The sequence below is a fragment of the Heptranchias perlo genome, chromosome 2 (assembly GCF_035084215.1).
Source record: "Heptranchias perlo isolate sHepPer1 chromosome 2, sHepPer1.hap1, whole genome shotgun sequence".
Taxonomy (NCBI): Eukaryota; Metazoa; Chordata; class Chondrichthyes; order Hexanchiformes; family Hexanchidae; genus Heptranchias; species Heptranchias perlo.
This window is the reverse complement of record NC_090326.1, coordinates 3,291,588-3,433,227: the sequence shown is the minus strand read 5'-3', so window position 1 is coordinate 3,433,227 and position 141,640 is coordinate 3,291,588. Positions and strand designations below refer to the sequence as shown.

The 141,640-nt window shown below is 47.6% G+C and overlaps 2 protein-coding genes and 30 non-coding genes across 32 annotated transcripts in view; all 32 read right to left on the bottom strand.

The window, feature by feature from the left end:
- Nucleotides 1-33,419: 33,419 nt before the first annotated feature.
- On the bottom strand, nt 33,420-40,418 carry LOC137331565 (probable G-protein coupled receptor 139). Its single transcript, XM_067995445.1, has 3 exons — nt 40,181-40,418; nt 39,964-40,044; nt 33,420-34,321 (listed from the first exon to the last, which is right to left on the bottom strand). The coding sequence occupies exons 1-3, from the start codon at nt 40,416-40,418 to the stop codon at nt 33,420-33,422; spliced, it is 1,221 nt and encodes a 406-aa protein (XP_067851546.1).
- A 21,578-nt stretch (nt 40,419-61,996) lies between these two features.
- On the bottom strand, nt 61,997-62,068 carry trnae-cuc (transfer RNA glutamic acid (anticodon CUC)). The gene has a single exon. It is a non-coding gene; the product is annotated as a tRNA-Glu (tRNA).
- An 859-nt stretch (nt 62,069-62,927) lies between these two features.
- trnae-uuc (transfer RNA glutamic acid (anticodon UUC)) lies at nt 62,928-62,999 on the bottom strand. The gene has a single exon. It is a non-coding gene; the product is annotated as a tRNA-Glu (tRNA).
- Nucleotides 63,000-63,884: 885 nt separating this feature from the next.
- trnae-cuc (transfer RNA glutamic acid (anticodon CUC)) lies at nt 63,885-63,956 on the bottom strand. Its single transcript has one exon. It is a non-coding gene; the product is annotated as a tRNA-Glu (tRNA).
- A 1,826-nt stretch (nt 63,957-65,782) lies between these two features.
- On the bottom strand, nt 65,783-65,854 carry trnae-cuc (transfer RNA glutamic acid (anticodon CUC)). The gene has a single exon. It is a non-coding gene; the product is annotated as a tRNA-Glu (tRNA).
- An 868-nt stretch (nt 65,855-66,722) lies between these two features.
- On the bottom strand, nt 66,723-66,794 carry trnae-uuc (transfer RNA glutamic acid (anticodon UUC)). Its single transcript has one exon. It is a non-coding gene; the product is annotated as a tRNA-Glu (tRNA).
- An 885-nt stretch (nt 66,795-67,679) lies between these two features.
- Nucleotides 67,680-67,751, bottom strand: trnae-cuc (transfer RNA glutamic acid (anticodon CUC)). The gene has a single exon. It is a non-coding gene; the product is annotated as a tRNA-Glu (tRNA).
- An 868-nt stretch (nt 67,752-68,619) lies between these two features.
- trnae-uuc (transfer RNA glutamic acid (anticodon UUC)) lies at nt 68,620-68,691 on the bottom strand. The gene has a single exon. It is a non-coding gene; the product is annotated as a tRNA-Glu (tRNA).
- An 885-nt stretch (nt 68,692-69,576) lies between these two features.
- Nucleotides 69,577-69,648, bottom strand: trnae-cuc (transfer RNA glutamic acid (anticodon CUC)). The gene has a single exon. It is a non-coding gene; the product is annotated as a tRNA-Glu (tRNA).
- An 868-nt stretch (nt 69,649-70,516) lies between these two features.
- On the bottom strand, nt 70,517-70,588 carry trnak-uuu (transfer RNA lysine (anticodon UUU)). The gene has a single exon. It is a non-coding gene; the product is annotated as a tRNA-Lys (tRNA).
- Nucleotides 70,589-71,473: 885 nt separating this feature from the next.
- Nucleotides 71,474-71,545, bottom strand: trnae-cuc (transfer RNA glutamic acid (anticodon CUC)). The gene has a single exon. It is a non-coding gene; the product is annotated as a tRNA-Glu (tRNA).
- An 868-nt stretch (nt 71,546-72,413) lies between these two features.
- On the bottom strand, nt 72,414-72,485 carry trnae-uuc (transfer RNA glutamic acid (anticodon UUC)). Its single transcript has one exon. It is a non-coding gene; the product is annotated as a tRNA-Glu (tRNA).
- Nucleotides 72,486-73,370: 885 nt separating this feature from the next.
- Nucleotides 73,371-73,442, bottom strand: trnae-cuc (transfer RNA glutamic acid (anticodon CUC)). Its single transcript has one exon. It is a non-coding gene; the product is annotated as a tRNA-Glu (tRNA).
- Nucleotides 73,443-74,310: 868 nt separating this feature from the next.
- On the bottom strand, nt 74,311-74,382 carry trnae-uuc (transfer RNA glutamic acid (anticodon UUC)). Its single transcript has one exon. It is a non-coding gene; the product is annotated as a tRNA-Glu (tRNA).
- An 885-nt stretch (nt 74,383-75,267) lies between these two features.
- Nucleotides 75,268-75,339, bottom strand: trnae-cuc (transfer RNA glutamic acid (anticodon CUC)). Its single transcript has one exon. It is a non-coding gene; the product is annotated as a tRNA-Glu (tRNA).
- A 1,826-nt stretch (nt 75,340-77,165) lies between these two features.
- On the bottom strand, nt 77,166-77,237 carry trnae-cuc (transfer RNA glutamic acid (anticodon CUC)). Its single transcript has one exon. It is a non-coding gene; the product is annotated as a tRNA-Glu (tRNA).
- Nucleotides 77,238-78,104: 867 nt separating this feature from the next.
- trnae-uuc (transfer RNA glutamic acid (anticodon UUC)) lies at nt 78,105-78,176 on the bottom strand. The gene has a single exon. It is a non-coding gene; the product is annotated as a tRNA-Glu (tRNA).
- Nucleotides 78,177-79,061: 885 nt separating this feature from the next.
- Nucleotides 79,062-79,133, bottom strand: trnae-cuc (transfer RNA glutamic acid (anticodon CUC)). The gene has a single exon. It is a non-coding gene; the product is annotated as a tRNA-Glu (tRNA).
- Nucleotides 79,134-80,002: 869 nt separating this feature from the next.
- Nucleotides 80,003-80,074, bottom strand: trnae-uuc (transfer RNA glutamic acid (anticodon UUC)). The gene has a single exon. It is a non-coding gene; the product is annotated as a tRNA-Glu (tRNA).
- An 885-nt stretch (nt 80,075-80,959) lies between these two features.
- Nucleotides 80,960-81,031, bottom strand: trnae-cuc (transfer RNA glutamic acid (anticodon CUC)). The gene has a single exon. It is a non-coding gene; the product is annotated as a tRNA-Glu (tRNA).
- An 868-nt stretch (nt 81,032-81,899) lies between these two features.
- trnae-uuc (transfer RNA glutamic acid (anticodon UUC)) lies at nt 81,900-81,971 on the bottom strand. Its single transcript has one exon. It is a non-coding gene; the product is annotated as a tRNA-Glu (tRNA).
- An 885-nt stretch (nt 81,972-82,856) lies between these two features.
- Nucleotides 82,857-82,928, bottom strand: trnae-cuc (transfer RNA glutamic acid (anticodon CUC)). Its single transcript has one exon. It is a non-coding gene; the product is annotated as a tRNA-Glu (tRNA).
- Nucleotides 82,929-83,796: 868 nt separating this feature from the next.
- trnae-uuc (transfer RNA glutamic acid (anticodon UUC)) lies at nt 83,797-83,868 on the bottom strand. Its single transcript has one exon. It is a non-coding gene; the product is annotated as a tRNA-Glu (tRNA).
- An 885-nt stretch (nt 83,869-84,753) lies between these two features.
- On the bottom strand, nt 84,754-84,825 carry trnae-cuc (transfer RNA glutamic acid (anticodon CUC)). The gene has a single exon. It is a non-coding gene; the product is annotated as a tRNA-Glu (tRNA).
- An 858-nt stretch (nt 84,826-85,683) lies between these two features.
- On the bottom strand, nt 85,684-85,755 carry trnae-uuc (transfer RNA glutamic acid (anticodon UUC)). The gene has a single exon. It is a non-coding gene; the product is annotated as a tRNA-Glu (tRNA).
- An 885-nt stretch (nt 85,756-86,640) lies between these two features.
- On the bottom strand, nt 86,641-86,712 carry trnae-cuc (transfer RNA glutamic acid (anticodon CUC)). The gene has a single exon. It is a non-coding gene; the product is annotated as a tRNA-Glu (tRNA).
- Nucleotides 86,713-87,580: 868 nt separating this feature from the next.
- trnae-uuc (transfer RNA glutamic acid (anticodon UUC)) lies at nt 87,581-87,652 on the bottom strand. The gene has a single exon. It is a non-coding gene; the product is annotated as a tRNA-Glu (tRNA).
- Nucleotides 87,653-88,537: 885 nt separating this feature from the next.
- trnae-cuc (transfer RNA glutamic acid (anticodon CUC)) lies at nt 88,538-88,609 on the bottom strand. Its single transcript has one exon. It is a non-coding gene; the product is annotated as a tRNA-Glu (tRNA).
- Nucleotides 88,610-89,477: 868 nt separating this feature from the next.
- Nucleotides 89,478-89,549, bottom strand: trnae-uuc (transfer RNA glutamic acid (anticodon UUC)). The gene has a single exon. It is a non-coding gene; the product is annotated as a tRNA-Glu (tRNA).
- Nucleotides 89,550-90,434: 885 nt separating this feature from the next.
- trnae-cuc (transfer RNA glutamic acid (anticodon CUC)) lies at nt 90,435-90,506 on the bottom strand. Its single transcript has one exon. It is a non-coding gene; the product is annotated as a tRNA-Glu (tRNA).
- Nucleotides 90,507-91,374: 868 nt separating this feature from the next.
- On the bottom strand, nt 91,375-91,446 carry trnae-uuc (transfer RNA glutamic acid (anticodon UUC)). Its single transcript has one exon. It is a non-coding gene; the product is annotated as a tRNA-Glu (tRNA).
- Nucleotides 91,447-139,482: 48,036 nt separating this feature from the next.
- Nucleotides 139,483-141,640, bottom strand: part of LOC137331558 (probable G-protein coupled receptor 139) — a 10,628-nt gene continuing 8,470 nt past the window's right edge. Inside the window, exon 3 of the mRNA XM_067995433.1 lies at nt 139,483-139,611. Within this exon, the coding sequence (XP_067851534.1) occupies nt 139,483-139,611 (129 nt within the window). The remainder of the gene's footprint in view (nt 139,612-141,640) is intronic.

The window sequence follows — 141,640 nt, the reverse complement described above, 5'->3', positions numbered from 1 at the left end:
TTCACTCCCTGTCTATCACTCTCTCTGTCTTTCTCTCTGTCTCTATCTCTCTCTTTCTCACTCACCCTCTCTCTCCCTCACTCTCTCTCTGTCTCTCTGCCTGTGCCATTCTCTGTCTCTCACTCTTTCTCTCTGTCTCTCACTCTCTGTCGGTAACTCTCTGAATATCTCAATCTCTCCCTCACTCTCTCTTTGTCTCTGATTGTGCCTTTCTCTCTCTCTCACATACACTCTCTCTGTCTCTCGCTCTGTCTCTCTCTCAATCTCTGTCCCTCTTACATTCTGTATCTCTTTCCCTCTCACTTTCTGTCTGCCACTCTCTCTGTCACTCTCTGCATTTCTCTCTCACTCCCCTTTTGTCAATCTCACTGTCTCTCCCTTTCGGTCTCTACCTCACTCTCTCTGTCTTTCTCTTACACTCGGTATCTCTTTCTTTCTCACCCTCTGTCTGTCACTCTCCCTCTCTCTGTCTTTATCTTACTCTCTGCCTCTCGCTCTCTCTCTTACTCCATCTCACATTTGGTCTGTCACTCTCTGTGTCTCTCTCTCTCTCACTTTCTGTCGGTCACTCTCTTTCCCTCTGTCTCTCTCTCACTTTCTGTCGGTCACTCGATCTCTCTCTCTGTCATTCTCTCCCTCTATCTGTCACAATCTCTGAGTGCCTCTCGTACACTCTCCCTGCCTCTCCCTCTCTCTATCGCTCTCTTACTCTGTCTCTCTCACTCTCTCACTCACTCTCTGTCTCTCTATCTGTGCCTTTCCCGCTCTCTCTCTCTGCCTCTCTCACTCTCTCCCTGTCTCTCTCTCTCTTTGTCTGACTCACTTTCTCTCCCCTCTCTCTCTCTGTATCTCTGTATGTGCCTTTCTCTCTCTCTATTGTCTCTCTCACATTCTCTCTCGCTCTCTCTCTCTGTCTCTCTCTTTCCCTCTCACATTCGGTATCTCTTTCCCTCTCACTCTCTGTCTGTCACTCTCGCTGTCTCTCCCTCTCTCTGTTTCTCTCTCTCTCACTCCCCCTCACTCGCTCTGTCTCTCTGTCTTTGCCTTTCTCTCTCTCTCTCTCTCTCACTCTCTCTCTGTTTCTCACATTCTGTCGGTCAATCTCTGTCTATCTCACTCTCTCTCTCTCTCTTTCTCTGTCTGTCTGTGCCTTTCTCTCTCTCTCTGTCTCTCTCACACTCTTTCTGTCCCTCGCTCTGTCTCTCTGTCATTCGCTCTCTCTCTCTCACTCTCTTACATTTGGTATCTATTTCCCTCTCACTCTCTATCTGTCACTCTCTCACTCTCTGACTTTTTCTCTCTCTGTCTCTCTCATTCTCTCTGTCTCTTTGTCTGTGCCCTTCTCTGTCTTTCTGTCACTCTCTCTCTCTCTCTCTGTCTGTATCTCACTCTCTGTCTGTCACCTCTCTCTATCTCTCTGTCTGTCTCTCTCTTAGTCGCTCTCTCTCTCTGTCTCTCACTCTCTGTCGGTCACTCTCTGACTATCTCAATCTCTCTCTCACTCTCTGTCTCTGTCTGTGCCTTTCTCTCTCTGTCTCTGTCTCTCTCACACTCTCTCTGTCTCTCGCTCTCTCATTCTCTGTCTCTCTTGCATTCGGTATCTCTTTCCCTCTCACTCTCTGTCTGCCACTCTCTCTGTCACTCTCTGCCTTTCTCTCTCACTCCCTGTTTGTCACTCTTACTGTTTCTCTCTCTCTGTCTCTACCTCACTCTCTGTCTTTCTCTTACACGCGGTATCTCTTTCTCTCTCACTCTCTGTCACTCTCTCTCTCTGTCTTTATCTCACTCTCTGTCTCTCTGTCTCTCCCTCTGTCTCTCTCTCACTTTCTGACTGTCAATCTCTCTCTATCTCTCTCTCTGTCACTCTCTCCCTCCATCTGTCATCATCTCTGTCTGCCTGTCGCACACTCTCTGTGTCTCTCCCCCTCTCTGTCCCTGTCTGTCTGTCTCTCGGTCTCGCTCACTCTCATTCTGTGACTCCCTCTCTGTCTCTCCCTGTCTCTCTCTCTGCCTCTCTCTCTGTCTCTTTCGCTCTCTCTGTCTCTCACACTCTCTCTCTCTCTGTCTCTCTCTGTCTCTATCTCTGTCTTTCTTTGTATGTCTTTCTCTCTTTCTCTCTCTCTCTTTCTCTCTCTCTCACTCTCGGTCTTTCTATCTATCTATCTATCTCATTCTCCATGGGTTTTTTTATTCGTTCATGGCATGTGGGCATCATTGGCCAGGCTGGCATTTATTGCCCATCCTTAATTGCCCTTGAGAAGGTGGTGGTGAGCTGCCTTCTTGAGGACGGGCAAAAGGAAAAGGAGGTGGGGTCACGTTGTTAGTAAAGGATGAAATCAGAGCAATAGTGAGAAAGGATAATGGCTCAGAAAATCAAGATGTAGAATCAGTCTGGGTGGAGTTAAGAAGCACCAAGGGGCAGAAAACACTGGTGGGAGTTGTCTATAGAGCTCCAAACAGTAGTGGTAATATAGGGGATGGCATCAAACAGGAAATTAGAGATGCATGTAACAAGGGTATTACAGTAATCATGGGTGACTTCAATCTACTGGCCAAACCAAATTAGCAATAATACTGTGGAGGATGAATTCCTGGAGTGTGTACGAGATGGTTTTTTTAGACCAGTACATTGAGGAGCCAACCAGGGAACAGGCTATCCTAGATTGGGTATTGTGCAATGAGAAGGGGTTAATTAATAATCTTGTTGTGTGGGGTCCTTCAGGGAAGAGTGACCATAACATGATAGAATTCTTCATTAAGATGGAAAGTGAAGTCGTCCAATCCGAAACTAGGGTCCTAAATCTAAACAAAGGAAACTATGAAGGTATGAGGAGTGAGTTGGCTCTGATAGATTAGGAAGCTTCATTAAAAGTCATGACGGAGGATAGGCAATGGCAACATTTAAGGAACGAATGCATGAATTGCAACAATTATGCATTCCTTTCTGGCACAAAAACACAAAAGGAAAAGCAACCAAACCATGGCTAACAAAAGAAATTAAGGATAGTATTAGATCCAAAGAGGAGTCATATACATTTGCCAGAAGTGATAGCAAGCCTGAGGATTGGGAACAGTTTAGAATTCAGCAAAAAAGGACCAAGAGATTGATTAAGATGGGAAAAATAGATTATGAGAGTAAACTTCCAAGGAACATAAAAGCAGACTATGAAAGTTTCTACAAGTATGTAAAAAGAAAAAGGATTAGTGAAGACAAATGTAGGTCCCTTACAGTCAGAAACAGGAGAATTTATAATGGGAAACAGGGAAATGGCAGAGCAATTAAACAAATACTTTAGTTCTGTCTTCACAGAAGAGGACACAAATAACTTCCCAGAAATGCTCAGGAAGCAGGGGTGTAGTGAGAAGGAGGAATTAAAGGAAATTAACATTAGTATAAAAATAGTGCTGGAGAAATTAATGGGACTGAAAGCCGATAAATTCCGAGGGCCTGATAATCTGCATCCCAGAGTACTAAAAGAGGTCGCCATGGAAATAGTGGATGCATTGGTTGTCATCTTCCAAAATTCTATAGATTATGGAACAGTTCCTGCAGATTGGAGGGTGGCAAATGTAACCCCACTACTTAAAAAAGGAGGGAGAGAGAAAATAGTGAACTACAGACCGGTTAGCCTAACATCAGTAGTAGGGAAAATGCTGGAGTCTATTATAAATGATGGATTGAAAATTGGATAAGAGGCAGGAAACAGAGAGTAGGAATAAATGGCTCTTTTTCGGTGACTAGTGAGGTATCCCAGGGATCAGTGCTTGGGCCCAGCTATTCACAATATATATCAATGATTTGGAAGAGGGAACGAAAAGTAATATTTCCAAGTTTGCTGACAACATTGTGAGGAGGATGCAAAGAGGCTTCAATGCGATTTGGACAAGTTGAGTGAGTGGGCAAATACATGGCAGATGCAGCATAATGTGGATAAATGTGAAGTTATCCACTTCGGAAGGAAAAACAGAAAGGCTGAGTATTATTTAAATGGTGATAGATTGGGAAATGTTGATGTGTTCATTGTTGTCCAGAACGAGGTGTTACAGTCTCAGCATCCGGGGTAGGACATTTAGAACTGAGATGAGGAGAAATTTCTTCACTCAGAGGGTGGTGAACATATGGAATTCTCTACCACAGAAGGCTGTGGAGGCCAAGTCACTGAATATATTTAAGAAGGAGATAGATAGATTTCTAGACAGAAGGGATCAAGGGTTAAGGGGAGAGAGCGGGATTATGGTATTGATAGAGGATCAGTGATGATCATATTGAATGGCCAAATGGCCTACTCCTGCTCCCATTTTCTATGTTTCTATATTACGTTTCTATGTTTCTGTCTCTTTCTCTCTATCTCTTTCTCTCAATCATTGTATGTCACTCTCTCTTTCTCGTCTCTCTCACTCTCTCTCTGTCACTCCCTCTCACTATCTGTCACACTCTCTCTCTATCTCTGTCTCTCTTTCACTCTTCATCTGTCACTCACTCTGACACTCACTATCTTTGTCACTCACCCTCTGTCTGTCTGTCTGTCTCTCTCTCTCTCACTGTCTATCTGTCACTCTCTCTGTGTCTGTCACTCTCTATCACTCTCTCTCTGTCTCTCTCTCACCCACTCTCTATCATTCTCTCTCACGCTGTCACTCTCACGCTGTCACTCTCTCTCTGTCTCTTTCCCTCTGTCTGTCTTTCTCTCACTCTCTATCTATCACTATCTCTATCTTTCTCTCTCACTTTGTCTGTCACTCTGTCTCTGCCTCTCTCTCACTCTCTGTCTGTCTCTCTCTCTCTATCTCTCTCTCACTCTCTGTCTGTCACACTCTCTGTCGCTCTCTCACCTGTCTCTCTCTCTCGCTCTCTGTCTCTCTCTCACTCTCTATCCATCTCTCTCTCTCTCTGTCTCTCTGTCTGTCTCTCTCTCTCTCTCTCACTGTCTCTCTCTCATGCTCTGTCACTTTCTCTCTCTGTCTCTCTCTCATTTTCTGTCTGTCACTTTCTCTCTCTAGCTCTCTCTCACTCTCTGTCTATCACACTCTCTGTCTCTGTCTCTCTCTCTGTCTCTGTCTCTCTCTCTCTCTGTCTCTCTCTCACTGTCTCTCTCTCATTTTCTGTCTGTCACTTTCTCTCTCTAGCTCTCTCACTCTCAGTCTGTAACACTCTCTGTCTCTCTCTCACTCTGTCTGTCTCTCGGTCTCTCTGTCTATAGGGCAGATTTTCGGATGACGGAGCCGGGTGCTTTGGGAATGTGGGGGGGCTCCGAAAATCGCAAAAGTCCCGAGCGGGTTCAGAGCCCAGCTCCAACCTGCTGACTCCCGGGTTCCCCAGTGACGTGTCCAGGTCCACGCGCAGCTCCCGATTGCGGGAGTCCCACAGGCAATTAAAGCCGGCGGAATGATAATTTGCAAAGTTTCTCTGATAGTTGAGGTAGTTGAACTACTTGATTGACCAGGCATTTTGGCAGGGGTGCAATTTAAAAGGATCCTCAGCGTGTTTCCCGTGCTGTGGGAAACACTCCCTGTTGGAGCAGACGTGTTTCAGCCAGCAGCCAGTGGGAGATGCAAAAGATTATTTGACACATGGGGAGAAAACGTCATTTATTGCAGCAGGACACTCTGTCACTTCAGATAAAGTTTTGGCTGCAAGATCTTTGTGTTTTCACTCAAAATTCTTACTTTTCACCCAAAACTCTGCTGTGCAAACATATTTACCTACTTTGCGGACCCCCTCAAACTCACACCATCAGGATGGGGGTGCCATGGCTGCGTTCATCACTTCATCCGAGGCCGAGCAACATCACCAACCTCGCCAGGCACGACATCCACCTCCGCCACGTGGAGCTCCACAACACAGTGCTGCACCACAGGCACCTGCACAAGAGCAGGGAGGGCAACAACAGAGAGATCGACATCGCAGGAGGCACTACCCTCGCCACAGGGTCTACAGACCGAGGCTCAGCTTCCTGGACCTCTCTGAGGAGCAGTGCATGAAGAGGCTGAGTCAATCACCAGGTAGTCGCAGACATCTGCAGCCTCCTTCATGCCGAGCTGCTCCTAGCTGGCAAGCAGCATCTCCTTTCCTGTTGCTGTCAAAGTCATCATTGCCCTCAACTTCTTCACTTCCCGATCATTCCAGGGTGCCACCAGGCACATCGCCGGGGTCTCTCAGTCGTCTGCACACGAGTGCATAAGGCAGGTCACCGATGGCTTGTTTCACAGGGCCTCGCAATACGTCAACTTCCCCATGGACGACCTCAACCAGACGGAGAGGGCAGTGGGATTCCACTCTGTGGCTGGCTTCCCATGGGTGCAGGGTGTAATCGATTGCACCCATATAGCAATACGAGCACCTCCACACGAGCCAGGACTGTTCATCAACAGGAAGAGCTGTCACTCCATCAACACTCAGCTCGTTTATGACCACCGCAAAAGATTCCTTCATTTGTGCACCAGATTCCCTGGCAGTTGTGAAGATTCCTTCATCCTCCAGGAGTCCAACATCCTGCCCCTCTTCCACGCACCGAACAACCGCAAGGGCTGGCTCCTCGGGGACAAGGGATACCTCCTACACATGTGGCTCACGACACCTCTGAGGAACCCCATCACCGAGCAACAGTGTCGATATAACGACAGCCACATCGCTACCAGGTCTACAATTGAGCATGTTATAGGGCTGCTCAAGATGCGATTTAGGTGCCTTGATGGTTCTGGGGGAGCGCTTCAATACGCACCAGACAGAGCGGGATGCATTTTAGTCGTGTGTTGCGTCATGCACAACAGGGCACAACAGAGAGGGGTGCCACTTGAGGAGGCCGCATCCGCATCTGCCACCCACATTGAGGAGGAGGAGAAGGAGGAGCAACCCATGGGCAGTACAGTGGCTCACCTGGCAGCTTGTGAGGCCAGGGAGTCACTGATATGTGAACGGTTCTCCTAACATCGGACTGTGTGAAGAGTCCAGTCTGTGTTTACAAACCCACATGTATTTCACTCCCCTGGTCTGTCAGGTTTCTGCTTTGTAAACGCTTCAGTGCAATTTAGTCCATGCCCAACACAGTGAGGCCTCCCCTGGTGTGTCAGCTTTCTGTGTACTCACTGCGTGGCCCACCACGTCCACTTGCTCCATTTTGAAATCTTCTCCAGTAGTGCGCTCCGTAATCAGCGCAGGCCATGAGCGCTCTGTGATCAGTGCAGGCCATGAGCGCTCCGTAATCAGCGCAGGCCATGAGCGCTCCGTAATCAGCGCAGGCCATGAGCGCTCTGTGATCAGTGCAGGCCATGAGCGCTCCGTAATCAGCGCAGGCCATGAGCGCTCCGTAATCAGCACAGGCCATGAGCGCTCCGTGATCAGTGCAGGCCATGAGCGCTCTGTGATCAGTGCAGGCCATGAGCGCTCCGTGATCAGTGCAGACCATGAGCGCTCTGTGATCAGTGCAGGCCATGAGCGCTCTGTGATCAGTGCAGGCCATGAGCGCTCTGTGATCAGCACAGGCCATGAGCGCTCTGTGATCAGTGCAGGCCATGAGCGCTCCGTGATCAGTGCAGGCCATGAGCGCTCTGTGATCAGCACAGGCCATGAGCGCTCCGTAATCAGCACAGGCCATGAGCGCTCTGTGATCAGTGCAGGCCATGAGCGCTCTGTGATCAGTGCAGGCCATGAGCGCTCTGTGATCAGTGCAGGCCATGAGCGCTCTGTGATCAGTGCAGGCCATGAGCGCTCTGTGATCAGCGCAGGCCATGAGCGCTCTGTCATCAGTGCAGACCATGAGCGCTCTGTGATCAGCACAGGCCATGAGCGCTCTGTGATCAGTGCAGGCCATGAGCGCTCTGTGATCAGTGCAGGCCATGAGCGCTCTGTGATCAGTGCAGGCCATGAGCGCTCTGTGATCAGCACAGGCCATGAGCGCTCCGTGATCAGTGCAGGCCATGAGCGCTCTGTGATCAGTGCAGGCCATGAGCGCTCTGTGATCAGTGCAGGCCATGAGCGCTCCGTGATCAGTGCAGACCATGAGCGCTCCGTGATCAGTGCAGACCATGAGCGCTCCGTGATCAGTGCAGGCCATGAGCGCTCCATGATCAGTGCAGGCCATGAGCGCTCTGTGATCAGTGCAGGCCATGAGCGCTCCGTGATCAGTGCAGGCCATGAGCGCTCCGTGATCAGTGCAGGCCATGAGCGCTCCGTGATCAGCGCAGGCCATGAGCGCTCTGTGATCAGCACAGGCCATGAGCGCTCCGTGATCAGCACAGGCCATGAGCGCTCTGTGATCAGTGCAGGCCATGAGCGCTCTGTGATCAGTGCAGGCCATGAGCGCTCTGTGATCAGTGCAGGCCATGAGCGCTCTGTGATCAGTTCAGACCATGAGCGCTCCGTGATCAGTGCAGGCCATGAGCGCTCTGTGATCAGTGCAGGCCATGAGCGCTCTGTGATCAGTGCAGGCCATGAGCGCTCTGTGATCAGCACAGGCCATGAGCGCTCTGTGATCAGCACAGGCCATGAGCGCTCCGTGATCAGCACAGGCCATGAGCGCTCTGTGATCAGTGCAGGCCATGAGCGCTCCGTGATCAGTGCAGGCCATGAGCGCTCTGTGATCAGCACAGGCCATGAGCGCTCCGTGATCAGCACAGGCCATGAGCGCTCTGTGATCAGCACAGGCCATGAGCGCTCTGTGATCAGTGCAGGCCATGAGCGCTCCGTGATCAGCACAGGCCATGAGCGCTCCGTGATCAGCACAGGCCATGAGCGCTCTGTGATCAGTGCAGGCCATGAGCGCTCTGTGATCAGCACAGGCCATGAGCGCTCTGTGATCAGTGCAGGCCATGAGCGCTCTGTGATCAGCACAGGCCATGAGCGCTCTGTGATCAGCACAGGCCATGAGCGCTCTGTGATCAGCACAGGCCATGAGCGCTCTGTGATCAGTGCAGACCATGAGCGCTCCGTAATCAGCACAGGCCATGAGCGCTCTGTGATCAGTGCAGGCCATGAGCGCTCCGTGATCAGTGCAGGCCATGAGCGCTCTGTGATCAGTGCAGGCCATGAGCGCTCTGTGATCAGTGCAGGCCATGAGCGCTCTGTGATCAGCACAGGCCATGAGCGCTCCGTGATCAGTGCAGGCCATGAGCGCTCTGTGATCAGCACAGGCCATGAGCGCTCCGTGATCAGTGCAGGCCATGAGCGCTCCGTAATCAGCACAGGCCATGAGCGCTCCGTGATCAGTGCAGGCCATGAGCGCTCTGTGATCAGCACAGGCCATGAGCGCTCTGTGATCAGTGCAGGCCATGAGCGCTCCGTAATCAGCACAGGCCATGAGCGCTCCGTGATCAGCACAGGCCATGAGCGCTCTGTGATCAGTGCAGGCCATGAGCGCTCCGTGATCAGTGCAGGCCATGAGCGCTCCGTAATCAGCACAGGCCATGAGCGCTCCGTGATCAGCACAGGCCATGAGCGCTCTGTGATCAGTGCAGGCCATGAGCGCTCTGTGATCAGTGCAGGCCATGAGCGCTCCGTAATCAGCACAGGCCATGAGCGCTCCGTGATCAGTGCAGGCCATGAGCGCTCCGTGATCAGCACAGACCATGAGCGCTCTGTGATCAGTGCAGGCCATGAGCGCTCTGTGATCAGTGCAGACCATGAGCGCTCTGTGATCAGCACAGACCATGAGCGCTCCGTGATCAGTGCAGGCCATGAGCGCTCCGTGATCAGCACAGACCATGAGCGCTCTGTGATCAGTGCAGGCCATGAGCGCTCTGTGATCAGTGCAGGCCATGAGCGCTCCGTGATCAGCACAGACCATGAGCGCTCTGTGATCAGTGCAGGCCATGAGCGCTCTGTGATCAGTGCAGACCATGAGCGCTCTGTGATCAGCACAGGCCATGAGCGCTCTGTGATCAGCACAGACCATGAGCGCTCCGTAATCAGCACAGGCCATGAGCGCTCCGTGATCAGTGCAGGCCATGAGCGCTCTGTGATCAGTGCAGGCCATGAGCGCTCCGTGATCAGTGCAGGCCATGAGCGCTCTGTGATCAGTGCAGGCCATGAGCGCTCTGTGATCAGTGCAGGCCATGAGCGCTCTGTGATCAGCACAGACCATGAGCGCTCCGTGATCAGTGCAGGCCATGAGCGCTCTGTGATCAGCACAGGCCATGAGCGCTCTGTGATCAGCACAGGCCATGAGCGCTCTGTGATCAGTGCAGGCCATGAGCGCTCTGTGATCAGTGCAGGCCATGAGCGCTCTGTGATCAGTGCAGGCCATGAGCGCTCTGTGATCAGTGCAGGCCATGAGCGCTCTGTGATCAGCACAGGCCATGAGCGCTCTGTGATCAGCACAGGCCATGAGCGCTCTGTGATCAGCGCAGGCCATGAGCGCTCCGTGATCAGTGCAGGCCATGAGCGCTCTGTGATCAGTGCAGGCCATGAGCGCTCTGTGATCAGTGCAGGCCATGAGCGCTCCGTGATCAGTGCAGGCCATGAGCGCTCTGTGATCAGTGCAGGCCATGAGCGCTCCGTGATCAGTGCAGGCCATGAGCGCTCCGTGATCAGTGCAGGCCATGAGCGCTCTGTGATCAGTGCAGGCCATGAGCGCTCTGTGATCAGTGCAGGCCATGAGCGCTCCGTGATCAGTGCAGGCCATGAGCGCTCTGTGATCAGTGCAGGCCATGAGCGCTCCGTGATCAGTGCAGGCCATGAGCGCTCTGTGATCAGTGCAGGCCATGAGCGCTCTGTGATCAGCGCAGGCCATGAGCGCTCTGTGATCAGTGCAGGCCATGAGCGCTCTGTGATCAGCAACATGAAAATAGGAATAATCAGGCATCCCACATTTAAAACATTTAATTGTTTGTTGTTTTGCCATCATTATAAGTCTCTGCACTTTTCGTTCCAGCTGGGCGGATGGGGAAGTTTCTGATTGTTTGTTGATTGCATTGATTGTAGCGTGGGTGGCCCTTTAATTCAGAACTGTCAAAGTAAGCTGGAAGGAGGACATAAAGGGCTCAATTTTGAGATGGTGACAGGTTGGCAGTTGGGGGGCGGTGGTGAGGTCCGCGTGGCAAACCCGAATAAACAAAACTTACCGTTTCCGATGTGATTGCAATGTAATTGGTGGTGATTAATGTTCTTTCCAGGTTTTGCGCTGGGCAGCCCCTGATTGACAGGCTGGCTGCCGACAGGAGCTGCAACGCGCCGGGGGGTGGGGGTGGGGAGTGTGAGAGAAAGAGAGAGAGCGAGACATCAGCCTGCGGTGGAATGGAAGATGGGGGGTGGGGGAGAGAGGGGAAGATCGGGGGGGCGTGGAGAGTGGAAGATCGGGGGTGGGGGAGAGAGGGGAAGATCGGGGGGGCGTGGAGAGTGGAAGATTGGGGGTGGGGGAGAGAGGGGAAGATCGGGGGAGAGGGGAAGATTGGGGGTGGGGAGAGGGGAAGATCGGGGGAGAGAGAGGGGAAGATCGGGGGAGAGAGAGGGGAAGATCGGGGGAGAGAGAGGGGAAGATCGGGGGAGAGAGAGGGGAAGATCGGGGGTGGGGAGAGGGGAAGATCGGGGGAGAGAGAGGGGAAGATCGGGGGAGAGAGAGGGGAAGATCGGGGGAGAGAGAGGGGAAGATCGGGGGAGAGAGAGGGGAAGATCGGGGGAGAGAGAGGGGAAGATCGGGGGAGAGAGAGGGGAAGATCGGGGGAGAGAGAGGGGAAGATCGGGGGAGAGAGAGGGGAAGATCAGGGGAGAGAGAGGGGAAGATCGGGGGAGAGAGGGGAAGATCGGGGGAGAGAGAGGGGAAGATCGGGGGAGAGGGGAAGATCGGGGGAGAGAGGGGAAGATCGGGGGAGAGAGGGGAAGATCGGGGGAGGGGAAGATGGGGGAGAGCGGAAGATGTGGAGGAGAGTGGAATATCGGGGGTTGAGATCGGGTGTACATGGGGGGGGTAAAGCAGGGGAGATCAGGGGGAAGTGGGGGAAAGATGGGGAGATCAGAGAGGGAGACTTCGGACATCGGAGCAAGGTGAGAAGTTAGGTCGATTTTGTGCTTTAACTTTGTGCAGTGGTTCGTTCTTTAATTTATTTTGTTTCTTTTTGCCTGATCCGTCACTGGTTTCACCAGGTGTGAATCAGAAGCCCTGGGAAAACCGCCCAGGTAAGTTTAAAAATAGCACTAACTACCTAATATATCACAAGTAAAGTGCCATAAGTACCTCAGTGAGGCACATTTGGTTGTTTAACTATCATACAACCGGCTTTAATTACCAGCGGGACTTCCAGATTCGGGACGCCCGAGTGCAGACAGGTGCGTCTGTGGGGAACTCGGAAGTCGGCGGGTTGGAGTCGGCTTCTGAACCTGCTCTGCATTTCTGCAATTTTTGCAGACCCCCCGCCATCAACACACCCACAATTTATGTTTAAAATCGAACCCAAAAAGTCTATAAAGGGATATAGACAGGGTAAGCAAGTGGGCAAGAAGGTGGCAGATGGAGTATAATGTGGGGAAAAGTAAGATTCTTCACTTTGGTAGGAAGAATAGAAAAACAGGATATTTTTTAAAAGGTGAGAGACTAAGAAATGTTGGTGTTCAGTGGGATTTGGGTGTCCTTGTACACGAAACAAAAAGGGCCCGATTTTACCAGGGGTGCGGGTTCTCGGCGGGTGGTCTGTCGGGCGCGGTGAAATTAGTGGGTTGCCCGCGCGATCGTAGCAGGCAACCCACTAATTGGATTCACTTAACTGCTCCTCTGGGTTCCCCGCTGCTGATCTGCGCGTCGGGCGGGCTGCGCATGCTCAGTAAGATCTGTCAGCTGGAGGCGCTGACAGTTGCTGCAACAAACAGAAAAAATTACAGCATGGAGCAGGCCAGGGGGAAGGCTGCTCCCAGTCTAATGATGCCTCACCCCAGATATCAATACATGGGGTGAGGAGGAGGGGGAGGACAGAGATCTTCCACCCGGCGGGCGGGAGGAAGCGGCCTGCCTCCGCCACCAGGAAAGCATGGCTCGAGGTGGAAGAGGGGGTCACCTGCGCCACCAACATATCGCCCACCTGCACACAGTGCAGGAGGCGCTCCAATGATCTCAGTAGGTCAGCCAAAGTGAGTACACGTAGTCGTTCCCCTACACTCCATATGCCACATCACTGCCCCCACCCCACATCTCCTTCTGCACTGCCAACACTACTCTGTCACATCACCCCTCATACCCACTCAAACCTCATCCTCATCTTACCTGCACTTACTCACCTCGCCAGTACTCATCCCGCCACTACCACTCAACCCAATCCTCATACAATCTCATGGCTCTATCTCATACTCACCCTCTTGTTCATCTCTCTCACGGCCAGCCTCACTCAACCTGCCACCACCTGTGCTGCAGCCACAGGGCATGCATCACATATGTGCAGTAGGCAGCGTAAGGCAAACGTGTCGTGAGCATGAAGGGGATGTACAAGGGTGTTTGAGGGTTTGTCATGGGTGTTACTTATATTGAATTTCAGAACAACTCACATCACACATTATATTGGCACCACTACTGCCATGTCTTCGCGAATCCTGTCCGGTTTGTGCAATAATGCCCACTCCTGGGTATCCCCATGAGGACCCACCACTGATGCCACCCAGTGTGTCACTGCAGAGTGGGTGTAGGTGTATTTGCAGGGCTCTTCTGCGCAGACGACTGAGAGACATCGGGGATGTCCCCGGTTGAAGCCTGGAAGGATGCGGAGGAGAAGTTCGGGAGGGCAGTGGTGACTGTGACAGCGACAGGTAAGAAGATCGTGCTCGGGCCAGCCAGGAGCAGCTCGGCATGAAAGAGACTGCAGATGTCCACGGCTACATGTCGACTGACTCTGAGCCTCTGTGTGCACAGCTGCTCAGAGAGGTCCAGGAGGCTGAGCCTCGGTCTGTGGACCCTGTGGCGAGGGTAGTGCCCTCTGTGATGCATCTCTCTCTGCGGTAGCCCTCCCTCCTGCTGTACAGGTGGACGTGTCAGAGGTGGACAGTGTGGATGGCGAAGCTGGTGAGGCTGGTGATGCTGTTCGCCCTCCGAGGAGGTCATGACTGCAGCTACGGTGGCCCCCATCCGCAAGATGTACATCTGAGGGGGTCCGCAAGGTAGGTACATGTCTCCGGACCCCGGGGTAAGTGTGCAGGTTGGTGACTTTGACCATCAGGAGGAGGGTGGTGGAGGCCAAACTTTGTCCCAAGTGACAGAGCGGCCTCCTGCAATGGGTGAGGGTCTCCCCCCACCACCTGTCAAATGGACCTTTGCAGCTGCCACAGGCTGACAGCTGCAACACATCCAAATCAATTGGGAGTGTTTCCCCCAGTGTGTGAAACAGCCCCATGTTTATCCAAAATCACACACAGTCCCTTAATCAGGTCAGTTAATGACCTGAACAAGCAAAGTAAATATTGTCAAGTGGCATCCCGCTGGCTTTAATTGCCTGCGGGATTCCCACCAGCGGGGGCTGCGCACGCACCCCCGCACATCAGCGCGGAACCCGGAAGTGGGCGGGATCGAGACGGGATCCGGTCCCGCTCCGGGATTTCGCGATTTTCGGGGCCCCCCCGCCGAGAACGCACCCGATAGTGGGTGCTAAAATCAGGCCCAGAAAGTTAGCAGGCAGGTATAGTAAGCAATTAGGAAGTCAAACGTTATGTTGGCCTTTATTGCAAGGTTTTTTTTTATTCGTTCATTGGATGTGGGCATAGCTGGCAAGGCCAGCATTTATTGCCCATCCATAATTGCCCTTGAGAAGGTGGTGGTGAGCCGTCTTTTTGAACCACTGCAGTCCGTGTGGTGAAGGTTCTCCCACAGTGCTGTTAGGAAGGGAGTTCCAGGATTTTGACCCAGTGACGATGAAGGAACGGCGATATATTTCCAAGTCGGGATGCTGTGTGACTTGGAGGGGAACGTGCAGGTGGTGTTGTTCCCACGTGCCATGTTGGAGTACAAGAGTAAGAAAATCTTAATACAATTGTACAGGGCTTTGGTGAGACCTTGCCAGGGTTGCTGTGTATAGTTTTAGTCTCCTGATCTAAGGAAGGCTATATGTGCCTTGGAGGCGGTGCAACGAAAGTTCACTCGATTGATTCCTGGGATGAGAACGATGTCCTGTGAGGAGAAGTTGTATAGAATGGGCTTATACTCGCTGGAGTTTAGAAGAATGAGAGTTGATCACTTTGAAACATACAAGATTCTGAGGGGGCTTGACAGGGTAGATGTTGAGAGGATGTTTCCCCTGGCTGGAGAGTCTAGAACTAGAGGGCATAGTCTCAGGATAAGGGGTTGGCCATTTAAGACTGAGACGAGTAGGAATTTCTTCACTGAGAGGGTTGTCAACCTTTGGAATTCTCTAGCCCAGGAGGGCTGTGGATGCTGAGTCATTGAATATATTCAAGGCTGAGATCAATAGATTTTTGGACTCTGGAGAAATCAAGGGATATGGGAATCGGGCAGGAAAGTGGAGTTGAGGATGAGGATCAGCCATGATCTTATTGAATGGCGGAGCGAGCTTGAGGGGCCATCTATTTCTTACGTTCTTATGTTAAGCAGGAGTAGGCCATTCAGCCCCTTAAGCCTGTTCCTCCATTCAACTAGATTGTGGCTGATCAGTATCTTAACTCCATTTACCCGCCTTTGCTCCATATCTGTTGATATCCTTACCCCACAAAACTCTATTGATCTTGAAATTTCCAAATTATCCCCAGCATCCACAGCCTTTTTGGGAGAAAGAGTTCCTGATTTCCATTCCCATTTGTGTAAAGAAGTGCTTCCTGACATCACCCCTGAACGGCCTGGCTCTCATTTTAAGATTATGCCCCCTTGTTCTGGACTCCCCCCACCAGAGGAAATAGTTTCTCTCTATCTACCCTATCAAATCCTGCAATCATCAGATTAGATCACCCGTCAACCTTCGAAACTCAAGGGAATACGAACAAAGTTTATGCAACCTCTCCTCATAATTTCCTTCCCCATCAGTATATTTAAGATCCAGCACTAAGGCCGTCACACAGGAGGTTCGACATTTACTCTTTGGGGAATTGACCCTTTTTTTTCTATATTCCCAGCTTGACAATGATATTTCAGCCTTCTCGTCTGGGCGGACCTTGGTGATGGAGCAGTGGTTCCAGATGCTGAAACAGATTCTACTTTCGAAGAACGAGAGAGAACGAGCGGTAAGCTGGTTTTGGCAGTGACCCTGGTCACAACTGCCCAAGAATTGTACATGTGTCCCTTGGAAAAAGTGTTGTAATGCCAGAACTTGTTCTCCGAGCTGAAGCAATGGACCGGATTTTGTGGTGTAAATATATGGGTAATATAAAGTGGAGGGCACAACTGCAAAAGGGGAACAGAGAGATCTGGGGGTATATGTGCACAAATTGTTAGACCGCACCTGGAGTACTGTGAGCAGTTCTGGGCACCGCATCTTCGGAAGGACATATTGGCCTTGGAGGAAGAGCAGCGTAGGTTTACCAGAATGATAACCAGACCTCAAGGTTTAAGTTACGAGGAGAGATTACACAAATTGGGGTTGTATTCTCTGGAATATCGAAGATTAAGGGGTGATCTGATTGAAGTTTATAAGATATTAAGGGGAACGGATAGGGTGGATAGAGAGAAACTATTTCCTTTGGTTGGGGATTCTAGGAGTAGGGGGCACAGTCTAAAAATTAGAGCCAGACCTTTCAGGAGCGAGATTAGAAAACATTTCTACACACAAAGGGTGGTAGAAGTTTGGAACTCTCTTCTGCAAATGGCAATTGATACTAGCTCAATTGCTAAATTTACAGTTACAACACTGGCATATACCCGACAATATGGAAAATTGCCCAGGTATGTCCTGTCCACAAAAAGCAGGACAAATCCAATCTGGCCAATTACTGCCCCATCAGTCCACTCTCAATCATCAGCAAAGTGATGGAAGGTGTCGTTGACAGTGCGATCAAGCGGCACTTACTCACCAATAACCTGCTCACCGATGCTCAGTTTGGGTTCCGCCAGGACCACTCGGCTCCAGACCTCATTACAGCCTTGGTCCAAACATGGACAAAAGAGCTGAATTCCAGAGGTGAGGTGAGAGTGACTGCCCTTGACATCAAGGCAGCATTTGACCGAGTGTGGCACCAAGGAGCCCCCGTAAAATTGAAGTCAATGGGAACCAGGGGGAAAACTCTCCAGTGGCTGGAGTCATACCTAGCACAAAGGAAGATATTAGTGGTTGTTGGAGGCCAATCATCTCAGCCCCAGGACATTGCTGCAGGAATTCCTCAGGGCAGTGTCCTAGGTCCAACCATCTTCAGCTGCTTCATCAATGACCTTCCTCCCATCATAAGGTCAGAAATGGGGATGTTCGTTGATGACTGCACAATGTTCAGTTCCATTCGCAACCCCTCAAATAATGAAGCAGTCCGAGCCCACATGCAGCAAGACCTGGACAACATCCAGGCTTGGGCTCATAAGTGGCAAGTAACATTCGCGCCAGATAAGTGCCAGGCAATGACCATCTCCAACAAGAGAGAGTCTAACCACCTCCCCTTGACATTCAACGGCATTATCATCGCCGAATCCCCCACCATCAACATCCTGGGGGTCACCATTGACCAGAAACTTAACTGGACCAGCCATATAAATACTGTGGCTACGAGAGCAGGTCAGAGGCTGGGTATTCTGCGGCGAGTGACTCACCTCCTGACTCCTCAAAGCCTTTCCACCATCTACAAGGCACAAGTCAGGAGTGTGATGGAATATTCTTCACTTGCTGGGATGAGTGCAGCTCCAACAACACTTATGAAGCTCGACACCATCCAAGATAAAGCAGCCCGCTTGATTGGCACCCCATCCACCACCCTAAACATTCACTCCCTTCACCACCGGCGCACTGTGGCTGCAGTGTGTACCATCCACAGGATGCACTGCAGCAACTCGACAAGGCTTCTTCGACAGCACCTCCCAAACCCACGACCTCTACCACCTAGAAGGACAAGAGCAGCAGGCACATGGGAACAACACCACCTGCACGTTGCCCTCCAAGTCACACACCATCCCGACTTGGAAATATATCACCGTTCCTTCATTGTCGCTGGGTCAAAATCCTGGAACTCCCTTCCTAACAGCACTGTGGGAGAACCGTCACCACACGGACTGCAGCGGTTCAAGAAGGCGACTCACCACCACCTTCTCAAGGGCAATTAGAGATGGGCAATAAATGCTGGCCTCGCCAGCCACGCCCACATCCCGTGAACGAATAAAAAAATAGATCAGCCATGATCTTATCAAATGGCGGAGCAGGCACGAGCGGCTGAATGGCCTACTTCTGTTTTTATGTTCTTATGTTGAAGGTGGCAGGGCAGGACGAGAAAGTGATTAAAAAAGCATATGGGATCCTGGGTTTTATAAATAGAGGCATAGAGTACAAAAGCAAGAAAGTCATGATGACCCTCTATAAAACACTGGTTCGGCCACAACTGGATTATTGTGTCCAGTTCCGGGCACTGCACTTTAGGAAAGATGTGAAGGCCTTAGAGAGGGTGCAGAAGAGATTTACTAGAATGATTCCAGGCATGGGGGCCTTTAGTTACGTGGATAGACTGGAGGAGCTGGGGTTGTTCTCCTTTTGAATAGAGACGGTTGTAAGGAGATTTGATAGAGGTATTCAAAATCATGAAGGGTCGAGACAGAGGAGATAGAGAGAAACTGTTCCCATTGGCTGAAGGTTCAAGGACCAGGGGACAGAGAGTTAAGGTGATTGGCAATAAACCAAAGGTGACATGAGGAAAAACTTTTGTACACAGCGAGTAGTTAGGATCTGGAATGCACTGCCCGAGGGGGTGGTGGAGGCAAATTCAATCATGGTCTTCAAAAGGGAACTGGATAAGTACTTGAAAGGAAAAAAAAATGCAGTGCTACGGGGATAGGGCGGGGGAGTGGGACTCGCTGGATTGTTCACGCAGAGAGACGGCGCGGATTTGATGGGCCGAATGGCCTCCTTCCGTCTGTAACCTTTCTACGATTCTCTGATTCTAAGTCAGGATGAGACGAACAGCGCTCATGTGTAAATTGAACAGTAACTCCCGGCGAGCCCACAGGCTCAGTTAAATGGGGAAATCCAGAAGTTGCTGTCTGTGATGTGCTGCCCCCTCCGTAAGCTGTGTGACGAGAGCACCTCACCGATTGGCTCCCCATTGAAATACATTGAACGGTGTGAAGTTACTGTACTGATGTCATAGATACGGACCAAACTCGTCACAAAAAAAGTTCGGGCTTGTCCCCTTTTAAGAATATGTTAAGTCTTAATTACTGCTAAAAAAAACCTCTCAGGCACTGAAAACTGACTGTTCGAAGTGAGCACTCTCATTCCCTCAGCTTTTAATTCATGTTGGAGATAAAAGAAATAATTAACATTTTTTTAGGTTTTCTTTCTGTCTCTTTTCTTTCTGTCTCTTAATCCAATCTTTTCTTCCCTCTCTTTATTTCTCTTACTGGACCTGATTTGACATTGAATTCACCATTCTGACACTTCCTGGTTCAGTCTCTGTGCTCTCATTACCAATTCTTCAATCTGATTGATTACGGAGATATACAGTTGCTCGCCCTGTACACACAGGTTCCAGATGCCCTGCTGAGGGGGGTCACATCGTTTGTTGTTCCATCCCCAGTAACTTGCTGTGTAAAACCCCAGAGAGGGTCTATGGGCAAGTCTAACCTACACCTGGTGCCATTCGCTCGCTGCTCACAGCAAAATCCGGCCCATTAATGTTTGAATTAAAGAGAATTTGTTTGCAGGTTCGCTTTTTGCTGGAGATTTCACATCGATTTCATAAGCTAATTTCGAATCATATGTTAATTTTAAAATGGTTTGCATAATATTTGCATAATTTCTACGAGAGTCTAGTATAATGATGTATGGACATTTCATTATTATTTTTGCAGTATCAATGCGAAGAGTTATATTGAACAGCTAACGCAAAACGGATTATCATTCATATGGAGGCTGGAATGCAATTTCAATGGGTTATTGCTGAAACAAGACTATTCCCCATTGGCTGACCCTGAACAGTTACTGCCTGCAACAGGCACATGATAATTATTTAATAAACACAAGTGAATCATTCAAATCAGGCCAGCTTTGTGCTTGATCTCATAAAGCACGAGTTCAACCAATACTTTCCGTCTCCAACACTGTGAGGTCTCCCCTGGTCGGTCAGCTTTCGATAACATCAATGTATTTCACTCCAGGGGGGTGTGTGTGGGGAGAGTGTGGACTTTACCACTCACTGCTCTCCCCAGGGGGGTGTGTGGGGAGAGTGTGGACTTTACCACTCACTGCTCTCCCCAGGGGGGTGTGTGGGGAGAGTGTGGACTTTACCACTCACTGCTCTCCCCAGGGGTGTGTGGGGAGAGTGTGGACTTTACCACTCACTGCTCTCCCCAGTGGGGTGTGTGGGGGGGGAGAGTGTGGACTTTACCACTCACTGCTCTCCCCAGGGGGGTGTGTGGGGAGAGTGTGGACTTTACCACTCACTGCTCTCCCCAGGGGGGTGTGTGGGGAGAGTGTGGACTTTACCACTCACTGCTCTCCCCAGGGGGGTGTGTGGGGAGAGTGTGGACTTTACCACTCACTGCTCTCCCCAGGGGTGTGTGGGGAAAGAGTATGGACTTTACCACTCACTGCTCTCCCCAGGGGTGTGTGTGGGGAAAGAGTGTGGACTTTACCACTCACTGCTCTCCCCAGGGTGGGGTGTGGGGGGAGAGTGTGGACTTTACCACTCACTGCTCTCCCCAGGGGGGTGTGGGGTGGAGAGTGTGGACTTTACCACTCACTGCTCTCCCCAGGGGTGTGTGGGGGGAGAGTGTGGACTTTACCACTCACTGCTCTCCCCAGGGGGGGGGTGTGTGGGGAGAGTGTGGACTTTACCACTCACTGCTCTCCCCAGGGGTGTGTGTGGGGGGAGAGTGTGGACTTTACCACTCACTGCTCTCCCCAGGGGTGTGTGTGGGGAGAGTATGGACTTTACCACTCACTGCTCTCCCCAGGGGTGTGTGGGGAGAGTGTGGACTTTACCACTCACTGCTCTCCCCAGGGGTGTGTGGGGAGAGTGTGGACTTTACCACTCACTGCTCTCCCCAGGGGTGTGTGGGGAGAGTGTGGACTTTACCACTCACTGCTCTCCCCAGGGGGGGGGGTGTGGGGGGAGAGTGTGGACTTTACCACTCACTGCTCTCCCCAGGGGGGTGTGTGGGGAGAGTGTGGACTTTACCACTCACTGCTCTCCCCAGGGGGTTGTGTGGGGAGAGTGTGGACTTTACCACTCACTGCTCTCCCCAGGGGTGTGTGGGGAGAGTGTGGACTTTACCACTCACTGCTCTCCCCAGGGGTGTGTGTGGGGAGAGTGTGGACTTTACCACTCACTGCTCTCCCCAGGGGTGTGTGAGGGGAGAGTTTGGACTTTACCACTCACTGCTCTCCCCAGGGGTGTGTGTGGGGAGAGTGTGGACTTTACCACTCACTGCTCTCCCCAGGGGGGGGGGGTGTGGGGGGAGAGTGTGGACTTTACCACTCACTGCTCTCCCCAGGGGGGTGTGTGGGGAGAGTGTGGACTTTACCACTCACTGCTCTCCCCAGGGGTGTGTGGGGAAAGAGTGTGGACTTTACCACTCACTGCTCTCCCCAGGGGTGTGTGGGGAGAGTGTGGACTTTACCACTCACTGCTCTCCACAGGGGTGTGTGGGGAAAGAGTGTGGACTTTACCACTCACTGCTCTCCCCAGGGGGGGTGTGTGGGGGGAGAGTGTGGACTTTACCACTCACTGCTCTCCCCAGGGGTGTGTGTCGGGAAAGAGTGTGGACTTTACCACTCACTGCTCTCCCCAGGGGGGGTGTGGGGGGGGAGAGTGTGGACTTTACCACTCACTGCTCTCCCCGGGGGTGTGTGGGGGGAGAGTGTGGACTTTACCACTCACTGCTCTCACCAGGGGTGTGTGGGGAGAGTGTGGACTTTACCACTCACTGCTCTCCCCAGGGGTGTGTGTGGGGAGAGTGTGGACTTTACCACTCACTGCTCTCCCCAGGGGGGGTGTGTGGGGGGAGAGTGTGGACTTTACCACTCACTGCTCTCCCCAGGGGTGTGTGTCGGGAAAGAGTATGGACTTTACCACTCACTGCTCTCCCCAGGGGGGTGTCTGTGGGGAGAGTGTGGACTTTACCACTCACTGCTCTCCCCAGGGGGGGTGTGTGGGGAGAGTGTGGACTTTACCACTCACTGCTCTCCCCAGGGGTGTGTGTGGGGGGAGAGTATGGACTTTACCACTCACTGCTCTCCCCAGGGGTGTGTGTGGGGAGAGTGTGGACTTTACCACTCACTGCTCTCCCCAGGGGGGGTGTGTGGGGAGAGATAGTGGACTTTACCACTCACTGCTCTCCCCAGAGGTGTGTGTGGGGAGAGTGTGGACTTTACCACTCACTGCTCTCCCCAGGGGTGTGTGTGGGGAGAGTGTGGACTTTACCACTCACTGCTCTCCCCAGGGGGGGTGTGTGGGGAGAGAGTGTGGACTTTACCACTCACTGCTCTCCCCAGGGGGGGTGAGTGGGGAGAGTGTGGACTTTACCACTCACTGCTCTCCCCAGGGGGGGTGTGTGGGGAGAGAGTGTGGACTTTACCACTCACTGCTCTCCCCAGGGGGGGTGTGTGGGGAGAGAGTGTGGACTTTACCACTCACTGCTCTCCCCAGGGGGGGTGTGTGGGGAGAGAGTGTGGACTTTACCACTCACTGCTCTCCCCAGGGGGGTGTGTGGGGAGAGTGTGGACTTTACCACTCACTGCTCTCCCCAGAGGTGTGTGGGGGGAGAGTGTGGACTTTACCACTCACTGCTCTCCCCAGGGGGGGGTGTGGGGAGAGAGTGGACTTTACCACTTACTGCTCTCCCCAGGGGGGGTGTGTGTGGGGAGAGTGTGGACTTTACCACTCACTGCTCTCCCCAGGGGGGGGGTGTGTGGGGGGAGAGTGTGGACTTTACCACTCACTGCTCTCCCCAGGGGTGTGTGTGGGGAGAGTGTGGACTTTACCACTCACTGCTCTCCCCAGGGGGGGTGTGTGGGGAGAGTGTGGACTTTACCACTCACTGCTCTCCCCAGGGGTGTGTGTGGGGAGAGTGTGGACTTTACCACTCACTGCTCTCCCCAGGGGTGTGTGGGGAAAGAGTGTGGACTTTACCACTCACTGCTCTCCCCAGGGGTGTCTGTGGGGAGAGTGTGGACTTTACCACTCACTGCTCTCCCCAGGGGGGGTGTGTGGGGAGAGTGTGGACTTTACCACTCACTGCTCTCCCCAGGGGTGTGTGTGTGGGGAGAGTGTGGACTTTACCACTCACTGCTCTCCCCAGGGGTGTGTGGGGAAAGACTGTGGACTTTACCACTCACTGCTCTCCCCAGGGGGGGGGGGGGTGTGGGGAGAGTGTGGACTTTACCACTCACTGCTCTCCCCAGGGGTGTGTGTGGGGGGAGAGTGTGGACTTTACCACTCACTGCTCTCCCCAGCGGTGTGTGTGGGGGGAGAGGGTGGACTTTACCACTCACTGCTCTCCCCAGGGGTGTGTGTGGGGAGAGTGTGGACTTTACCACTCACTGCTCTACACAGGGGTGTGTGTGGGGGGAGAGTGCGGACTTTACCACTCACTGCTCTCCCCAGGGGGGTGTGGGGGGAGAGTGTGGACTTTACCACTCACTGCTCTCCCCAGCGGGGTGTGTGTGGGGAGAGTGTGGACTTTACCACTCACTGCTCTCCCCAGGGGGGTGTGGGGGGAGAGTGTGGACTTTACCACTCACTGCTCTCCCCAGGGGGGTGTCTGTGGGGAGAGTGTGGACTTTACCACTCACTGCTCTCCCCAGGGGTGTGTGTGGGGAGAGTGTGGACTTTCCCACTCACTGCTCTCCCCAGGGGTGTGTGTGGGGAGAGTGTGGACTTTACCACTCACTGCTCTCCCCATGGGGGTGTGTGTGGGGAGAGTGTGGACTTTACCACTCACTGCTCTCCCCAGGGGTGTGTGTGGGGAGAGTGTGGACTTTACCACTCACTGCTCTCCCCAGGGGGGTGTGTGGGGGAGAGAGTGTGGACTTTACCACTCACTGCTCTCCCCAGGGGTGTGTGTGGGGAGAGTGTGGACTTTACCACTCACTGCTCTCCCCAGGGGGGTGTGTGGGGGGAGAGTGTGGACTTTACCACTCACTGCTCTCCCCAGGGGGGGTGTGTGGGGGGAGAGTGTGGACTTTACCACTCACAGCTCTCCCCAGGGGGGGGTGTGGGGGGAGAGTGTGGACTTTACCACTCACTGCTCTCCCCAGGGGGGTGTGTGTGGGGAGAGTGTGGACTTTACCACTCACATCTCTCCACAGGGGTCTGTGGGGAAAGAGTGTGGACTTTACCACTCACTGCTCTCCCCAGGGGGGGTGTGGGGGGAGAGTGTGGACTTTACCACTCACTGCTCTACCCAGGGGTGTGTGGGGAGAGTGTGGACTTTACCACTCACTGCTCTCCCCAGGGGGGGGGGGTGTGGGGGGAGAATGTGGACTTTACCACTCACTGCTCTCCCCAGGGGGGGTGTTTGTGGGTCGAGAGTGTGGACTTTACCACTCACTGCTCTCCCCAGGGGGGGGGGGGGTGTGGGGAGAGTGTGGACTTTACCACTCACTGCTCTCCCCAGGGGGGGTAGGGTGTGTGAGGAGAGTGTGGACTTTACCACTCACTGCTCTCCCCAGGGGTGTGTGTGGGGAGAGTGTGGACTTTACCACTCACTGCTCTCCCCAGGGGTGTGTGTGGGGAGAGTGTGGACTTTACCACTCACTGCTCTCCCCAGGGGGGGTGTGTGGGGAGAGAGTGTGGACTTTACCACTCACTGCTCTCCCCAGGGGGGGTGTGTGGGGAGAGAGTGTGGACTTTACCACTCACTGCTCTCCCCAGGGGGGGGTGTGTGGGGAGAGAGTGTGGACTTTACCACTCACTGCTCTCCCCAGGGGGGTGTGTGGGGAGAGTGTGGACTTTACCACTCACTGCTCTCCCCAGAGGTGTGTGGGGGGAGAGTGTGGACTTTACCACTCACTGCTCTCCCCAGGGGTGTGTGGGGGAGAGTGTGGACTTTACCACTCACTGCTCTCCCCAGGGGGGGGTGTGGGGAGAGAGTGGACTTTACCACTCACTGCTCTCCCCAGGGGGGGTGTGTGTGGGGAGAGTGTGGACTTTACCACTCACTGCTCTCCCCAGGGGGGGGGTGTGTGGGGGGAGAGTGTGGAATTTACCACTCACTGCTCTCCCCAGGGGTGTGTGTGGGGAGAGTGTGGACTTTACCACTCACTGCTCTCCCCAGGGGGGGTGTGTGGGGAGAGTGTGGACTTTACCACTCACTGCTCTCCCCAGGGGTGTGTGTGGGGAGAGTGTGGACTTTACCACTCACTGCTCTCCCCAGGGGTGTGTGGGGAAAGAGTGTGGACTTTACCACTCACTGCTCTCCCCAGGGGTGTCTGTGGGGAGAGTATGGACTTTACCACTCACTGCTCTCCCCAGGGGGGGTGTGTGGGGAGAGTGTGGACTTTTACCACTCACTGCTCTCCCCAGGGGTGTGTGTGTGGGGAGAGTGTGGACTTTACCACTCACTGCTCTCCCCAGGGGTGTGTGGGGAAAGAGTGTGGACTTTACCACTCACTGCTCTCCCCAGGGGGGGGGGGGGGGGGTGTGGGGAGAGTGTGGACTTGACCACTCACTGCTCTCCCCAGGGGTGTGTGTGGGGGGAGAGTGTGGACTTTACCACTCACTGCTCTCCCCAGGGGTGTGTGTGGGGGGAGAGGGTGGACTTTACCACTCACTGCTCTCCCCAGGGGTGTGTGTGGGGAGAGTGTGGACTTTACCACTCACTGCTCTACACAGGGGTGTGTGTGGGGGGAGAGTGTGGACTTTACCACTCACTGCTCTCCCCAGGGGGGTGTGGGGGGAGAGTGTGGACTTTACCACTCACTGCTCTCCCCAGGGGTGTGTGTGGGGAGAGTGTGGACTTTACCACTCACTGCTCTCCCCAGGGGGTGTGTGGGGGGAGAGTGTGGACTTTACCACTCACTGCTCTCCCCAGGGGGGTGTCTGTGGGGAGAGTGTGGACTTTACCACTCACTGCTCTCCCCAGGGTGTGTGTGTGGGGAGAGTGTGGACTTTCCCACTCACTGCTCTCCCCAGGGGTGTGTGTGGGGAGAGTGTGGACTTTACCACTCACTGCTCTCCCCATGGGGGTGTGTGTGGGGAGAGTGTGGACTTTACCACTCACTGCTCTCCCCAGGGGTGTGTGTGTGGGGAGAGTGTGGACTTTACCACTCACTGCTCTCCCCAGGGGGGTGTGTGGGGGAGAGAGTGTGGACTTTACCACTCACTGCTCTCCCCAGGGGTGTGTGTGGGGAGAGTTGTGGACTTTACCACTCACTGCTCTCCCCAGGGGGGTGTGTGGGGGAGAGTGTGGACTTTACCACTCACTGCTCTCCCCAGGGGGGGTGTGTGGGGGGAGAGTGTGGACTTTACCACTCACAGCTCTCCCCAGGGGGGGGTGTGGGGGGAGAGTGTGGACTTTACCACTCACTGCTCTCCCCAGGGGGGTGTGGGGAAAGAGTGTGGACTTTACCACTCACTGCTCTCCCCAGGGGGGGGTGTGGGGGGAGAGTGTGGACTTTACCACTCACTGCTCTACCCAGGGGTGTGTGGGGAGAGTGTGGACTTTACCACTCACTGCTCTCCCCAGGGGGGGGGGTGTGGGGGGAGAATGTGGACTTTACCACTCACTGCTCTCCCCAGGGGGGGTGTTTGTGGGTCGAGAGTGTGGACTTTACCACTCACTGCTCTCCCCAGGGGGTGGGTGTGGGGAGAGTGTGGACTTTACCACTCACTGCTCTCCCCAGGGGGGTAGGGTGTGTGGGGAGAGTGTGGACTTTACCACTCACTGCTCTCCCCAGGGGGTGTGTGTGGGGAGAGTGTGGACTTTACCACTCACTGCTCTCCCCAGGGGGTGTGTGTGGGGAGAGTGTGGACTTTACCACTCACTGCTCTCCCCAGGGGGGGGGGGGTGTGTGGGGAGAGTGTGGACTTTACCACTCATTGCTTTCCCCAGGGGTGTGTGTGGGGGGGAGAGTGTGGACTTTACCACTCACTGCTCTCCGCAAGGGGGGGGTGTGGGGAGAGAGTGTGGACTTTACCACTCACTGCTCTCCCCAGGGGTGTGTGTGGGGAGAATGTGGACTTTACCACTCACTGCTCTCCCCAGGGGTGTGTGTGGGGAGAGTGTGGACTTTACCACTCACTGCTCTCCCCAGGGGTGTGTGTGGGGAGAGTGTGGACTTTACCACTCACTGCTCTCCCCAGGGAGGTGTGTGGGGGGAGAGTGTGGAATTTACCACTCACTGCTCTCCCCAGGGGGGTGTGTGGGGGGAGAGTGTGGACTTTACCACTCACTGCTCTCCCCAGGGGTGTGTGTGGGGAGAGTGTGGACTTTCCCACTCACTGCTCTCCCCAGGGGTGTGTGTGGGGAGAGTGTGGACTTTACCACTCACTGCTCTCCCCATGGGGGTGTGTGTGGGGAGAGTGTGGACTTTACCACTCACTGCTCTCCCCAGGGGTGTGTGTGGGGAGAGTGTGGACTTTACCACTCACTGCTCTCCCCAGGGGGGTGTGTGGGGGAGAGAGTGTGGACTTTACCACTCACTGCTCTCCCCAGGGGTGTGTGTGGGGAGAGTGTGGACTTTACCACTCACTGCTCTCCCCAGGGGGGGGTTGTGGGGGGAGAGTGTGGACTTTACCACTCACTGCTCTCCCCAGGGGGGGTGTGTGGGGGGAGAGTGTGGACTTTACCACTCACTGCTCTCCCCAGGGGGGGTGTGTGGGGGGAGAGTGTGGACTTTACCACTCACTGCTCTCCCCAGGGGGGGGGGGGTTGGGGGGAGAGTGTGGACTTTACCACTCACTGCTCTCCCCAGGGGGGTGTGTGTGGGGAGAGTGTGGACTTTACCACTCACTGCTCTCCACAGGGGTGTGTGGGGAAAGAGTGTGGACTTTACCACTCACTGCTCTCCCCAGGGGGGGTGTGGGGGGAGAGTGTGGACTTTACCACTCACTGCTCTACCCAGGGGTGTGTGGGGAGAGTGTGGACTTTACCACTCACTGCTCTCCCCAGGGGGGGTGTGTGGGGTGGAGAGTGCGGACTTTACCACTCACTGCTCTCCCCAGGGGTGTGTGGGGAAAGAGTATGGACTTTCCTACTCACTGATCTCCCCAGGGGGGGGTGTGGGGGGAGAGTGTGGACTTTACCACTCACTGCTCTCCCCAGGGGGGGTGTGTGGGGAGAGTGTGGACTTTACCACTCACTGCTCTCCCCAGGGGTGTGTGGGGAAAGAGTATGGACTTTACCACTCACTGCTCTCCCCAGGGGCGTGTGTGGGGGGAGAGTATGGACTTTACCACTCACTGCTCTCCCCGGGGGGGGGGGGGGGGTGTGGGGAGAGTGTGGACTTTACAACTCACTGCTCTCCCCAGGGGTGTGTGTGGGGAGAGTGTGGACTTTACCACTCACTGCTCTCCCCAGGGGTGTGTGTGGGGAGAGTATGGACTTTACCACTCACTGCTCTCCCCAGGGGTGTGTGTGGGGGGAGAGTATGGACTTTACCACTCACTGCTCTCCCCAGGGGGGGTGTGTGGGGAGAGTGTGGACTTTACCACTCACTGCTCTCCCCAGGGGTGTGTGTGGGGGGAGAGTGTGGACTTTACCACTCACTGCTCTACACAGGGGGGGGGGGGTGTGGGGGGAGAGTGTGGACTTTACCACTCACTGCTCTCCCCAGGGGTGTGTGTGGGGAGAGTGTGGACTTTACCACTCACTGCTCTCCCCAGGGTGTGTGTGGGGAGAGTGTGGACTTTACCACTCACTGCTCTCCCCAGGGGAGTGTGTGGGGAGAGTGTGGACTTTACTACTCACTGCTCTCCCCAGGGGGGGGGTGTGGGGAGAGTGTGGACTTTACCACTCACTGCTCTCCCCAGGGGGGGTGTGTGGGGGGAGAGTGTGGACTTTACCACTCACTGCTCTCCCCAGGGGTGTGTGTGGGGAGAGTGTGGACTTTACCACTCACTGCTCACCCCAGGGGTGTGTGGGGAGAGAGTGTGGACTTTACCACTCACTGCTCTCCCCAGGGGGGGTGTCTGTGGGGAGAGTGTGGACTTTACCACTCACTGCTCTCCCCAGGGGTGTGTGTGGGGGAGAGTTTGGACTTTACCACTCACTGCTCTCCCCAGGGGGGGGGGGGGGTGGGGGGAGAGTGTGGACTTTACCACTCACTGCTCTCCCCAGGGGTGTGTGTGGGGAGAGAGTGTGGACTTTACCACTCACTGCTCACCCCAGGGGTGTGTGGGGATAGAGTGTGGACTTTACCACTCACTGCTCTCCCCAGGGGAGTGTGTGGGTCGAGAGTGTGGACTTTACCACTCATTGCTCTCCCCAGGGGGGGGGGGGGGTGTGGGGGGAGAGTGTGGACTTTACCACTCACTGCTCTCCCCAGGGGTGTGTGTGGGGGGAGAGTGTGGACTTTACCACTCACTGCTCTCCCCAGGGGTGTGTGTGGGGAGAGAGTGTGGACTTTACCACTCACTGCTCTCCCCAGGGGTGTGTGTGGGGAGAGAGTGTGGACTTTACCACTCACTGCTCTCCCCAGGGGGGGTGTGTGGGGGGAGAGTGTGGACTTTACCACTCACTGCTCTCCCCAGGGGGGGTGTGTGGGGGGAGAGTGTGGACTTTACCACTCACTGCTCTCCCCAGGGGGGGGGGGGGGTGTGGGGGGAGAGTGTGGACTTTACCACTCACTGCTCTCCCCAGGGGGGTGTGTGTGGGGAGAGTGTGGACTTTACCACTCACTGCTCTCCACAGGGGTGTGTGGGGAAAGAGTGTGGACTTTACCACTCACTGCTCTCCCCAGGGGGGGTGTGGGGGGAGAGTGTGGACTTTACCACTCACTGCTCTACCCAGGGGTGTGTGGGGAGAGTGTGGACTTTACCACTCACTGCTCTCCCCAGGGGGGGTGTGTGGGGTGGAGAGTGCGGACTTTACCACTCACTGCTCTCCCCAGGGGTGTGTGGGGAAAGAGTATGGACTTTCCTACTCACTGATCTCCCCAGGGGGGGGTGTGGGGGGAGAGTGTGGACTTTACCACTCACTGCTCTCCCCAGGGGGGGGGTGTGGGGAGAGTGTGGACTTTACCACTCACTGCTCTCCCCAGGGGTGTGTGGGGAAAGAGTATGGACTTTACCACTCACTGCTCTCCCCAGGGGCGTGTGTGGGGGGAGAGTATGGACTTTACCACTCACTGCTCTCCCCAGGGGGGGGGGGGTGTGGGGAGAGTGTGGACTTTACAACTCACTGCTCTCCCCAGGGGTGTGTGTGGGGAGAGTGTGGACTTTACCACTCACTGCTCTCCCCAGGGGTGTGTGTGGGGAGAGTATGGACTTTACCACTCACTGCTCTCCCCAGGGGTGTGTGTGGGGGGAGAGTATGGACTTTACCACTCACTGCTCTCCCCAGGGGGGGTGTGTGGGGAGAGTGTGGACTTTACCACTCACTGCTCTCCCCAGGGGTGTGTGTGGGGGGAGAGTGTGGACTTTACCACTCACTGCTCTACACAGGGGGGGGGGGGGGTGTGGGGGGAGAGTGTGGACTTTACCACTCACTGCTCTCCCCAGGGGTGTGTGTGGGGAGAGTGTGGACTTTACCACTCACTGCTCTCCCCAGGGGGGTGTGTGGGGGGAGTATGGACTTTACCACTCACTGCTCTCCCCAGGGTGTGTGTGGGGAGAGTGTGGACTTTACCACTCACTGCTCTCCCCAGGGGAGTGTGTGGGGAGAGTGTGGACTTTACTACTCACTGCTCTCCCCAGGGGGGGGGTGTGGGGAGAGTGTGGACTTTACCACTCACTGCTCTCCCCAGGGGGGGTGTGTGGGGGGAGAGTGTGGACTTTACCACTCACTGCTCTCCCCAGGGGTGTGTGTGGGGAGAGTGTGGACTTTACCACTCACTGCTCACCCCAGGGGTGTGTGGGGAGAGAGTGTGGACTTTACCACTCACTGCTCTCCCCAGGGGGGGTGTCTGTGGGGAGAGTGTGGACTTTACCACTCACTGCTCTCCCCAGGGGTGTGTGTGGGGGAGAGTTTGGACTTTACCACTCACTGCTCTCCCCAGGGGGGGGGGGGGGGGGTGGGGGGAGAGTGTGGACTTTACCACTCACTGCTCTCCCCAGGGGTGTGTGTGGGGAGAGAGTGTGGACTTTACCACTCACTGCTCACCCCAGGGGTGTGTGGGGATAGAGTGTGGACTTTACCACTCACTGCTCTCCCCAGGGGAGTGTGTGGGTCGAGAGTGTGGACTTTACCACTCACTGCTCTCCCCAGGGGGGGGGGGGTGTGGGGGGAGAGTGTGGACTTTACCACTCACTGCTCTCCCCAGGGGTGTGTGTGGGGGGAGAGTGTGGACTTTACCACTCACTGCTCTCCCCAGGGGTGTGTGTGGGGAGAGAGTGTGGACTTTACCACTCACTGCTCTCCCCAGGGGTGTGTGTGGGGAGAGAGTGTGGACTTTACCACTCACTGCTCTCCCCAGGGGTGTGTGTGGGGGGAGAGTGTGGACTTTACCACTCACTGCTCTCCCCAGGGGGGTGTGTGGGGGGAGAGTGTGGACTTTACCACTCACGTGACATGCGTTGGATGCCATCTTTGTAAAGGAGTTAACGCTGGAATCATGTAAAGTCGGGAGAAAATGGCTTTAATCAGTGTGCGACACTGATTTAAAGTGATAGACACCATTTTGGGGCTTAACGCTCAACTCAATGCACAGTCTTAACCCCGACCATCTGAACATGTCCAGGAGCACCTGGAGGGCCCCCCACCGGCGCTATTTAAAGGGACCATGCAGGATTTACAGGTTAGTGGCTGGATTATTGCTTCTGGCTGCGGAGACATTTGTAACTGTTTTTGGAGGTCTCCTGGACTTCAATACTAGGACACGGGGACATAGCCTAACATTTAGAGCCAGGACGTACAGGAGTGAAGTTCAGAAATGCTTCTACACGCAAAGGGTGGGAGACGTTTGGAACACTCTTCTACAGACGGCAGTTGATGCTAGCTCACTTGTGAATGTTAAATCTGAGATTGATAGATTTCCGTGAGCCAAGGGTATTAAGGGATATGGGGCTAAGGTGGGTATATGGAGTTAGGTCACAGGTCCACCATGATCACATTGAATGGTGGAACAGGCTCGAGGGGCTAAATGCCACTGCCACTTGCTGATATGCGCCACCTTCTCCTGCAAGAAAGCGGGATGTGTGTCTGGGTGATGTGCCTGTCATGGTTGAATAGCTGCCAGTATGTGTGGCCTGTGAGTTGTGGGTGGGTGGCTTGCAACAGTGGCAATGTGTAAGGGTGAGAGGAAGCATCTGATTGGAAGAGTTGAGTCCTGATGGAAAGAGTTTGTTGGTATGTGGGTGATGGGGGTGTCGTGTGTGGTGCAGTTTGGAGGAGACTCCACTTGACAGTTGACCTCACTCACCTTGACGACTCATGTCAAAGCATTGAACTTCTTCCTGCACTGCATCCATGTTCATGATGCTGTGGGCCTGGCATTGACTTCGTCCCCCGCTGCCTCCCACTGCCTTTTGGATATATGTCTGGAGGGCCTCTTGCACCCCCCCCCCCCAAACCCTGCGGATATAGGGTGTCCCTCCTTCTGTCCATCTCTTGCACCAAGGTCTCTAGTGCATCATCAGAGAACCTTGGTGCATGCACCCTCGCAGGCCTGGTACCAACTCAGTTCGGCAGATTGGTGAGGTCTGGTGTGCAGATTGGAGGATGTGGGATTTAGTAGTGTGCAACCTTTATTCAATGTTTTAACATAACTCATCAGTGTGTAAACATAGGGATGGGACCTGCATCTGTGTTTTACGTGTGCGATGTCTGATCTCTGTTCAGACTCCGTGCAGACAGTAGACTGTTATTTTCAGCAAATAACAGGTACCAGCTACCTTTAAGAAATTTCTAAGAAACATCCTCCCTTTAAGAGATTGAGCTCCCCTGGTGGTGGAAAGTGCGAATTGCATTGATTCCACCTGCAAGGCCTGGAATGGAGTCCTGATTGCAGGTCAGTCCTCTGGTGGGCTGAAACTTGTGACCTGCCTGTGCAGGAGTCATCGGGCGGGGGTAATAGCACATCACGCTACCAACGCCCGAAAACGGCCCCTATCCATTTTTTACCCCATGAACTTTGAGACACGCTCTGAAATGAGTTGATAAATAGCCTCAAGTTATAAAGGTTTCAGTGATTGCAGAATACACAGTGTCTGGTGGAGAGAGAATCAGACACCGTATGATACAAAACTGACTCTGCTCTGAGAAAGTCTTCAGATCCTCTCATGATTTAATGATTTGAACACTTGCAATGAAGGGATATTTCACCACATTCTTCAACTGCTCTCTGAATTTCGTTTGGGTCACGGCATAAATAAAAGTGTTTGTGCAGCAACTCAGGAGCTGGAGCATGTATCCCAGTTCTAGTATCAACTGAGATAGAAATACAGACTCAAACCCCAAATAAAACATCCGGTTCCATATAGAATGCACTAATAACAATGCCCATAACAGTATGAAATTCCCCGAGATAAGAAACAGTAAAATGATGGATTTCCTTCTGCTCTCCATCTCTGGGTCTCTGGGACTCTCCCCACTGCTGTGACCCCGGAGTCTCCTGCGGGCTCTGCTGGCCACTAAAATGGATCTGACGGTGAAAGCATTGAGCAGCAGAATCAGAACAAATGGGACCCCCGGGGTGAGGATATAATGCAGGAGTTCGATCACTCCCCACACACGTGATTCCAGAACACTGATTGTTACCAAACAAAACCAGGGCGTATTGTGAAGTTGATACCAACCCGTGAACATAAAGTACCAGGAAATGTTCTTCAAACAGCTCAGCAAAATCACTGTTCCCAGAACCACAGCCGCCGTTCTCTCGGTGCAATATTTAGTTTTCAGCTTCTCACAACAAATGGCCACAAATCGATCAAAGGTGAAAGTGACGGTGAACCAGACAGAACAGTCTGTGGCTGCGAAAAGCAGGACGGCGTGGATATTACACAAGGGGATGGAGTACAGGAAACGAAACTGCCCTCCAAAGGCAATGGGAATCTGTCTGAGTATCAGATCGAAGATAATGACCATTAAATCCCCCGCTGCCATCGCCACCAGGTAGCGAGTGACACATTTGGAGAGACCACACTTTCCCCGAGACAGGGTCACAATCGCCAGTAAATTAACTGTAAGAAAGGGAAACAAACAGGGGAATTATACATCAGGCAGGGACACTGTGTAAATATTAGCACAGTCTCTGGAGCCCCTATAAGTATCAATACCGTCTCTGGATATTCTGTAAATATTAGTAACGCCTCTTGATCCCCTGTAAATATTAATACTGTGTCTGGATCCTCTGTAAATATTAATACCATCTCTGGAGCCCCTGTAAATATTAATACCGCCTCTGGATCCTCTGCAAATATTAATACCATCTCTGGATCCCCTGTAAATATTAATACCTCCTCTGGAGCCCCTGTAAATATTAATACCGCCTCTGGATCCTCTGTAAATATTAATACCATCTCTGGAGCCCCTGTAAATATTAATACTGCCTCTGGATCCTCTGTAAATATTAATACCATCTCTGGAGCCCCTGTAAATATTAATACCATCTCTGGATCCTCTGTAAATATTAATACCATCTCTGGATCCTCTGTAAATATTAATACCATCTCTGGAGCCCCTGTAAATATTAATACCATCTGTGGAGCCCCTGTAATTATTAATACCATCTCTGGAGCCCCTGTAAATATTAATACCATCTCTGGAGCCCCTGTAACTATTGGTAAATTCTCTGGATAACCTATAAATATTAATACCATCTCTGGATCCTTCGGTAAACATTATTACAGTCTCTGGTTCACCCTGCGAATATTAGCACTGTATCTGTATCCCATGTAAATATTAGTACTGTCTCTGGAGATCCTGTAAATATTAGTCCTGTCCCTTGATCCCCTGTAAATATTAGTAGTGTACGGGATGCTCTGTAGGTATTATTACCTTCCCTTGATCCCTTGTAAATATTAGTACCTTCTCTACATCCTCTGTAATCATTAATAACGTGTCTACATCCCATCTAAATATTAGTGACGTCTCTGGATCCTCTGAAAATATTATTACCATTTCTGGATCCTTCTTTAAATAGTAGTAGTGTCTCTGGATACAGTGTAAACATTAGTACCATCTGTGGATTCCCTGTAAATCTTAGTACAGTCTCTGGATCACCTGTAAATGTTAGTACCAAATCTGGATTCACTGTAAATAATAGGACTGCATCTGTATCTGTCTCTGGATCACCAGTGAATACTAGTACCATCTCTGGATCCCCAGTAAATTTTAGCACCATCTCCGGATCCCATGTAAATATTACTCCTGCCAGTGGATCCCCCTGTGATTTTTGTTACCATTTCTTTCTCGTCTGTGAATATTAGTAACTTCTCTGGATTCCTGTAAATATTAGTACTGTCTCTGGATAGCCTGTAAATATTAGCACTGTTTCTGGATCTTCTGTAAAAATTATTACCGTCTCTGTATCACTCTGTAAATATGAGTACCAACTCTAGAACTGCTATAAATATTGGATCCCCAGTATATATTAGTACTGTGCCTGGATCCGCTGTAAGTATTATTACTGCATATGGATCCTGCAATGAATATTAGTACCATCTCTGGATCAACTGTAAATATTAGTGCTGTCTCCAGATCCCATTGTAAATATTAGTACTGTCTCTGGATCCCCTGTAAAAATTAGTATCATCTCTGGATCCCCTGTAAATATTATTATTTTCACTGGGTCCCCTGTAAAAATTAGTATCATCTCTGGATCCCCTGTAGAATCAAAGAAAGGTTACAGCACGGAAGGAGGCCATTCGGCCCATCGAGTGCACACCGGCTCTATGCAAGAACAATCCAGCTAGTTCCATCCCCTGCCCTATCCCCGTAGTCCTTCAATTTCTTTTCCTTTCAAGTACTTATCCAGTTCCCTTTTGAAAGCCACAATTGAAACTGCCTCGGGCAGTGCATTCCAGATCCTAACCACTCGCTGTGTAAAGAAGTTTTTCCTCATGTCACCTTTGGTTCTTTTGCCAATCACCGTAAATCTATCTCCTCTGGTTCTTGACCCTTCCGCCAATGGGAACAGTTTCTCTCTAACTACTCTGTTCATGATCTTGAATCCCTCTATCAAATCTCCTCGCAACCTTCTCTCTTCCAAGGAGAACAACCCCAGCTTCTCCAGTCTATCCACGTAACTAAAGTCACTCATCCCTGAAATCATTCTGGTAAATCTCTTCTGCACCCTCTCTAAGGCCTTCACATCCTTCCTAAAGTGCGGTGTCCAGAACTGGACACAATACTCCAGTTGTGGCCGAACCAGTGTTTTATAAAGGTTCATCATGACTTCCATACTTTTGTACTCTATGCCTCTATTTATAAAGCCCAGGATCCCGTATGCTTTTTTAACCGCTTTCTCAACCTGCCCTGCCATCTTCAACGATTTATGCACATATACCCCCAGACCTCTCTGTTCCTGTGCCCCTTTTAGAGTTGTGCCCTCTAGTTTATATTGCCTCTCCTCATTCTTCCTGCCAAAGTGTATCACTTTGCATTTTTCTGCGTTAAATTTCATCTGCCATGTGTCCACCCATGCCACCAGCCTGTCTATGTCCTCTTGAAGTCTATCACTATCCTCCTCACTGTTTACTACCCTTCCAAGTTTTGTGTCATCTGCAAATTTTGAAATTGTGCCCTGTACACCCAAGTCCAAGTCATTAATACATATCAAGAAAAGCAGTGGTCCCAGCACCGACCCCTGGGGAACATCACTGTACACCTCCCTCCAGTCCAAAAAACAACCGTTCACCACTACTCTCTGTTTCCTGCCTCTTACCCAATTCTGTATCCATCTTGCGACTGCCCCCTTTATTCCATGGGCCGCAATCTTTATGATAAGCTTACCGTGCGGCACTTTATCAAACGTCTTTTGAAAGTCTATATACACCACATCAACTGTATTGCCCTCTTCTACCCTCTCTGTTACCTCATCAAAAAACTCTATCAGGTTAGTTAAACACGATTTGCCTTTAACAAATCCATGCTGGCTTTCCATAATCAATCCACACTCGTCCAAGTGGCTGTTAATCCTGTCCTGGATTATCGTTTCTAAAAGTTTCCCCACAACTGAGGTTAAACTGACTGGTCTATAGTTGCTGGGTTTATCCTTACACACTTTTTTGAACAAGGGTGTAATATTTGCAATTCTCCAATCCTCTGGCACCACCCCCGTATCTAAGGATGTTTGGAAGATTATGGCCAGTACCTCCGCAATTTCCACCCTTACTCCCCTCAGCAACCTAGGATGCATCCCATCCGGACTGGGTGACTTATCTACTTTAAGTACAGCTAGCCTTTCAAGTACCTCTTCTTTATCAATATTAGGACCATCTCTGGATCTCCTGTAAATATTAGTAGCATCTCTGGATCCCCTGTAAATATTAGTACTGTCTCTGGATCCCCTGTAAATATTGGTACCCTCTCTGGATCCCCTGTAAATATTAGTAATGCATCTGGATCCTGTGCACCATTATTAGCAATATTAGCACCATCTCTGGACCCCCTATAAATTTCAGTACCATCTCTTGATTCCCTGTAAACATTAACACCATCTCCGGATCCCACTGTGAATATTAGTACCATTTTTGTTTCATGTTAGTATCATATCTGGATTCCCTGTAAATATTAGCACCGTCTCTGAATCCCCTGTAAAGATTAATACCATCTCTGGGTTTCCTGCAAATACTAGTAATGTCTTTGCATTCCTCAGTAAATATTATTACTGTCTCTGCATTCCACTCTGAATGATACTAACATTTTTTTGTCCCCTGTAAGAATTAGTACTGTCTCTGTTTCCCCTGTAAATATTAGTCGAGTCTCTAGATAACCTATAAATATTATTACCGTCTCTAGACCCACTGTAAATATTAGCAGTGTCTCCAGATCCCTTGTAAATATTAGTATCTTCTCCACAGCCCCTGTAAATAGTAATAACGTCTCTACACCCCTGTAAATATTAGTAGATTCTCTAAATCCACTGTAAATATTATCACGATTTACAGTGGATTGAGAGAATCTGTATATACTTGTACCGTCCTGTAAATATTTGTACCGTCTCTGAACCACATATAAATATGAGTACCATCACTGGAGCCCCTGCAAATATTAGTAGCATCTCTGGACCACATGTAATTATTATGAGCTCTCGAGATCCCTCTGAATATTAGTACCATCCCTGGGTCCCCTGTAACTACTAGTACAGTCTCTGGATCCACTATAAACGTTCTACTGACCCTGGATCCCCTGTAATATTAGTACCGTTCCTGGATCCCATGTAGTTATTAGTAGCTTCCCTACATCACCTGTAAATATTAATTATGTCTATACCTCCCCTGTAAATATTAGTACCATCTCTGGACCACCTTTAAACATTAGTACGGTTTCTGGATCCCTCTGTAAATATTATTACCATCTCAATATCAATGTGTGAATAATAGTACAATCCCTGGATCCCCTGTAAATACCAATGAATTTTCTACATCTCCTGTAAATATTAATTCCATCGCTGGATCCCGTGTAAATATTTGTACCATCTCTACATCCGCGATATTTATTTGTAACGTCTCTACATCACCTGTAACTATCAGTTCCATCTCCAGATCCCTTGTAAATATTCGTACCCTCACTGGATGGCCTGTCAATATTGGAACAATCTCTGGATCCCCTGAAAATATTTGTACCTTCTCGACATCCCCTGTACATATTAATAATGTCTCTACATCCACTGTAAATATTAGTAACGTCTCTGTATCCCCTGTCAGTATTAGTACCGCCTCTGGATCCCCAGTAAATATTAGTACTGTCTCTGGATCCCCAGTAAATATTAGTACTGTCTCTGGATACCCAGTAAATATTAGTACTGTCTCTGGATACCCAGTATGTATTATTTCCATCTCTTTATCCTCTGTTATTATTAATACCATTTCTGGATCCCCTGTAAATATTAGCACCGTCTCTGGATCCCCAGTACATTCGCACCGTCTATGGATCCTTTGTAGTTATTAGTAGTGTCTCTGAATCTGCTGTATATTATCACTGTCTCTGGACCCCTTGTATATTAGTACCATTACTGGATCCCTTGTATATTAGTGCCATGCCTGGACCCCATTCAAACACTGACACACCCCAAGGACCCTGTGAAACATGCATACATTCAGAATCCCTGAAATACAGCCTCACTCTCAGGGATCCATTGTGAATTAAATCTCACACCCAGAAAATCCCCTTAAATATATCTCCCATCCCTGTTCCACCCATCAATATATCTCCCTTCCCGAGTGCCCCCTTTAATTTTTGAGCTGGTTATAAAAACTTACCATCAAATCGTACAGCAGCAAATGCAGGGCAGGGGACAAAAATAACAGTGATACAGTGAAACCTGGTTTATAGAATTAATAACTGGATATAGTGAATTACCTGGAACAACAATGGCAGTGAGTATGGGACAGGGGAAAAAAGAACAGTAATGCAGTGAAACATGGTTCATAGAATTAACAGCTGGATATCGAGACTTACCAGTGACATCGACAGTAGCGAGTGTTGGTCAGTAAATGACTAGAAGAGCAATACAGTAAGACATGGTTTATATAATTAACAGCTGGATATGGAGACTTGTCATCAAATCGAACTGCAGCGAGTGTGGGACAGGGTACTACAAGAACAGTCATAAGTGAATCATTGGTTATAGGATTAATAGCTGGATATCGAGACTTACCAGAGACACCAACAGCAGCGAGGGGAGGATAGTAAATTACTTGTAGACCAAGAATCACATAAAGTGCCCGCTCCTCGAATGCTAGTGAATCATAAAGTAGATACACAACTTGAAAAGTCCATAATGGGCTGTTCCAATCTGTTGTTCTCAGATTCCGACCCATTGTTTCACATTACAATCTATTGTTCTCAGATTCTGATCCCGTGTATAACATTACAATCTATTGTTCTCAGATTCCGATCCATTGTTGAAATATTCCAATCTGTTGTTCCCGGATTCCGACCCATTGTTGAAATATTCCAATCTATTGTTCCCAGATTCCGATCCATTGTTGAAATATTCCAATCTGTTGTTCCCGGATTCCGATCCATTGTTGAAATATTCCAATCTATTGTTCCCAGATTCCGACCCATTGTTGAAATATTCCAATCTATTGTTCTCAGATTCCGATCCATTGTTGAAATATTCCAATCTATTGTTCTCAGATTCCGACCCATTGTTGTAACATTCCAATCTGTTGTTCTCAGATTCCGATCTATTCTTTCCCTCTCTGTGGAGTCGCTGATCCCTGTTAGTGCCGGAGGTGATGCTCCCACTGACACTATGGGATAACACGTTGAAAGAAGTCGCTTATTAATAGCAGAGAGAAACACTCCAGTGACACAATTAGGGCCCACGGAGACTGACATTAATTACACTCACTGAACAAACAGATTCAGTTAAACCAAACAATTTTTATAACATAACATATATTTAACCAAATATTACAAGGATAGAAAGCCCAAAGCCCAGTATACTATTTTAATGAATGTTTGGAAGAACAGAAACTATGAGACCCACAGTCTGGCAGCACTGATGTGAGGAGAGAGCAGGTTCATTTACATATTGAGCCCCACACAGAGCAGGAAAGGCCCAGGCTCGATCCTCGGCCTGTGCTGTGTTATTCAGGAATGAGGTGGGCCAAGTGGAGCAAGTGTCAGTGGGGGAGCATTTAGGGAGCAGCGATCATAGTATCATAAGGTTTAGAATAGCTATGGAAAAGGACACGGACCACTCTAAAGTAAAAATACTCAATTGGAGGAGGGCCAATTTCAGTGGAATGAGAACAGATCTGGCCCGGGTAAATTGGAATCAAAGATTGGCAGGTAAACTGTAATTGAACAATGGGCAGCATTTAAAGAGGAGATGATTCGGGTTCAGTCGAGGCACATTCCCATGAGGGAGAAAGGTGGGGCAACTAAAGCCAGAGCTCCCTGGATAATAAAAGAGATAGAGAGTAAGACAAAGCAGAAAAAAGAGCATATGACAGATGTCAGGTTGATAACACAAGTGAGAACCAGGCTGAATATAGAAAGTTCAGAGAGGAAGTGAAAAAGGAAATAAGAGGAGAAAAGAGAGAGTGTGAGAATAGACTGGCGGCCAACATAAAAGGGAATCCAAAAGTCTTCTATAGGCATGTAAACAGTAAATGGGCAGTAAGAGGAGGGTCGGGAATGACTAGCGACCAAAAAGGAGACCTACTCATGAATGCCGAGGTGTTAAATGAGTACTTTGCATCTGTCTTTACCAAGGAAGAAGATGCTACCAGAGTCTCGGTAAATGAAGATGTAGTTAAGATACTGGATGGGCTACAAGTTGATAAAGAAGAGGTCGTAGAAAGGCTAGGTGTACTTAAAGTAGATAAGTCACCCGGTCCGGATGGGATGCACCCTAGGTTGTTGAGGGGAGTAAGGGTGGAAATTGCGGAGGTACTGGCCATAATCTTCCAAACATCCTCAGATACAGGGGTGGTGCCAGAGGACTGGAGAATTGCAAACGTTACACCCTTGTTCAAAAAAGGGTGTAAGGATAAACCCAGCAACTATAGGCCAGTCAGTTTAACCTCATTGGAGGGGAGACTTTTAGAAATGATATTCCGGGACAGAATTAACAGTCACTTGGACAAGTGTAGATTGATTAGGGAAAGCCAGCATGGATTTGATAAAGGCAAATCATGTTAAATCAAATTGATAACGTTTTTTGATGAGGTAACAGAGAGGGTAGATGAGGGCAATGCAGTTGATGTGATGTTTATGGACTTCCAAAAGGTGTTCAATAAAGTGCCGCATAATAGGCTTGTCGTCAAGATTGAAGACCGTGGAATAAAAGGTGCAGTAGCAACATGGATAAAGAATTGGCTAAGGAACAAGAAAGAGAGAGTAATGGTGAACGGTTGTTTTTCGGACTGGAGGGAGGTGTGCAGTGGGGTTCCACAGGGGTCAGTACTGGGACCCCTGCTTTTCTTGATATATATGAATGACTTGGACTTGGGTGTACAGGACATAATTTCCAAATTTGGGAGTGAAACAAAACTTGGAAGTGCAGTGAACATTGAGGATGATGGTGATAGACTTCAAGAGGCAATAGACAGGCTGGTGGACTGGGCGGACACATGGCAGATGATATTTAATGCAGAAAAATGCGAGGTGATGCATTTCGGTAGGAAGAATGAGGAAAGGCAATATAAACAAGAGGGCACAATTCTAAAAGGGGTTCAGGAACAGAGAGATCTGGGGGTATATGTGCACAAATCATTGAAGGTGGCAGGGCAGGTTGAGAAAGCAGTTACAAAAGCGTAGGGGATCCTGGGCTTTATAAATAGAAGGCTAGAGTACAAAAGCAAGGAAGCTATGGAGAACCTTTATAAAACACTGGTTCGGCCACAACTGGAGTATTGTGTCCAGTTCTGGGCACCGCACTTTAGGAAATATGTGAAGGCCTTAGAGAGGGTGCAGAAAAGATTTACTAGAATGATTCCAGGGATGAGGGACTTTAGTTACATGGTTAGACTGAAGAAGCTGGGGTTGTTCTCCTCGGAACAGAGACAGTTGCGAGGAGATTTGATCGAGGTATTCAAAATCATGAAGGGTCGAGACAGAGTAGATAGAGAGAAACTGTTCCCATTGGCGGAAGGGTCAAGAAACAGAGGATATAGATTTAAGGTGATTGGCAAAAGAACCAAAGGCGACATGAGGAAAAACTTTTTTACACAGCGAGTGGTTAGGATCTGGAATGCACTGCCCGAGGGGGAGGTGAAGGAGATTCAATCATGGCCTCCTTCTGTGCTGTAACATTTCTATGATTATCTGATCTCACCTGGGGTGGGAATGAGCCCCACTCTGAACTGGAAAGACACAGTCTCAGTCTCCAGCCTGTGCGAAGTGAACTGTTCTCAGGTTCATGGGTTCGAGCCCCTCGTTGGGCGGTTCCTATTTTAATATTTAGGCTGATTTCACAGGCGATTCCCAGTTATGAATTCCCCAGGCAGAGAATTCAAGGAGTATTTGATATAAATTATATTCAAGGACAGTATCATAAATGTCCTCCTTGATTCCGGACTCTGATCTCTCTCCAACGGCTCACTGCTGCAGGTTGAACTTTATTTCATTTCACCCGCAGCTCGGGGTCAGTGCGGATCTGAGGGAGCTCGGGCCGTCTCCCCCTTCACAACCCATCAGAGGGAGCTCAGGTCCGTCTCTCCCTTCACAACCCATCAGAGGGAGCTCGGGCCCGTCTCTCCCTTCACAACCCATCAGAGGGAGCTCAGGCCCGTCTCTCCCTTCACAACCCATCAGAGGGAGCTCGGGCCCGTCTCTCCCTTCACAACCCATCAGAGGGAGCTCAGGCCCTTCTCTCCCTTCACAACCCATCAGAGGGAGCTCGGGCCCGTCTCTCCCTTCACAGCCCATCAGAGGGAGCTCGGGCCCGTCTCCCCCTTCACAACCCATCAGAGGGAGCTCGGGCCCGTCTCCCCCTTCACAACCCATCAGAGGGAGCTCGGGCCCGTCTCCCCCTTCACAACCCATCAGAGGGAGCTCGGGCCCGTCTCCCCCTTCACAACCCATCAGAGGGAGCTCAGGCCCGTCTCTCCCTTCACAACCCATCAGAGGTAGCTCGGGCCCGTCTCCCCCTTCACAACCCATCAGAGGGAGCTCGGGCCCACCTCTCCCTTCCCAACCCATCAGAGGGAGCTCGGGCCCGTCTCTCCCTTCACAACCCATCAGAGGGAGCTCGGGCCCGTCTCTCCCTTCACAACCCATCAGAGGGAGCTCGGGCCCGTCTCTCCCTTCACAACCCAGCAGAGGGAGCTCGGGCCCGTCTCTCCCTTCACAACCCATCAGAGGGAGCTCGGGCCCGTCTCCCCCTTCACAACCCAGCAGAGGGAGCTCGGGCCCACCTCTCCCTTCACAACCCATCAGAGGGAGCTCGGGCCCATCTCTCCCTTCACAGCCTATCAGAGGGAGCTCGGGCCCGTCTCTCCCTTCACAGCCCATCAGAGGGAGCTCGGGCCCGTCTCTCCCTTCACAACCCATCAGAGGGAGCTCGGGCCCGTCTCTCCCTTCACAACCCATCAGAGGGAGCTCGGGCCCGTCTCTCCCTTCACAGCCCATCAGAGGGAGCTCGGGCCCGTCTCTCCCTTCACAACCCATCAGAGGGAGCTCGGGCCCGTCTCTCCCTTCACAACCCATCAGAGGGAGCTCGGGCCCGTCTCTCCCTTCACAACCCATCAGAGGGAGCTCGGGCCCGTCTCTTCCTTCACAACCCATCACTGCCGAGAAAACAAAGAAGAATTCTACGCACAAATTGTGTTCCGTGACTTTTTATAAACACTTCAGTGTATTTCACCCCATATCCAAGGCTGTGATTTCTCGGATACTGAGTGACACAGATTGTAATGTGCGTCAGTAAACATACCCAGATACTGAGTGACACAGGTTGTCATGTGTGTCAGTAAACATACCCAGATACTGAGTCACGCAGATTGTAATGTGTGTCAGTAAACATACCCAGATACTGAGTGAAACAGATTGTAATGTGTTTCACTAAACAAACCCAGATTCTGATTGACAGAGATAGTAATGTGTTTCTCTGAACATCCCCACATACTGAGTAACACAGATTGTAATGTGTGTCAGTAAACATCCCCACATACTGAGTGACGCAGATTGTAATGTGTGTCAGTAAACATACCCGGATACTGAGTAACACAGATTGTAATGTGTTTCAGAAAACATACCCAGATTCTGAGTGACACAGATTGTATCAAGTGTTTCAGTAAACATACCCACATACTGAGTGACACAGGTTGTAATGTGTTTCAGTAAACATACCCGGATACTGAGTGACACAGGTTGTAATGTGCGTCAGTAAACATACCCGGATACTGAGTGACACAGATTGTAATGTGTTTCAGTAAACATACCCGGATACTGAGTGACACAGATTGTAATGTGTTTCAGTAAACATACCCGGATACTGAGTGACACAGGTTGTAATGAGTGTCAGTAAACATACCCGGATACTGAGTGACACAGGTTGTAATGTGCGTCAGTAAACATACCCGGATACTGAGTGACACAGATTGTAATGTGTGTCAGTATGCATACACAGATACTGAGTTACTCAGATTGTAATGTGTGTCAGTAAACATACCCGGATACTGAGTGACACAGATTGTAATGTGTGTCAGTAAACATACCCGGATACTGAGTGACACAGATTGTAATGTGTGTCAGTATGCATACACAGGTACTGAGTGACTCAGATTCTAATGTGCATCAGTAAACATACCCGGATACTGAGTGACTCAGATTGTAATGTGTGTCAGTAAACATACCTGGATACTGAGTGACACAGATTGTAATGTGTTTCTCTCAATATACCCACATATTGTCAACAATTTTACAACAACAAGTTATAGTCCAACAATTTTATTTGAAATTCACAAGCTTTCGGAGGCTTCCTCCTTCCTCAGGTGAATGTTGTGGAAAATACCCACATACTGAGTGTACCCACATACTGAGTGACACAGGTTGTAATGTGTGTCAGTAAACATACCCGGATACTGAGTGACACAGATTGTAATGTGTGTCAGTATGCATACACAGGTACTGAGTGACTCAGATTGTAATGTGTGTCAGTAAACAAAGCGGTATACTGAGTGATACACGGTGTCATGTGTGTCCGTAAGCATACCTGGATACTGAGTGATACAGGTTGTAATGTGCGTCAGTAAACATACCCGGACTCTGATTGACATTGGTTGTAATGTGTTTCAGTAAACTTTCCCACATACGGAGTGAAACAGATTGCAGACAGAGGTGGAAAGACAAAAAGACGGATGAAATCAGGAGGGAGAAAGAGAGAGAGAGAGAGAGGGGCACAGGGAGGCAGATGTAAAAAAGGCAGAATCATAGAAAGTTACCGCAGAGAAGGAGGCCATTCGGCCTGTCGTGTCCGTGCCGGCCGAAAAACAGCAGTCCAGTTTAATCCCACTTTCCAGCACTTGGTCCACAGCCCTGTAGGCTACAGAACTTCGAGCGCACACCCAAGTACTTTTTAAATGACTTGAGGGTTTCTGCCTCTGCCACCCTTTCAGGCAGTGATTTCCAGACCCCCACCACCCTCTGGGTGAAAAAAATTCTCCTCAGCTCCCCTCTAATCCCCTTACAATCACTTTAAATCTATGCCCCATGTTCACTGGCACCTCTGCTAAGCGAAATAGGTCATCTCTCTTCACTTTATCTAGTCCTGTTATAATTTTACATACCTTAACATCACCCCTCAACCTCCTTTGTTCCAAAGAAAACAACCCCATCCTATCCAATTTTTTCTCATAACTAAAATTCTCTAGCCCTGGCAGCATCCTCGTAAATCTCCTCTGTACCCTCTCTAGTGCAATCACGTTTTTCCTGTAATGTGGTGACCAGAAGTGTACGCAGTACTCAAGCTGTGGCCTAACCAGTATTTTATACAGTTCTGTCATAACCTCCCTGCTCTTATATTGTATGCCTCGGCTAGTAAGGAAGGTATCCCTTATGCCTTTTTAACCACTTTATCTACCAGTCCTGCTACCTTCATGGATCTGTGGACGTGCACTCCAAGGTCGCTTTTGATCCTCTACACCTCTAAGTACCCTCCCATTTACTGTCTACTGCTTTGTCTTATTTGCCCTCTCCAAATGCATTAACTCACACTTCCTTGGATTGAATTCCATTTTCTCTGCCCACCTGTCCGGTCCATTGATATCTTCCTGCAGTCTGCAGCTTTACTCTTCACTATCAACTACACAGCCAATTTTTGTATCATCTGCAAACTTCTTGATCAAGCCTTCTCAAACTTCTCATTCAAGTCCAAATCATTAAAATATACCACAAAAAGCAAGGGACCTTGTATCACAGGGAACAGCCTTCCAGTCACAAAAACACTTGTCAACCATTACACTTTGCTTCCTGCCACTGCGACAATTTTGGATCCAATTAGCCACTTTCCCTTTCATCCCACAGGCTTTTACTTTTTTGACCAGTCTGCCATGTGGGACCTTGTCAAAAGCCTTGGTAAATCCATGTACACTACCTCAAATGCGTTACCCTCATGGCCCCTTCTTATTACCTGCTCAAACAAATCAATCAAATTAGTCAGACATGACCTTCCCTTAACAAATCCATGCTGACTATCCTTGATTAACTCGTTCCTTTTTAAATGACGATTTATGCTGTCCTTCAGAATCGATTCCAATAATTTGCCCACCATCGAGGTTAGACTGACTGGAATATAATTACTCGGTCTATCACTTTCTCCCTTTTTAAACAACGGTACGATGTTAGCAGTCCTCCAATCCTCCGGCACCATGCCTGTGTCCATGGGAGATTGGAATATGATTTTAGAGCCTCTGTTATTTTCTCCCTTGCTTCTCTTAGCAGCTGGGGATATATTTCCTCTGTGTCTGGCGATTTATCGACTTTCATAGATGCTAAACATCTTTACCTCATTCAATATTTCATAATCCTCCTCCTTAACTACATTCTCTGCATCGTCCCTCTCTTTTCTGAAGAAAGACGCAATGTATTCATTAAATAACATACACACATCTTCAGACTCCACACATAGGTTAACTGTACTTTCTTTAGTTATCTTTTTACTCTTTATGTATTTTCAAACATTTTTGGGTATTCCTTAATTTTAGTTGCAGGATTTCTTAATGCCCCCCCCAACTTTGCTTTCCTAATTTCCTTTTTAATATCACCCCTGCACGTTCTATACTTGTCTTGGCTTTCTGCAGTATTGAGATCTCGCTGTCTGACATAAGATTCACTTTTTGACTTATCTTATCCTGTATGCTTCTTGTCATTCACGGGGCTTTAGATTTGGCAGTCCCGCCCTTTTTCTTTGTGGGAACATGTTTCCTCTGAACCCCTTGAATCTCCCTCTTGAATGCCTCCCACTGCTCTGACACTGATTTACCTTCAAGTAGCTGTTTCTGTCCACTTTTGCTAAATCACTTCTCAGCTTAGTAAAATTGGCCTTTCCCCAATTTAGAACAGTAATCCTGTTCTATTTCTGTCCTTTTCCATAACTATACTAAATCTAACTGAATTATGATCACTACCAGCAAAATGCTCTCCCACTGATACTCCTTCCACGTGCCCAGCTTCATTCCCCAAAACTAAGTCCAGAACTGCCCCTACTTGTTGGGCTTGCTTCGTACTGGCTAAAAAAGTTTTCCTGAATGCACTTTAAGAATTCTGTGCTCTCTATACCTTTAGCACCGATTCGATCCCAGTTAATATTAGGGTAGTTGACATCCCCTACTATTATTGCTCTATTGTTTTAGCACTTCTCAGAAATTTGCTTACATATTTGCTCTGCTATCTCCCTCTGAATGTTTGGTGGTCTATAGTACACTTCCAGCAGTGTGGCTGCCCCTTTTTTGTTCTCCAGCTCAACCCATGTGGCCTAATTTGATGATCCTTTTAACATATAATTCCTCCTCACAGCCATAATTGTTTTTTTGTAACCAATATTGCAACTCCCCCTATTTCTTTATCTCCCTCTCCATCTCGTCTGAAAACTCTGTAACCAGGAAGGTTGATCTGCTATTCCTGCCCCTGTTTAAGCCATGCTTCTGTACTAGCTAAGATATCGTACTTCCACGTATCTATCTGTGCCTTTAGCTCATCTGCCTTATATTCACTATAATCCTTGCATTGAGGTATATACCATTAAGCATGGCCAAATACTTTTGTTGTCTAGTTTCTAACCTTTGTTTGCTCTGCCTTTAAAACTAATTTTCTGCCTTCCATTTCCAGCTCTGCTTCTCGCCCTTCTGAATCTATGCTCAGGTTCCCATCCCCCTGCCAAGCACATTTGAACCCTCCCCAACATCACGAGCAAACCACACCACAAGGATATTGGTCCCGGCCCTGTTGAGGTGCAACCTGTCCGACTTGTACAGGTCTCACCTCCCCCTGAAGTGAACCCAATGCCCCAGGAATCTAAAGCCCCCCCTCCTTCCCCATCTCTCCAGCCACGCGTTCATCTGCTTTATCCTCCTATTTCTACAACCGATAGTGCATGGCACTGGGAGTAATCAAGAGATTACTTCCTTTGAGGTCCTGCTTATTAATCTCTTTCCTAACTCCTTAAAATCTGTCTACAGGACCTCATCCCCCTTTCTATCTATGTCATTGGTACCAATATGGGCCATGACCTCTGGCTGTTCACCCTCCCCCTTCAGAATGTACTGCATCTGCTCGATAACATCTTTGACCCTGGCACAAGGGAGGCAATATACCATCCCGGAATCATGTCTGCAGCCACAGAAACGCCTATCTGTCCCACTAACTATAGAATCCCCTATCACTATCGCTCTCCTGACCATGCTCATCCTCCCCTTACAGCTGAGCCACCCATGGTGCTGTGGACTTGGATCTGGCTGCACTCCCCAGAGGAACCCTCTCCCCCACCAGTATTTATATTTGAATACTGGCTAGAGAGTGAGATGCCCTCAGTGGAGACCTGCTCTACCTGCCTCGTCCTCCTTCTCTGTCAGGCGGTCACCGAGTCCCTCTCTGCCTGCACTCTCTTAAACTGTGGGGTGACCACCTTCTGAAACGTGCTATCCATGAAACTTTCAGCCTAGCGGCTTCACTGCAGTGGCACCAGCCGCTGCTCAAGCTCCGAAAACCGGAGCTCAAGCTCCTGCAGTTGATGACACTTCCTGCACTCCAGGAGAGGGAAAGTTTCCTGGAGTTCCCACATGGCACAGGCCGTGCATTCAACTGGTCTGAGGTGCCCTGTATGACTCGATTTATTATATTATTAACTAAACTTAAAAAAACGAAAAAACTTTAAAAAAAACTCACCAGAAAAAATACTCACCAGCTACTCACCAATCAGCTCCTTCCCTTGTGCTGAATTCACTTCAGGTGTTTTTTTTTACCTCTCTTCCCGCCGGTGCTCCGCTCTCCGTCCCTTCTCTTGTATTATCCATGATCCGGCGCTCCGCTCTCTCGCTCCTCCTTTTATCGCTGATCCCGCGTTCCGCTCTCTCTCTCCTCTCTCGCTCCTCCTTTTATCGCTGAACACGCGCTCATCTCCCTCTCCTCTCTCGCTCCTCCTTTTATCGCTGATCCCGCGTTCCGCTCTCTCTCTCCTCTCTCGCTCCTCCTTTTATCGCTGATCCCGCGTTCCGCTCTCTCTCTCCTCTTTTGCTCCTCCTTTTATCGCTGATCCCGCGCTCATCTCCCTCTCCTCTCTCGCTCCTCTTATCGCTGATCCCGCCTTCCGCTTTCTCTCTCCTCTCTCGCTCCTCCTTTTATCTCTGATCCCGTGCTCCGTTCTCTCTGCCTGCAGAGAAGGCAGAGAGAGAAGACAGGCAGCGACATAGAAACAGAGAGAGAGAGATGAGTAGAAAAAAAGCCAAGAGTAACAGATAGAAAAGGTTGAGACATAAACAGCGGCAGAGAGATGGAAATTAAATAGAAGTAGAAATAACAAGATAGAAAAACAAACAGAAAATAAAAAAAGGATCAACGATATTACACAGAGAACAAACACAATAAAAGATGGACAACCATATATATTGACAGAAGGGTAGAAACAGGAATGAGAATAGAACACAGAAAGCATGCAATAACCAAACAAACTGTGTAATCAGCCTGGAGTGTGTGAGAGTGCTGACTAGCAGAACAGCAGCAGATGAAGCAGGCCAGACAGTTCATGTTTGTTCCGGGGTAATGCTCTTGTTTATATAATGTTGAGAGTTCTAAAGGTGATGCCTCGAGGCTGCAAAATAAAGTCACCCAGTCTTGTTCAACTGACCCTGACCATTACTTATTGCAGGAGTTTCCCCAGAGCATTTTTGTAGTAAAAATTCACCTGATAAACGAAAGCCTGATATTAAATCGGCTCCAGTATGTCTGAACAAAAAGGATTCTTAAAAAGTGAAAGGACTGTTAAAAGGAGTGTTAAGGACACATTGCAAAAGATCACACAACAGAGGATGGATCGCCATAGCATCAAGAACGATTCCAGAAGGGCTAGAGGTCGTTTGAACACCTGCCTGCTTAATGTGGTTACGTTGTGGCCGCTGAGACAAAACAAGTGAAGTGTCAATCAATCGTGGGTTGTATTTGTAGCAACCTGTTGTGGAAAAGCCACCGCCCCAGAGGTGTGGTTCTGTGTTAAAAAGGTCTTTGAAAGCTGGCAGAAGTTGAGTGGGAAGAGACACAGATCCACCAGGACTGCTCCAATCTCGCCCTTCGCTTCCTGGCAGCGCCACCACACTTCAATCTTCAAGGCTGCTCCCTGCCTCCCAGTTTGATGCCTCCATGCAGGTTTAGAGACTGCCTGTGAATCAGATGAACTGATTGCAAGAGAAAGCCATGCGACCCTACAACGGTATCCATCAAAATACCTGGAATATTTCCGGCAATCTTGAGCCAACTATAAGGATATGACTTTCCTTATAGGGTTAGTCTAAGATAAACATTTGATTTCCAAACTGTTATGCATTTTGAGAATTCAGAATGTGTTGTTTTGCTGTTGTTAAAGCAATTCTAAATCGGGCACCAACCCAATATTTTGTTTAAAATCTAATGTCAATTTTCTAGTGTATTAATAATAAATGATTGTTTTTTTTTATAAAACCCTGGTTTGTGCCTGAAGTTTCTTTAGAAAAAAGACTCCATAAAATTAAATCTTGTGGAGATAAAAAGACATTGCCCCAAATTAAAATGTAAAATCACTTTGCACCTTTTTGCTCCAACATCTGTACCATGTGTAACTTTCCCAGAGACCTGTTGGATTCTATAATAAATCACAATGTACTCTTACCCCCTCTGCAGTGTTACTAAACTGGACAGGGTCCCGCAACTCTATTCTGCAATGCTACTGTTACAAATACTGTTATTGCATCAGATTAAATTGAAATATCAATAATGGAGAACGCAAACCTAGATCCGAACTACTTTAACGTTGAGTTCAATTTTACTTTGATTTATTTACTAGAAGCTGGAATTGCATTCTCTACACAAAATGGCTAATTTGACCTTCCCTCCGAATGTCTGGTCTCTCCATCTCTGTAAGCATTATGTCGAAATAACCAAATGTTAATCGATTTTATTTGCAGAAGTTCACGTTTTAGTGTTTAATTCACTCACTGCACCACTGTCTTTGTCTTAAACACCAGATAGTGCCATTCTCACTCAGTTTGTATCTTTAATTATAGTGCAACAGTGATTCAACAGGAACAGCAAATGACCCCTCTCCGTGGCTCTCACCATAACAAGTTTTGACTGGAATGTGTGTTTTGTTCATGACGAAGATGAAACAATTTTGCACGGTTATAATCACCACACTTTAATAGAATAGTAACGGTTGAAACATAAGATATGTTGTCTCCAAACCAGCTATGATTTTTACACAAAGCCTTTGATTCTTCATTAAATTTCGTTAAACTGACACCTTCATCCTTACTTTGCCTACTCCGGCAGAATCCTAACGACCTAATCTAAAACAAGTGTAGCCTCTATTAAAATAATACATTCTCATAATACATTAATACTGACTTTTGTATTCTTATTCTTTTTTTTACTATATTATACACATGGATATAGAGATTTAAATATAAACTAAATCTGCTCAGGAAGGAGAGAGTGTAAACATGGAGAAACGGTCTGAAATTTGGGAACGACATAAAATTAAAGACATAAATCACCAAAGGAAGGAAAAAATTGAAATTACAAACAGAGAATGGCCTGTAACTGTTCACGAACACTTCAGCAGTGAGACTGGGAATAAGCTGCGAAGAGGGCCTTAAACTGATCACAGGCACGTCAGGAGAGAGACTGGGAATAACCTGCAGAGAGGGAATGAAATTAGGAATGAACAGAGATTAAACATGGAAATCACCTCAGGAAGAAGAGAGCGAATAAATTAGTGGAAGGATCTGATGCCAAGAATCAGCAAAGATTTCAATCTAAAAATGACTTCTGGCAGAGACACAAGGAAAAACACAGAGATAGGATCCGGAAGTAGGAATACAGATTTAGCAGCAAAATCACGATAGCAGGGAGAGAGGGAAAACATGAAGATAGGGGCAAATATTGGGAAGAAACAAGGACCTAAATATAAAAATCACCTCAGGGAGCAGATGTGGAATAAAAATGTGTCGGGGACTTGCGAAAAATAGAGAATTAACCGTAAATATCACCCCGGAAGGGGGGAATTAAACACATAATAATCGCTGGACAAAAGATGAGCAAGGTCCAGCTAGTCCGATACAATGATAATGAAGTTGGTGATTAATCATAGCACTCGATTACCATCAATGGGCTAGATTGTGACACATTGTGATCGTGTAAATAGGGTGAGAATGAATTGACAGTCCCTTTTACATCTCTCCAATTTTTATTTCATTGAGATGTAAAACCTGCTGCGGATTCCCTGTCACCCGTTTTACACGACCGCACAAAGTCCCAATCTACCCCAATGAGTCGACAACAGACCCAGATATGAGCTATGGAAAGCTTTGTGAACCATAGGGCATAAATTGATTTCCGGCCGTAGTGTAAAACGTTCGGTAACGAATCAGCAGCCCCTTCTACAATCCGCCCGATTTCCTTTAACATTGAAATCAATTGTTTGGAAAATCGGACCAACAATAAAACGGGCTGCTGGTGCTCTATCGCTCATTTTACACTGTCGCTCATTTTGCGCTTTCGCTCATTTTGCACTACTGCCGGAGACCAATTTCAGCCCCAGTTTTTTTTCAGAGAGCATTGAATTTTGTAAGTCATCTGGGGAAGTAGTGTGCGATGGGATACTCTGCGATTGTGTGTACAGTCTGCCAGAGAACAGTTTGTGATGGAAAGATTTCATTCTGCAAGTGCTGTTGATGTCAGGGCTGATTCCACGAATGGGCGCTCCCAGCGATGAGCGCCACTCTCGGGGAGAGCCGAGCTCTCAAACACAAGGCCGCAGCGCTTTATTTCCACCCACTAATTTAAACCGACTGGAGTCAGACGCAACCCGTCTGTGGGCCCGAGATTTCCCCATCCCGCCACTCCACCAGTTGTGTCAGACCTTTAGTTTCTAAAGAAGCAGATTCTAAACGTGCAAAGACAGAAAACCCTGGTGAAAGCAACTCAGAAACAAGGAGGGTAAAATTCAACTTCGACCAGGGCACAACACAGACGGTAATGGATGGGCCGCCCATTATACATCCCACTCAATTCTCCTTTCCATTGAAGTCATGGGGTGCAAAACGAGCGGCCGATGCACTGCGGCCTATAATTCCGCCCCGCCGAAGTTACATTTCATCCCTGATAATCCACAGGGTGCAGCCACCAGCCTCCGACCTGATCCGGGGCACTCAGCCGATTGACTCCAGACTGAAATCATTGAACACCTGTCAAGCAGCCCATATCTTTCCACATCTCGGATAGTCGAACACTTAATTCCTGCACCAAAACATTGTTTAAGCCTGGTCAACTTGAGTATAAGGAACATAACATTTTAATTTATGACTGTTATCAATCTAACGCAAACTATCTTCCCGTCAGCCATTCTGTGTCAGCAATGAGACTTGGACATGAGATAAAGGATCAGCCATGATCATATTGAATGGCGGAGCAGGCTCGAAGGGACGAATGTCCTACTCCTGCTCCTATTTTCTATGTTTTCTATGTTTATGTTTTCTAAGGAATTCAGGAGAAACTTCTTTATCGAGAGAGTGGTTAGAATGTGCAATGTGCTACCACAAGGAGTAGTTGAGGCGACTAGCATAGATGCATTCAAGAGGAAGTTAGATAAGCACACGAGGGAGAAAGGAATAGGAGGATATTCTGATACGGTGAGGTGAAGTAGGGAGGGAGGAGCGTAAAAACTGGCTGGACCTGTTGGGCCGAATGGCCTGCTTCTGTGCCGCAGCTTCTACGAGATAGAATGTTGATGTGCTCGCAGGGCCTGCTTCTGCTCTCATCTCACTTGTACTTGCCATGCCTACTGGGTTCAGTCCATAACCACAAACTGGAATGAAACAACCTCATTAACCACGTCATCAGAAACACTGAAATCAGCAACCATTTCTTGCATGTCATTGGTACTGGGAATGGGCTCGGTTGCGCTGAAGGTCAGCGTGAGACAGACCAAATTGTTACAATGAAGTTGTGAAAGCCCTGAGATATGATGTTGTTAAAGGCATCACACAATTAATCTATGGAAGCCGTAATAGCTGCCATTCAGAAGTAACGAACTCCCTTAGAATCTCCACCAGATTCCTTGCTGCTGCTGGAATCACCTGGACTGTCACATTGTCCAGAGTGATCTGCCTGGCCTCACATACCTCATGCGTTGTCTTACAAATGCGGCTCTTGAACTTCTCCAACTAATCGGCCATCTCCAGAATGTGGGAGATGAATGTCTCCACGGCCTGCACATTAGGTCTGTGCGACCAAGTCTTAATTCTCTTGAAGACTGGGACCCTCAGCCAAGGACAGTTGTTTCTCGGCCTCCCCAGGGGAGAAATATAGAACTATTTCCAGCTCCTCCTGCTCGCTGGTGCTTGGTGCTTCACCCCGTGATATATCCTTAGCCGCACTTTATACATCCTCTCGAGAGGGTTCATCTGGGTTGGTGATGGACACGGTGCAGCAATAGATGCTTCGCAGTTATCAAGCTCACTACCATATCCTTACTTCTTTAAATGGTGGGAGACCTTACAATTAACAACAACTTGCATACATAGCGCCTTTAACTAAAGAAAACACCCCAAGGTGCTTCACAGGAGCGTTATCAGATAAAATTTGGTACCGATCCACAAAATGAGATATTAGGGCAGGTGACCTAAAACTTGGTCAAAAAAAGTTACGTTTTAAGGGGCGTCTTAACGGATGAGTGAGAGGTAGAGAGGCTGAGAGATTTAGAGAGTGAATTCCAGAGCTTCGGGCCTAGGTATTTGAAGGAACTGCCGCGATTGGTGGAGCGATTAAAATCGGGGATGCGCAAAAGGCAGTAATTGAAGGTATGCAGAGAGGGTTATCGGGCTGGAGGAGGTTACAGAGATAGAGGGGGATTTGAACGAAAGAATGTTAATTTTAAATCGAGCCGTTGTCGGAACGGGAGCTAATGTATGTCAACAAGCATAGGGGTGAAGGGTGAATGGGCCTTGGTGTGAGTTTGGATATGGACAGCAGGGTTTTGGATGAGCTCAAGTTTATGGAGGGTGGGATACCGGAGGTCGGCCAGGAGAGCATTGGAATAGTCAAGTCTAGAGGTAACAAAAGCATCGATGAGAGTTTCAACGGGAGATGGGCAGGGTGTAGACGGGTGATGTTACAGAGGTGGAAATAGACCGACTTGGTGAGGAGAGACTATGTGGTCAAAAGCTCAGCACAGAGTCAAATAGGACTCCGACATTGTGAAAAGTTTGGTTCAGCTTGAGACAGTGGCTCAGCAGGTGGATCGAGTCGGAGGCTATGGAATGGAGTTTGTGGTGGGGCCAAAGACAATGGTTTCGGTCTTCCCAATATTTAATTGGAGGAAAATTCATTACTGAATTTCGGACAAGCAGCGTGACAAATCGAAGGCAGTGGAAGGATCGAGAGAGGTAGGTAGGTGAGGTAGAGCTGGGTATGGTTAGAGTACATGTGTGTATCTGATGCTGCATGTAGCGGAGAAATCGGAGGGTGTCAAGGATAGATCCTTGCGGGCTGTTGACCTTCTTCCTCCTAAGTTTCACCACCACATGCTTCGAGTAAGTACAAGACACTTGATGGTGGAATATACAGAACAGACTGTAATCCTTTACAGTGCAGGTGGTCAATTTATACCGTATACAGGAATAGCTCCGGATCCCTCTCTCTTTCGAGCTCTCCCAACTAACTCTGGAACTATCCACCCTTCTTATACACTTCAGTTTTCTGACTTCAAAGGTATACCTCACAGATAAGACTTCATGACTGATCTGTTCTTGGATTCTTTCAAGAACAACTTATTAAATAAACAGTCTTAGTTGAGTACATTCCATAAGCAAGACTTCCTGACAAACTGTCCTCGGAACCTTTCAAGAACAGTTTATTGACAGCTTATTTACCTAAACCACCACTCTATACCATGGTTAATTGATCCCTCTACCTATGTTTATTACACTAATCACTAAGTTGTACAATAATCACTCATGGTCGATGCAATCCCAAACACTATCTCTTTGCAACACCCCTTTGTAGATTGTTATCAGACACTTGAAGAAGTCCATCGCCTCTTCTCCCAATTCCCTTCTAGTTTCCTGTTTATCTTATAAAGCCTGTTGCTTTCATAACCATTTGTAGTTATACAGGTTATTTCGATTATTAACCATTAACTCTCCAACATTTCCAACATATTCACCACTTTTTATTTCTTCTTATGCATCATATAGTGATGATGTGGAGATGCCGGTGATGGACTGGGGTTGACAATTGTAAACAATTTTACAACACCAAGTTATAGTCCAGCAATTTTATTTTAAATTCACAAGCTTTCGGAGACTTCCTCCTTCCTCAGGTAAATGTTACAGGAGCTCCTTGAAGCCTACGCATTTATACATATAGAACAATACATGGTGTTTACAGACTGCCCCTGCAACTGCCCGTTGCCAAGGCAATCACCGTGTTCAGACAGAGAGGTGTCACCTGCAGAACCCCCGAATACACATTCAACAAAAAAACAAACAGGGAAAAAAAACAGAGAGAGGCAGAAACATCCGGAAGGCAGAGAGAGCCAGCAAATGACCCATTATATTAAAAACAGATAACATTTGTTCGCTGGTGGGGTAACGTGTAGCGTGACATGAACCCAAGATCCCGGTTGAGGCCGTCCTCATGGGTGCGGAACTTGGCTATCAATTTCTGCTCGACGATTTTGCGTTGTCGTGTGTCTCGAAGACCGCCTTGGAGTACGCTTACCCGAAGGTCGGTGGATGAATGTCCATGACTGCTGAAGTGTTCCCCGACTGGGAGGGAACCCTCCTGTTTGGCGATTGTTGCGCGGTGTCCGTTCATCCGTTGTCGCAGCGTCTGCATGGTCTCGCCAATGTACCATGCTCTGGGGCATCCTTTCCTGCAACGTATGAGGTAGACAACGTTGGCCGAGTCACAGGAGTATGAACCATGCACCTGGTGGGTGGTGTCCTCTCGTGTGATGGTGGTATCTGTGTCGATGATCTGGCATGTCTTGCAGAGGTTACCGTGGCAGGGTTGTGTGGTGTCGTGGACGCTGTTCTCTTGAAAGCTAGGTAATTTGCTGCGAACGATGGTCTGTTTGAGGTTGGGTGGCTGTTTAAAGGCGAGTAGTGGAGGTGTGGGGATGGCCACAGCGAGGTGTTTGTCCTCATTGATGACATGTTGAAGGCTGCGGAGAACATGGCGTAGTTTCTCCTATAGTGAGGTGGACTGTGTATGATGAGATGGACTGTGTATGGTGAGGTGGACTGTGTGTACATTACAGGCTTCAGTTGCTCTTCTGACAGTTGGGTCAATGACATTATCTTCTTCGCCCAACTGCAAAGTGTTAACATGATGATCAGTAACAGAATCTGAGAGGTCACAATGCAAACTATGGGGTGCAATGCAATATTCGAAATTTCCAGTGGCTGATGGTGACCACGCTAGTTACTGCTCCCACTTAGAAACGACTCCCACCCTTGTAATATCTCCCACCCTAGTAACAGCTCCCACCCTAGCAAAGACTCCCAGCCTAGTAACAATGCGACCCAGTAAAGGCTCCCACCCTCTTAACGGCTCCCACCCTAGTAACGACTCCCACCATGAGTGCTTAAACTCACGCTCTGTTCTCGTTTGGATCACCTTTATCTGATCCATATCGTCTTCAGTTCCCAAATCTAACCTCCAATCACTATATTTCAACTTGTTCAGTTCCATCTTCACATGCTCATTACCTATTAATTGTCTACTTTTCTTGATATTTAGTCCCACCTCCATATTACTAATCGAATAGTTAAACTGTCCCACAGTCTTACAATATACCATTGTGGAGCATTCAACAAGGAACCGTCATACATTGATATCGATCGAGTACCGTGTACACAATACAATACATATATATAGTCTGACAATCGATCAGATCAATAGTCACAATATTACATTTAGTTCGAAAACATAACAGTCCACGTCTAGCACAAAATAACATAGGCTCACAAGTTTCCACACATGGGTTACAATCACCCGAGTTACGTTCTCTCTAATCGGCTGAGTGGGTGGAAAGCTTATCCATCCAAACTTATTATCCAGGCAACTGGTTACATGATAGTGCAGATAGCTGCCTGTTGCGGTATCAAAGGTGGATCCCCAGTCTTCTCGGTCTTTACAAACGTATCGGAGCCCCCCTATAATTAGTCTCACGTCAACATAAGAGTATAGCATTAACATCCTGTGGGATTCACCAGAACTATTGGCAAACCATTTCAGTACACAGTCCGGACAGTAGGGCCCAGGAGCGCAGGTTACCATTAGCAAACTGGCTAAGATGACTAGAAAGTTGACTCCAGCCCAGTAGGGTAATTGAGTGCCTATGGTCTGTTGTAGTGACATTTTCTAGCCATCCATGACAGCTTGAATATCGAGACAGACCACAGCCCAAGATATCTTTAAAGGATCCGAAGTAATTGCTCTTAATTTTATCCCATAAATCTTATGATTCAGTAATTACCATATTTACAAGCTCCTGAGCCATGGCTGATTCAGCCCCGAGCTCACCTTTCATGGAGTGGGCCACTGCTTGTACATCTTACAACGCTTGTAATTTGTTCACGAGGACCTCATTACTCAGCATTAAGGGACGCCGCTCCCAGTGTTACTCAGGCCGCTTGGGTATCTAGACGGTCATGTTTTACTCTAATTTGGACACTGGACAAGGACCGTGAACATTTATTATACTTCTGCGACAAATCACATTAGGATAGGATAAATGGTTCACCCTTATAGGAAACGATATCATATTGCCTGCTCTCCCACACAAAAATGTCAGGAGAGTGGAAGTGTTACGTGCAACCTCCCAATATTGCCTGTGTACGTATGTGAAGTATTTACACAGATGTTCATGGCAATATTCTATTGTTGGTTGAAAAGTTTTACGTGTAAGAGGTTTCATTACCATGCCACCACGCAGTGAGAAAGTGACTGAGGATGGTTCCATCATTACCCCAGACCATTGATATCACTCCACACGGAGGCCGAGCCCCTTTTGTGAACTATCTGAGAACGGACTTTTTATTGTAAACAATCATCGTGTCCCATACATTCGTCACTGCATCACATAAAAGGCTGCAGCTGCGACGCGCAATCCTCTTTCTTAATACACGTACAAAGTTGTTATTTAATTTACACCGTAAGCACCCTGGCGCAAACATAACAGAAATATAATATTGTCCCCGCATTCCATTGTTGTAAGGACCTTAACTCTGCCGTCCAAAACTGATTCATTGATTCTCAAAGCATTTCACCGAGCAATTATACCAACACAAAGACTCATCTCGGGTCACATCGGTAAAAGCAGTCCCAGAGATACGACAGTGATCATTTACTTCTTCCACCCATTCAGCCCGATGGATAACAAGGCTCGGTTGGACAAAGGCAAACGTTTCATAGGTGAGAGTTTTATTCAGTACCATTGTAAACCAACCATGAGCAAAAACATACCACAGACAAGAGAGTATAACCACGATGCCATTTCTCTGAATCGCATTGGATCGTGGCTCGATTCACTACCAGGGATTCTTTATTAGCGCTCATCTGTAAGAGTAACAACGTTTTCATCGTTCACTTCAACATTTTCTCCTTCTTCTGATTGTTGACAAGGTTCAAGCAGAGTCAAGCACATACTAGAAACCAAAAAAAAAAGATACACAATTTTTTGTGGAAGCCGTCAACTTCTTAGCAGGAAGAAGACGGACACAGGCATCACCAACCTGTGCCACACAGCAGTTCACAGCTTTCAAGTTAACTTTTAAAAAAAACTTTGCCGAATGAAGAAGAGCAACATTCCATTCTTCTCTTATAAAGATTTCGTGTCTGCTAAACATGCTCAAAGTTCCGAATACAACTAAACCCAGATTTTTTTTTCGAAGTCGTCTACTCTGACTTTAACACTGTGCAACAATGCTATAGTCCATTCCACTAGATTTCATCAGATTGTTATCACAGAGACAGCAGTAGATCCTTTAAACTTGAGGGAAGGAAACGGAGCGACAGCCAACAGCATCGAAATATTGACAAAGGCTTTTAAAGAGACAATACCATTCAGACAGTCTTTTTACAGAGACAGTGAAAACAAAATAATTTGTACGATGGAATAATGTGTCTCACTTCTGATTTTTTCTCATTTCCCCCTTTTGTGTTCCAAGTGGTTTAATTTGTGTTACACGCGACCATGAGACTCCCAATGACCCAATGTTGACAGCATCTTCAGACAGAAAATCTTCCCACAAACTTTGATCAGCGTCAACACTTTTTAAAGAAAAATAAGCATTATACAGAAGGCATCAAAGTGCATTGTGTGTCGCTCTAATGGCTTGTTAGATTAAAGAATGATCGGCTGCCCGCTGCTCGATTAGCATTTATGGTGGCGAAAAAGCAAATGTTGATCAGGAACAAGCATTGGGCTCAGTGGTGGGACATTCGTTGGGACCAGAACGACGAGCACCAAGAAAGCAATGTTCCCTGAACGGGAATCGAACCCGGGCCATGGCGGTGAGAGCGCCAAATCCGAACCACTAGACCACCAGGGAAGCTACGGCTGATGCATGCGAGAGAGGAGTCCAACCTTTTCTTTCCTAATTGTCCCTTTGAAATTCAGGTCTCTTTCGATCCAAAAAAAAGCTGCTGCCCAAAATGGCATTTTCTTTTAGTACATCGGAACATGGAACATTCACGGCACAGCGGGAGGCCATTCGGCCCATCGTGTTTGTGACGGTCATCGAACAACATAAAACACTGGTTCAGACAATGACAGCACCAAGTTCGGGTAGGCATGCACACAAAATGGATGAAAGATGATGGACTTTGGGAGACGATGGGTTTTGCAGATGCCAGGATAAATAAACTGAAAGAGCTCATCAGCCTGCTTCTTTCAGATACTGAATGTCTTTATGCTCAAGAGATGTTCTCACTGCCCATTATCTCCAGTCGCACACTCCTTCCAATCTTGCACACCTCCCTTCGCTTTGTAACCTTGCATTTTTTTACAGTGGGCCTCATTTTGAAGAAAGCGGTGCTGTGATCAGCTGGTGTTGTTAAGGAGATGTAGTGGCAGAAGAGACATAAAAGTCTAAAAAAACAGTGACTGTGCTGACACTGTGAGCTATAGTTAAAGGTTGGCGACAATTAGAGTGTCAGGCAGCAGATCTTTTCCAAATCTGCTGGAAATGGCAACAAAAACCTTCCCACAAACTTTGATCAGCATCACGACTCTTTAAAAATAAATACTGGCATTTTACAGAAGGCAAGAAAGTACACTGTGTGTCACTCTAATGGGTTGTGAGATAAAGGAATGATGGGCAGCCCCTTGTTGCAACCACAGCAGTGTAAAACTGATAGCGATCAGGAGCAATCACTGGCATCAGAACGAACAGCACTTTGCAAATAACGTTCCCTGACCGGGAATCGAACCCGGGCCGCGGCGGTGAAAGCGCCGAATCCTAACCACTAGACCACCAGGGAAGCACATGGCACGATCTTGCAGGCCATCAGTCCAAGCCTCTTTTTCCTATTTGTCTCTGCATTTCACGTCCCTTTCTCCCCAAACAAGCTGCTCGGCCAAAATGGCATTTTCTTTTCGTACATAGAAACACAGAACATTCAGGGCACAGAAGGAGGCCATTCGGCCCATCGTGTCTGCGACGGTCATCGAAGAACATGAAACACTTGTTCAGACAATGACAGCACCAAGTTCGGGTCGGCATGCACTCGAAATGGATGAAAGATGTTGGGCATTGAGGGACGTTGGGTTTTGCTGATGCCAGGAGAAATAAACTCAAAGATCTCATCTCCCTCCTTTCAGGTACTGATAATGTTCAAGAGATGTTCTCACTGCCTCAGGCCCATTATCTCCAGTCGCACACTCCTTCCAATCTTGCACATCTTCCTTAGCTTTGAAAACGCTCATTTTTTACACTGGAATTCAATTTGAAGAAAGAGGTGCTGTGATTAGTTGGTGTTGTTAAGGAGATGTCGTGCCAGGAGAGACATAAATGGCTAATGAGAACAGTTACTGTTCTGACACTGTGAGCTACAGTTAAAGGTTGGCGACAATTAAAGTGACAAGCAACAGGTCTTTTCCGAATCTTGGGAGAAATGGCAACAAAAATCTTCCCACAAACTTTGATCAGCGTCAACACATTTTAAAGAAATGTAGGCATTTTACAGAAGGCATGAAAGTGCATTGTATGTCGCTCTAATGGCTTGTTAGATTAAAGAATGATCGGCTGCCCGCTGCTCGATTAGCATTTATGTTAGCGAAAAAGCTAATGTTGATCAGGAGCAAGCATTGGGCTCAGTGATGGGACATTCGTTGGCACCAGAACGACGAGCACCAAGAAAGCAATCTTCCCTGACCGGGAATCGAACCCGGGCCGCGGCGGTGAGAGCGCCGAATCCTAACCACTAGACCACCAGGGAAGATACGGCTAATGCATGCGAGAGAGGAGTCCAACCTTTTCTTTCCTAATTTTCCCTTTGAAATTCAGGTCTCTTTCGATCCAAAAAAAAGCTGCTCGCCCAAAATGGCATTTTCTTTTAGCACATTGGAACATAGAACATTCACGGCACAGTGGGAGGCCATTCGGCCCATCGTGTTTGTGACGGTCATCGAACAACATGAAACACTGGTTCAGACAATGACAGCACCAAGTTCGGGTAGGCATGCACACAAAATGGATGAAAGATGATGGACTTTGAGAGACGATGGGTTTTGCAGATGCCAGGATAAATAAACTGAAAGAGCTCATCAGCCTGCTTCTTTCAGATACTGAATGTCTTTATGCTCAAGAGATGTTCTCACTGCCTCAGGCCCATTATATCCAGTCGCACACTCCTTCCAATTTTGCACACCTCCCTTCGCTTTGAAACCGTGCATTTTTTTTTACACTGGGCCTCATTTTGAAGAAAGCGGTGCTGTGATCAGCTGGTGTTGTTAAGGAGATGTAGTGGCAGAAGGGACATAAAAGTCTAAAAAAACAGTGACTGTGCTGACACTGTGAGCTATAGTTAAAGGTTGGCGACAATTAGAATGTCAGGCAGCAGATCTTTTCCAAATCTGTTAGAAATGGCAACAAAAACCTTCCCACAAACTTTGATCAGCGTCACGACTCTTTAAAAATAAATACTGGCATTTTACAGAAGGCAAGAAAGTACATTGTGTGTCACTCTAATGGGTTGTGAGATAAAGGAATGATGGGCAGCCCCTTGTTGCAACCACAGCAGTGTAAAACTGATAGCGATCAGGAGCAATCACTGGCATCAGAACGAACAGCACTTTGCAAATAACGTTCCCTGACCGGGAATCGAACCGGAGCCGCAGCTGTAAAAGCGCCGAATCCTAACCACTAGACCACCAGGGAAGCACATGGCACGATCTTGCAGGCCATCAGTCCAAGCCTCTTTTTCCTATTTGTCTCTGCATTTCACGTCCCTTTCTCCCCAAACAAGCTGCTCGGCCAAAATGGCATTTTCTTTTCGTACATAGAAACACAGAACATTCAGGGCACAGAAGGAGGCCATTCGGCCCATCGTGTCTGCGACGGTCATCGAAGAACATGAAACACTTGTTCAGACAATGACAGCACCAAGTTCGGGTCGGCATGCACTCGAAATGGATGAAAGATGTTGGGCATTGAGGGACGATGGGTTTTGCTGATGCCAGGAGAAATAAACTCAAAGATCTCATCTCCCTCCTTTCAGGTACTGATAATGTTCAAGAGATGTTCTCACTGCCTCAGGCCCATTATCTCCAGTCGCACACTCCTTCCAATTTTGCACATCTTCCTTAGCTTTGAAAACGCTCATTTTTTACACTGGAATTCAATTTGAAGAAAGAGGTGCTGTGATTAGTTGGTGTTGTTAAGGAGATGTCGTGCCAGGAGAGACATAAATGGCTAATGAGAACAGTTACTGTTCTGACACTGTGAGCTACAGTTAAAGGTTGGCGACAATTAAAGTGACAAGCAACAGGTCTTTACCGAATCTTGGGAGAAATGGCAACAAAAATCTTCCCACAAACTTTGATCAGCGTCAACACATTTTAAAGAAATGTAGGCATTTTACAGAAGGCATGAAAGTGCATTGTATGTCGCTCTAATGGCTTGTTAGATTAAAGAATGATCGGCTGCCCGCTGCTCGATTAGCATTTATGTTGGCGAAAAAGCTAATGTTGATCAGGAGCAAGCATTGGGCTCAGTGATGGGACATTCGTTGGCACCAGAACGACGAGCACCAAGAAAGCAATCTTCCCTGACCGGGAATCGAACCCGGGCCGCGGCGGTGAGAGCGCCGAATCCTAACCACTAGACCACCAGGTAAGCTACGGCTGATGCATGCGAGAGAGGAGTCCAACCTTTTCTTTCCTAATTGTCCCTTTGAAATTCAGGTCTCTTTCGATCCAAAAAAAAGCTGCTCGCCCAAAATGGCATTTTCTTTTCGCACATTGGAACATAGAACATTCACGGCACAGTGGGAGGCCATTCGGCCCATCGTGTTTGTGACGGTCATCGAACAACATAAAACACTGGTTCAGACAATGACAGCACCAAGTTCGGGTAGGCATGCACACAAAATGGATGAAAGATGATGGACTTTGAGAGACGATGGGTTTTGCAGATGCCAGGATAAATAAACTGAAAGAGCTCATCAGCCTGCTTCTTTCAGATACTGAATGTCTTTATGCTCAAGAGATGTTCTCACTGCCTCAGGCCCATTATATCCAGTCGCACACTCCTTCCAATCTTGCACACCTCCCTTCGCTTTGAAACCGTGCATTTTTTTTTACACTGGGCCTCATTTTGAAGAAAGCGGTGCTGTGATCAGCTGGTGTTGTTAAGGAGATGTAGTGGCAGAAGAGACATAAAAGTCTAAAAAACAGTGACTGTTCTGACACTGTGAGCTATAGTTAAAGGTTGGCGACAATTGGAGTGTCAGGCAGCAGATCTTTTCCAAATCTGCTGGAAATGGCAACAAAAACCTTCCCACAAACTTTGATCAGCGTCACGACTCTTTAAAAATAAATACTGGCATTTTACAGAAGGCAAGAAAGTACATTGTGTGTCACTCTAATGGGTTGTGAGATAAAGGAATGATGGGCAGCCCCTTGTTGCAACCACAGCAGTGTAAAACTGATAGCGATCAGGAGCAATCACTGGCATCAGAACGAACAGCACTTTGCAAATAACGTTCCCTGACCTGGAATCGAACCCGGGACGCGGCGGTGAAAGCGCCGAATCCTAACCACTAGACCACCAGGGAAGCACATGGCACGATCTTGCAGGCCATCAGTCCAAGCCTCTTTTTCCTATTTGTCTCTGCATTTCACGTCCCTTTCTCCCCAAACAAGCTGCTCGGCCAAAATGGCATTTTCTTTTCGTACATAGAAACACAGAACATTCAGGGCACAGAAGGAGGCCATTCGGCCCATCGTGTCTGCGACGGTCATCGAAGAACATGAAACACTTGTTCAGACAATGACAGCACCAAGTTCGGGTCAGCATGCACTCGAAATGGATGAAAGATGTTGGGCATTGAGGGACGATGGGTTTTGCTGATGCCAGGAGAAATAAACTCAAAGATCTCATCTCCCTCCTTTCAGGTACTGATAATGTTCAAGAGATGTTCTCACTGCCTCAGGCCCATTATCTCCAGTCGCACACTCCTTCCAATCTTGCACATCTTCCTTAGCTTTGAAAACGCTCATTTTTTACACTGGAATTCAATTTGAAGAAAGAGGTGCTGTGATTAGTTGGTGTTGTTAAGGAGATGTCGTGCCAGGAGAGACATAAATGGCTAATGAGAACAGTTACTGTTCTGACACTGTGAGCTACAGTTAAAGGTTGGCGACAATTAAAGTGACAAGCAACAGGTCTTTTCCGAATCTTGGGAGAAATGGCAAAAAAAATCTTCCCACAAACTTTGATCAGCGTCAACACATTTTAAAGAAATGTAGGCATTTTACAGAAGGCATGAAAGTGCATTGTATGTCGCTCTAATGGCTTGTTAGATTAAAGAATGATCGGCTGCCCGCTGCTCGATTAGCATTTATGTTGGCGAAAAAGCTAATGTTGATCAGGAGCAAGCATTGGGCTCAGTGATGGGACATTCGTTGGCACCAGAACGACGAGCACCAAGAAAGCAATCTTCCCTGACCGGGAATCGAACCCAGGCCGCGGCGGTGAGAGCGCCGAATCCTAACCATTAGACCACCAGGGAAGCTACGGCTGATGCATGCGAGAGAGGAGTCCAACCTTTTCTTTCCTAATTGTCCCTTTGAAATTCAGGTCTCTTTCGATCCAAAAAAAAGCTGCTCGCCCAAAATGGCATTTTCTTTTAGCACATTGGAACATAGAACATTCACGGCACAGTGGGAGGCCATTCGGCCCATCGTGTTTGTGACGGTCATCGAACAACATAAAACACTGGTTCAGACAATGACAGCACCAAGTTCGGGTAGGCATGCACACAAAATGGATGAAAGATGATGGACTTTGAGAGACGATGGGTTTTGCAGATGCCAGGATAAATAAACTGAAAGAGCTCATCAGCCTGCTTCTTTCAGATACTGAATGTCTTTATGCTCAAGAGATGTTCTCACTGCCTCAGGCCCATTATATCCAGTCGCACACTCCTTCCAATTTTGCACACCTCCCTTCGCTTTGAAACCGTGCATTTTTTTTTACACTGGGCCTCATTTTGAAGAAAGCGGTGCTGTGATCAGCTGGTGTTGTTAAGGAGATGTAGTGGCAGAAGAGACATAAAAGTCTAAAAAACAGTGACTGTTCTGACACTGTGAGCTATAGTTAAAGGTTGGCGACAATTAGAGTGTCAGGCAGCAGATCTTTTCCAAATCTGTTAGAAATGGCAACAAAAACCTTCCCACAAACTTTGATCAGCGTCACGACTCTTTGAAAATAAATACTGGCATTTTACAGAAGGCAAGAAAGTACATTGTGTGTCACTCTAATGGGTTGTGAGATAAAGGAATGATGGGCAGCCCCTTGTTGCAACCACAGCAGTGTAAAACTGATAGCGATCAGGAGCAATCACTGGCATCAGACCGAACAGCACTTTGCAAATAACGTTCCCTGACCGGGAATCGAACCCGGGCCGCGGCGGTGAAAGCGCCGAATCCTAACCACTAGACCACCAGGGAAGCACATGGCACGATCTTGCAGGCCATCAGTCCAAGCCTCTTTTTCCTATTTGTCTCTGCATTTCACGTCCCTTTCTCCCCAAACAAGCTGCTCGGCCAAAATGGCATTTTCTTTTCGTACATAGAAACACAGAACATTCAGGGCACAGAAGGAGGCCATTCGGCCCATCGTGTCTGCGACGGTCATCGAAGAACATGAAACACTTGTTCAGACAATGACAGCACCAAGTTCGGGTCAGCATGCACTCGAAATGGATGAAAGATGTTGGGCATTGAGGGACGATGGGTTTTGCTGATGCCAGGAGAAATAAACTCAAAGATCTCATCTCCCTCCTTTCAGGTACTGATAATGTTCAAGAGATGTTCTCACTGCCTCAGGCCCATTATCTCCAGTCGCACACTCCTTCCAATCTTGCACATCTTCCTTAGCTTTGAAAACGCTCATTTTTTACACTGGAATTCAATTTGAAGAAAGAGGTGCTGTGATTAGTTGGTGTTGTTAAGGAGATGTCGTGCCAGGAGAGACATAAATGGCTAATGAGAACAGTTACTGTTCTGACACTGTGAGCTACAGTTAAAGGTTGGCGACAATTAAAGTGACAAGCAACAGGTCTTTTCCGAATCTTGGGAGAAATGGCAAAAAAAATCTTCCCACAAACTTTGATCAGCGTCAACACATTTTAAAGAAATGTAGGCATTTTACAGAAGGCATGAAAGTGCATTGTATGTCGCTCTAATGGCTTGTTAGATTAAAGAATGATCGGCTGCCCGCTGCTCGATTAGCATTTATGTTGGCGAAAAAGCTAATGTTGATCAGGAGCAAGCATTGGGCTCAGTGATGGGACATTCGTTGGCACCAGAACGACGAGCACCAAGAAAGCAATCTTCCCTGACCGGGAATCGAACCCGGGCCGCGGCGGTGAGAGCGCCGAATCCTAACCACTAGACCACCAGGGAAGCTACGGCTGATGCATGCGAGAGAGGAGTCCAACCTTTTCTTTCCTAATTGTCCCTTTGAAATTCAGGTCTCTTTCGATCCAAAAAAAAGCTGCTCGCCCAAAATGGCATTTTCTTTTAGCACATTGGAACATAGAACATTCACGGCACAGTGGGAGGCCATTCGGCCCATCGTGTTTGTGACGGTCATCGAACAACATAAAACACTGGTTCAGACAATGACAGCACCAAGTTCGGGTAGGCATGCACACAAAATGGATGAAAGATGATGGACTTTGAGAGACGATGGGTTTTGCAGATGCCAGGATAAATAAACTGAAAGAGCTCATCAGCCTGCTTCTTTCAGATACTGAATGTCTTTATGCTCAAGAGATGTTCTCACTGCCTCAGGCCCATTATATCCAGTCGCACACTCCTTCCAATCTTGCACACCTCCCTTCGCTTTGAAACCGTGCATTTTTTTTTACACTGGGCCTCATTTTGAAGAAAGCGGTGCTGTGATCAGCTGGTGTTGTTAAGGAGATGTAGTGGCAGAAGAGACATAAAAGTCTAAAAAACAGTGACTGTTCTGACACTGTGAGCTATAGTTAAAGGTTGGCGACAATTGGAGTGTCAGGCAGCAGATCTTTTCCAAATCTGCTGGAAATGGCAACAAAAACCTTCCCACAAACTTTGATCAGCGTCACGACTCTTTAAAAATAAATACTGGCATTTTACAGAAGGCAAGAAAGTACATTGTGTGTCACTCTGATGGGTTGTGAGATAAAGGAATGATGGGCAGCCCCTTGTTGCAACCACAGCAGTGTAAAACTGATAGCGATCAGGAGCAATCACTGGCATCAGAACGAACAGCACTTTGCAAATAACGTTCCCTGACCGGGAATCGAACCCGGGCCGCGGCGGTAAAAGCGCCGAATCCTAACCACTAGCCCACCAGGGAAGCACATGGCACGATCTTGCAGGCCATCAGTCCAAGCCTCTTTTTCCTATTTGTCTCTGCATTTCACGTCCCTTTCTCCCCAAACAAGCTGCTCGGCCAAAATGGCATTTTCTTTTCGTACATAGAAACACAGAACATTCAGGGCACAGAAGGAGGCCATTCGGCCCATCGTGTCTGCGACGGTCATCGAAGAACATGAAACACTTGTTCAGACAATGACAGCACCAAGTTCGGGTCGGCATGCACTCGAAATGGATGAAAGATGTTGGGCATTGAGGGACGATGGGTTTTGCTGATGCCAGGAGAAATAAACTCAAAGATCTCATCTCCCTCCTTTCAGGTACTGATAATGTTCAAGAGATGTTCTCACTGCCTCAGGCCCATTATCTCCAGTCGCACACTCCTTCCAATCTTGCACATCTTCCTTAGCTTTGAAAACGCTCATTTTTTACACTGGAATTCAATTTGAAGAAAGAGGTGCTGTGATTAGTTGGTGTTGTTAAGGAGATGTCGTGCCAGGAGAGACATAAATGGCTAATGAGAACAGTTACTGTTCTGACACTGTGAGCTACAGTTAAAGGTTGGCGACAATTAAAGTGACAAGCAACAGGTCTTTTCCGAATCTTGGGAGAAATGGCAAAAAAAATCTTCCCACAAACTTTGATCAGCGTCAACACATTTTAAAGAAATGTAGGCATTTTACAGAAGGCATGAAAGTGCATTGTATGTCGCTCTAATGGCTTGTTAGATTAAAGAATGATCGGCTGCCCGCTGCTCGATTAGCATTTATGTTGGCGAAAAAGCTAATGTTGATCAGGAGCAAGCATTGGGCTCAGTGATGGGACATTCGTTGGCACCAGAACGACGAGCACCAAGAAAGCAATCTTCCCTGACCGGGAATCGAACCCGGGCCGCGGCGGTGAGAGCGCCGAACCCTAACCACTAGACCACCAGGGAAGCTACGGCTGATGCATGCGAGAGAGGAGTCCAACCTTTTCTTTCCTAATTGTCCCTTTGAAATTCAGGTCTCTTTCGATCCAAAAAAAAGCTGCTCGCCCAAAATGGCATTTTCTTTTAGCACATTGGAACATAGAACATTCACGGCACAGTGGGAGGCCATTCGGCCCATCGTGTTTGTGACGGTCATCGAACAACATAAAACACTGGTTCAGACAATGACAGCACCAAGTTCGGGTAGGCATGCACACAAAATGGATGAAAGATGATGGACTTTGAGAGACGATGGGTTTTGCAGATGCCAGGATAAATAAACTGAAAGAGCTCATCAGCCTGCTTCTTTCAGATACTGAATGTCTTTATGCTCAAGAGATGTTCTCACTGCCTCAGGCCCATTATATCCAGTCGCACACTCCTTCCAATCTTGCACACCTCCCTTCGCTTTGAAACCGTGCATTTTTTTTTACACTGGGCCTCATTTTGAAGAAAGCGGTGCTGTGATCAGCTGGTGTTGTTAAGGAGATGTAGTGGCAGAAGAGACATAAAAGTCTAAAAAACAGTGACTGTTCTGACACTGTGAGCTATAGTTAAAGGTTGGCGACAATTGGAGTGTCAGGCAGCAGATCTTTTCCAAATCTGCTGGAAATGGCAACAAAAACCTTCCCACAAACTTTGATCAGCGTCACGACTCTTTAAAAATAAATACTGGCATTTTACAGAAGGCAAGAAAGTACATTGTGTGTCACTCTAATGGGTTGTGAGATAAAGGAATGATGGGCAGCCCCTTGTTGCAACCACAGCAGTGTAAAACTGATAGCGATCAGGAGCAATCACTGGCATCAGAACGAACAGCACTTTGCAAATAACGTTCCCTGACCGGGAATCGAACCCGGGCCGCGGCGGTGAAAGCGCCGAATCCTAACCACTAGACCACCAGGGAAGCACATGGCACGATCTTGCAGGCCATCAGTCCAAGCCTCTTTTTCCTATTTGTCTCTGCATTTCACGTCCCTTTCTTCCCAAACAAGCTGCTCGGCCAAAATGGCATTTTCTTTTCGTACATAGAAACACAGAACATTCAGGGCACAGAAGGAGGCCATTCGGCCCATCGTGTCTGCGACGGTCATCGAAGAACATGAAACACTTGTTCCGACAATGACAGCACCAAGTTCGGGTCAGCATGCACTCGAAATGGATGAAAGATGTTGGGCATTGAGGGACGATGGGTTTTGCTGATGCCAGGAGAAATAAACTCAAAGATCTCATCTCCCTCCTTTCAGGTACTGATAATGTTCAAGAGATGTTCTCACTGCCTCAGGCCCATTATCTCCAGTCGCACACTCCTTCCAATCTTGCACATCTTCCTTAGCTTTGAAAACGCTCATTTTTTACACTGGAATTCAATTTGAAGAAAGAGGTGCTGTGATTAGTTGGTGTTGTTAAGGAGATGTCGTGCCAGGAGAGACATAAATGGCTAATGAGAACAGTTACTGTTCTGACACTGTGAGCTACAGTTAAAGGTTGGCGACAATTAAAGTGACAAGCAACAGGTCTTTTCCGAATCTTGGGAGAAATGGCAAAAAAAATCTTCCCACAAACTTTGATCAGCGTCAACACATTTTAAAGAAATGTAGGCATTTTACAGAAGGCATGAAAGTGCATTGTATGTCGCTCTAATGGCTTGTTAGATTAAAGAATGATCGGCTGCCCGCTGCTCGATTAGCATTTATGTTGGCGAAAAAGCTAATGTTGATCAGGAGCAAGCATTGGGCTCAGTGATGGGACATTCGTTGGCACCAGAACGACGAGCACCAAGAAAGCAATCTTCCCTGACCGGGAATCGAACCCGGACCGCGGCGGTGAGAGCGCCGAATCCTAACCACTAGACCACCAGGGAAGCTACGGCTGATGCATGCGAGAGAGGAGTCCAACCTTTTCTTTCCTAATTGTCCCTTTGAAATTCAGGTCTCTTTCGATCCAAAAAAAAGCTGCTCGCCCAAAATGGCATTTTCTTTTAGCACATTGGAACATCGAACATTCACGGCACAGTGGGAGGCCATTCGGCCCATCGTGTTTGTGACGGTCATCGAACAACATAAAACACTGGTTCAGACAATGACAGCACCAAGTTCGGGTAGGCATGCACACAAAATGGATGAAAGATGATGGACTTTGAGAGACGATGGGTTTTGCAGATGCCAGGATAAATAAACTGAAAGAGCTCATCAGCCTGCTTCTTTCAGATACTGAATGTCTTTATGCTCAAGAGATGTTCTCACTGCCTCAGGCCCATTATATCCAGTCGCACACTCCTTCCAATCTTGCACACCTCCCTTCGCTTTGAAACCGTGCATTTTTTTTTACACTGGGCCTCATTTTGAAGAAAGCGGTGCTGTGATCAGCTGGTGTTGTTAAGGAGATGTAGTGGCAGAAGAGACATAAAAGTCTAAAAAACAGTGACTGTTCTGACACTGTGAGCTATAGTTAAAGGTTGGCGACAATTGGAGTGTCAGGCAGCAGATCTTTTCCAAATCTGCTGGAAATGGCAACAAAAACCTTCCCACAAACTTTGATCAGCGTCACGACTCTTTAAAAATAAATACTGGCATTTTACAGAAGGCAAGAAAGTACATTGTGTGTCACTCTAATGGGTTGTGAGATAAAGGAATGATGGGCAGCCCCTTGTTGCAACCACAGCAGTGTAAAACTGATCGCGATCAGGAGCAATCACTGGCATCAGAACAAACAGCACTTTGCAAATAACGTTCCCTGACCGGGAATCGAACCCGGGCCGCGGCGGTGAAAGCGCCGAATCCTAACCACTAGACCACCAGGGAAGCACATGGCACGATCTTGCAGGCCATCAGTCCAAGCCTCTTTTTCCTATTTGTCTCTGCATTTCACGTCCCTTTCTCCCCAAACAAGCTGCTCGGCCAAAATGGCATTTTCTTTTCGTACATAGAAACACAGAACATTCAGGGCACAGAAGGAGGCCATTCGGCCCATCGTGTCTGCGACGGTCATCGAAGAACATGAAACACTTGTTCAGACAATGACAGCACCAAGTTCGGGTCAGCATGCACTCGAAATGGATGAAAGATGTTGGGCATTGAGGGACGATGGGTTTTGCTGATGCCAGGAGAAATAAACTCAAAGATCTCATCTCCCTCCTTTCAGGTACTGATAATGTTCAAGAGATGTTCTCACTGCCTCAGGCCCATTATCTCCAGTCGCACACTCCTTCCAATCTTGCACATCTTCCTTAGCTTTGAAAACGCTCATTTTTTACACTGGAATTCAATTTGAAGAAAGAGGTGCTGTGATTAGTTGGTGTTGTTAAGGAGATGTCGTGCCAGGAGAGACATAAATGGCTAATGAGAACAGTTACTGTTCTGACACTGTGAGCTACAGTTAAAGGTTGGCGACAATTAAAGTGACAAGCAACAGGTCTTTTCCGAATCTTGGGAGAAATGGCAAAAAAAATCTTCCCACAAACTTTGATCAGCGTCAACACATTTTAAAGAAATGTAGGCATTTTACAGAAGGCATGAAAGTGCATTGTATGTCGCTCTAATGGCTTGTTAGATTAAAGAATGATCGGCTGCCCGCTGCTCGATTAGCATTTATGTTGGCGAAAAAGCTAATGTTGATCAGGAGCAAGCATTGGGCTCAGTGATGGGACATTCGTTGGCACCAGAACGACGAGCACCAAGAAAGCAATCTTCCCTGACCGGGAATCGAACCCAGGCCGCGGCGGTGAGAGCGCCGAATCCTAACCACTAGACCACCAGGGAAGCTACGGCTGATGCATGCGAGAGAGGAGTCCAACCTTTTCTTTCCTAATTGTCCCTTTGAAATTCAGGTCTCTTTCGATCCAAAAAAAAGCTGCTCGCCCAAAATGGCATTTTCTTTTAGCACATTGGAACATAGAACATTCACGGCACAGTGGGAGGCCATTCGGCCCATCGTGTTTGTGACGGGCATCGAACAACATAAAACACTGGTTCAGACAATGACAGCACCAAGTTCGGGTAGGCATGCACACAAAATGGATGAAAGATGATGGACTTTGAGAGACGATGGGTTTTGCAGATGCCAGGATAAATAAACTGAAAGAGCTCATCAGCCTGCTTCTTTCAGATACTGAATGTCTTTATGCTCAAGAGATGTTCTCACTGCCTCAGGCCCATTATATCCAGTCGCACACTCCTTCCAATCTTGCACACCTCCCTTCGCTTTGAAACCGTGCATTTTTTTTTACACTGGGCCTCATTTTGAAGAAAGCGGTGCTGTGATCAGCTGGTGTTGTTAAGGAGATGTAGTGGCAGAAGGGACATAAAAGTCTAAAAAAACAGTGACTGTGCTGACACTGTGAGCGATAGTTAAAGGTTGGCGACAATTAGAATGTCAGGCAGCAGATCTTTTCCAAATCTGTTAGAAATGGCAACAAAAACCTTCCCACAAACTTTGATCAGCGTCACGACTCTTTAAAAATAAATACTGGCATTTTACAGAAGGCAAGAAAGTACATTGTGTGTCACTCTAATGGGTTGTGAGATAAAGGAATGATGGGCAGCCCCTTGTTGCAACCACAGCAGTGTAAAACTGATAGCGATCAGGAGCAATCACTGGCATCAGAACGAACAGCACTTTGCAAATAACGTTCCCTGACCGGGAATCGAACCCGAGCCGCAGCTGTGAAAGCGCCGAATCCTAACCACTAGACCACCAGGGAAGCACATGGCACGATCTTGCAGGCCATCAGTCCAAGCCTCTTTTTCCTATTTGTCTCTGCATTTCACGTCCCTTTCTCCCCAAACAAGCTGCTCGGCCAAAATGGCATTTTCTTTTCGTACATAGAAACACAGAACATTCAGGGCACAGAAGGAGGCCATTCGGCCCATCGTGTCTGCGACGGTCATCGAAGAACATGAAACACTTGTTCAGACAATGACAGCACCAAGTTCGGGTCGGCATGCACTCGAAATGGATGAAAGATGTTGGGCATTGAGGGACGATGGGTTTTGCTGATGCCAGGAGAAATAAACTCAAAGATCTCATCTCCCTCCTTTCAGGTACTGATAATGTTCAAGAGATGTTCTCACTGCCTCAGGCCCATTATCTCCAGTCGCACACTCCTTCCAATCTTGCACATCTTCCTTAGCTTTGAAAACGCTCATTTTTTACACTGGAATTCAATTTGAAGAAAGAGGTGCTGTGATTAGTTGGTGTTGTTAAGGAGATGTCGTGCCAGGAGAGACATAAATGGCTAATGAGAACAGTTACTGTTCTGACACTGTGAGCTACAGTTAAAGGTTGGCGACAATTAAAGTGACAAGCAACAGGTCTTTACCGAATCTTGGGAGAAATGGCAACAAAAATCTTCCCACAAACTTTGATCAGCGTCAACACATTTTAAAGAAATGTAGGCATTTTACAGAAGGCATGAAAGTGCATTGTATGTCGCTCTAATGGCTTGTTAGATTAAAGAATGATCGGCTGCCCGCTGCTCGATTAGCATTTCTGTTGGCGAAAAAGCTAATGTTGATCAGGAGCAAGCATTGGGCTCAGTGATGGGACATTCGTTGGCACCAGAACGACGAGCACCAAGAAAGCAATCTTCCCTGACCGGGAATCGAACCCGGGCCGCGGCTGTGAGAGCACCGAATCCTAACCACTAGACCACCAGGGAAGCTACGGCTGATGCATGCGAGAGAGGAGTCCAACCTTTTCTTTCCTAATTGTCCCTTTGAAATTCAGGTCTCTTTCGATCCAAAAAAAGCTGCTCGCCCAAAATGGCATTTTCTTTTAGCACATTGGAACATAGAACATTCACGGCACAGTGGGAGGCCATTCGGCCCATCGTGTTTGTGACGGTCATCGAACAACATAAAACACTGGTTCAGACAATGACAGCACCAAGTTCGGGTAGGCATGCACACAAAATGGATGAAAGATGGTGGACTTTGAGAGACGATGGGTTTTGCAGATGCCAGGATAAATAAACTGAAAGAGCTCATCAGCCTGCTTCTTTCAGATACTGAATGTCTTTATGCTCAAGAGATGTTCTCACTGCCTCAGGCCCATTATATCCAGTCGCACACTCATTCCAATCTTGCACACCTCCCTTCGCTTTGAAACCGTGCATTTTTTTTTACACTGGGCCTCATTTTGAAGAAAGCGGTGCTGTGATCAGCTGGTGTTGTTAAGGAGATGTAGTGGCAGAAGAGACATAAAAGTCTAAAAAACAGTGACTGTTCTGACACTGTGAGCTATAGTTAAAGGTTGGCGACAATTAGAGTGTCAGGCAGCAGATCTTTTCCAAATCTGTTAGAAATGGCAACAAAAACCTTCCCACAAACTTTGATCAGCGTCACGACTCTTTAAAAATAAATACTGGCATTTTACAGAAGGCAAGAAAGTACATTGTGTGTCACTCTAATGGGTTGTGAGATAAAGGAATGATGGGCAGCCCCTTGTTGCAACCACAGCAGTGTAAAACTGATAGCGATCAGGAGCAATCACTGGCATCAGAACGAACAGCACTTTGCAAATAACGTTCCCTGACCGGGAATCGAACCCGGGCCGCGGCGGTGAAAGCGCCGAATCCTAACCACTAGACCACCAGGGAAGCACGTGGCACGATCTTGCAGGCCATCAGTCCAAGCCTCTTTTTCCTATTTGTCTCTGCATTTCACGTCCCTTTCTCCCCAAACAAGCTGCTCGGCCAAAATGGCATTTTCTTTTCGTACATAGAAACACAGAACATTCAGGGCACAGAAGGAGGCCATTCGGCCCATCGTGTCTGCGACGGTCATCGAAGAACATGAAACACTTGTTCAGACAATGACAGCACCAAGTTCGGGTCGGCATGCACTCGAAATGGATGAAAGATGTTGGGCATTGAGGGACGATGGGTTTTGCTGATGCCAGGAGAAATAAACTCAAAGATCTCATCTCCCTCCTTTCAGGTACTGATAATGTTCAAGAGATGTTCTCACTGCCTCAGGCCCATTATCTCCAGTCGCACACTCCTTCCAATCTTGCACATCTTCCTTAGCTTTGAAAACGCTCATTTTTTACACTGGAATTCAATTTGAAGAAAGAGGTGCTGTGATTAGTTGGTGTTGTTAAGGAGATGTCGTGCCAGGAGAGACATAAATGGCTAATGAGAACAGTTACTGTTCTGACACTGTGAGCTACAGTTAAAGGTTGGCGACAATTAAAGTGACAAGCAACAGGTCTTTTCCGAATCTTGGGAGAAATGGCAACAAAAATCTTCCCACAAACTTTGATCAGCGTCAACACATTTTAAAGAAATGTAGGCATTTTACAGAAGGCATGAAAGTGCATTGTATGTCGCTCTAATGGCTTGTGAGATTAAAGAATGATCGGCTGCCCGCTGCTCAATTAGCATTTATGTTGGCGAAAAAGCTAATGTTGATCAGGAGCAAGCATTGGGCTCAGTGATGGGACATTCGTTGGCACCAGAACAACGAGCACCAAGAAAGCAATCTTCCCTGACCAGGAATCGAACCCGGGCCGCGGCGGTGAGAGCGCCGAATCCTAACCAATAGACCACCAGGGAAGCTACGGCTGATGTATGTGAGAGAGGAGTCCAACCTTTTCTTTCCTAATTGTCCCTTTGAAATTCAGGTCTCTTTCGATCCAAAAAAAAGCTGCTCGCCCAAAATGGCATTTTCTTTTAGCACATTGGAACATAGAACATTCACGGCACAGTGGGAGGCCATTCGGCCCATCGTGTTTGTGACGGTCATCGAACAACATAAAACACTGTTTCAGACAATGACAGCACCAAGTTCGGGTAGGCATGCACACAAAATGGATGAAAGATGATGGACTTTGAGAGACGATGGATTTTGCAGATGCCAGGATAAATAAACTGAAAGAGCTCATCAGCCTGCTTCTTTCAGATACTGAATGTCTTTATGCTCAAGAGATGTTCTCACTGCCTCAGGCCCATTATATCCAGTCGCACACTCCTTCCAATCTTGCACACCTCCCTTCGCTTTGAAACCGTGCATTTTTTTTTACACTGGGCCTCATTTTGAAGAAAGCGGTGCTGTGATCAGCTGGTGTTGTTAAGGAGATGTAGTGGCAGAAGAGACATAAAAGTCTAAAAAAACAGTGACTGTGCTGACACTGTGAGCTATAGTTAAAGGTTGGCGACAATTAGAGTGTCAGGCAGCAGATCTTTTCCAAATCTGCTGGAAATGGCAACAAAAACCTTCCCACAAACTTTGATCAGCGTCACGACTCTTTAAAAATAAATACTGGCATTTTGCAGAAGGCAAGAAAGTACATTGTGTGTCACTCGAATGGGTTGTGAGATAAAGGAATGATGGGCAGCCCCTTGTTGCAACCACAGCAGTGTAAAACTGATAGCGATCAGGAGCAATCACTGGCATCAGAACGAACAGCACTTTGCAAATAACATTCCCTGACTGGGAATCGAACCCGGGCCGCGGCGGTGAAAGTGCCGAATCCTAACCACTGGACCACCAGGGAAGCACGTGGCACGATCTTGCAGGCCATCAGTCCAAGCCTCTTTTTCCTATTTGTCTCTGCATTTCACGTCCCTTTCTCCCCAAACAAGCTGCTCGGCCAAAATGGCATTTTCTTTTCGTACATAGAAACACAGAACATTCAGGGCACAGAAGGAGGCCATTCGGCCCATCGTGTCTGCGACGGTCATCGAAGAACATGAAACACTTGTTCAGACAATGACAGCACCAAGTTCGGGTCGGCATGCACTCGAAATGGATGAAAGATGTTGGGCATTGAGGGACGATGGGTTTTGCTGATGCCAGGAGAAATAAACTCAAAGATCTCATCTCCCTCCTTTCAGGTACTGATAATGTTCAAGAGATGTTCTCACTGCCTCAGGCCCATTATCTCCAGTCGCACACTCCTTCCAATCTTGCACATCTTCCTTAGCTTTGAAAACGCTCATTTTTTACACTGGAATTCAATTTGAAGAAAGAGGTGCTGTGATTAGTTGGTGTTGTTAAGGAGATGTCGTGCCAGGAGAGACATAAATGGCTAATGAGAACAGTTACTGTTCTGACACTGTGAGCTACAGTTAAAGGTTGGCGACAATTAAAGTGACAAGCAACAGGTCTTTTCCGAATCTTGGGAGAAATGGCAAAAAAAATCTTCCCACAAACTTTGATCAGCGTCAACACATTTTAAAGAAATGTAGGCATTTTACAGAAGGCATGAAAGTGCATTGTATGTCGCTCTAATGGCTTGTTAGATTAAAGAATGATCGGCTGCCCGCTGCTCGATTAGCATTTATGTTGGCGAAAAAGCTAATGTTGATCAGGAGCAAGCATTGGGCTCAGTGATGGGACATTCGTTGGCACCAGAACGACAAGCACCAAGAAAGCAATCTTCCCTGACCGGGAATCGAACCCGGGACGCGGCGGTGAGAGCGCCGAATCCTAACCACTAGACCACCAGGGAAGCTACGGCTGATGCATGCGAGAGAGGAGTCCAACCTTTTCTTTCCTAATTGTCCCTTTGAAATTCAGGTCTCTTTCGATCCAAAAAAAAGCTGCTCGCCCAAAATGGCATTTTCTTTTAGCACATTGGAACATAGAACATTCACGGCACAGTGGGAGGCCATTCGGCCCATCGTGTTTGTGACGGTCATCGAACAACATAAAACACTGGTTCAGACAATGACAGCACCAAGTTCGGGTAGGCATGCACACAAAATGGATGAAAGATGATGGACTTTGAGAGACGATGGGTTTTGCAGATGCCAGGATAAATAAACTGAAAGAGCTCATCAGCCTGCTTCTTTCAGATACTGAATGTCATTATGCTCAAGAGATGTTCTCACTGCCTCAGGCCCATTATATCCAGTCGCACACTCCTTCCAATCTTGCACACCTCCCTTCGCTTTGAAACCGTGCATTTTTTTTTACACTGGGCCTCATTTTGAAGAAAGCGGTGCTGTGATCAGCTGGTGTTGTTAAGGAGATGTAGTGGCAGAAGAGACATAAAAGTCTAAAAAACAGTGACTGTTCTGACACTGTGAGCTATAGTTAAAGGTTGGCGACAATTAGAGTGTCAGGCAGCAGATCTTTTCCAAATCTGCTGGAAATGGCAACAAAAACCTTCCCACAAACTTTGATCAGCGTCACGACTCTTTAAAAATAAATACTGGCATTTTACAGAAGGCAAGAAAGTACATTGTGTGTCACTCTAATGGGTTGTGAGATAAAGGAATGATGGGCAGCCCCTTGTTGCAACCACAGCAGTGTAAAACTGATAGCGATCAGGAGCAATCACTGGCATCAGAACGAACAGCACTTTGCAAATAACATTCCCTGACCGGGAATCGAACCCGGGCCGCGGCGGTGAAAGCGCCGAATCCTAACCACTAGACCACCAGGGAAGCACATGGCACGATCTTGCAGGCCATCAGTCCAAGCCTCTTTTTCCTATTTGTCTCTGCATTTCACGTCCCTTTCTCCCCAAACGAGCTGCTCGGCCAAAATGGCATTTTCTTTTCGTACATAGAAACACAGAACATTCAGGGCACAGAAGGAGGCCATTCGGCCCATCGTGTCTGCGACGGTCATCGAAGAACATGAAACACTTGTTCAGACAATGACAGCACCAAGTTCGGGTCGGCATGCACTCGAAATGGATGAAAGATGTTGGGCATTGAGGGACGATGGGTTTTGCTGATGCCAGGAGAAATAAACTCAAAGATCTCATCTCCCTCCTTTCAGGTACTGATAATGTTCAAGAGATGTTCTCACTGCCTCAGGCCCATTATCTCCAGTCGCACACTCCTTCCAATCTTGCACATCTTCCTTAGCTTTGAAAACGCTCATTTTTTACACTGGAATTCAATTTGAAGAAAGAGGTGCTGTGATTAGTTGGTGTTGTTAAGGAGATGTCGTGCCAGGAGAGACATAAATGGCTAATGAGAACAGTTACTGTTCTGACACTGTGAGCTACAGTTAAAGGTTGGCGACAATTAAAGTGACAAGCAACAGGTCTTTTCCGAATCTTGGGAGAAATGGCAACAAAAATCTTCCCACAAACTTTGATCAGCGTCAACACATTTTAAAGAAATGTAGGCATTTTACAGAAGGCCTGAAAGTGCATTGTATGTCGCTCTAATGGCTTGTTAGATTAAAGAATGATCGGCTGCCCGCTGCTCGATTAGCATTTCTGTTGGCGAAAAAGCTCATGTTGATCAGGAGCAAGCATTGGGCTCAGTGATGGGACATTCGTTGGCACCAGAACGACGAGCACCAAGAAAGCAATCTTCCCTGACCGGGAATCGAACCCGGGCCGCGGCGGTGAGAGCGCCGAATCCTAACCACTAGACCACCAGGGAAGCTACGGCTGATGCATGCGAGAGAGGAGTCCAACCTTTTCTTTCCTAATTGTCCCTTTGAAATTCAGGTCTCTTTCGATCCAAAAAAAAGCTGCTCGCCCAAAATGGCATTTTCTTTTAGCACATTGGAACATAGAACATTCACGGCACAGTGGGAGGCCATTCGGCCCATCGTGTTTGTGACGGTCATCGAACAACATAAAACACTGGTTCAGACAATGACAGCACCAAGTTCGGGTAGGCATGCACACAAAATGGATGAAAGATGATGGACTTTGAGAGACGATGGGTTTTGCAGATGCCAGGATAAATAAACTGAAAGAGCTCATCAGCCTGCTTCTTTCAGATACTGAATGTCTTTATGCTCAAGAGATGTTCTCACTGCCTCAGGCCCATTATATCCAGTCGCACACTCATTCCAATCTTGCACACCTCCCTTCGCTTTGAAACCGTGCATTTTTTTTTACACTGGGCCTCATTTTGAAGAAAGCGGTGCTGTGATCAGCTGGTGTTGTTAAGGAGATGTAGTGGCAGAAGAGACATAAAAGTCTAAAAAACAGTGACTGTTCTGACACTGTGAGCTATAGTTAAAGGTTGGCGACAATTAAAGTGTCAGGCAGCAGATCTTTTCCAAATCTGTTAGAAATGGCAACAAAAACATTCCCACAAACTTTGATCAGCGTCACGACTCTTTAAAAATAAATACTGGCATTTTACAGAAGGCAAGAAAGTACATTGTGTGTCACTCGAATGGGTTGTGAGATAAAGGAATGATGGGCAGCCCCTTGTTGCAACCACAGCAGTGTAAAACTGATAGCGATCAGGAGCAATCACTGGCATCAGAACGAACAGCACTTTGCAAATAACGTTCCCTGACCGGGGATCGAACCCGGGCCGCGGCGGTGAAAGCGCCGAATCCTAACCACGAGACCACCAGGGAAGCACATGGCACGATCTTGCAGGCCATCAGTCCAAGCCTCTTTTTCCTATTTGTCTCTGCATTTCACGTCCCTTTCTCCCCAAACAAGCTGCTCGGCCAAAATGGCATTTTCTTTTCGTACATAGAAACACAGAACATTCAGGGCACAGAAGGAGGCCATTCGGCCCATCGTGTCTGCGACGGTCATCGAAGAACATGAAACACTTGTTCAGACAATGACAGCACCAAGTTCGGGTCGGCATGCACTCGAAATGGATGAAAGATGTTGGGCATTGAGGGATGATGGGTTTTGCTGATGCCAGGAGAAATAAACTCAAAGATCTCATCTCCCTCCTTTCAGGTACTGATAATGTTCAAGAGATGTTCTCACTGCCTCAGGCCCATTATCTCCAGTCGCACACTCCTTCCAATCTTGCACATCTTCCTTAGCTTTGAAAACGCTCATTTTTTACACTGGAATTCAATTTGAAGAAAGAGGTGCTGTGATTAGTTGGTGTTGTTAAGGAGATGTCGTGCCAGGAGAGACATAAATGGCTAATGAGAACAGTTACTGTTCTGACACTGTGAGCTACAGTTAAAGGTTGGCGACAATTAAAGTGACAAGCAACAGGTCTTTTCCGAATCTTGGGAGAAATGGCAAAAAAAATCTTCCCACAAACTTTGATCAGCGTCAACACATTTTAAAGAAATGTAGGCATTTTACAGAAGGCATGAAAGTGCATTGTATGTCGCTCTAATGGCTTGTTCGATTAAAGAATGATCGGCTGCCCGCTGCTCGATTAGCATTTATGTTGGCGAAAAAGCTGATGTTGATCAGGAGCAAGCATTGGGCTCAGTGATGGGACATTCGTTGGCACCAGAACGACGAGCACCAAGAAAGCAATCTTCCCTGACCGGGAATCGAACCCGGGCCGCGGCGGTGAGAGCGCCGAATCCTAACCACTAGACCACCAGGGAAGCTACGGCTGATGCATGCGAGAGAGGAGTCCAACCTTTTCTTTCCTAATTGTCCCTTTGAAATTCAGGTCTCTTTCGATCCAAAAAAAAGCTGCTCGCCCAAAATGGCATTTTCTTTTAGCACATTGGAACATAGAACATTCACGGCACAGTGGGAGGCCATTCGGCCCATCGTGTTTGTGACGGTCATCGAACAACATAAAACACTGGTTCAGACAATGACAGCACCAAGTTCGGGTAGGCATGCACACAAAATGGATGAAAGATGATGGACTTTGAGAGACGATGGGTTTTGCAGATGCCAGGATAAATAAACTGAAAGAGCTCATCAGCCTGCTTCTTTCAGATACTGAATGTCTTTATGCTCAAGAGATGTTCTCACTGCCTCAGGCCCATTATATCCAGTCGCACACTCCTTCCAATCTTGCACACCTCCCTTCGCTTTGAAACCGTGCATTTTTTTTTACACTGGGCCTCATTTTGAAGAAAGCGGTGCTGTGATCAGCTGGTGTTGTTAAGGAGATGTAGTGGCAGAAGAGACATAAAAGTCTAAAAAACAGTGACTGTTCTGACACTGTGAGCTATAGTTAAAGGTTGGCGACAATTAGAGTGTCAGGCAGCAGATCTTTTCCAAATCTGTTAGAAATGGCAACAAAAACCTTCCCACAAACTTTGATCAGCGTCACGACTCTTTAAAAATAAATACTGGCATTTTACAGAAGGCAAGAAAGTACATTGTGTGTCACTCTAATGGGTTGTGAGATAAAGGAATGATGGGCAGCCCCTTGTTGCAACCACAGCAGTGTAAAACTGATAGCGATCACTGGCATCAGAACAAACAGCACTTTGCAAATAACGTTCCCTGACCGGGAATCGAACCCGGGCCGCGGCGGTGAAAGCGCCGAATCCTAACCACTAGCCCACCAGGGAAGCACATGGCACGATCTTGCAGGCCATCAGTCCAAGCCTCTTTTTCCTATTTGTCTCTGCATTTCACGTCCCTTTCTCCCCAAACAAGCTGCTCGGCCAAAATGGCATTTTCTTTTCGTACATAGAAACACAGAACATTCAGGGCACAGAAGGAGGCCATTCGGCCCATCGTGTCTGCGACGGTCATCGAAGAACATGAAACACTTGTTCAGACAATGACAGCACCAAGTTCGGGTCGGCATGCACTCGAAATGGATGAAAGATGTTGGGCATTGAGGGACGATGGGTTTTGCTGATGCCAGGAGAAATAAACTCAAAGATCTCATCTCCCTCCTTTCAGGTACTGATAATGTTCAAGAGATGTTCTCACTGCCTCAGGCCCATTATCTCCAGTCGCACACTCCTTCCAATCTTGCACATCTTCCTTAGCTTTGAAAACGCTCATTTTTTACACTGGAATTCAATTTGAAGAAAGAGGTGCTGTGATTAGTTGGTGTTGTTAAGGAGATGTCGTGCCAGGAGAGACATAAATGGCTAATGAGAACAGTTACTGTTCTGACACTGTGAGCTACAGTTAAAGGTTGGCGACAATTAAAGTGACAAGCAACAGGTCTTTTCCGAATCTTGGGAGAAATGGCAAAAAAAATCTTCCCACAAACTTTGATCAGCGTCAACACATTTTAAAGAAATGTAGGCATTTTACAGAAGGCATGAAAGTGCATTGTATGTCGCTCTAATGGCTTGTTAGATTAAAGAATGATCGGCTGCCCGCTGCTCGATTAGCATTTATGTTGGCGAAAAAGCTAATGTTGATCAGGAGCAAGCATTGGGCTCAGTGATGGGACATTCGTTGGCACCAGAACGACGAGCACCAAGAAAGCAATCTTCCCTGACCGGGAATCGAACCCGGGCCGCGGCGGTGAGAGCGCCGAATCCTAACCACTAGACCACCAGGGAAGCTACAGCTGATGCATGCGAGAGAGGAGTCCAACCTTTTCTTTCCTAATTGTCCCTTTGAAATTCAGGTCTCTTTCGATCCAAAAAAAAGCTGCTCGCCCAAAATGGCATTTTCTTTTAGCACATTGGAACATAGAACATTCACGGCACAGTGGGAGGCCATTCGGCCCATCGTGTTTGTGACGGTCATCGAACAACATAAAACACTGGTTCAGACAATGACAGCACCAAGTTCGGGTAGGCATGCACACAAAATGGATGAAAGATGATGGACTTTGAGAGACGATGGGTTTTGCAGATGCCAGGATAAATAAACTGAAAGAGCTCATCAGCCTGCTTCTTTCAGATACTGAATGTCTTTATGCTCAAGAGATGTTCTCACTGCCTCAGGCCCATTATATCCAGTCGCACACTCATTCCAATCTTGCACACCTCCCTTCGCTTTGAAACCGTGCATTTTTTTTTACACTGGGCCTCATTTTGAAGAAAGCGGTGCTGTGATCAGCTGGTGTTGTTAAGGAGATGTAGTGGCAGAAGAGACATAAAAGTCTAAAAAACAGTGACTGTTCTGACACTGTGAGCTATAGTTAAAGGTTGGCGACAATTAGAGTGTCAGGCAGCAGATCTTTTCCAAATCTGTTAGAAATGGCAACAAAAACCTTCCCACAAACTTTGATCAGCGTCACGACTCTTTGAAAATAAATACTGGCATTTTACAGAAGGCAAGAAAGTACATTGTGTGTCACTCTAATGGGTTGTGAGATAAAGGAATGATGGGCAGCCCCTTGTTGCAACCACAGCAGTGTAAAACTGATAGCGATCAGGAGCAATCACTGGCATCAGAACGAACAGCACTTTGCAAATAACATTCCCTGACCGGGAATCGAACCCGTGCCGCGGCAGTGAAAGCGCCGAATCCTAACCACTAGACCACCAGGGAAGCACATGGCACGATCTTGCAGGCCATCAGTCCAAGCCTCTTTTTCCTATTTGTCTCTGCATTTCACGTCCCTTTCTCCCCAAACAAGCTGCTCGGCCAAAATGGCATTTTCTTTTCGTACATAGAAACACAGAACATTCAGGGCACAGAAGGAGGCCATTCGGCCCATCGTGTCTGCGACGGTCATCGAAGAACATGAAACACTTGTTCAGACAATGACAGCACCAAGTTCGGGTCGGCATGCACTCGAAATGGATGAAAGATGTTGGGCATTGAGGGACGATGGGTTTTGCTGATGCCAGGAGAAATAAACTCAAAGATCTCATCTCCCTCCTTTCAGGTACTGATAATGTTCAAGAGATGTTCTCACTGCCTCAGGCCCATTATCTCCAGTCGCACACTCCTTCCAATCTTGCACATCTTCCTTAGCTTTGAAAACGCTCATTTTTTACACTGGAATTCAATTTGAAGAAAGAGGTGCTGTGATTAGTTGGTGTTGTTAAGGAGATGTCGTGCCAGGAGAGACATAAATGGCTAATGAGAACAGTTACTGTTCTGACACTGTGAGCTACAGTTAAAGGTTGGCGACAATTAAAGTGACAAGCAACAGGTCTTTTCCGAATCTTGGGAGAAATGGCAACAAAAATCTTCCCACAAACTTTGATCAGCGTCAACACATTTTAAAGAAATGTAGGCATTTTACAGAAGGCCTGAAAGTGCATTGTATGTCGCTCTAATGGCTTGTTAGATTAAAGAATGATCGGCTGCCCGCTGCTCGATTAGCATTTATGTTGGCGAAAAAGCTAATGTTGATCAGGAGCAAGCATTGGGCTCAGTGATGGGACATTCGTTGGCACCAGAACGACGAGCACCAAGAAAGCAATCTTCCCTGACCGGGAATCGAACCCAGGCCGCGGCGGTGAGAGCGCCGAATCCTAACCACTAGACCACCAGGGAAGCTACGGCTGATGCATGCGAGAGAGGAGTCCAACCTTTTCTTTCCTAATTGTCCCTTTGAAATTCAGGTCTCTTTCGATCCAAAAAAAAGCTGCTCGCCCAAAATGGCATTTTCTTTTAGCACATTGGAACATAGAACATTCACGGCACAGTGGGAGGCCATTCGGCCCATCGTGTTTGTGACGGTCATCGAACAACATAAAACACTGGTTCAGACAATGACAGCACCAAGTTCGGGTAGGCATGCACACAAAATGGATGAAAGATGATGGACTTTGAGAGACGATGGGTTTTGCAGATGCCAGGATAAATAAACTGAAAGAGCTCATCAGCCTGCTTCTTTCAGATACTGAATGTCTTTATGCTCAAGAGATGTTCTCACTGCCTCAGGCCCATTATATCCAGTCGCACACTCATTCCAATCTTGCACACCTCCCTTCGCTTTGAAACCGTGCATTTTTTTTTACACTGGGCCTCATTTTGAAGAAAGCGGTGCTGTGATCAGCTGGTGTTGTTAAGGAGATGTAGTGGCAGAAGAGACATAAAAGTCTAAAAAACAGTGACTGTTCTGACACTGTGAGCTATAGTTAAAGGTTGGCGACAATTAGAGTGTCAGGCAGCAGATCTTTTCCAAATCTGTTAGAAATGGCAACAAAAACCTTCCCACAAACTTTGATCAGCGTCACGACTCTTTAAAAATAAATACTGGCATTTTACAGAAGGCAAGAAAGTACATTGTGTGTCACTCTAATGGGTTGTGAGATTAAGGAATGATGGGCAGCCCCTTGTTGAAACCACAGCAGTGTAAAACTGATAGCGATCAGGAGCAATCACTGGCATCAGAACGAACAGCACTTTGCAAATAACGTTCCCTGACCGGGAATCGAACCCGGGCCGCGGCGGTGAAAGCGCCGAATCCTAACCACTAGACCACCAGGGAAGCACATGGCACGATCTTGCAGGCCATCAGTCCAAGCCTCTTTTTCCTATTTGTCTCTGCATTTCACGTCCCTTTCTCCCCAAACAAGCTGCTCGGCCAAAATGGCATTTTCTTTTCGTACATAGAAACACAGAACATTCAGGGCACAGAAGGAGGCCATTCGGCCCATCGTGTCTGCGACGGTCATCGAAGAACATGAAACACTTGTTCAGACAATGACAGCACCAAGTTCGGGTCAGCATGCACTCGAAATGGATGAAAGATGTTGGGCATTGAGGGACGATGGGTTTTGCTGATGCCAGGAGAAATAAACTCAAAGATCTCATCTCCCTCCTTTCAGGTACTGATAATGTTCAAGAGATGTTCTCACTGCCTCAGGCCCATTATCTCCAGTCGCACACTCCTTCCAATCTTGCACATCTTCCTTAGCTTTGAAAACGCTCATTTTTTACACTGGAATTCAATTTGAAGAAAGAGGTGCTGTGATTAGTTGGTGTTGTTAAGGAGATGTCGTGCCAGGAGAGACATAAATGGCTAATGAGAACAGTTACTGTTCTGACACTGTGAGCTACAGTTAAAGGTTGGCGACAATTAAAGTGACAAGCAACAGGTCTTTTCCGAATCTTGGGAGAAATGGCAAAAAAAATCTTCCCACAAACTTTGATCAGCGTCAACACATTTTAAAGAAATGTAGGCATTTTACAGAAGGCATGAAAGTGCATTGTATGTCGCTCTAATGGCTTGTTAGATTAAAGAATGATCGGCTGCCCGCTGCTCGATTAGCATTTATGTTGGCGAAAAAGCTAATGTTGATCAGGAGCAAGCATTGGGCTCAGTGATGGGACATTTGTTGGCACCAGAACGACGAGCACCAAGAAAGCAATCTTCCCTGACCGGGAATCGAACCCGGGCCGCGGCGGTGAGAGCGCCGAATCCTAACCACTCGACCACCAGGGAAGCTACGGCTGATGCATGCGAGAGAGGAGTCCAACCTTTTCTTTCCTAATTGCCCCTTTGAAATTCAGGTCTCTTTCGATCCAAAAAAAAGCTGCTCGCCCAAAATGGCATTTTCTTTTAGCACATTGGAACATAGAACATTCACGGCACAGTGGGAGGCCATTCGGCCCATCGTGTTTGTGACGGTCATCGAATAACATAAAACACTGGTTCAGACAATGACAGCACCAAGTTCGGGTAGGCATGCACACAAAATGGATGAAAGATGATGGACTTTGAGAGACGATGGGTTTTGCAGATGCCAGGATAAATAAACTGAAAGAGCTCATCAGCCTGCTTCTTTCAGATACTGAATGTCTTTATGCTCAAGAGATGTTCTCACTGCCTCAGGCCCATTATATCCAGTCGCACACTCCTTCCAATCTTGCACACCTCCCTTCGCTTTGAAACCGTGCATTTTTTTTTACACTGGGCCTCATTTTGAAGAAAGCGGTGCTGTGATCAGCTGGTGTTGTTAAGGAGATGTAGTGGCAGAAGAGACATAAAAGTCTAAAAAACAGTGACTGTTCTGACACTGTGAGCTATAGTTAAAGGTTGGCGACAATTAGAGTGTCAGGCAGCAGATCTTTTCCAAATCTGCTTGAAATGGCAACAAAAACCTTCCCACAAACTTTGATCAGCGTCACGACTCTTTAAAAATAAATACTGGCATTTTACAGAAGGCAAGAAAGTACATTGTGTGTCACTCTAATGGGTTGTGAGATAAAGGAATGATGGGCAGCCCCTTGTTGCAACCACAGCAGTGTAAAACTGATAGCGATCAGGAGCAATCACTGGCATCAGAACGAACAGCACTTTGCAAATAACGTTCCCTGACCGGGAATCGAACCCGGGCCGCGGCGGTGAAAGCGCCGAATCCTAACCACTCGCCCACCAGGGAAGCACATGGCACGATCTTGCAGGCCATCAGTCCAAGCCTCTTTTTCCTATTTGTCTCTGCATTTCACGTCCCTTTCTCCCCAAACAAGCTGCTCGGCCAAAATGGCATTTTCTTTTCGTACATAGAAACACAGAACATTCAGGGCACAGAAGGAGGCCATTCGGCCCATCGTGTCTGCGACGGTCATCGAAGAACATGAAACACTTGTTCAGACAATGACAGCACCAAGTTCGGGTCGGCATGCACTCGAAATGGATGAAAGATGTTGGGCATTGAGGGACGATGGGTTTTGCTGATGCCAGGAGAAATAAACTCAAAGATCTCATCTCCCTCCTTTCAGGTACTGATAATGTTCAAGAGATGTTCTCACTGCCTCAGGCCCATTATCTCCAGTCGCACACTCCTTCCAATCTTGCACATCTTCCTTAGCTTTGAAAACGCTCATTTTTTACACTGGAATTCAATTTGAAGAAAGAGGTGCTGTGATTAGTTGGTGTTGTTAAGGAGATGTCGTGCCAGGAGAGACATAAATGGCTAATGAGAACAGTTACTGTTCTGACACTGTGAGCTACAGTTAAAGGTTGGCGACAATTAAAGTGACAAGCAACAGGTCTTTTCTGAATCTTGGGAGAAATGGCAACAAAAATCTTCCCACAAACTTTGATCAGTGTCAACACATTTTAAAGAAATGTAAACAATTTTACAACACCAAGTTATAGTCCAACAATTTTATTTTAAATTCGCAAGCTTTCGGAGGCTTCCTCCTTCCTCAGGTGAACGAAATGAAATCCTCGAAATGAAATCGCATTTATAATTCACAGAACATTGCTTGATGATTACAGACAGTTTTTTCAACTGCCCGTTGCCAAGGCAATCAGTGTGCAGACAGACAGTTGTTACCTGCAAGGTCTCAGAATATACAAATCACCAAAAAAAAAACAAACAAAAATAAACAGAGATAGAGAGGTAGAAACATAGAAAAGACAGCAACTGACCCGTTATATTAAAAACAGATAACATTTGTTCGCTGGTGGGGTAACGTGTCGCGTGACATGAACCCAAGATCCCGGTTGAGGCCGTCCTCATGGGTGCGGAACTTGGCTATCAATTTCTGCTCGACGATTTTGCGTTGTCGTGTGTCTCGAAGGCCGCCTTGGAGTATGCTTGCCCGAAGGTCGGTGGATGAATGTCCATGACTGCTGAAGTGTTCCCCGACTGGGAGGGAACCCTCCTGTTTGGCGATTGTTGCGCGGTGTCCGTTCATCCGTTGTCGCAGCGTCTGCATGGTCTCGCCAATGTACCATGCTCTGGGTCATCCTTTCCTGAAACGTATGAGGTAGACAACGTTGGCCGAGTCACAGGAGTATGAACCATGCACCTGGTGGGTGGTGTCCTCTCGTGTGATGGTGGTATCTGTGTCGATGATCTGGCATGTCTTGCAGAGGTTACCGTGGCAGGGTTGTGTGGTGTCGTGGACGCTGTTCTCTTGAAAGCTAGGTAATTTGCTGCGAACGATGGTCTGTTTGAGGTTGGGTGGCTGTTTGAAGGCGAGTAGTGGAGGTGTGGGGATGGCCATAGCGAGGTGTTCGTCGTCATTGATGACATGTTGAAGGCTGCGGAGAACATGGCGTAGTTTCTCCGCTCCGGGGAAGTACTGGACGACAAAGGGTACTCTGTTGGTTGCATCCCGTTATGAACCTTCTCTGTCGGTTCAGCCCACAGAAGCTGCTTGGCGGCTTCCCACCTTCGGAAGTCCAGTTGGGAGCCTGAGTCCGACCACAACCTCCAGTCACTGAGGCTTATTCATGTATTCAACACATGTGTGACGCAGAGTCTGAAACTGGAGGTTCTGGAAGTCCCTGCACCTGGAGAATTGAGTCTTTATTGGGGTCTTGCAAAGGTCTCAGCCATCGACCTTTGCTGGATGCGATCTACCAAACTCCAGGGCCGTTTGGTCGGTCTTGATCAGCACCCTCCGGTTGTGGCCAATGTAGACAGCGTCTATAGTGCCTCCGCCAACCTGCTTCACACTTTTCAGTTCATTGATCCAACTGCTGAACTTCAGTCGTGAAAGCATCAGAGGGAAAGTCATCGCTCAGGAAACTAGTCCTGTTCCACCCACCACAATCCAAATAGTGCGACATGTGGGTTTGGCGGAGCTTCCTTCAGTGTTTGACGCATATTCGTGTTCTCCACCACCAAATCCATAGTGGCCAGCTTTACTTATTGCAGGATAATGCCTCACAGGTGAATTGAGGGAGCAATCCCTGCCACAGAGTGAGGACCACTTTCAGAGAGCATCACTGCAGCAGCAGGTTGTGTGGCTGCCATTAATAAAGGAGCAGGGTCTATCGTCCAGTGGATCTTGTATCACCACTTAGCTTGGCTGCGCATCTTGGAGTTCCTTCAGTAACTGCAGCAACAACCACTGCAGATGCCCTTAGATGCTGAGGGCTTCTGTGGCGAGCGAGTGGAGGAGCTGCTTCAGGGTACAAGCATCTCCAGCAGAACTTTCAGGCATTCCCGGATTGGCATGCAAGGAGACACTGTCTCACTTTGCAGCTGAGCCCACCCCATCTACAGGCCCTTTCAGGGACAGCAGTCTTTTCAAAGCTTTCGCCGGACTGCAATGTCTTTGTGTCATGTTAGCCCGTCTTTCCAGATTAGGACCTGGAAAGCAGGGAGCACGCAACAAGTAACCTTCAAGGCCCTCTCCAGCTCTCCCTCTCCAAGCAGTGATTCCTGCCTTTGATAGCCCACCACAGATGTGGATGGATGAGCCATTTCTACTACTTCCATGTGGAAATGGATCACTCGGGACACTTGGGCCTAGGAGACCAGAATTAGTGAGCATCCAATGCATTAGCTCCTTGAGCCTTCATGTTTTCATAATGTAGTTTGGTTTGACCATCAAAGCAACCAGCTACTAATGGGCAAACTGGCAGTTGAGATCAGTATCTTCGACCATCCACACTGAGAGCGAGTGAGTGATAGTCATAGTCATCTTCTTCCTCCAGAAGGACGAACTGTTGGGGATATTTCACCAGTTAAGCCTTGCTCCATCAATTAAGTTTCCACAGGCCTCCTTTGTCACAGCATCTGAACTAGAGCTGCTGGTCCTGAGATCACAGTGTTCTCCAGGTATTGGTGCTGCAGCCATCAGGCTGTTCAGCTTCGATATGGGTGGGAGGCTACATTCAGGATCAATGGACTTCTAGGCCAATCGATATGGATGAGTTCACTTGGCATTTCAACAGGCTCAAGGTTTGAATGCTACAATAAGACATTATATACCTTCAGACTTGATGCGGCGTAAGTCACTGCGCCTCCAGACACACAATTTGACAGTAGTCCGGAGCGCCTACAAACAGGGAGGGGCCCAGACCCGGTACCTCTGTCAACATGACACGTTACTTCCCATTGGTGCTTGAAGCATGGGTTGATATTCTTGGTGCCAATTTTGGTCGGGATGGACAATAAAACAGTCGGCACACTCAGCTAACTTGTAATCCACCCTGACGAGTGGATGATCCACAAGTAGGTAGTCCAGAATATCATCAGGAGTTGGGGAGTTAACAAATCAATCAACTTGCTCACATTACTGGACAATCACCAATCTGCTAAAGGACCTCAGGCAGTCAGGGTGGAGACTGGGATAGTCTCTCATTCTTTTGTTTCTAGATTATGTTGTTCAGGATTGCCTGATCTCCAGAATGCTGTAGAAAATTACAGCAGAACGTGATTCTCGTTAAACCTTTCCTGGCCTCACAAACCGTGCTTCTCAGGCACTCCGGTTTTGAATGCTGCCAGTCTGACTTGAGGAGTCCACGGGAGAACACCAAGTCTTTTGAAGACCCTATAAGGTCTATTAGAGATCGAAAAGTTAACATATGTGTGGAGATGGAAGATATGGGTATGGTTCTCAATTAATACTTTGCATGTTTCTTCACAAAAACAGGGAATGATGCAGAGATTGAAATTAAGAATGAGTGTGAAATAATGGATGGGATTAACATAGTGAGAGAGGAAGTATTAAGGGGTTTAGCATTTATGAAAGTAGATAAACCGCCAGGCCCGGATGGAATGCATTTCAGGCTGTTAAGAGAAGCAAGGGAGGAAATAACGGAGGCTTTGACTATCACTTTCCAATCCTCACTGGCTCGGCCAGAGGATTGCAGGAATGCTAATGTTGTACGGTTGTTTAAAAAGCGAGAAACAGAAAGACCGCGTAATTAAAAACCAGTGAGTGTAACCTCGATGGTGGGCAAATAATTGGAATCGATTCTGAGGGACAGCATAATCGTCATTTAGAAAGGCACAGGTTAATCAAGGACATTCAGCATGGATTTGTTAAGGGAAGTTTGTGTCTAAATAATTTGATTCAATTTTTTGTGCACTTAACAAGGAGGGTTGATCAGGGTAACATATACGATGTAGTGTACATGGATTTTTGCAAGGCTTTTGACAAGGTCCCACATGGCAGACTGGTTAACAAAGTAAAAGCCCATGGAATCCAAGGGAAAGGGGCTAGTTGCTCCAGAATTGGCTCAGTGGTAAGAACAAAGGGTAATGGTTGATGGTTTTTTTCGTGATTGGAAGGCTGTTTCCAGTGGGTTACCACAAGGCTCAGTACTAGGTCCCTTGCTTTTTGTGGTATATATTAATGATTTGGACTTGAATGTGGGGGGGCTTGATCAAGAAGTTTGCAGACGATATAAAAATTGGCTGTGAGTTTGGTAGTGAGGAGGAAAGCTATAGTCTGCAAGACGATATCGATGGACTGGTCAGGTGGGCAGAAAAGTGGCAAATAGAATTCAATCCAGGGAAGTGTGAGGTAATGCATTTGGGGAGGTCAAACAAGGTAAGGGAGTACACAATAAATGGTAGGATATTGAGAAACAAAAGGGACCTTGGAGTGCATGTCCACAGATCCTGAAAGTAGCAGGACAAGTCGATAAGCTGGTTAAAAAGACACACGGGATATTTTCCTTTATTAGCCGTGGCATAGAATATTAGAGCAGGGAGGTTATGCTGGAAATGTATAAAACATTGGTTAGTCCACAGCTTGAGTACTGCGTACAGTTCTCGTCACTACATTACAGGAAATATGTGATTGCACTAGAGAGGCTACAGAGAAGATTTACGAGGATGTTGCCAGGGCTTGAGAATTTTAGCTATGAGAAAAGATTGGATAGGCTGGGGCTGTTTTCTTTGGAACAAAGGAGGCTAATTGGGAGATTTAATTTAGGTATGTAAAATTATGATGGGACTAGATAGAGTGGATAGGGAGGACCTTTTTCCCTTAGTAGAGGGGTCAGTGATCAGGGGGCATAGCTTTAAAGTAATTGGTCTGCGGATTAGACGGCAGCTGAGGAGAATTTTTTTTTTTACCCAGAGGGTGGTGGAGGTCTGGAACTCACTGCCTGAAAGAGTGGTGGAGGCAGAAACCCTCAAATCATTGGCAAAGTAATTGGATGCACACTTGAAATGCCGTAACCTACAGGGCTACGGACCATGTGCTGGAAAGTGGGATTAAGCTGGAGAGCTCTTTTTCTGCCGGCACGGACGCAATGGGCCGAATGACGTCCTTCTATGCCGTAACTTTCTGTGGTTCTATGACTCTACCTTTCTTATGGAATCTTCATTCTTCATTCGGACGTACTCCACACACTGCTGGACACAGTCCGAGTGGTACTCAGGGCGAGAAGGGTGGGCACTGCAAGGGAACACACTCTGGCTTCCAGCACAAACAGATCTAATTGATTGTTATTCACGGCTGCTAGATCCAAACAGTAAGGTGAACCTTCAGGATCAGGATCCTGCTAGCTTTTGATTGATGGCCTGGCTTTTGAGATGGAATGTCTATCAGATTAGGGTAGATTAGCAGTATGGTACTGACCGTGGTGGACACAGTACTTGTTTCCCAAACACACCTCTAACATGGAGCCACCCTCCTATCTTTACCAGGTATCACTGCTCAGGTTGGCATTCGTGGGTAATGCTCACTTTATCATAAGTGTCCTGGTCACTTATGATAACGTCCCTTTTAAACTCAACCCTTGTAAACTGCTCCCTTTTAAACTGCCCTCTTGGCAGCTGCTCCCTTGTAAACTGTCCCCTTGTAAAATGATCCCTTGCAAACCGCCCCTTTGTAAATGGATCCGTTGTAAACTGCTCCCTTATAAACTGGTCCCTTGTAAACTGATCCCTTGTAAATTGGTCCCTTGTAAACTGCCCACTTGTAACTTGATCCCTTGTATAATGCTCCCTTGTAAACTGCTCCCTTGTAAATTACCCCCTTGTAAACTGATCCCTTGTAAACTGTCCCCTTATAAACTGTTCCCTTGTAAACTGATCCCTTGTAAACTTTCCCCTTATAAACTGCTCCCTTATAAACTGTTCCCTTGTAAACTGATCCCTTGTAAACTGTCCCCTTATAAACTGTTCCCTTGTAAACTGATCCCTTATAAACCGTTCCCTTGTCAACTGATCCCTTGTAAACTTTCCCCTTATAAATTGTTCCCTTGTAAACTGATCCCTTGTAAACTGATCCCTTATAAACTGTTCCCTTGTAAACTGATCCCTTGTAAACTGATCCCTTGTAAACTGATCCCTTGTAAACTGATCCCTTGTAAACTGATCCCTTGTAAACTTTCCCCTTATAAATTGTTCCCTTGTAAACTGATCCCTTGTAAACTGTCCCCTTATAAACTGTTCCCTTGTAAACTGATCCCTTGTAAACTGATCCCTTGTAAACTTTCCCCTTATAAATTGTTCCCTTGTAAACTGATCCCTTGTAAACTGATCCCTTATAAACTGTTCCCTTGTAAACTGATCCCTTGTAAACTGATCCCTTGTAAACTGATCCCTTGTAAACTTTCCCCTTATAAATTGTTCCCTTGTAAACTGATCCCTTGTAAACTGTCCCCTTATAAACTGTTCCCTTGTAAACTGTCCCCTTATAAACTGTTCCCTTGTAAACTGTTCCCTTGTAAACTGTCCCCTTATAAACTGTTCCCTTGTAAACTGATCCCTTGTAAACTTTCCCCTTATAAATTGTTCCCTTGTAAACTGATCCCTTGTAAACTGTTCCCTTGTAAACTGATCCCTTGTAAACTTTCCCCTTATAAATTGTTCCCTTGTAAACTGATCCCTTGTAAACTGTTCCCTTGTAAACTGTCCCCTTATAAACTGTTCCCTTGTAAACTGATCCCTTGTAAACTGTTCCCTTGTAAACTGTCCCCTTATAAACTGTTCCCTTGTAAACTGATCCCTTGTAAACTGTCCCCTTATAAATTGTTCCCTTGTAAACTGATCCCTTGTAAACTTTCCCCTTATAAATTGTTCCCTTGTAAACTGATCCCTTGTAAACTGTTCCCTTGTAAACTGTTCCCTTGTAAACTATTCCCTTCTGAACTGGTGCCTTAAAAACTGCCTCCTTGTAAAATGATGCCTTGTAAGCTGATCTCTTGTAAACAGATCCCTTGTAAACTGCGTCTTGTAAACTGTTCCCTTGTAAACTGTCCCCTTTTAAACTGCCCCGTTGTAAACTGCCTCCTTGTAAATTGCCCCCTTGTAAACTGATCACTCGTAAACTGCCCCATTGTAAACTGACCCTTTGTAAACTGATCCATTGTAAACTGATCCCTGTAAACTGATCCCTTTTAAACTGCTCTCTTTTAAACAGCCCCTTGTAAACTGATCCCTTGCAAGCTGCTCTCGTGTAAACTGCCCCCTTGTAAACTGATCCCTTGCAAGCTGCTCTCGTGTAAACTGCCCCCTTGTAAACTGATCCCTTGTAACCTGCTCTCGTGTAAACTGCCCCCTTGTAAACTGATCCCTTGTAACCTGCTCTCGTGTAAACTGCCCCCTTGTAAACTACCACCTTGTAAGTTGATCTCTTTTAAGCGCCTCTTCATTCTTCAAATAACTCGTCACTTTCCACCCGCCAGCTTGTCTCTTGGGCCTTGTGGGAAGTGTTTGGTCCGTTTCTTTTCCTTGTCCTGATTTGCCTTTGGGTGCAGATTATTGAATATTTTCACGGCTGAGATGAATAGATTTTGGACTCTAGTGGAATCAAGCGATATGAGAATCGGGCGGGAAAGTGGAGTTGAGGTCGAAGCTGAGCCATGATCTGATTGAATGGTGAAGCAGGTTCGAGGGGCCATATGGCCTACTCCTGCTCCTATTTCTGATGTTCTTATGTTCTTATATCAACAAACTGAGTTTTGTGGTGTGCTAAAAGTTAACGTTGCTCGGGAGCCGGTGAGGGAGGGGAAAACCTGTGTCGTGCCCTGCAAAGTCAGGATGCTTATAAAATGTCTTGAAGAGGAGGTCACGTTATCAGTGATTTTCCCTTACATCGTGATAATTAGATTTACATTCTAGCCCATTCGTCCCGTCAATGTTTTGGAACTGGTGTTTCCTCCAGTTACTGCTGGCTCAGTAACTGTATTCCAATCCACTGAGCACAGTACGGCCGAAAGGAATGGGATCAGATCCCAGTGAATTAAAGGAATGGGATCAGCTCCCAGTGAATTAAAGGAATGGGATCAGATCCCAGTGAATTAAAGGAATGGGATCAGATCCCAGTGAATTAAAGGAATGGGATCAGATCCAATGGATTAAATGCATGGGATCAGATCCCAGTGAATTAAAGGAATGGGATCAGATCCAGTGGATTAAAGGAATGGGATCAGATCCAATGGATTAAATGCATGGGATCAGATCCCAGTGAATTAAAGGAATGGGATCAGATCCAATGGATTAAATGCATGGGATCAGATCCCAGTGAATTAAAGGAATGGGATCAGATCCAGTGGATTAAAGGCATGGGATCAGATCCCAGTGAATTAAAGGAATGGGATCAGATCCAATGGATTAAATGCATGGGATCAGCTCCCAGTGGATTAAAGGAATGGGATCAGATCCCAATGAATTAAAGGAATGTGATCAGATCGCTGAGAATTAAAGGAATGGGATCAGATCCAGTGGATTAAAGGCATGGGATCAGATCCCATGGAATTAAAGAAATGTGATTAGATCCCAATGAATTAAAGGAATGTGATCAGATCGCAGAGAATTAAAGCAATGTGATCAGATCGCAGAGAATTATGGAATGGGATCAGATCCCAGTGAATTAAAGGAATGTGATCAGATTCCAGAGAATGAAAGGAATGTGATCAGATCGCAGAAAATTATGGAATGGGATCAAAACCCAGTGAGTTAAAAACATGGGATCAGATCCCAGCGAATTAAAAGCATGGGATGAGATCGCAGCCAATTAGATGGTTGGAATCAGATCTCAGCAAACTAAATGAATGGGATCAGATTCCAGTTAATTAAAGGCATGGGATCATATCCCAGAGAATTAATTGAATGGGATCAAATCACATCGAATTAAAGGCATGGGATCAGATCCCAGCGAATTAAACGCATATTATCAGATCCCACCGAATTGAATGAATAGGATCAGACACAGTCCCCTCCCCCCACAATCAGACACAGTCCCCTCCCCCCAAAAATCAGACACAGTCCCCTCCCCCAAAAATCAGACACAGTCCCCTCCCCCCACAATCAGACACAGTCCCCTCCCCCACAATCAGACACAGTCCCCTCCCCCAAAAATCAGACACAGTCCCCTCCCCCAAAAATCAGACACAGTCCCCTCCCCCAAAAATCAGACACAGTCCCCTCCCCCCACAATCAGACACAGTCCCCTCCCCCACAATCAGACACAGTCCCCTCCCCCAAAAATCAGACACAGTCCCCTCCCCCAAAAATCAGACACAGTCCCCTCCTCCAAAAATCAGACACAGTCCCCTCCCCCAAAAATCAGACACAGTCCCCTCCTCCAAAAATCAGACACAGTCCCCTCCCCCCACAATCTGACACAGTCCCCTCCCCCAAAAATCAGACACAGTCCCCTCCCCCCACAATCTGACACAGTCTCCTCCCCCAAAAATCAGACACAGTCCCCTCCCCCCACAATCAGACACAGTCCCCTCCCCCAAAAATCAGACACAGTCCCCTCCCCCAAAAATCAGACACAGTCCCCTCCCCCAAAAATCAGACACAGTCCCCTCCCCCAAAAATCAGACACAGTCCCCTCCCCCAAAAATCAGACACAGTCTCCTCCCCCAAAAATCAGACACAGTCCCCTCCCCCCACAATCAGACACAGTCCCCTCCTCCAAAAATCAGACACAGTCTCCTCCCCCAAAAATCAGACACCGTCCCCTCCCCCCACAATCAGACACAGTCCCCTCCTCCAAAAATCAGACACAGTCCCCTCCCCCAAAAATCAGACACAGTCCCCTCCTCCAAAAATCAGACACAGTCTCCTCCCCCCACAATCTGACACAGTCCCCTCCCCCAAAAATCAGACACAGTCCCCTCCTCCAAAAATCAGACACAGTCCCCTCCCCCCACAATCAGACACAGTCCCCTCCTCCAAAAATCAGACACAGTCCCCTCCCCCAAAAATCAGACACAGTCCCCTCCCCCAAAAATCAGACACAGTCCCCTCCCCCCACAATCTGACACAGTCCCCTCCTCCAAAAATCAGACACAGTCTCCTCCCCCCACAATCTGACACAGTCCCCTCCCCCAAAAATCAGACACAGTCCCCTCCCCCAAAAATCAGACACAGTCCCCTCCTCCAAAAATCAGACACAGTCTCCTCCTCCAAAAATCAGACACAGTCCCCTCCTCCAAAAATCAGACACAGTCCCCTCCCCCAAAAATCAGACACAGTCCCCTCCCCCAAAAATCTGACACAGTCCCCTCCCCCCACAATCTGACACAGTCCCCTCCTCCAAAAATCTGACACAGTCCCCTCCCCCCACAATCAGACACAGTCCCCTCCTCCAAAAATCAGACACAGTCCCCTCCCCCCACAATCTGACACAGTCCCCTCCCCCAAAAATCAGACACAGTCCCCTTCCCCAAAAATCAGACACAGTCCCCTCCTCCAAAAATCAGACGCAGTCCCCTCCTCCAAAAATCAGACACAGTCCCCTCCCCCAAAAATCAGACACAGTCCCCTCCTCCAAAAATCAGACGCAGTCCCCTCCTCCAAAAATCAGACACAGTCCCCTCCCCCCACAATCTGACACAGTCCCCTCCTCCAAAAATCAGACACAGTCCCCTCCCCCCACAATCTGACACAGTCCCCTCCTCCAAAAATCAGACACAGTCCCCTCCTCCAAAAATCAGACACAGTCCCCTCCTCCAAAAATCAGACACAGTCCCCTCCTCCAAAAATCAGACACAGTCCCCTCCCCCCACAATCTGACACAGTCCCCTCCCCCAAAAATCAGACACAGTCTCCTCCCCCAAAAATCAGACACAGTCCCCTCCCCCAAAAATCAGACACAGTCCCCTCCCCCCACAATCTGACACAGTCCCCTCCCCCAAAAATCAGACACAGTCCCCTCCTCCAAAAATCAGACACAGTCCCCTCCCCCAAAAATCAGACACAGTCCCCTCCCCCCACAATCTGACACAGTCCCCTCCCCCAAAAATCAGACACAGTCTCCTCCCCCAAAAATCAGACACAGTCCCCTCCCCCAAAAATCAGACACAGTCCCCTCCTCCAAAAATCAGACACAGTCCCCTCCCCCAAAAATCAGACACAGTCTCCTCCCCCAAAAATCAGACACAGTCCCCTCCCCCAAAAATCTGACACAGTCCCCTCCTCCAAAAATCAGACACAGTCCCCTCCCCCAAAAATCAGACACAGTCCCCTCCTCCAAAAATCAGACACAGTCCCCTCCCCCCACAATCTGACACAGTCCCCTCCTCCAAAAATCAGACACAGTCCCCTCCCCCAAAAATCAGACACAGTCCCCTCCCCCAAAAATCAGACACAGTCCCCTCCCCCAAAAATCAGACACAGTCCCCTCCCCCAAAAATCAGACACAGTCCCCTCCCCCAAAAATCAGACACAGTCCCCTCCCCCCAAAAATCAGACACAGTCCCCTCCTCCAAAAATCAGACACAGTCCCCTCCCCCCAAAAATCAGACACAGTCCCCTCCTCCAAAAATCAGACACAGTCCCCTCCCCCCAAAAATCAGACACAGTCCCCTCCTCCAAAAATCAGACACAGTCCCCTCCCCCAAAAATCAGACACAGTCCCCTCCCCCAAAAATCAGACACAGTCCCCTCCCCCAAAATCAGACACAGTCCCCTCCCCCAAAAATCAGACACAGTCCCCTCCCCCAAAATCAGACACAGTCCCCTCCCCCAAAAATCAGACACAGTCCCCTCCCCCAAAAATCAGACACAGTCCCCTCCCCCCACAATCTGACACAGTCCCCTCCCCCAAAAATCAGACACAGTCTCCTCCCCCCAAAAATCTGACACAGTCCCCTCCCCCCACAATCTGACACAGTCCCCTCCTCCAAAAACAGACACAGTCCCCTCCTCCAAAAATCAGACACAGTCCCCTCCTCCAAAAATCAGACACAGTCCCCTCCTCCAAAAATCAGACACAGTCTCCTCCCCCAAAAATCAGACACAGTCCCCTCCCCCAAAAATCAGACACAGTCCCCTCCTCCAAAAATCTGACACAGTCCCCTCCCCCCAAAAATCAGACACAGTCCCCTCCCCCAAAAATCAGACACAGTCCCCTCCCCCAAAAATCAGACACAGTCCCCTCCCCCAAAAATCTGACACAGTCCCCTCCCCCCACAATCAGACACAGTCCCCTCCCCCAAAAATCTGACACAGTCCCCTCCTCCAAAAATCAGACACAGTCCCCTCCCCCAAAAATCAGACACAGTCCCCTCCCCCAAAAATCAGACACAGTCCCCTCCCCCCAAAAATCAGACACAGTCCCCTCCTCCACAAATCAGACACAGTCCCCTCCCCCAAAAATCAGACACAGTCCCCTCCCCCAAAAATCAGACACAGTCCCCTCCCCCAAAAATCAGACACAGTCCCCTCCCCCAAAAATCAGACACAGTCCCCTCCCCCAAAATCAGACACAGTCCCCTCCCCCAAAAATCAGACACAGTCCCCTCCTCCAAAAATCAGACACAGTCCCCTCCCCCAAAAATCAGACACAGTCCCCTCCTCCAAAAATCAGACACAGTCCCCTCCTCCAAAAATCAGACACAGTCCCCTCCTCCACAAATCAGACACAGTCCCCTCCCCCAAAAATCAGACACAGTCCCCTCCTCCACAAATCAGACACAGTCCCCTCCCCCAAAAATCAGACACAGTCCCCTCCCCCAAAAATCAGACACAGTCCCCTCCCCCAAAAATCAGACACAGTCCCCTCCCCCAAAAATCAGACACAGTCCCCTCCCCCAAAATCAGACACAGTCCCCTCCCCCAAAAATCAGACACAGTCCCCTCCTCCAAAAATCAGACACAGTCCCCTCCCCCAAAAATCAGACACAGTCCCCTCCTCCAAAAATCAGACACAGTCCCCTCCTCCAAAAATCAGACACAGTCCCCTCCCCCAAAAATCTGACACAGTCCCCTCCCCCAAAAATCAGACACAGTCCCCTCCCCCCACAATCTGACACAGTCCCCTCCCCCAAAAATCAGACACAGTCCCCTCCCCCCACAATCTGACACAGTCCCCTCCCCCAAAAATCTGACACAGCCCCCCCCCCCCAAAAATCAGACACAGTCCCCTCCCCCAAAAATCTGACACAGTCCCCTCCCCCAAAAATCAGACACAGTCCCCTCCCCCCACAATCAGACACAGTCCCCTCCTCCAAAAATCAGACACAGTCCCCTCCCCCAAAAATCAGACACAGTCCCCTCCCCCCACAATCTGACACAGTCCCCTCCCCCAAAAATCAGACACAGTCCCCTCCTCCAAAAATCAGACACAGTCCCCTCCACCAAAAATCAGACACAGTCCCCTCCTCCAAAAATCAGACACAGTCCCCTCCCCCAAAAATCAGACACAGTCTCCTCCTCCAAAAATCAGACACAGTCCCCTCCCCCACAATCAGACACAGTCCCCTCCCCCAAAAATCAGACACAGTCCCCTCCCCCACAATCAGACACAGTCCCCTCCCCCAAAAATCAGACACAGTCCCCTCCTCCAAAAATCTGACACAGTCCCCTCCCCCCAAAAATCAGACACAGTCCCCTCCCCCAAAAATCAGACACAGTCCCCTCCCCCAAAAATCTGACACAGTCCCCTCCCCCCACAATCAGACACAGTCCCCTCCTCCAAAAATCAGACACAGTCCCCTCCCCCAAAAATCAGACACAGTCCCCTCCCCCAAAAATCAGACACAGTCCCCTCCCCCCAAAAATCAGACACAGTCCCCTCCTCCAAAAATCAGACACAGTCTCCTCCCCCAAAAATCAGACACAGTCCCCTCCCCCAAAAATCAGACACAGTCCCCTCCCCCAAAAATCAGACACAGTCCCCTCCCCCAAAAATCAGACACAGTCCCCTCCCCCAAAAATCAGACACAGCCCCCTCCCCCAAAATCAGACACAGTCCCCTCCCCCAAAAATCAGACACAGTCCCCTCCCCCAAAAATCAGACACAGTCCCCTCCCCCAAAAATCAGACACAGTCCCCTCCCCCAAAAATCAGACACAGTCTCCTCCCCCAAAAATCAGACACAGTCCCCTCCCCCAAAAATCAGACACAGACCCCTCCCCCAAAAATCAGACACAGTCCCCTCCCCCAAAAATCAGACACAGTCCCCTCCTCCAAAAATCAGACACAGTCCCCTCCTCCAAAAATCAGACACAGTCCCCTCCCCCAAAAATCTGACACAGTCCCCTCCCCCCAAAAATCAGACACAGTCCCCTCCCCCCACAATCTGACACAGTCCCCTCCCCCCACAATCTGACACAGTCCCCTCCCCCCAAAAATCAGACACAGTCCCCTCCCCCAAAAATCAGACACAGACCCCTCCCCCAAAAATCAGACACAGTCCCCTCCCCCAAAAATCAGACACAGTCCCCTCCTCCAAAAATCAGACACAGTCCCCTCCCCCAAAAATCAGACACAGTCCCCTCCTCCAAAAATCAGACACAGTCCCCTCCTCCAAAAATCAGACACAGTCCCCTCCCCCAAAAATCAGACACAGTCCCCTCCTCCAAAAATCAGACACAGTCCCCTCCCCCAAAAATCAGACACAGTCCCCTCCCCCAAAAATCAGACACAGTCCCCTCCCCCAAAAATCAGACACAGTCCCCTCCCCCAAAAATCTGACACAGTCCCCTCCCCCAAAATCAGACACAGTCCCCTCCCCCAAAAATCAGACACAGTCCCCTCCCCCAAAAATCTGACACAGTCCCCTCCTCCAAAAATCTGACACCATCCCCTCCCCCAAAAATCTGACACAGTCCCCTCCCCCAAAAATCTGACACAATCCCCTCCTCGAAAAATCTGACACAGTCCCCTCCCCCAAAAATCTGACACAATCCCCTCCTCGAAAAATCTGACACAGTCCCCTCCTCCAACGTCTAACACAGCCCCCTCCCCCCAAAATCTGAAACAGTCCCCTCCTCCAACGTCTAACACAGCCCCCTCCCCCCAAAATCTGACACAGTCCCCTCCTCCTAAAATATGACACAGTCCCCATCCCACAAAATTTGACATAGTTCCCTCCCCCAAAAATCTGACACATTCCCCTCCCCCAAGATTAACTATTTAGATATCTGACATTTTAACAGCATTAGCTCGCCTGTCTCCTGAACAGATCACAGAATAATTTCGCCTCGGACGTTGGAGCAAAACGGGCGATAGCGATTAGGCAGCCCTGTTTGGTGCTCGGTCCGATTTCCTTTTCCATTGACTGTTGCTTTTCCCGATGAGATGTTGAACCAGGGCCCCCTCTATCTGTTTCAGTGGACGGAACAGATCCGACAGCACTAAGGCGTGAAGAGTAGGAGAGTCCCCCGATGTTCCAATGAACATTTATCCCCCAACTTTCTGCTCGGGTGTGAAACTGGCGGTAGAAATCAGCGGATTCACAGAAGTTGTTCGATTTTCATTTCAATCATCAGAAACACCAGTTCTACGCCCGAGTGTTAAGTTTTTGTTTGTTCATTCTTGAGCTGTGGGCGTCGCTGGTAAGGCCACATTAATTGCTCACTTCAATTACCCTGAGAAGTTGCTGGTGGGCCTTCTTCAACGGTTGACGTCGCTGTTTCATACAACTGAATGGCTCACTCGGGCACTTCTGAGAGCAGGTAACCTAACAGTCGAACACATTGCTGAGGGATTGGAGGCATATATAGGTCAGACCGGGTAAAGACGGCTGGTTTCCTTCCCAAAAATCATTGATAAACCTGTTTTTAAATGAAACTGGGACAGTTTAATGGTCTGTGATATCACTTTTTAAAAGATCCAATTTCTTTTCAACTGAATTAGAATTCTCAAACTGCCATTTGAACTCAAGTTCGCTGGGTTATTAACACCGTTTCTGGATTATCAGTCCAGTAATATAATCACTACACTACCGTATCGTGATAGTTGGAATCTAGTCCATTAAATGGCCTGATATCTCATTGCAATTTGTTGGGATATGAGAGAGAATTGGTTGCCTGGTGTGCCTACATTACCACAGTTTCTCAGCTCAAAAGTACATGAAAGGTGTTAGAAAATGCAAGTATTTTCTTTTCTTCTTCCGATTACTTGTTCAACCCACTATATATATATTATTGCTTCGTGTATAGTGATTATTATGACATGTCTGTCTTGTGATATTTGGCATTAAACCATAGTCGAGTCTCCCGCCCCCTCGATCGGTCAGTCTGTAGATCGGTTCATATTCCTTGTATGTGTTTGTTGTTCTAATCTGACCATTGCTCAGTACAATGGATTATTGGGTCCCATCTCTTGATTTTTGACGTATGATGAAGACAGTGAGAAGTTTTGGTATTTTGTTATCCCAGAGTGGAGAGGGGAGAAAAACTGCTTATGATGGTGAACTTAAAATAAAACAGAAAATAATATAAATATACAGCAGATCCGTCAGGACCTGAAAAATAGTCTCATCACAAAAAGTTACATCATAAGCAACATGACCAGAAACATCAAACTATCTTCTTTCCGCTCAAATGCTGACGAACCAGCTGTGTATTTAGACCATCTTCTGCTTATTTTTTAGGCCCAGAGTAGTTCAGACTGGAGGGCCTGACATGGGTCCTGCCCACTTGCTGCAGTATAATTTCCACTGGTTGAATAAACTTTCACAACGTTTTACTTTATGAGCGAGTGGGTGAATTTATCATTACAAGTTCTTCAATTTCACTCTCTCCAGTCCCCTTGTGCAGTTCCAGCTGTTTAAAAATTCACCCTTCAGTGTGTAAATGACAGGAATCTGTACTAAAGAAATTGTTTCAGCAACGATTGTTTTCTCATTTTGGGAAGGCAGGAAAGTATTGATAATTTACCCAGTTTCCACTGCAGCCCAGACTGAGCCCCACCCTGGGACCTTACTGTCTGTGATTTTACCCAGATTCCCACTGCAGCCCAGACTGAGCCCCACCCTGGGACCTTACTGTCTGTGCGTTTACCCAGATTCCCACTGCAGCCCAGACTGAGCCCCACCCTGGGACCTTACTGTCTGTGATTTTACCCAGAGTCCCACTGCAGCCCAGACTGAGCCCCACCCTGGGACCTTACTGTCTGTGCGTTTACCCATATTCCCACTGCAGCCCAGACTGAGCCCCACCCTGGGACCTTACTGTCTGTGCGTTTACCCAGATTCCCACTGCAGCCCAGACTGAGCCCCACCCTGGGACCTCACTGTCTGTGCGTTTACCCAGATTCCCACTGCAGCCCAGACTGAGCCCCACCCTGTGACCTTACTGTCTGTGATTTTACCCAGATTCCCACTGCAGCCCAGACTGAGCCCCACCCTGGGACCTCACTGTCTGTGATTTTACCCAGATTCCCACTGCAGCCCAGACTGAGCCCCACCCTGGGACCTCACTGTCTGTGCGTTTACCCAGTTCCCCATTGGGGACCATCCAGTCCCGGGTCACCGGCGGAATCAGCGCTGGGGGACCGGGTGACTGAGCCTCGTGACACTGTCGCTGGGCCTCTGACGTCACAATGGGAGACGGCGCTCGCTCAGCTCGAGCCGGAAACCGTTAAAGGGCCGTTAGGATTTAAACCTGGAGCGGGGCCGGTTAAAGGGGAGGGACAGAGAATCGGCCAAAAATGTCCAGACAATGAGACCAATAATGTTTATAAACTGAAATGATCAAATTCCGCTCTCAATCCGGGTCTGGATTGCCACAGCGATTCCAGGTGTCTCCTGCCGTTTGATCCCTCGACAGCCTGAATCAGATTAAAGATTAAACAGGAAATAATCCGAATGCACATCAGTATAAGTAACAGGGAGACTCGAGCTAATATTTCAATCATAATTACAGACAAGTATCACCATAAAAGGGACTGAATCCCATTGATATTTTATTCATTACATTATGCATTAACACAAATACTCACCCGATCCACTCCAGACTCTCGCGGGTCAGTATGAGGGAGCGGAGAGCGGGGACAGGTCGGTCTGTGAAGGAGTTTAATCTCAGGGACAGAAACGTCAGTGACCGGTTTGTCCTGAGGCCAGAGACGAGATCAATTAGTACAAGAATCTGTGAAACCCACACGATCCAGTCTGGGGACCATGGAGAGAGAAATAACAGGAATCAGGGTAAATCCCCAGTGTTCATTAATAACAGTATTACTGATATTAATAAACACTACTTTACTTTTAGTAACATTGACACTAATAATGTACTGTGTTTGTTAATAACAATATTACTGATACTAATAATAATGTAGTGTTAGGCATCCAGTTATTAAAAACACAATCTCACACAGTCTGGTCCTTACTGCAGTTTCTGTATTTTACACTCCGGGTTCCTCAGAGCTGCAGACAGCAGTTTCAATCCTGAATCTCCCTGATTATTTTTATCCAAGAACAGAACCGTCAATGACCGGTTGGTATTCAGAGCGGAGGCGAGATCCTCTGCAAAAGATTCTGTGCGACCGTAATAATTCAGCCTGGGGATCACTGAGAGTGAAAGCGAGAGCGAGACATATAACGAGACAGAGAGAGAAATAACAGGAATCAGGATAAACCACCTGTGTTTATTAATAACACTGTCACTGATACTAATAATAATGTGCAGTGTTAATTAATAACACATTAATAGCATTATTACTGATAATAATAATGTGCAGTGTTTATTAACACTATTACTCATACTAATAATGTACAGTGTTTATTAATAACAGTATTACTGATACTAAAGGTGACATGAGGAAGAAGAACCAAGGGTGACATGAGGAAACACTTTTTTACACAGCGAGTGTTTAGGATCTGGAATGCACTGCCCGAGGGGGTGGTGGAGGCAGATTAAATCATGGCCTTCAAAGGGGAACTCGATAAGTACTTGGAGGTAAAAACAATTGCAGAGCTTCGGGGAAAGGGCGGGGGAGTGGGACTGGCTGGATTGCTCTTGCATAGAAACCGACGTGGACTCGCAAGCTGTATTTTGCTCTTTGTTACTGAATGTTTGGTGTTTCTGCTTCCCTCTCCGACACACGTTGACAGTCCGGTGGCTGAGGCTTGCCCCTAAACCTCAGCAAGAGGGTGGGATGCTCTGACATACAGACTGCTGTAGTTGGTGTCGGCCGACGTGCAAGAAACAGTGAGAAGGAGCCTCTTCAGTGGACGTATCTTGGGCAGTGAGAAAAACAGCAATAAATGTCATTTATTGCAATCAAATTATCAGACTCTTTCAGTGACCTGTATTTACTGATCCGATAATGATTGTCAAATCCCTACTTGTTCAGAGGATCTATTTTAGATACTCCGATCCTGTTATCCTTTGTCACAGTTGTGTAAAATCTGCTTCTTTCTGGTTTAACTGAAATGTTTGTTTTCTTTCATTACTGAGCAACAACACAATCCAAGTCTGTTCTATAATTTGCCTAACAGTTATAGATAAATAAACAGTTACCTCACACCCGGCATTTGTATAGTGCGGGTGCCAGTCACTGGAGCCTTTCACACAGAATGTCGCAGCTCTGTAGATCGAGCTGTTATATTATATCGCAGAATTCGATGACATGAGCCAGCACTGCACAGCCAATTGGGGTCAGTCTTAATGCTTTGTGTGGGTTCCAGTCTCCAAATACATTTTTTTCCACAGCTCCTACTGTGGCCCGTGTTAGTGCTTTATTCTGAGACTCAAACAGGTAGTGAAATGTGTTCAGGAGGTCCCTTTTACCAGTAAAACTCCCTGTATTTCCAATCTGCCTTCAACCATCTCCTTCAACAAGTCAGTAACTCGTCAGGTGGTTTGATGAAGAAATGGACCCAGAATCTCCTTCAGGTGCTGAGCTGACTGTGTGGAGAGGAGAGACCAGCAACAAAATGGAGAAATATCTCAAACCGCCTATCTTCCTTGCTGTGGGCTTCACTGAGGCGTTTCCGGTTGTCACCTGGATCTGGAGTCAGGAATTGTGGGAGGCCAGCTGCAAACTCTTGGATGGTGACATGCGGGAATGTGTACACCACGGTCTGGGCAGAATGATCTCTCTCCAAAAGTTCCATCATGAACCTAGACAGGAACTGGGAAGGTTGCAGTTTGTACTTGTACTCAAATCTTTATTTCTAAACACAATGTTCTTCTCGGAGACTCATGTGAAGGCCATCTCACCGATCTTCAGTAACACATTATGGGGGCTTTCAATCTCTCGGCCATGGTTTTACAGAATACTATAAATATAATAGGAATATAGTTGGGTGATGGTCTTTCTCTCCACTTTTCATGGCCACGGCCTCTTGCCAACATTTCATGTTCCACAAGTGTCCAACGTCGAACAATAGAAATGACCGTTAGCTCAACGAATCGATCAACCAGCTGGGAAATCAATGTTTCAGTTTGTTCCCGGAATGTTTCCTTGTGTTTCTGTTGAACATCTTCAATTAGAGTAGAAAAAAGTGGTTTTCAATGTCAGCTGTATTGAGATAAAACAACTTCTCAATATCATTGTACTATTTGGTAAAATGTTGCAAGACTTCATTAACAGGTTCATTGGAGGAGAGTGTAGGAAATGAAAACAACGTTAATGGAAACCTCGCTTGAAGGTAACCAATGGCTGTGAAAAGTTTCAAATCCTCACTTGATTCCAACATTTATTGAACATGGAGACATCTATGGAGGTGATATTTTCCCTCTGATGGTTATAGCTATCAGCCCTGCCTTGTATTGTAGACCTTTCTTTACAAATCCACCCATGATTCTGGTTATACAGCAGTAGAGGTTCTAGTGGATCGATCTTTGAAACCGTCAGTGGTGCTTACCTGCTGCAGAAATGGCAAATAGAGTGTTGGGTATCAGTGGGAGCGGGACAGACTGTGAATGGACAGAAGTTCCACTGTTAATCTATCAGGCCTAGGGCAGGTTATCTGGGGTAATGTGTGCAATGGGAGAGAGACAGACTGTGAATGGACAGAAGTTCCACTATTACTCTATCAGGCCTAGGGCAGGTTATCTGGGGTAATGTGTGCAATGGGAGAGAGACAGACTGTGAATGGACAGAAGTTCCACTGTTAATCTATCAGGCCGAGGGCAGGTTATCTGGGGTAATGTGTGCAATGGGAGAGAGACAGACTGTGAATGGACAGAAGTTCCACTATTACTCTATCAGGCCTAGGGCAGGTTATCTGGGGTATTGTGTGCAACGGGAGAGGGACAGACTGTGAATGTTATTGTATCAGGCCCAGGGCAGGTTATCTGGGGTGTTGTGCGCACTGGGAGGGGGACAGACTCTGAATGGACAGAATTTCCACTGTTATTGTAACAGGCATTGAACAGGTTACCTGGGGTATTGTGTCTCGTCGACTGAACAGGATGAATGATTTGACACAGAGGGAGATGAGAACAATGATTACATGTCAGGAATTAAGGCTGAGGAAAGCGCATAGGAGTTGGATTTGTTTTATTTGAGGAAGAGTCTCAATTCTTGAAATATCCGAACGGAGTTCACAAAATTAATGCAGGAAAGACACTTGAGTGACCCCAATTAATTAATAACGGAGATAACTGAAATGGGGATGTCGGGATCAAGAAGGGAATTCAGAATAATAGAGCGGAAGTGTTAATTATTGACATGCGATTTGTGCCAAATTATGTTATTGGGTTCAGGAGCACGTATCAATCAGGAAATTTCTTCGAATTATTTATAAGGGAGCAAGCTTAGGAAGGGGAGAGCTTTTTGTAAAGCATGGTGTGCGATGTGCATCTCAGTAAATAAAAGCTTGTGAACAACAGACGACTTGGTTTCACTATCCAATCCTTCACCGCCTGAATATTCTGATGTAGCAGGGGGTACCAGGGAAGGACACTAAAGGGGCAGTGTAAGTGGGGTGAAAAGATAATTTGAATGTGTTTCTGTAGATACACTGAGAGGAGTAGTTGGTGGCGTCCTCTGGAACAGGGACAGGCTTATTTGGGATAGATGGGCTTTTCCTGTCCCTAAACATTCTCCTGTTGTATTGTGTTTTATAAAATGCGAAGAGTTTTTAAGTGGTTATACACATACGGAAACTGGATGTATACTTTAATTTAACAACCCTGGCATATCACCGATCAGTGTAATATTAGAACTGAAAACATTCGGAGTTCTTTTCAATTGTTTTGCCAATAATTACACCCCATTGTTACATTTTAATATATGAGATTCAGATACTGCAGCTTTGGAAATTACAAAAATGTTTCTGCTAGGGAGCAAATTGGCAAGTAAGGGGCTCCATAATTAAGAAATATATAATATATATTTTTTTTTCTCAGGGTGTGGAAGCGTCAATGGCAAGGTAGCCACTTATTTCTCAGTGTATTAGGATCCTGCTTGGTGTGTATGGCCGTTCAGACTGTATCAGGATCCTGCCAGTTCTGTTTGCGGTTTCACAGTGTACCAGGATCGTGCCAGGTGTGTATGGCGTTTCAGCCCCATGCTGCCAATGAATCTGTGCAAAAAAAATGGCAATCGAGAAAATAAGGAGACTAAAGACAGACAAATCTCCAGGACGTGATGGTCCCCACCCCAAGGTAATAAAAGTAATAGATGAGGTAATTGTAGATGTTTTAGCCATGATCTTCCACATCTCGCTTGATTCAGAAAATGTCCTCTTGGATTGGAAAATTGCAAGCCATTATTTAAGAAGGGCGGGAGAGATAAACTAGGAAATTATAGGTCTAATTGTGTTGCGTCTGTTGTGGGGAAGTTCAAAGAACCTGTTATTAGGGACAGGGTTACTGAGCCCTTCGACGAACATGAACTGATCAGATATAGCAAGCATGGCTTTTTCAAGTGTAAGTCACGTCTAACGAACCTAATTAAATCTTTTGACGATGTAAGCAACGTGGTGGATAAGGGAACGTCTGTTGATGTTATTTATATGGAATTCTAGAGGGCATTCGGCAAGGTTCCACACAACAGAATGTTAATAAAAAATGGGAGCACATGGAATTGGAGGCAACCTATTGACACGGATAGGGATTTGGTTAAGAAGTAGGAGATAGAGATATTATGATTATGTATTCAAATTGGCAAGATGTGACTAGGGGTGTCTACCAGAAATTTCTATGGGGGCTGCAGCTTTTCACTTTATTTATAAATGACTTCGATGAAGGAATGGAGAGATATACATCCAAGTTTGCTGACGACGCCAAATTAGGTGGGAACGTAAATAATGTAGATTGGAGCTGAAATGTGCAAAAGGATATTGATAAATAATTGCGTGGACAAACTGTGGCAGATGGCGTTCAACGTGGAGAAATGTGAGGACATTCACTTTGGACCTAATATACATATATATATATATATCAGAATATTTTCTAACTGGTGAGTAGCTTGGAACTGTGTAGCAGCAGAGAGATGTAGGGATCAAAGTACATAAATCATTAAAATCTAGTACACAGGTACACAAGATAATTGAAAAGGCGAATGGAATCTCAAGGGGGTTGAAATACAAAGGCGTGTTATATAAAACTCAGGTTAGACTGCAACTGGAGCACTGCATTCAGTTCTGGACACCGCAAATCAGGAAGGACATACTGGCCTTGCGGGGCGGGGGTGCAGTGCAGATTCACTGGAATGATACCGGGGCTATAAGGGTTAAATTTTGAGGACAAGCTCCTTATACAAGTCTTGTATTCCCTTAAATATAGAACATTAAAGGGTGATCTGATGGACGTGTTCAAGATGATTAAAGGAGTTGATAGGGTAGATGGAGAGAAACTATTTATTCTCGTGGGATTTTCTGGAACAAGGAGGCATAACCTTTAAATTAGAGCCAGGCCTTTCAGAGCTGTTGCCAGGAAACACTTCTTTATACAAAGGCTATTGGAAATTTGGAACTTTTTCCGCAAAAAAAGCTGTAGAGGCGAAGTTAATTGAAAATGTTAAAACTGAGATTGATAGATTTTTGTTCGGCGAGTTTATTAAGGGTTAGGGAACCAAGACGGGTAGAATGAGTGAAGACACAGATTAGCCACGGTCCAATAAAATGGCGAAACAGACTCGAGGGGCTGAATCACCTACTTCTGTTCCTATGTTCCTATAAACATCACATACACACCCAGTCTTCAATATAAACTTCACACTGATTCATACACACCCACACTTCATATGGAAACCTCGCACTCATATATATATATATATATATATACTCCCATATTTTATAAAGCAAAAGCGCAGTCATGTAGACGGGCCGAGTTTATAAATTCCATGGATCCTGTTTGCAGTTCTCACCAAAATCTGCTCACTGAACGGTGAACTGTTTCCAGACACTGTTCGTATTGCTTTGTATATTAAGCATTGGGTTTGCTGCCGTCCGCTGAGAGCAGGCCATGAATCCGAGCGCGATATCGGCCCGAGCGTTGAATGCTGCTTCTGACGGATGTCTCCGTCTCCAGGAGCTGGTAGTGATTAGAAAGGTCTTGTGTCACACGAAGTGTCTGAACAGCCCATAGATTAATGAAGGTCATCAGTGCAGTGCCTAAACCTCGAGGTTCAATAATAGCATGCCTGACATCAACTTAAAAGGCGTTGTTTTCGAAATATGTTGTGGTCAGAGTTTCTTTTTGGACGTCACTGAGGCTACATCATTCAAGATGGCATCTTTTCTTTGCTGCATCACAATAAAATTTGGCTGATTAGTTCCTCAGTGTCAAAGGGTGAATTGCATGATCCCCTCATTTATTTCATGTAAGAACCAAACACAAACACACGTTTACATTCAGATGGCCACAGAGATAAACACAGCGAGATACACAGGCAGTCTCTGGAAACCATAGGGAAATAGGCAAGAGAAATTGATGAGTAAAAAGTGGCCTCACATTCATCAAACTAACCTGATCTGCTCTAAGGCAACCGATAGATATCAACGAGAGAGCTGGCGAGATTTGGCACCGTGGCTTAGTTAAAGAAATAACTTGTTTAATAAATCGGATTTAGATCCCGGGTTCGACTCCCAGCGAGACTTTCGTTTGTCTTACTTTCCGTAGTGATACTTGCTAATTTGTGAATTGAAGTAAAAAAAAATCCCACGGCGTTATTTCTCTGAGTTCAGGAGCCAACAAGGAACGGATTCCAGAATTGCAGCGCAGAAGTGCTCCTCCATACTGCTGACACGCAGAATGTATCCGGAACACATTTTGTGGATTCTGGTCTTGGGGGCTGATTGTAAGAACTTCTTTATTTATAACCAGCAACCCACCTCCCACTCAAGGGTGCGAAGCGAAGCTGGTTTCAGAGCAGTTTTCGATGTTCAGCTTTTGTCCGCAATGTGCAAATAGTAGAAACTCTTTTAAAGCACATCTTAGTGTCAATAAGAATATTAGACATGGGTAGTTGGGATGGAACCATCTCTTACAATAAGTACAAATGGTAATGAATTATAAAATGAAACAGCCATTCTAACCTTTCAGTCTCTCCGTCATTTTCTCGGTGAGTGGGTGAAAACCAACAGAACAAGGCAGAACAAAGGGCGAATCAGTTTATGTTGTTTCCTTTTCCTTCGGGCGAGAACAGTTGAAGAGAATGATTTCTGTTTGCTGCTGGACAAATAAATGGAATGAGCGGTGCATCTGATCCCCATGATACCCAATGAAGCATCCAATTATATATCTGATGTAGGTGGTGGAAAGACTTTGGGGAGTCAGGAGGTGAGTCGCTTGCCACAGAATACCCAGCTTCAGACCTGCTCTTGTAGCCACAGTATTTATTTGGCTGGTCGAGTTAAGTTTCTGGTCAATGGTGATCCCCAGATGTTGATGATGCGGGAGTAGGCAATGATAATGCCGTTGAATGTCAAAGGGATGTGGTTAGACTGTGTATTGTTGGAGATGGTCATTGCCTGGCACTTGCCTGGCGCAAATGTTAATTGCCACTTATCAGCCCAAGCCTGGATGTTGTCCAGGTCTTGCTGCATTCGGGCACGGACTACGTCATTATCTGAGGGGCTGTGAATGGAACTGTAAACTGTGCAATCGTCCGCGAACTTCCCGATTTCTGACCTTATGATGGAGGGTAGGTCATTGATGAAGCAGCTGAAGATGGTTGGGCCTCAGACACTGTCCTGAGGAAATCCTGCAGCAATGTCCTGCGGCTGAGATGATTGGCTTCCAACAACCACTACCATCTTCCTTTGTGCTAGGTATAACTCCAGCCACTGGAAAGTTTCCCCCCTGATTCCCATTGACTTCAATTTACGAGGGCTCCTTGGTGCCACACTCCACTCGGTCAAATGCTGCCTTGATGTTAAGGGCATTCACTCTCACCTCACTTCTGGAATTCAGCTCTTTTGTCCATGTTTCGACCAAGGCTGTAATGCGGTCTGCAGCTGAGTGGTCTTGGCAGAACCCAAACTGAACATAGGTGAGCAGGTTATTGGTGAGTAAATGCCGCCTGATAGCACTGTCGATGACACCTTCCATTACTTTGCTGATGATTGAGAGCAGACTGCTGGGGCGGTAATTGGCCAAATTGGATTTGTCCTGCTTTTTGTGGACAGGACATACCTGGGCAGTTTTCCACATTGTTTGCTAAATATCAGTGTTGTTACTGTACTGGAATAATTTGGCTAAAGGAGCGGCTAGTTCTGGAGCGCAAGTGTTCAGAACTAAAGCCTGGATGTTGTCGGGGCCCGTAGCCTTTGTTGTATCCACTGCACTCAGCCGCTTCATGATATCACGTGGAATTAATCGAATTGGCTGAAGACTGGCTTCTGTGATGGTGGGGATATCGGGAGGAGGCCGAGTTGAATCATCTACTCGGCACTTCAGAAGTCCAGAAGCATAAAGAATAACAGATATATCCTGATGATGTCAAATAGAGATGAGAGAATTTTGTCGATGTGTAGAATCATAGAACCATATGTGCCGTCTCTATGAAGGATCTGTCCAAATTAGCCCCACTCCCCAGCTTGTTCTCCGTAGCCCTGCAGGTTATTTCTTTTTAAGTACATGTTCAATTGCCTTTGGAAAGTTTCTATCGAGTCTGATACCAACACAATTTCATGAAGTGCGTTCCAGATCTTAACAACCCTTAGTGTGAAAAAACTCCGAATTTCCCCTCTCGTTCGTTTGTCAATTATTTTAATTTTATGACCTCTGGTTCTGACCCACTTACCAGAGGAAACAGTTTCTCCTTACTTGCTCCATCAAAACCCCTCACAGATGTGAATACTTCTATTAGGTCCCTTGTTAACCTTCTCTGCACTAAGGAGAGCAATCGCAGCTTCTCCAATCTCTCCACATAACTGAAGTCCCTCATCCCTGATATCATCCTGGTAAACCTCCTCTGATCCATCTCCAAGGCCTTGACACCCTTCCTAAAGTGTGGTGTCCAGAATTATTCACAATATTCCAGCTGAGGCCTAACCAGTGATTTCTAAAGTATTAGCATGACTTCCTTGTTTTTGTATTCAACGCCCCTATTTAAGAAATATAAGAAATAGGAGCATGAGTAGGGCATACGGCCCCTCGAGCCTGCTCCACCATTCAATAAGATAATGGCTGATCTTCTACCTCAACTCCACTTTCACGCCCGATCCCCTTATCCCTTGATTCACTTGGTGTCCAAAAATCTATCGATCTCAGTCTTGAATATTCTCAACGACTCAGCATCCGCAGCACAATGGGGTAGAGAATTCCAAATATTCACGACCCTCTGAGTGAAGAAATTCCTCCTCATTTCAGCCTTAAATGCCCGACCCCATATCCTGAGACTATGTCGCCTAGTTCTTGGCTCTCCAGCCATGGGTAACATCCTCTCAGAAACGACCCTTTCCAGACCAAAGCTGAGTGTCCCATATACTTAATGAACCATATTATCAAATTGTCCTGCCACCTTCAAAGATTTGTGAATATGCATCCCCAGGTCCCTCTGCTCTTGCTCCCCCTCAAAACAGTACCATTTAGTTCAAACTGCCTCTCCATGTTGTTCCTCCCAAATTGAGTTATTTCACACTTATCGGCATTAAGTTGCACTTGCTATGTGTCTGCCCGTTTCACCCGTCTGTCTATGTTTTCCTGAAGTCTGCTGCTATCTTGCTCACCAATTAGGATATGGGCAGCAGAGACTGAGATGAGCTCAAGTTTATGGAGGGTGGAAGATGGGAGGAAGGCCAGGAAAGCATTGGAATATTCGAGTCTGGAGGTAAAAAAGGCATGGATGAGGGTTTCAGCAGCAGATAAGCTGAGGCAGGGGCATGGACAGGCGATGTTATGAAGGTGGATGTAGACTGCCTTGGTTATGGAGCGGGTATGTTGTCACAAGCTCATCTTAGGGTTAAGTAAGGCACCAAGGTTACGAACGGTCTGGATCAACTTCAGACAGTGGCCGGGGAGAGGGATGAAGCCACTGGCTCTGGAACGGAGTTTGTTGTAGGGTTGAAAACCATTCGCTTCAGTCTTCCCAATATATAGTTGGAGGAGATCTATTGCACTATCTCATTCCACCCTGACTATTACTTCGTCAAATAACTCAATCAGGTTAGTCAGATACGATTTACCTTAAACAAATCCGTGCTGGCTTCCCTTATTAACCCATGCTTCTCAAAGTTAGAATTAATTTTGTCTTTGAAAATGGTCTCTCGCAGTTTTCCCAGCATCGAAGTTAGATTGATCGATCATAACATAAGAACATAAAAAATAGGAGCAGGAGTAGGCCATACGACCCCTCGAGCCAGCTCCGTCATTCAATCATATCATGGCTGATCTTCAACCTTAACTCCACTTTCTTGACCGATCGCCTTATTCCTTGGTTCCTCTAGAGTCCAAAAATCTATCCAACGCAGCCTTCAATAGACTCAACGACTCAACATCCACTGCCCTCTTGAGTAGAGAATTCCAAAGATTCACAAACCTTTGATTGGTGAAATTCCTTCTCATCGCAGTCTTAAATGGCCGACCCCTTTTCTTGCGACTATGCCGGCTAGTTCTGGACTCTCCAGCCAGGGGAAACAACCTTTCAGCATCTACCCTGTCAAGCCCCCTCAGAACCTTATAAGTTTCAATGAGATCATCTCTCATTCTTCTAAATTCCAGAGAATATAGACCCATTCTGTGAGTGTAGCAGACACAGAGCGAACAGCTTGAGAGTTTGGTAAGTGTGGGAGTTTAAGAGTGAATCGCTTTTAAAATCTAGTGTGAATGAACTGTTAAAGTTCAATTTTAAACGTTAATTTTTTAAGTATCTGTCAGGCTTAAGCAGAGACAAACAAGCAAGCTCTCCTACTGCAGAGCTGCTGTAGTTAGTTAATTGGTTAGCTAGATTAAACTGGTTCCTGAATCAGTAGCAGAGCAGGGCTGACTCATCTGAGTCAAAAACAGTAGAAATACAGGGGCTTGTGAGTGCAACCAGCACAGGGTGAACAGCTTCAGAGGTTGGTAAGTGTGGGAGTTCGGTGAAGTGGTGGATGGAGATGCTGATTTGCCTTGATTTTCCTAACTTGTTCTGCAGAGCGGCGGTGGACCTGAGCAGCAGAAGTTCGAGAGCGGGGATAAAAGCAGCAGACCTGCAACAAGAGAACACTGCAGTGTGACTCACAGGTGAGACAGGTAAGTGATTGGTAGTGACTGTGGGCTAAGATTTAAGTTAACATGGAGCATATAACTAAATTTTAACAATTAAACTTAATTTAATTAATCTAAAATTAAACAAGGTAAATAATTTGATCAACACTAAATTAATTAAATACAATAATGGGAGAACAGGAAATGTGTTGCTGCTGCAATATGTCAGAGCTTGTGGACATTTTGTCCAGGGCGACGACAGCCCTGTCTGCAGCTCGAGGAACTTCGGCTCCGAGTTGAGGAGCTGGAGTTCGAGCTGTGGACATTGCGAGATATCAGGGAGGGAGAAAGCTACCTGGACATTTTGCTTCAGGACACAACCATACCCCTTAGATTAAATACTTCAAAATTGACACGTGGTCATGGACAGGAAGGTTTGACTGCGAGTGAGGCAGGTACGGGGATCCAGCAGTTAGTATTGAAGGAGCCTCAGTCCCTGCGCTAGTCCAATAGATTTGAGGTTCTTGCAACCCTTGTGGACAAGTGCGGGGTCTGCGGGGAGGACAAGCAAACTGACCACGGCACCGTGGAACACGAAGCCGTTCAATTCGGGGGAGTGAAAAGGAAGGTGGTTGTAGTTGGCGACAGTATAGTTAGGGGGATAGACACTGTTCACTGCAGCCAGAGTCCCGAAGGTTATGTTGCCCACCCGGTGCCAAGGTTAAGGACATCTCCTCCGGGCTGGAGAAGAAATTGAAGTGAAATGGGAAGGATCCAGTTGTCGTGGTCCACCTATGTACCAACGACATAGGTAGGACTAAGAATAAGGTTCTGCTAAGAGAGCTTGAGCAGCTCAGGACTAAATTAAAAAGCAGAAACACAAAGGTGATGATCTCTGGATTATTACCTGAGCCACGAGCAAATTGGCACAGGGTCAATAGGATCAGGAAGATGAATGCGTGGCTTAAAGATTGTTTTGGAGAACTGGGTTTCGATTCGTGGGGCAATGGCACTAGTACTAACAACAGTTGGGACGGACTACACCTGAACCATGCTGGGATCAGAGTTCTAGCGAATCGAATAACTAGGGAGGTCGATAGGGCTTTAAACTAAATAAGCGGGGGAGGGGAGGGTCCCGATGGAGGGAAGTCTAGAATGCTAAAGAGAAAAGACAAAGAAGCAACGCTGGAAAGTAATTGGGGTAAGGAAAACCCGATTGTGTCAGGAAGGGACAGAGGGTACCAACAAAAGACAAAAAATAGGGTCCGAGTCAGAAAAAATGGTCATAAGACAAATAGGATCATAGTACACAAAATATCAAGATGTCTAAAAATGTTAAAAAGATAAATCTAAAGGCATTGTATCTGAAAGCACAAAGCGTTTGTAATAAGTTAGACGAATTAACAGCTCAAATAGATGTAAATGGATATGATATAATAGCAATAACAGAGACATCGCTACAGGGTGACCAAGGCTGGGAACTGAGTATCCAAGGTTAATTGATATTTAGGAAGGACAGGCAAAAAGGAGAAGGAGGTGGGGTGGCGTTGTTAATAAAGGATGAACTCAAAGCATTAGTGAGAAAGGATAATGGCTCAGAAAATCAAGATGTAGAATCAGTCTGGGTGGAGTTAAGAAGCACCAAGGGGCAGAAAACACTGGTAGGAGTTGTGTATAGGACTCCAAACAGTAGTGATAATGTAGGGGATGGGATCAAACAGGAAATTAGAGATCCATGTAACAAGGGTACTACAGTAATCATCGGTGACTTTGATCTGCATGTAGACTGGCCAAACCAAATTAGCAAAAATACTGTGGAGGATGAATTCCTCGAATACTTACGAGATGTTTTTTTAGACCAGTACGTTGAGGAACCAACCAGGGAACAGGCTATCCTAGATTGGGTATTGTGCAATGAGAAGGGGTGAATTAATAATCTTGTTTTTCTTGGTCCTTTAGGGAAGAGTAACGATGACATGCTAGAATTCTTCATTAAGATGGAATGTGAAGCAGTCCACTCCGAAACTAGGGTCATAAATCTAAACAAAGGAAACTACAAAGTTATGAGGAGTGAGTTGGCTATGATAGATTTGGAAGCTTCATTAAAAGACATGACGGTGGATAGGCAATGGCTAACATTTAAAGAACAAATACGTGAATTGCAACAATTATACATTCCTTTCTGGCGCAAAAAGACACAAACGAAAATGCGGCCCAAACATGGCAAACAAAAGAAATTAAGGATAGTGTTATATCCAAAGATGAGTCATGTCATGTTATCAAAATAAGTAGCAAGCCTGAGGATTGGGAGCAGTTTAGAAATCAGCAAATAGGACCAAGAGATTGATTAAGACGGGACAAATAGAGTATGAGAGTAAACTTGCAAGGAACATAAAAGTGGACTGTAAAAGCTCCTACAAGTATGTAAAAAGAAAAGGGTTAGTGAAGACAAATGTAGGTCCCTTACAGTCAGAAACGGGGGAATTTATAGTGGGGAACAGGGAAATGGCAGAACAATTAAACAAATACTTTGTTTCTGTCTTCACGGAAGAGGACACAAATAACTTCTCAGAAATGCTAAGGAATCAAGTGACTAGTGAGAAGAAGGAATTGAAGGAAATTAATATTACTAAAAAAATAGTGCTGGAGTAATTAATGGGACTGAAATCCAATAAATCCCCAGGACCTGATAATCTGCATGCCAGAGTACTAAAAGAGGTAGCCATGGAAATAATGGATGCATTGGTTGTCATGTTCCAAAATTCTATAGATTATGGAACAGTTCCTGAAGAATGGAGGGTGGCAAATGTAACCCCACTATTTGAAAATGGAGGGAGAGACAAAACAGGGAACTACAGACCGGTTAGACTAACATCAGTGGAAGAGAAAATGCTAGCTTCCATTATAAAGGATGTGATAACAGGACACTTGGAAAATATCAACGGGATTAGTCAAAGCCACCATGGATTTATGAAAGAGAAATTATGTTTGACAAACCTATTGGGGATTTTTGAGGATGTAAATGGTAGAATAGATAAGGGAGAACCAGTGGATGTGGTGCATTTGGAATTTCAGATGGCCTTTGATAAAGTCCCACATATGAGGTTAGTGTGTAAAATTAAAGCACATGGGATTGGTGGTAATATACTGGCATAGATTGAAAACTGGCTGGCAGACAGGAAACAGAGAGTAGGAAGAAATGGGTCCTTCTCGGGGTGGCAGGCAGTGACTATCGGGTACAGGAGGGATCAATGCTTGGGCCCTAGCAATTCACAATATATATCAATGATTTGGATAAGGGAACCAAATGTAATATTTCCAAGTTTCCTGACGACACATAACTAGATGGAATCTTGAGTTGTGTGGAGGATGCAAAGAGGCTTTAAGGCGATTTAGACAAGTTGAGTGAGTGGGTAAATACATGAAAATGCAGTATAATATGGATAAATGTGAAATTATCCCCTTCGGAGGGAAAAACAGAAAGGCAGAGTATTATTTAAATGGTGATAGATTGGGAAATGTTGATGTACAAAGGGACCTGGGTGTCCTTGTACACCAGTTACTGAAAGCAAACATGCAGGTGCAGCAAGCAGTTAGGAAGGCAAATGATATGTTGGCCTTCATTGCAAGAGGATTTGTGTACAGGAGCAAGGATGTCTTACTGCAGTTATACAGGGCATTGGTGAGGCCACAGCTGGAGTATTGTGTGCAGTTTTGGTCTCCTTACCTAAGAAAGGATAAACTTGCCATAGAGGGAGTGCAGCGAGGGTTCACCAGACTGATCCCTGGGATGGCAGGACTGTCATATGAGGAGAGATTGGTTCGACTCGGCCTGTTTCACTCGAGTTTTGAAGAATGAGAGGTGATCTCATTGAAACATATAAAGTTCTGACAGGGCTAGACAGACTGGATGCAAGGAGGATGTTTCCCCTGGCTGGAGGGTCCAGAACGAGTGGTCACAGTCTCAGGATACGGGGTAGGACACTTAGGACTGAGATGAGGAGAAATTTATTCACTCAAAGGGTGGTGAAACTGTGGAATTCCCTACCACAGAACATATTTAAGAAGGAGCTAGTTAGATTTCCAGACACAAAAGGCATCAATGGGTATTGGGAGAGTGCGGGAATATGATATTGAGATGGAGGATCAACCATGATCATATTAAATGGTGTAGCATGCTCGGAGTGCCGAATGGCCTACTCCTGCGTCTACTTTCTATGTTTCTGTGTTTCTGGTCAACCTTTCCTCATAAGAAAACCCTCTTGTCCCAGGAATTAATCGAGTGGACCTTCATTGCATCGCCTCTAACGCAAGTGTGTCCTTCCTTAGGTAAGGAGACCAAAACTCTATGCAGTACTCCAGTTAAGGTCTCACCAACGCCCTATACAATTGCAGTAAGACTTCCTTACTCTTGTACTCCAAACAACTTGCAGTAAAGGACAACATGCCATTTGCTTTCCTAATTGCCTGCTGTACATGCATGCTAACGTTTTGTGTTTCTTTTACCAGGACATCTAAGTCTTTCTTGACACCAACATATAATAGCTTCTCACCATTTAAAACAAAATTCTGTTTTTCTATTCTTCCTACCAAAATGAATAACCTCCCATTTCCCAACATTTTAATCCATCTGACACCTTCTTGCCAATTCACTTAACCTGTCTATATCCCTTTGCAGACTCTTTGTGTCCTCCTTAATGCTTACTTTCCCACCTAGCTTTGTATCACCAGCATATTTGGATACATTACATTCGGTCCCTTCATACAAGTCATTATAGATTGTAAATAGCTGAGGCCCAAGCACTGATCCTTGTGGCACCACACTAGTTATAGCCTGACAACCTGAAAATGACCCGTTTATCCCTACTCTCTATTTTCTGTCCTTTAACCAATCCTATATCCTTGCTAATAGGTTATCCCCCAACCCCATGAGCCCTTATCTTGTGTTACAACCTTTTATGTAGCACCTTATCAAATGCCTTTTGGAAATCCTTATATACTACAACCACTGGTTCCCCTGTATCTACCCTGCTAGTTACCTCATTAAAAGTCGAATACATTTGTTAAACACGGTTTCCCCTTCTTAAAGCCACGTTGACTCTGTCGAGTCATATTATGTTTTTCTAAGTGTCCTGTTACCGCTTCCTTAATAATGGATTCCAGCATCTTCCCACGACTGATATCAGGTTAACTGGCCTGTAGTTCCCTATTTTCTCTCTCCGTCCTTTCTTAAATCGCGGGGTCACATTTGTTACCTTCCAATCCGCTGGGACCGTTCTAGAATCTTGGGAATTTTGGAAGGTCATAACTGATGCATCCATTGCCTCTGCAGCCACATCTTTTAGAACCCTCCGATGTAGGCCATCGGGTCCAGGGGATTTATTGGCTTTTAGTCCCGTTAGTTCCTCAAGTACTTTTTCTCTACTGATAATAATTACTTTAAGTTCCTCACTGTCATTAGCCTCTTGGTCCCCCACTATTTCTGGTATGCTTTTTTCTTCTACTGTGAAGACAGATACAAAATATCTGTTTAACACATCTGTCACTTCCTGATTCCCCATTATAATTTATCCTGTGACAGCCACCACGTGACCAACGTTTACATTTGCTGCTCTCTTTCTTTTTACATACTTGTGGAAGCTCTTAAAATCCAATTGTATATTTACTTCCAGTTTATTTTCATATTCTATTTTCTCCCTTTTCTCATTTTTTTGTTCGTCCTTTGCTCGTTTTTGAACCTTTCCCAAACTTCAGGCTTCCTACTCTTCTTGGCAACATTGTAGACCTCTTCTTTTAATCTAATATATTCTTAACTTCCTTAATTAGTCACAGGCGAATCACTTTTCCCATGGAGTTTTATTTCTCAATGGAATGTAAATTGTTGAGAATATTGAAATATTTATTTAAATGTTTGCCATTGCTTTTCAACTGTCATACAGGTTAATTTAATTTCCCAATTTACCTTAACCAACTCGCCGCTCTTATCTATGTAATTGGCTTCATTCAAGTTTAGGACTCTAGTGTCCGACTTAAGTACGTGACTTTCAAACTCAAGGTGAAATTTAAACATATTTTGGTCATTCTTCCCCAGAAGATCATTTACTGTTTGATTATTAATTAACATGTCTCATTACACAATACGTTGTCTAAAATAGCCTTTTCCCTAATTGGCCTGTAATTACTCGGTTTATCCCTCTCCCCTCTTTTGAACAGGGGTGTAACATTTGCAATCGCCCAGTCCCCTGACAACACTCCCATATCCAAGGAGGATTGAAAGATTGTGGTCAGAGCTCCTGCTATCCCCATCCTTGATTCCCTCAGCAACCTAGTATGTATCCATCTGGAAAGGGTGACTTGTTAACTTTGAATTATGTCAACTTATTTGGCACCTCCTTTCTGTCTGTTTTTATCCAATCCAATATCTCTACTCCCGCCCTCCTCCACTGCGACATTAACGTCCATCTTTTTTGAAGAGAGATGCAAATATTAATTAAGTATCCCAGTCATGCCCTTTGCCTCCACAAGAAGATTGCCTTTTCTGTCCCTAGTCGGCCCCACCCTTCCTTTAACTATCCTTTTACTTTTTATAAATTTGTAAAAGATTTTTGGGTTCCCTTTTGTGTTACCCATTAATATTTTCTCATACTTTCTCTTTGCCCTGCTCGTATCCGTTTTCAATTTCCCCCTACACTCTGCCTGATTTTCGACTGTTATCTTTACCTGACATTTGTCACAAACCTCCTTTCTCTATTTTACTATAACGTCTATTTCCTTTGTCGTGCAGGGAGCTCTAGCTTTGGACGCCCCATATGTCCCGACGTATGGGAAAGTTGTATGCTACTTTGCCGGGCGAACCCCACTCTGAATTCCCGGCAATGTGACCCCGCTGAAATTGAGGCTGTCACAAGTATGTTTCAATTAACATCATAATTGCTGTTTTAAGAGAAAAGATCCAACTGCCATGAAAACGAAACCCAATTCTTCAGTTAGCATTCCCCGTAGCACAAGATTCCACAAGAAAGTGTTCCCGCCTCAGCTTCGAACTGGGGACTATTTCGCATGTTAAGTGATCAGGATAATCACTGCACTCCGGAAACTGTTGCTTGCAAGTTATTATGGGATCAACTCAGAAGAAACCGTATTTGCGGTCGACAAAGGCTTTCAGCGCAGCTTTCGATTCCTCTTCAGCGAATTAACTTTTACAAAACAGTATTAATTACACAAAACTCACTAAACTCTGTAAGAAGATGAAAATTGTTACAAACGCCATTAATCAACCGAAAAGATTCTTTTTTCAGACTGAAGGAAATCCTAACATGGTTACCGAGTGACAGTCCAAAGTTTAAAAAGTTCCTTGTGATTTGCATGTGTTGAATCCGTTCTCATTTTACAGACGGTATTTTAGGAGTTGGTTAAAATGTTAAGGGTTTATGACACCAGGGGCTCGATTTTAGGGTCGTGTTACCTGCGGGTTTCCAGCGGGGGGGCCCCGAAAATCCCGATCTCCGATCACGTGACCGGATTCGGACGAAATCCCGGCCACTTCCGGGTACCGCGCTGACGTGCGGGGCTGCGCGCGAAAGCCCCGCTGGTGGGAATCCCGCAGGCAATTAAAGCCAGCGGGGTTCCACTTGAGAGCACTTAACTTGCTCGTTGTGGGCAGGGCTGTCCTCTCTCCTCCGTCTTGTTCGTGTGTTGCATCGAACCCTTTGCCGAGTCCATCAGGAGGGATGCGGGCATAAGAGGGGTGACGATCCCAGGCAGCGGAGGCACTCAGGTCAAGGCCTCCCTGTACATGGATGACGTCGCCGTCTTTTGCTCGGATCAGCTGTCGGTCCGCAGATTGATGAGCATCTGCGACCGTTTCGAACTGGCCTCGGGGCCCAGGGTAAATCGTAGCAAGAGCGAGGCCATGTTCTTTGGGAACTGGACCGACCGATCCTTTGTCCCCTTCACCGTCAGGTCGGATTACCTGAAGGTGCTGGGGATCTGGTTCGGGGGGGCCGGGGCGTGCACCAAAAACTGGGAGGAGCATATCTCCAAGGTTAAGCAGAAACTGGGACTGTGGCATCAACGATCCCTCTCGATCGTGGGCAAGAACCTGGTCATCAGGTGCGAGGTGCTCTCGGTGTTGCTGTACGTGGCGCAGGTCTGGCCCATACCTCGCTCCTGCGCCGCGACAGTCACCCGAGCCATCTTCCACTTTGTCTGGAGATCAAAAATGGACCGTGTCCGCAGGGTCACGATGTACAAATCTCCAGAGAAAGGGGGGAAAGGCGTGCCCAACGTGGCCCTCATCCTGATGGCCACCTTTGTGTGCGGCTGCATCAAGCTGTGCATAGACCCTCGGTACGCAAACACAAAGTGTCACTACGTGCTGAGGTTCTACCTGTCCCCGGTGTTGAGAAGGATGGGCCTGGCCACGCTGCCACGGAACGCTCCGTCCAGTTGGACCGTTCCGCCCCACCTGTCCTTCGTGGAAAGGTTTGTGCAGGAAAACACCTTTGACCACAAGGCGATCAGCAAGTGGTCCGCACGTAACATCCTCGAGACCCTGCGGGGAAAAGGAGATGGTGGATCCTGTCGGTTGGTTCCCCGAGCAGACTGTCAATGTCATTTGGCAGAACGCCTCATCGCCAGAGCTTTCAAACAAGCACAAAGACCTAGCTTGGCTGGTGGTGAGAAGGGCCCTTCCCGTCAGATCCTTCATGCACTCCCGGGCTCTCAGCGCCACCGTGCGCTGTCCCAGAGGAGGCTGCGGTGGAGACGAGACCGTCACCCATCTCCTTATGGAATGTGCCTTTGCAAAGAAGGTCTGGAGAGAGATGCAGTGGTATCTGTCCAGGTTCGTCCCGAGCAGTTCCGTAACACAGGTTTCTGTGCTCTACGGGCTGTTCCCGGGGACGCACACTGAGACGGACATCAGCTGCTGCTGGAAGACCATCAACTCGGTGAAAGACGCCCTTTGGTCTGCCCGAAACTTGCTGGTCTTCCAGCACAAGGAGCTGTCCTCGACCGAGTGTTGCAGACTGGCACATTCCAAGGTCCAGGACTACGTGCTGAGGGACGCACTGAGGATGGGTGCGGCCGCCGCAAAGGCCCTGTGGGGAAAGGCAACCGTTTAGAGCCTTCCCGCCATTGTAAACCGAGGGGCTGCAATCAGGGAAAAACCCCCTCGGGCAGAATGTAAAATTCAAATTGCTGTAATGTACCTGTAATGAATCTGAAATGAATCTGTAAGCAATAATCTGTGTTGAGTATGATGCAATGAGACACCCTAGAGTGTCATGAACTGTAATTATGTCCAATGTGTTCATTGAACTGTACTTGACGGAACCTGCAAATTGTATAATCTGTATTGTGTACGTTTGGAAAGTGATATGACAACTGTATTGTATGTACTGCTGCAAATTTTATGAATAAAGTATATTTTTTGGAAAAAAAAAAGCTGTCAAAAGAGGAAGTGTGGGATTTTACGTTCAAAGCAGTCAGTTTCCCACACTGGGGGAAACAGGACCCTTCAAACCAGGCGTGTTGCAGCCAGCAGCCTGTGGCAGGTGCCAAGGTGCGCTCCACGGGGGAGAGCCCTCACCCACGCAGGAGGCCACCGCGTCACATAGGGCAACCCCTGCCCTCCACCAACCCCCGCCAAGCCAGAGGACAGACCAACACGAAACCGCAGCCCCACTCCGAGGACCCACCCACCTACCCTGCACAACCCCACAGACCAACACCTGCCAGATGGGTGGTGCGTTGACATCGTCGGAGGACGAACAGGATGACCAGCCCCAGCAGCCTCGCAGTCCACGCCGTCCGCCTTGGAGAGGTGGGGCCCCCCAACACGGTGCTGCAGCACACCCACCTGCACAGCAGGAGGGAGGGCAACCGCAGAGAGAGATGCGTCGCAGGAGGCACTACCCTCCGCACAGGGTGTACAGAGCGAGGCTCAGCTTCATGGACCTCTCCGAGGAGCAGTGCATACGGAGGCTCAGAGTCAATCGCCAGGTAGTCGCCGACATCTGCAGCCTCCTTAATGAAGAGCTGCTCCCTGATGGACCAAGCAGCATCTTCTTACCTGTCGCCGTCAAAGTCACCACTGCCCTCAACTTCTTCGCATCCGGTTCCTTCCAGGGTGCCACCGGGGACATCACCGGGGTCTGTCAGTCCTCTGCACACAAGTGCATAAGGCAGGTCACCGATGGGTTGTTCCGCAGGGCCTCCCACTACATCAACTTCGCCATGGACGAGCGCAGCCAGATGGAGAGGGCGGTTGGATTCCATGCCATGGCCGGCTTCCCACGGGTGCAGGGTGTAATCGACTGCACCCACATCGCAATACGGGCACCTCCGCATGAGCCAGGGCTGTTCATCAACAGGAAGGGGTATCACTCCATGAACGCCCAGCTCATCTGTGACCACCGCCAGAGATTCCTACACGTGTGCGCCAGATACCCCGGCAGCTGCCACGATGCCTTCGTCCTCAGGGAGTCCGCCGTCCCGCCCATCCTGCAGGCACCCAACGCCGGCAACGGCTGGCTCCTCGGCGACAAGGGGTATCCCCTCCACACGTGGCTCATGACACCTCTGAGGAACCCCATCACCGAGCCGGAGCGTCGGTACAATGACAGCCACACTGCTACCAGGTCTACAATTGAGCAGACCATAGGGCTTCTCAAGATGCGCTTCAGGTGCCTTGATCGTTCTGGGGGAGCGCTCCAATACACACCATTCAGAGTGGGACGAATCATAGTTGTCTGCTGTGCCCTGCACAACATGGCCCAACAGAGAGGGGTGCCGCTGGAGGAGGCCCCATCCACACCCGCCACCCACATTGAGGAAGGCGAGGGCGAGGAGGAGGAGGAGGAGGAGGAGGAGGAGGCGGAGGAGGAGGAGGCGGAGGAGGAGGACGCGCCCGAGGATGTTGGACGACCCATGCGCCGAGCCGCGACTCACCGGGATGGTCGCCGGGCCAGGGACGCACTCATACGTCAACGGTTCTCCTAGAGTCAGACACTGCGAGGCGCTCGCATCTCCTCACCTGCACATGCGAGCGGCCATACCAGCCCCCTCCACTGAAGAGTGCTGCCAGTAATCCTGCACCCACAGCAGTGTGCCCAATGGGTGGCAGCAGGTGTTCGCCGTCATGATGGCCTCCACGGAACTCAACTATTGCACAAGCCGCGGAAGAATGGACGAGAGGTGGCAGGAGTGGTGAGAATAGACTATTTAATATCTGGAATGTGACATCATTTAAGAAACAAAGTACAAAATAATAAACACCCTGGTGTATTCCCTTTGTGATTATAAGGCCTTTGCAATTCTTCTCCGGGAACCCCTACGTGGTGCTACCCCTGTGGCTCCAGCAGAGGTAGTGGCAGGTTGCTCGTCTTCTTGCCTTGACCGGGTAGATGCTTTTGGCGGACGGCCCCTGGGTTTCGGTGCCCGTGAGGGCACCTCCACAGACTGCTCCTCCTGCACCGGGGCTGGGGCAGTCTCGGCCACATGGAGAGGAGGCACCATTGCGGGTGCTGGTTGAGAGGTGGGCGACGGGTGGGACGTGGGGACGCCTTGAGAGGCGTCCCCGCTTCCATGTCCCCGGTCACCATCATCCCTCTCTTGGCCTCGGCCCACATCACCCCTTCCACCCTGCTGGATGGCAGTTTGGATGGCATGTGTGACGCCTTGCAAGGCCACCCCTAGTGTATCCCTCAGCCTGTTGGTGGCGTCGGAATGTTGCTCACCCTGAATCCGTACAGACGTTGTGAGGGCCTGCAAGGACTCGAAGTGGAGCTGTGCGTGACGCTCGAGGGAGGCCAGCCTGTCCTCCACCGCAGACAGTCCCGCACCTACCTGCGACACTGTGTCGCCGGTACCCTCCTGTGCCTGCACCACCAATGCCCACATGCAGGAGGTGGACTCCTCCATCGCCTGCGCTATTGTGGACAATGCGCGCGGCACCTCTGCCAGCACCTCAGCAATTAGCTGGTGGTCCTCGACGACTCTCCTTTTCTCTGGTGGCCCCCTGGGTTCAGCATCTGGGTCCGGCTGAGCAGAGCCTGGAGATGAGTGCTCCCTCCGTCGCGGACCCTCCGCGGCTGCCCCTGCCACCAGGGTCTGCACATGCTCACTCGTGCGCAGTGACTCACCAAGTGCTACCCCAACTAGTAGGCGAGGGGGACCCACCGAGGTGCGTGTCTCTGCGCTGGTGGATGGTTGGCTCTGATGTGACGATGCACCCTCAGAGACCGCCATGTCCTCTGAGGAATCGCCCTCCACGCTCGCTTGACCCAAAGACGGACCTGCAAGAGAACAGAAGGCACTTTGAGACATGTGGACCAACTTGACAGTGCGCCTGATGGCAGGTGATGAGACGGTAACTCGCGATCATGGGTGTTGAGTGTCAGCTTTCCCTTACCGGCCGTTTCGGCAGCGACACACTCGCCATCTGCCACCGACAGGCAATGTCGCGTGCGGGCGAGGTCGAGCGCCTCCACCTCTGCGTCGGTGAGCTCCACCACTTGCGGCGGGCCACCTCCGGTGCGTGCCCTTTCGCGGTTGTTCTTGCTCCTCTTCTCCTGTGAAGGCAAAACACAGATGTGTGAGTGGGTGCGTCTTGCATCGTGAGACGCATCGAGCATCGGTGTGGTTGGGTTGAGCGTGGCGCGGAACGGATGGGAGGACGCGTGGGCCACGTGCCCATCCCATTGCATGGGGATTGGGGTGTGTGGTAGTGTTCGGGTGGGGTCAGGGACGGTGGGTACTTGCGTGCACGGCGAGGATGGTGAATGAGTGGCTGTGAGGATTGCTGATGGAGCGCAGTGGTGGCTGTGCAGGAGGGGGTTGTGATCTGCTTGGCGTGATGGTGGGGACGGGATGTGGGAGGGTGCGTTGGTGTACTCACCTTGCCAGACCTAGTCAGGTCATTGAAGCGCTTGCGGCACTGCTCCCAAGTCCTTGGGGTGTTGCCCCTGCTGCTCACCTCCGCCGCCACCTCTGCCCATGCCTTCCTGGTTGCGGCGGCAGGGAACTTGCGCCCATCCTCAGGGAAGAGTGTTTCCCTCCTCCTCCTCACGCCCTCCAGCATCAGCTGCAGTGCCAGATCTGAAAAACGGGACGCAGCCTTTCCCCTTTGTTGAGCCATTCTCCCAGACCTCTTGCTTGCAGCAGGAGGGGCTTTGGGAGACTGCCCCTTTAACTGGAGCTCCTACATCGCGTCGACGGTACTGCGCATGCGCAGCCGACCGGCACGCAGCTGGGGAGCGCAGAACCCGGAAGCAGGGCTTAATGGGTCCAATTATCCCGCGATCGCGTGGGGGACGCACACAATTACCCGTCCGCGTTTTCCACGCTCCCGGAGGACCACCCGCTGGGAACCCGCAGGCCTGCGAAATTCGAGCCCCATGTAACCGGATCGCGCCGCGATCCCGACCACTTCCGGGTTCCCTGATGACGTGCTGGGCTGCGTGCGTGGCCCCCGCTGGTGGGAATCCCGCAGGCAATTAAAGCCAGCGGGGTTCCACTTGAGAGTACTTACCTTGCTTGTTGAGGTCAGTTAATGAGCTGAATCAGCTGTCAAAAGAGGAAGTGTGGGATTTTACCTACATCGCAGACTGTTTCACACACTGGGGGAAACAGTCTCTCTCCAACCAGGCGTGTTGCTGCCAGCAGCCTGTGGCAGCTGCCGAGTTGCACTCTACGGGGGAGTGCCCTCACCCACGCAGGAGGCCACCGCGTCACATAGGGCAACCCCTGCCCTCCACCACCCCCCGCCAAGCCAGAGGACAGACCGACACGAAACCGCAGCCCCAGTCCGAGGAACCACCCACCTACCCTGCACAACCCCTCAGACCATCACCTGCCAGATGGGTGGTGCGTGGACACCCTCGGAGGACGAACAGCATGACCAGCCCCAGCAGCCTCGCAGTCCACGCGGTCCGCCGCAGAGACGTGGAGCCCCCCAACACGGTGTTGTTGCACGCCCACCTGCACAGCAGGAGGGAGGGCTACCACAGAGAGAGACGCATCGCAAAGGGCACTACCCTCGCCACATGGTCCACAGACCGAGGCGAAGCTCCCCGGACCTCTCCGAGCAGCAGTGCACACGGAGGCGCAGATTCGCTCGACATGTAGTCGTGGAGATCTGCAGCCTCTTTCATGCCGAGCTGCTCCTGGCTGGCCCCAGCACCAAGTGCTTACCTGTCGCTACGAAAGTCACCACTGCCCTCCACAACTTCTCCTCCGCATCCTTCCAGGGTGCAACCGGCTACGCCGCCGATGTCTCTCAGTGGTCTGCGCGGAAGAGCCCTGCAAATACAACTGCACCTACTCTGCAATAACACGATGGGTGGCATCAGTGGTGGGTCCTCATATTGATACCCAGGAGCGGGCATTATTGGACACAACAGACAGGATTCGCGGAGACATGGCAGTAGTGGTGCCAATATAATGTGTGATGTTTGTTGCTCTGAAATTCAATATAGGTAGCACCCATGGCAAACCCTCCGACACGCTTGTGCACCCCCTTCATGCTCACGAAACATTTGCCGTACGCTGCCTACTGCACATATGTGATGCATGCCCTGTGGCTGCAGCACAGGTGGTGGCAGGTTGAGTGAGGCTGGCCGTGAGGGAGATGCACGAGAGGGTGAGTATGGGATAGAGTCATGAGATTGTATGAGGATTGGGTCGCTTGTTAGTGGCAGGATGAGTACTGGTGAGGTGAGTAGGTGGAGGTAAGATGAGGATGGGGTTTGAGTGGGTATGAGGGGTGATGTGACATAGTAGTGTTGGCGGTGCCGAAGGAGATGTGGGGTTGGGGCAGTGTTGTGGCAGATGGAGTGTAAGGGAAAGACTTTGTGTTCTCACTGTGGCTGACCTACTGAGGTTATTGCAGCGCCTCCTGCACTGTATGCAGGTGGGCGATATGTTGGTTGCGCAGGTGACCCCCTCTGCCACCTCGAGCCAGGCCTTATTGGTGGCAGAGGCTGGCCGCTTCCTCCCGACCGCTGGGTGGAAGATCTCTGTCTTCGCCCTCCTCCTCACCCCATCTGATGATACCTGGGGTGAGGCATCATTAAACTGGGAGCAGCCTTCCCCCTGGGCTGTTCCATGCTGAAATTTGTTCCATTGGTTGCAGCATCTGTCAGTGGAGGACTGCCCCTTTAACTCGAGAGCCTCCAGCTGACAGATTGTACTGCGCATGCGCAGCCCGCCCGATGCGCAGACCAGCAGCGCGGACCCCGGAGGAGCAGATCAGTGATTCCTATTAGTGCATTGCCTGCTACGATCGCGCGGGCAACCCACTAATTTCACCGAGCGTGTTGACCACGCTCCCGAAACCCAACCCGCCGGAAACCCGCAGGCCTGCTAAAATCAGGCCCCAGGAATCTGGTTCAGCCTTTGTTAAATTCCCCTCATCACTAACACACAAGGGCAACTATTGCTCCACCCTATCATACAACTCCAACTAGTGTCACCTCAATTAAAGAATCTTAACGAGTGCCCTCCACTATTGTACAACCTGAAATATGTATACACAAAGTGCTAGTGTGTTCGTTTAACTGTGATGTTTATGCAACAATCAATCCATCTGTGTCTATGGAAAGTTTATAATCGTTCGCACCCTGACAATACTGGAGCATCAATATCCGGGCTCAGACCACTCGACCATGCTCAATGCCAATGTTGTCCAATAGAAATTGCTGACTAGTCGCAGGTGTGGCTATGGCGGCACCATTTTAGCCACATGAACGAATTTTAGTAGAAAACACCTTACACACGTACAATACAGGGAGATATACTTCACATATGTACATTCCGTAACAAATATCGACCACCATTCAGTAACCAAAAAAGTAAAACATTCACAACAGCGAAACAACACTCGCACACTTTGCTTTTCATTTTACCGTTTTACTAACAACACAAAAAAGGTTAAAGCTCACATGCATACGTCATGCGAATATGAGTATTGAGATCACAGGCCCAAACACTGTATCCATGACCCAATTTTTATTTCGTAATCGCAAATATAATTAGGTATATTTGGATTCCCATTTAGCCATATGAGGGTAATAGCTGAGTTATTGGGCAACACTGGTCAATGTTACAATAGATTGATTCCACGGGCCGTGTTTTGCTGACCCCCAAAACTACACATTATCATAGCAAATAAAAACAAAACTAACGTGGACAGATGTCTGGTTGGTTTTCTGGAAGGAGCAAATCAACTGGGCAGAAAAATCCCGTCCAGCCAAAGGCATAAAAGACAACTTAGTACATGAAATATAATGCAAAGGAACAAATATCAGAAGTGAGATTTGAATCCACGCCTACCAAACAAGGATGTTACAATTAAAAACATAGTGTTTTAGACCGCTCGCCCATTCTAACGCCGCAACTTTGCTTTTAATTACCCTCAGTTTCGCACTGAGGCCCAATGATAGTTTCACGCTCTCTGGTTCTCTGTTAATCCTGCTGGATGGCCGAGTGAACAGGATACAAGCTCCCCGGATTTTCCTCTGCCTGTGCTTGGTTTATGGGGAGTTTTGTTCGGGCCGTGGTATCCAGTTTCCCAGGGATGGACAGTAATATGCGGTCTGAGACTGCATTCGCTGCTTTTAGTCAGCAGCGGGTGGTTGGAGAGGGCGGGGCCGGACAGGCGGCCTGAATGTTACTGCTGTCACGGTCTCATTCACTCCGGGAGCTGGGGAACACCGAGAAACTGATAGGTTTGTTGCTGCATCCGAAATGCGGCTTAGAACTGCGGTTATTAACGGAGGCAGTTTTGTAGGATCCTTAATAATCTCTCACAAAGCAAATGAAACCTGTGCGAATGTGAACACTGTTTTCCAAAATAGAGGGAATGACATTCATTATGGAAACAAGGAAACAGTCTGGTCTCGCTCATTACACAAATATCCATGTCACAGCGAACCAGCTATCGGGCGACAAATGAGTCCTCGCTTCGGACCTTGTCTGTGAAGAAGAATTCTGATTTGAGTGAAGCCAACCTCGGTTTTTTGTATGTTGTTCGACCTCCTATCCGACCGCAGATTAAATCGTGGAACATCAGCCGTGCTCAGCTGGCAATGTTTATGCCACATTTTCTTGCAAACAAGACTCACATGAAAAACCTGGAAATGTGAGACAACGAATGTGACCCGATCGTCTCTGGGTGGATTTGAATTACTAATTGTTCAGTTAATAGCCGAACGCGCGAATTGATTGCGCCACAGAGACAAGGCGCCTGGTACAGAACACCACCAATACAGCGAGCTAAAAGGTCACGTTGCAGCGAACAATATAGATCTCTGTACTATCAGTTTAATGTCGTGGATAATAGGGAGAACAGAGTAATTACTCAGTTAGAAATGGAATAGAGTGTAACATCACAGGAGCACTGTAGTTATTCTATTACAAATAGAATAACGTGGATAATAGGGGGAACACAGTAACTGTTCAATTAGAAATAGTATAAATTGTAATATGGTAAGAACAGAGTAAATGCACAATTATACATAGACTAAAGTGGAAAATCGGGGCAACACAGTGACTGTTCAAATAGAAATAGAATAAAATGGAATACAGAGGAAAACAGTGACGGTTCAATTAGAACTAGCTAAAGTGAAAGATGGGGGGATACATTTAACTGTTCAATTTGAAATAGAATAGAGTAGACGTTAGGGTAACACAGAAACTGTTCTATTACAAAAAGAATAAAGTGGATCATAGGAAAAACACAGTAACTATTCAGTTAGAAATAGAATAGAGTGTAATACCGGAGGAACATAGCATTTGTTCTATTTTAAACAGAATAAAGTGGATAATAGGGGGAACACAGTAACTCTTCACCTAGAAGTAGAATAAGTGGAAAATAGGTGAAGACAGCAACTGTTCTATTAGAAATATAATGGAGTGGAAAATGGGGAAAGCAGTAACGCTTCAATTAGAAATAGTATAAAGTGGAATAATGGGGGAACACAATAACTGTTTTTATTTATTCGTTCATGGGCTGTGGGCGTCGCTGGCAAGGCCAGCCTCTATTGCCCATCCATAATTGCCCTTGAGAAAGTGTAACTCGAATTAGAATAAAGTGGAATATCAGGCGACCACAGTAACTGATCAACTAGAAATATAATACATTGGAATATAGGGGAACACAGTAACAGTTCTATTGGAAAGAGAATAAAGTCGAATATCAGGGGTACACAGTAACTGTTCAAGTATAAAAAGAATAAAGTATATTATAATAGTACACAGTAACTGTTTAATTAGAAATAGAATAAAGTGGATGACAGGGGAATACAGAACAACACAGTAATCGTTCAGTTAGAAATATGGTAGAGTGGAATATCGGAGACCACAATAACTTTTCAGTTAGAAATAAAATCTACTGGAATATAGGGAGAGCACAGTAACTGTTCAATTAAAAATTAGAAATAGAATAATGTGGACTATCGGGGGACCACATTAACTGTCCAATTAGAAATAGAATAAATTGGAATATATGGGGATAACAGTTAATGTTCAATTAGAAATAGAATCAAATGCACTATTGGGGAAACGCAATAACTGTTCAATTAAAAATAGATTAAAATGGGATATCGGGGTTGCACAGTGACTGTTGAATTAGAAATAGAATAATTTGGAATATCGGTGGACCATAGTAACTTTTCAATTAGAAATAGAATAGAATTGAATGCAGGGCAACAAAGTAACTGTTCAATTAGAAATAGAATAAAGTGGAAAATAGGGGGAACACAGTAACCGTTCTATTAGAAATAGAATAAAGTTGAATATAGGGGGAACACAGTAACCGTTCAATTAGAAATAGAATAAAGTTGAATATAGGGGGAACACAGTAACTGTTTAATTAGAAATAGAATAATTTGGAATATCGGTGGACCACAGTAACTTTTCAATTAGAAATAGAATAGAATTGAATGCAGGGGAACAAAGTAACTGTTCAATTAGAAATAGAATAAAGTTGAATATAGGGGGAACACAGTAACCGTTCTATTAGAAATAGAATAAAGTTGAATATAGGGGGAACACAGTAACAGTTCAATTTGAAATAGAATAATGTGCAATATGTGGGGAACACAATAATTTTTTAATTAGAAGTAGAGGATAGGGGTATTTAGGGCAACACAGTAGCTGTTCAATTAAAATAGAATAGACTGGAATACAGGGGAACAGATTAACCTTTCAATTAGAAATAGAATAAAGTGGAATATCGGGGAAACATAGTAACTGTTCAATTAAAAATGGAACGAAGTGGAGTGTATGGGCAACCCAGTAGCTGTTCAATTAGGAATATAATATAGTGGAATATAGGAGAACGCAGTAACTGTTCAATTAGCAATAGAAGAACGTGGAATATAGGGGGAACACCTTTGCGAACAGTGGAAATTAGGAGAATACAGCAAATGTTTAATTAGAAATGGGGACCGGAGGAACACAATCACCATTTATTTCGAAGTAGGCGGCTGGGAAACACAGTAACTGTTTAATTATAAATAGAGGTCACGGGAATGTAGCAAGTGTCTTATTAGAAATAGAACAAAATGGAATATAGGGGAATATAGCAACCGCTTATTTAGAAGTTGTGGCAGGGGAAGACTGTGACGGTTTAATTAGAAATAGGGGAGAATGGAATATTCGGCGGTCTCAGCAACTGTTTAGTCATCGATAGAGAAAGCCAAGAGAACACAACAACTATTTAATTGGAAACATGGGGCGGGATTCACAACCATAAGGGATTGTATATGACACGGTAATGCATTGGTTTAATTAGCTTTTTATTTTACCTGTTGACATTGGGTGATTTGGATGATTACGCATCGCCTTCTCACGATTGGAGCTTGGTGCAGATACATCGCTGACCGATCAACTTAAAACCTCTCCCTGCTGCCTGATTTGTGTCTTAAATACTGTTGTTCATCTGAATCCAGATAAATGAGAATCTGCCGATTGCACCGACTGCCGGCAACCCATCACCACTTCCACGAGAAGCTGGATGCCAGACGGATTGACAGAGCCCGGCTGCATGCGGTCCTGAAATCAAGTGGAGTTTGGCTTTTGGAGAACCTCAGGATGAAGCGGAAGGTTAAAGAGTGAGTGCAAAATTTCTTCTAATTTAATCAATGAAGCTC

Bases quoted from the DNA above. Each gene is read 5' to 3' on its own strand.
- LOC137331565 (XM_067995445.1), bottom strand. From the start codon at position 40,418: ATGGATCGGAATCTGAGAACAATAGATTGGAATATTTCAACAATGGGT. The intron at 40,045-40,180 runs GTAATGTTATAC...ATGATTCACTAG, and splicing joins GAATCTGAGAACAATAGATT to CATTCGAGGAGCGGGCACTT. The intron at 34,322-39,963 runs GTAAGTCTCGAT...CCTTTCTTACAG, and splicing joins CGCTGCTGTTGGTGTCTCTG to TTAATTTACTGGCGATTGTG.